The sequence below is a fragment of the Sturnira hondurensis genome, unplaced genomic scaffold, assembly GCF_014824575.4.
Source record: "Sturnira hondurensis isolate 20B ecotype Veracruz unplaced genomic scaffold, ASM1482457v3 Scaffold0002039, whole genome shotgun sequence".
In the NCBI taxonomy this organism is placed as follows: Eukaryota; Metazoa; Chordata; class Mammalia; order Chiroptera; family Phyllostomidae; genus Sturnira; species Sturnira hondurensis.
In genome coordinates, this window is record NW_028074670.1 from 1,044,025 (window position 1) to 1,188,203 (window position 144,179).

Genomic DNA, 144,179 nt, shown 5'->3' on the forward strand with positions numbered 1-144,179 from the left:
GCACGTGATGGGGCAGAAGTCCGAACCACCCACACTGACTTCAGGGTCTGAGCTCCACATGTCTGTAGCTGTTCCCTAGGAGGCAGGTCCCTCCTGATTCCCAGTCACCTGTGACCCTTCTCATCTATGACCCTGTCTCACTGTCTTCTACCTCTTGCTTGGATGGCTGGACTCACTTTCAGTTAATACTTGTCTGGATTCAGAGAAGCAAGGAGGCATCTTTTCCATGCACTGAAACGCTCGCGGGCAAATAGCTCCCCTCTCCCGTGCGCTTAAAGATGTCCCTCGCCCACATCAGTGTGGCTGATCCCTGACATTGGGGTATCCAATAGCTGGTGAGGGTCATGACTGGCCTGAGAACAGGAGACCGTGGCCCGTGGAATGAGCTCAGTGTGTGTACTTTCCCAGGGCATGGAGGGGAGTGACGGTGACCTGTCACCCAGGAAATGCTGGTGGGTGGCCTGGTATCTTGGGAATGTGCTCAGACAACCAGGGGATGTTTTTCCAGCCTCTCCTTCTCCTCCCTATTCCTGGGATGGTACTATTCCCAGGCACAAAAAAAAAAAAAGAAATCAGAGTCCATTGTTTTCAATGCTCTTAGTGCTAATTTGGTAACAACAAAGCACTATCTATGTATTGACATTAGTTATGTGCCTGAATCAACATGAGATGTTTGATGTTATCTAATTTATCCTCTGAAAACTCATGGAGGGGAAGAGTCAGAGAGGCCAAGACACTTCCCAGGATCATACAGGCACAGACAGTGACAGAGCCACCACATGCTGGGTCTAGGTTCCTGTTCCCTGTGCCAAATTATGACCCACTGGAGTCGGCCAGGGCACTGCCCCACCATCTGCATGGGTTCACCCCTGCCTCTCGCACAGAGCTCGGCTCCATGCCTGGTCCCATCACGTGGGGTTTGGCCTCTGTTCGCCCAGGTGCAGCACCTATGGTCATTACCCTGGTGCCTCAGCTCCTGGGGCCTTTGTGAGAACAAGGCAAAGGAAGGTGATAAAACACATTCTCAACTCCTCGGGCATTTATTGAGCTCCAATTATTTCCTGGTGCTAAATACAAGCATGAAAGGTGACTCAAGTACAGGTCTGATCTCCAGGGATCGTAGATTTAGGGGACTAACAGTATGAATTTAGTAGCTCACACCCAAGGCAGGATACCCTGAGTAGAGGTGGAAGAGAAATCCTGGAAATATTTGGAGGGGGTGGCCTGAGTTGAGCTTTGAAAGCCTTTGGAAGACAGTTAGACAGCAGGATGGTGAGGTCTTTGCAGACAGTCAGGATGGGAGAACAGCTTGGGCACGAGTCACGCATGCGTGGAGTGCACACAAGCCCAGCGAGCCTGTCTCTCTGTCTGGGGCTGAAGGGTAAAGTAGTGGCCAGGCTGTGAAAGCTCTCAGGCCAGGAGGAGGATTTTAACATATATTCTCTAAGCAGGGCAAAGCTCCTGCTGACTCTGAACAGGGGGGTGGGGGGCAGGGGGGTGCAATAATCCAGGTGGGGAGTGAAGAAGGCCTGAACAAGGGCAGTCTCAGAGGGGGTGGAGAGGGGATGGTGAGGGGTCCAGGAGACATTTCGAAAGGAGAATGGACAAAGCTGGGCCAGGGAGGGGGACAGCCTCCTGTCACCCACATGCTGAGAGGAAGCGGGCAGGAGGGCCAGGGGTATTGCTCTCGATCTGCTGCCTTGTAACTCTGTGGAGAGCAGAGGCCCGTCCTTCCTTTGCTTTACTGCACATGGCCGATTCTCTTCATAATGACCGCCATAGTCATAACTATAATAATTATAGCGGCAATAATAAGATTCTGGATGGATTGAGAGCCTTCCTTCTGAGGATGCTAATATGCGTAGGTGGGGGAGGGGCCCTACCAGATAGACACTAGATCTGATTTGGTGGGGAACCACTCTCAGCTGCATGGGAAGGACCTCGCTGTAAGGGAAGTGTTTCTGGGCTTGCTCCCCAATAAAAACACATTTTTTCCTTTGTTAAAAGGGCAAAGTATGCCCCTCCTCCTGCGTGGGCACCTCCTGGGTGCAGATTGGCCGGGAGTGATGAGGAAGGATGGCAGAGCTGAGCCTCCCTCCCCGTCTCTGAGGAGCCTCCCCGAGCCTCCAGCACGGCGACCCCGCCACCCCTACTCAGGCTTCCTTGCTGCTTGGCCATACAGTTAGCCTTTTGCAATAGTCCACAATTGAGCAAAATACAAAACATCATGGCGTTTTACAGACTACAAAGCCCATTCAAGTTCAGGATCTCATTTAATTCTCCCAATCACTGAGACCAGTATTATCATCATTCCCACTTTACAGATGCATCCGAACATTTATGGGACACCAGCCATATGCTGAGACCAGATACTTAGAGATTAAAGGACCGACAGAGACCCGAGCAGGATTTGAACTCAGGTCTTCTTTCTCTAAGCCATTTCCTCTTTCCCCTTTTCCATACAGCTATCTTAATTTTAACTGTGCGAACTACCAAATTTTAGAACTTTTCCTCATGTTTTGTGTTTCCATAATGCCTCCCCAAATCTATGGGAAACATTTACTTTAAAAAAATAAGGGACCTTACAATCACAATTTATCACCATTGTTATTGAAGCCCGGTTTGCAGCAAAGAGTGTGCCAGTTTGTTTTCTATCCCAAATTAGGCTTTAGCGACATGGTCCGGCATATGAGAGTTGGTCAGTGATTACCTGTGAACTCCAAGGCCAACACTCCCGCCTTAGCTCACTTCTTTCCATGTGCTGGTCTCCACACTCACCACTAACAGTCTTTCAAGCACCATATTTCCAGCATTTGGAATCTTTCTTTTTAAATTATTTAGCAGCCAGTTTTTAAATGGTGCCAAATATTTTGGAAGAATCTCGATGTGCTCATTGTAAAGACAGGACAATTGAAGCAAAGTAGGGACAGTGTAAGGTTCCAAGTCTCTTTGCAACAGCCTGACAGCGGGTCTTCAGCCACTCGGTTCTTTGGACAGACAGGAGAGGACCGAGAGCCCACGGCGTCCTGTGGCTGAGCGCAGCCCTGGCTCCGTGCATTCCGAGTGGGCAGCTCAGACCTAGGGTTGACCGGGTGCATGCTGCCACCCCCTGGTGGGACTCGAAGCCTTCTGGTTTTCTGTCTGTGCCACCCTCCGGGGAAAACACCTCCACTTAACTAAGTGTGTGATGGTCAGCACAGTTGCATCCTCGGGGGCCAGCTCTGGGGATTTGAGGTGAAAGGAAAGACAGAACTGTTGTCTTTTGGGGGCTTCCCCTCTGGGGGCCGTGTTGTGTCTGGGGGAGGAGAGGGCAATAAATAAATAAATAGTGAGAGCAAATTGGTGCAGGCGGGCCACCACACTCATGAGCTGTGGAAGGAGAGGAGAGGGTTGCAGAGCCTGGGTGTTGAAGAGAAACAGCTCCGGTGCGACTGCACTGGACCTGAACAGTGACACACATGACCACATGATTGAATTTGTTACATCGGAGGAAAAAGAGGCACCAAAAGGCCCAGATTGGAAGGGAGTCCAAGCAAAGGCCTGGGGGCTGGTACCCTGGGCTGATTTGGAGGCACAATCTGGTGGTCGCTCTTGGACCCATCCTGCCTTCACGAATCCCACCCCACCCAGCCTCCTAGATGCCGCTTAGCTATCCCCAGAAACCTAGTTTCTCCCCAGAAACTTTCAGTTAAAGCAGCTGCTCACAGACCCAAGGCCAGGTGCAAGGCTGCATTCTTGGCTGCCAGCCTTACACGGCACCCCTAGCAGGCCCAGGCTGTGCTGTATGCATCACCAGCGCACCATGACAGCACACCCACCCCAGGGCTGCTGAGGCCGAGAGGCTATGTATGTTCAGGCGACAGGGTGTTTAGGGGTCCGACTTCACATACCACTTGATTTCATACCAATCACTGTGGCCAAGGGAACATAAGGCTCTGATTGGTCAGTGTGAGTCCTGGTCCCATCCTGGGAGCAGGGATGGAGTCAGAACCATCAGCAGAGGACACGGGCCGAGAGTTGGGAGGGAACATTTCAGGGGAAGAAAACCCCCAGGGGCAGTGGATGCCTGTGTGACCCAACCAGCCCCGTCCTCTGCAGTGGTCCTGTAAAATCACAGGAGAATGTGGAGTTTTACTGCCTCGCCTCGTTTGGGCAACTGTGGCTTGGGCTTGAAGATTTTGAGGATAGCTGAGGATGCAATCTCACGTTGGTTGGGGGATGGTAAGTGATACTTGTCCCTGAACATAACAGGTGGTTTGAATGCTCTTCAGCAACGGACCGGGTGTATACTGGAGAAGGACTGGCTGTGGTTCGCCTTCCCCACCCCAGCTTCACCCCCAAATAGAGCAATTCCTCGGGGAAAGATATTCCCATCCACAGTGACAAGGCGCTTGTTATGTAACTTGAACTAGCGCCCGGCTGTAATTGGTAATGGGGATGTGAGGCAGGCACGGGTACAAGCACCAGACGGGGAGCCCAGGGACCGGGTTGTGTAATGCTGGGTGCTGTGCAGAGCTGATGAGGAGGGGAAGCAAGGTTCGGTTCAGTGTCAGCAAGTAGAATCATCAGATTGGAAGAGCATGCTCGAGGCTGTGAGCAAGGAAGAGCTGATGGGGGTGGGGGCCCCGGGCCCTGGCTGAGCAGGCTCTGAGTAAAGGCCAGAAGAACCTTGATGGGGGTTACCAGGCAGTGAGCGCTCAAGCTCTCATCACAGACAGTTATAGGGATCCCCCCAAAGTGCTGTTGGTCCTGGTCAAATGTGAAAGGAAATACTTAATTTCTCATGCTGACAACTATACATCCAGAACTGTGGTCAAAGATGAAGAAAAAGTAAACATTGAGAGATTTCAACAAGGGCCTTGCAGCGGCCCAAACAAGCAGCTGGATCCTCAGCCCAGGTTTTCAAGCGAAATATAATACGCAGAAAAAGAACCCGAGAGAGAGTGAGAGAGAGAGGGGGGGGGAAGAAGGAAGGGAGGGAGAGCGGGGAGAGGGAGAGAGAGGGAGAGACAGAGACAAAGGAAGGAAGAACTGAACCCAGGAGAGAGGGAACTAAGCGGGAAAGCGGGAGAGAAGACAGTTTGTTGCGGCAGGTTTTCCAGGTGCGGAAACAGCACGATTGAAAATGGTCCAGTCGGTGTTTCTCTCCTTCTTTTTCTCCCCCCTTCCCCTCTCTTTAAAAATAAATAAATAAAATCTTTAAAAAAATAAAACAAGATAATACTGAAGAAGGTGGGAGAGCACCTCAGCCTCCCCGCACCCTCCCCGTGCCCCCCCCCCCCGCCCTTAGGGGCAGTGCCCTCACCCGCCCACTGGGGAGCAGAGGCCCAGGGCCAGGGAAGGTCTGGCCAAGGGCTTGTGGTTGGCTCGGGGACTTTGTTTCTCTCTCCTCCTCTGCTATAAAGCTCAAAAGAATGTTTCAGTACGTGAAGGACGTGATACAATTAGAACCTCAGACACAAACTGGAAGTCATTAACAGCTGACTAAAGGTAACAGGGAACAGATTACAGAATTAGGGAAAGAGACCAAGCAGAAAGCAGATAACTTAATTTCCATAATTCAGACAGCAGTGCAATTTAACAGCCATATTGATAGCCTTGAAAGTTTGGCAAGGAGAAATAAACCCCAAGTTTTAAGAACTCCTAAAGAAAAAAATGGAAAGGACAACAAAACAATTTTGTTTTTGAAAATAAAAACCCAATACCTTTTTCAAAATGATCAGGTTTATAAAACCACTGTCCTTGCGAATCTGTCACACCCAGGAACAGAAGTCCAGGAAAGCAAAGCCGAGGTGGCTGGGCCACCACGAGGTGGTCCACGCTTGGCTCCCAGCCCTCCTCACCCCACCCTCCCTGTTCCCCCATCGGGCCCTCTGCGGCTCTCCCTCCTCACTGTTCATCCTCTTCCTGGTCGCCAGCTCTGCCTGCCCCACCACCCCAGGGGTCAGGAAGGACATCCCAGCAGTCGGAGCTCCCAAGCTGACTGTGGGTGGCCTGGCTCCCCAGCCTCCTCGGTTTCAGGCGACAGCAGACCCAGCAGCTGGCCCCACACCCAGAGATCGGACCCATGGGGTCTCTGGTGGGGCCTGGGCTGATCTTTTCAGAGATGCCTACAGTGAGATCCTAAAGCACACCGAGGGCAGAGGACTTTCCAGGCCCACACCGGACATCTAGTCCTTTTACTTCGTAGTTGCTGAAGTTCAGGGACTCTGGGTGGAGTTTTTGAGGCTTTGTCTGAAGAAGATGGGTGAAGAGGAACATTCTCTCACCCACAACTGAGAGTCTCCACTGAGACTCCTGCAGGCAGAGGCTGGGCAGCTGTTGGGTTGGTTTGCTTGTTTGCCCGTCTCAGGTGTGGTCATGGTGCAATATCAAATTCCAGCACAAAAACAATGCACAGGTAAACCAGGAAAATGCATACTCAGTAGCTCCACAGTCTCCAGTGAAGAGACTGAGATACTCAACAGGTCTCTGGAGATGATGGATACACCAGAGATGAAACCAGGAGCCATTCAGGACGCGAAGACAGCAGGAACGAGTGTACGGCACGCAGCTCTAATCCAGGCTTTAAAAAGAAAAATAAAATCACCCATGGAACACCTAACCAAGTAATTAAAATAGTTAGAAAATCAACAAATCAGTCACCCCTTGCAAAAAGCTAATTGTAATAGTGGGAAAAAATAGAAAGAAATGAAACGAAGTAATATTAACCCCAGAATAGAAACCAAGACTTGATTCTTTATTTAAAAGTATGACTAAAATAGTCTGGCTTGACCAACCAACAGAAAAGAAAAAGAATATTATGAGAATATTAACTTATTTTAAAAAGCAATTACCATCATTTAAAAAGGCAGTTATCCTCATACAAAAGTCACATTTTTCTCCAGTGTTATACATCAGTTCATGTAACTGTAACTGCTATGAAACCACTGTGCCAATTAAATTAGACTGGTTGAGAATCCAAACTGTCGGAGACTGCAGCCCTCAGGTCACAAAGAAGACTTGGACTGTCCAAGTCAGGAGGTCCCAGGAGCAGGCGAGACAGTGCCTGAGGGGTCACCGCTGCCATTGCCGCCGTCCTCTCTTTAGGGGGTGTTGGTAGCACTGGCCCCGGGTGGCCCTGTGGTGACTCCATGACCACGGGGCTTCTCCCTGGGCTCCTGACGCTCCCTGGCACCACCCCAGCCTGCCCCACCAGAGGAAGGCCCACACTGCCTCTTCCCGCGGCTGTGCCCAGTGACCATAGTCCAGCCACTTCGGAGCCCCGGGCACTGCCCCAGTTCTGTTCCTACTCTCAGATGCCCCAGCGTTGGGAAGCCGAATTCCTTTCCCTCACATAGACCACACTCCCAACCCCACACTGAAGTCCTCCTAGCCCCCCAGGAGGGCAGTTCCTCTCTCTTCAAGGGGTGCTCACCCTCCTGGCCCCTGGCTCCCTCGACCCTTCCACACGAGACTTGTTCCCTCTGACTTGTAACGCACAACTGGGCCATCTACTGACCCTTTGATGATAGGATAGGATGATAGGATAGCTAGTCCTCCTCCCCAGAGTGATGGCTCGGTTTTCTTCTTTGATCAGATGTAAGAACAAAAAGAAAACACTGTGAAAAGTACATTGTCCTGGCTATAGAATATGTGACTGCTGCTTTCTGGGGGTTCACAGTCTGGGATAGAATGGAAAACGTGTGTGTGTAACAGCTTCTACACAAATGTGACCCAGACGTGCTGGTCAGGTCACAAGTTCTTGGGAGTTCCGAGGAAGATGCCGACCGCTGACCAGAGGCATTTTAAAAGGCCTGATGGAGGAGGCAGCAATTAAGCTAAGTGTTAGACAATTTTTTAGGATATTTAAAATTCTGCAGTATTTAAAGAAAAATACAAATGCATAGTCAGAAGACAGTTAAGATAGCAAAGGGTATAGTGACTCTCCATGGCGTATTTTCTCAAAGTAGCATTTTTCCAATGAGTTTTTTTTAAAAAAATGCTGGTGTGAAGGTTTTTGATACTATGATAGAAGACTTAAGAGGAGGCAGCGCAACCCTAACATCGTCAGACTGTGGGCAGTTCAGTCCTGGGATGGCCCGCCCACCTCCAGGCTCTCCCCCACCGCCAGCCAATGGTGCACCTCGCTGTCCGGAGTCTGAGGAGCCTTGACTTGTGCTACAGAGCCCACACCAGCATGCACTCTGCCCCGATGCTCCTGTGTACCCCCGGCCTCTCCTCCCACCAGGCGCCATCCAGGGGGGGAACATCCATGCATTTGGGCGCATTAGCAAAAATTCTCAGGATTTGGAGGTGGGTGTGGAAGATGGGGCTGGAAGCCAAATTAGGGGCTGAGCAGAGTTGTCCCTCTCCATTTTTCTCCAGAATCTTCTTCTTTCCCCTCTCTTGAGTCACTAGCTTCTTTATCGTGTTAAGTTATGCCCCTTTCCTTGTTTGGCTGCTGCTGGTCATTTTTTATTGGCCTTCAGAACTCTCTTAGTGCTAGGGGAGGGGAATTCCGCAATGCTGCTTCTTCCCAGCACTGAAAGGGTCTCCTCTGGTCACTCTCACTCCCCTCCCTTAATTGCTAAACAGAACAATGCGCTCTTCAGTTGGGAAACTCTCTTTTCTCTGTTACCTTTTCTGCAAACCTTGCAAGTTCTTTCAGTGTGTGCGTTTGGAAACAAAAGTCGATTCCTTTTGCTGTAACACTCATCTCCTTCAGACAGTGAAAGAATCAGACGCTTGATTGAACACACGGAAGGAAAAGAACACAGGAGAAATGACAAGGAAAGATGAGACTGAGGATCTACTTATGTGAGTTTTGGGTTATCCCAGTAACAGCAGGGGCCCGTTTGCCACAGGCTGCTGTTCGTGCAGGGCGGTCGCAGCTTCACGGGCCGCTCCTTCCTGATGGCCCACGCCTGACCGGGGCAGCTCCGTGTCTGAGGAGTTCTGTCTAGGTGCTGAACGAACCTTGGATTGCCGGCCAGTTTCGCCCTCTGAACCAGTTCTGGCCTCTGGGATAATGTCAAATATGTCGGTAAACTTTGTCAACTGACCTCTCAACTAGCTGAAGCCAAAAGCCATGTCCCCTTTTAAGCCTGTGTTCCCTTGATTAAAAACCTGCAGCAGTTTATACCAACTTTTAATGTGACAAGGACAACGAAGTTTTTATTCTCCAAAAGACACTTTGGGGGGGAAACCCTGATTTTAGGTATGCCATTTGGAATCACAGTAATTAGGTGATTTTTTTTTAAAATGACATGTCTAGGAATTCAGACCCCAGCCACACCACACTGTGGGTTTGTGTCGCATTTGTTAAAACGTTCATCTGGTTTCTCCTCGCCTGTCCTAGCCACTTAAACTTCTGACTTTACCTACAGCATACTTCCATCGAGCTCTCTGTAGCCAAGCAGTCTGTGAGCTCTCCGAGGTCAGTACTGCCTATGCTTTCTGGAGCCAGCACTTGGCTCGCACTAAACACGACTGGACAGAGAAACGGCTGCAGTGTGTCCACCTCACCCCTGGTTGTTTCTGTTGGTGAAAAACCCCCGGGGAGCTGGACAGAACCAGAACCAGAACTCAGAACCGGACTTTTATCAGCCTTGCGGCCAGCGAGCAAGCTCTCTGTCTGTCCTATGGTGGGAACATCGCTCCACATCACCCTCCTTCTCTGTGCTGATCACACCGTACCCCCGCCCTGTCCCCTACCACCTCTGCTGCACCTGGATGGGGGGGGGCTCCCGGTGCACGGGGCACTCACCCTCACAGGGCTGCCCCTGACTGTTTAGACCGCCGGTGTGACACACAGGCCTCTGGTGCTGCTGCTTGTGAACAGAAACTGCAATGCAGGCATCTGCACACACACAGCTTCTCTGCAGAAGGGTCCCCACAAAGCTAAAGGCAGTGGCTGGTGCCGGGAAGAGGAGCTGGGTCCACGAAGCCTTACTTGTGACTTCTACATCACATGCTCCTTTCCTTTGTACACATAAGTGAACTAATTGAAATGGAAGGAAATAAAACAGAGGATTACACAATGGACTGATCAAGATCAACAATGACATAGTAAGGAAAGGAAGTGTCCCAGTCAAACAGGAGGGAGGTTGTACCTTTTGTGCCATCGTGAAGGTCTAAGAGATAACTGACTTCTGCATTTTAAAAGGAAGAGCAAATTGAAGACCCATCTTTAAGCTCGGGCAGATGACACCGAGGGGCCGCCCCTTGCTCTCAGAGTGTTTGTGTTCTGTATTTACTCACTCACCCAACAAAGTGCATTGTGGTTTACTGGGCTAAGTGTTTACGGCGGACAAAGGGAGGAGAGAAAAGTTTTAATGAAACAGTCCATGTTCCCAAGTAGCTCTCAGGATGGAGTAACCCCGACAAAGCGGAGCCTACACGAGAGTGAAGGGGGGACGGCAGTCTCCCAGGGCGCCCCTTCTCTCCCCTGGGCTCTGCTCACCTCCTCCTGCCTCCCTAGAGCCTTCCCCCCACACTCCCCTCTCCCTCTCCTCAGCTTTCAGTTGGGAAGCTTTTTTTTGGAGCAGCCTCCCTAACCTGCAAGGCCAGGAGATGCCCCTCCACAGGCTTCCCGGGCCCCTCCCCCCCTTCATATACAGCATGGAAGCCATGATGGGGGTGGTAAGTGGCTGGTTTGCCCTTCCCTGGAGTCTAGGTTCTGCCGGTTGCTGCGTCCCAGGGCCTGGCACACTAGCTGGCCCCTGAACACTAGCAGAACAAGTGAGTCCATGGTGGCCGTGGGGCTTGGAGAAGAGGAGCCTGGAGGACACAGAGGGGGCAGTCCTCGCACGGGGGCAGTCTGTCACAGGCTTTGTGTCGGAGGCAGAACTGACCTGAAGGGTGGGATGTAAACAGGGCAGATTTTGGCTCTGCGTCAGGAATGTTAGCGTAATCAGAACCGACAGAACACATAACAGGTAACATAAGGGAGAAAGACGTCTTCCATTACAGGTGGAGCCAAGAAATGGATGGTGCCGAGTGTTCTCTGATTCCAGAAATGCAGGTGTGCTTGTTCTAGAACTCCCTGAAAAGAGCATGAAAAAAATGTTTTCTCTTAAAATACAAAGTGATACCAATCCACACTGGAGAATTTGAAAATCATATAGCATTAAAAAGAAAAAAATAGCTTCGATTGATAATCCTGTCAACAAGGATAAACGTCCTAAAGTTTGGGGTTTTTTCTTATCTTTCTTTATGCACGTATAATCAATATTGAAATACAATAATAATTTTTAAATTATCTTGTTTTTTTACTCAGTGATATGTGTCTCTTACGTCATTACTTTTAGACAATATGATCATTTTAATGACTATTATTATTTTTAAAAATTCTATGTTTCTCCTATCATTCTATTTTTGATTCTTAGATAGTATCTAATTTTTCCCTAATGTACATAATGTTAAGATGAACAGACTATGTACATTTCTAATCATTTTTAAGTGAATATCCTATAAGTAACACAATATTGCAATTGTAATTAGCTAATACAAGGTTTAAAAGTACTATTTTTATTTTGAATGTTTCTTTTTAAATGTGCTCTCTAAGAGGTTTTTTTTGATAACTTATTATTAAATTGGAAAAAAATGACTTTACTTGACTCCTTCTGATTATTCCAGATGATGGAGAGAATGGAGAAATCCAAGAATTCCTTTGCCTTACCTTAAAGTAGTCAGCTTTAAGCACAGGGCAAGGACACCTAGCTACCCAATGGAAAATGAGAAAATAAAACCCTAACCCTTAACGATCACATGTCTCCCTCTTGTGGCCAAAATGAATAAATGCAGCTTTTCCGATTGCAAGAGCTCATATTGTTTAACTTATATTTATAGACTCCTGTGATGAAGAAATGGGAGGAATCTCAGCAAGCCCATAGTTCTAGCTCTTCATTTACAAAAAATAGTGAATCAGGGTTCATATGAAGAAAGGGGCTTGACCAAGACCATATAGACGTTGCTAACTGAGCTTAGAACAGAACTTCGGTTTCCTGATGCCCTGGTGGGTGCTTCCTGCCAGTGGGCGCTGCCCCAGGGGCTGCAGCCCGACCTTGTTTCCCTCTCACCACGCTCCTTGGACCTGGTATGTGTGAGGTACGTGCCTGGGTGTGGAGCCAGGAGGGTGGGTCAGTCCTTCCCCACCAACAATCTGAGCACCATAGGACTAAATTGTGACCCCAAATGTGTGCAGTGCACTTTTCCTGATTCAGGTTCTTCTGGTATTTTACCTGGGACTGTCACACTCACAACCTGAAAACTAATGTGGCCACAGAGTCTGACAGCCCTTCCCACAGAGAATGACCCTGAACATCACGCACCCACACCTAGCTCTAGGGGAAACCCCAGCAAGGCTTGCTTGCCAGGCTGCAGAGGGGCTTCTCAGGGGCAGGGCCCACAGGATGTGCTGTGCACTCACTTCTCAGACCCTTAAACTCTGAAAAATCCATGTAACTTCTGACAGAATAGCATCATTTTGGACCAGAGTCCTGTCCCAGTGATCTCGTTCTTAACAAAAATTATTCCCACTGGCACTAATAAATCATCATGAGAGACTTTTTCTAGACCCAGTTCCTCTGGGAACAACCAGGCTGAAGGTAATTCTGGAGGATCAGAGCCTCAGGTTTCCACACAGTGTCCCTGGTAGGTCCTTTGCCAGGTCACAGCACACTCTGTAGCCAGTGAAGTTTTCACACAGGTAAGCTTGCTGGGACGAAGAGTGAGAAAGGGTTGAAGGGTGATTTCAGGTGCGCCAACATTTAAAAGGAGGGCAGGAAAATATGTACTCAGTAAAACACATGGAGAAAGAGCAATCGGAGAGGTTGGAGGAGACTTGAGAACAGACTCACCAACGCAAAAAGGAGGGAGTTTTAAGAAGGAAGTGGACACAGCACCTGACCCCGCAGGGGAAGAAAGGCTTGAGACATCAGAGTTGGCGATTGTGTGGCTATTGAGGATTTGCTGTGGCGATTTTGTAGTTTTGGTGAGGTCATGAAGGGGCAGTCAGATTGGGGTGGGTTGAGGAGAGGAGGATGGCAAAGAAGTGGAGGCAGTGAGGGTAGACAATGCTTTCAAAGCAACAAGCTTAACTTGGAAAGAAAAAGGAGAGAAAGAAAAGCGTGATAGGCAGAGGGACTCACAATTTAAGGAGGAGGGGCTGATGTTTGAGCATATCTATTAGCTCAGGAGAAGGGGTCAGTGAGGGGAAGGTTGAAGAAGTTGAGGAAAGGGGGACAACGGGGGGCAGACTCTACTCCCCTGAGCCTGCAGGTCTCTGTCATTATCCGTGGGAGGCTGAGCCCTGCCCTGCCCTGGCCAGCAGGGACCAGTTCCAGGGAGAAAGGGCAAACAGCCAATGCATTGCCTAATCCTCAGCTTCTTGTTGTATATGATTTGGGTGGGCAAAAAAAAATTGTTCTTTAATTACATTGGCTTTGTTCTCAATTTGTTTCCTCAACTCTGAAATCTCCCTTTTCACCCAATTCATCTCAAGTTTGGGGTCTCAGTTTACAAGTTAAGTTTTACTGACTATTTTCACACATGCTTGTGAGGATGGTATTCTTTGTTTTTTCAGGTGGTGCTTTCTTCCGGATTAGGTTCTATCTGTATTTTATAAGCATCCTCTTTTTCCTATAGTATGTTTTCATAACTGCCATTTTGCACTTGAAGAACTGGTGTAGCTCTTTCTAATGATTCTCTTGGCTCTGATGTAGCAAATCTCTCCACTCCCTTTCTGGTACATCTGGGATGTTCTTGCCCTCCATTCTGAGATAAAGTTTGAAGTCTGTTTGATTCTGAGCAGGTTTTTGTTGCTTGGCAGCATGGAGGCAAGAAAGAGTCCTCGGTGGGTTGTGCCCCGCCCTGGTCTAGGGGCCCAAGAGTTGCTTTCCCTTGTCGGTGTACGGATTCCTGCCATTTGTGGGGCATGAGGACCACTCTGATAAGAATACCTCTGGGTTCAGATTATTCCCTCCTAATCCCTGTGGACCTGGGAGTCTGTGCTCCCACCAAAGAGACACCTCTGACACTTGTCCACAGGTTCCAATAGTTCTCCTTCCATCACCTATGTTTGTTTTATTAACGAAGAACCAGAGCTAGTCAGTAGTTAAGCAGTGAAGACAGACTTTGTTCAGGACTATTGCAAAGGGGAAGAGGCCTCAGTATATGGATTCAGCTCAGTTCTGAAAACAGGCTGGGCAAGAGAGAATTTATAGCCAAGGAGCAGGGTGAGGGGCCAGTGGATGGATAATTACTAAATACCAGAGGTAAGGGTGTGGGGAGGACCCTGCCTAAAACATTTTCATGGGATTTTTGCTGGAGGCAGCCAGGGTGATCGGACAGCACCTGGGGCACAGGGCGGAGGACTATCAGGTCTGAAGGACAAAGGACTCTTGTTCAACTGATCGAGCAGGATTCTTGCTAAAACTGGAAAATGCAGAGACAAACAAGGAAGCTGAAAGTCATGGCCCAGTTGAAAAGAGTTCAGGGAAGCCTGGGCAGAGTCTGGTGAGGGAGAGAATCTTGGTGGGTTTGTTTGTTCCATTTCCCATCAGGTCGGGTTGGGAGAGAACTGGGGCTCTAGTGGGCGGCTCCCTCGGAGCTGGTGTGTGTCCCTAGCACTCAACTGAAGTCATCTTACTTATTGCCTAGTGTTCTTAAGTAGGTGAAACCTTCAGTTACTGCTGAGGACGATCAATGTGTTTCTGCTTGTTCTGTTTTACATCTCTCCTTTCTTCAGATTTACAGACCATGAAATGGCATTATTACAATTTTTTGAGATTTACAATTTTTCTATTGCTATTTCTCTGCTCACCTTTGACACAATGTGTTTTGCATTTTCCCATGAGTCAAATATACCTATTTTCCTTTTAATAACCTCTATGTTTCCTACCTTGGTTAGGAGTTCCCCACTACTTCCTGTCTTGTAGGTTTTCTAAAACGTGAAGTCGTGATCCCGACCAGTTGCCAATTCCCACAACAGTCACCTGCCTACCGGTCGTAACCAAAATGACTCAGCAAGAACACACCAGCCCTCCCCACGCTGGGCCCCAGCTCACAGGGCCTCCTGCTGGCCGTCAGGCGCCCATCCTCCCGCCATCCTCGTCTTGTCGTTTTTCCTGTTAGTGGACGCACATCGGGTATCCGTTTCCCCGAGTATCGCCAGGATAGAGAATCAGATGATGTGTCCGGCTGACTTCCAGGCCCCGACCAGAATTCCTGAACCTCTCCCTTTGGTTCAGGTGACCATTTCTGCAGCACTGGGAGGCCACCACTCCCACGCTCCTGCCCCATCACTTACTGACCCGTCCGAGCACCTGCTACAACTGCCCCTCCACTCACTAACAAGTGAGAAAGAGGGGCTGAAACTGCCCTTTGTTGGCAGATGAGAAGTCCATGTTCAGTGCTGCCGTGAGCAAGGCGAGGGGACAGGGGTGCCAGAAAGTAAGATCGGCCAACCACAGAGGACTGGGGGCGGGGACAATAACTCCCATTCTAGTCAGACAGCGAGACCCGAGCTTCCCTGTATTGTTGATAGCTCCAGACTTCTCGAAGTTGCCGCCTTTCCCCCTCATCCTCCTCTGAGCACAAGGGGAAATGCCCACAGACACTCTCCTTTCATTTTTCCCCTCCTGCGCTCTGGTCACTCTTCTTCCTCTTCCTCTTCCTCTTCCCACTGGGTCAGAGAGAGGGAAATGGGTTTCTGTGGTTCACTCGGTCAGGTGACTCGAGTATTCTTTGAGCCTAGCCGTCCAGGGCCTGGTGGGATGGGGAATGAGCAGGGAGGAAGTCGAGCAGTTTGCTGTTTGAAATTGTCACTCTACAACACCAGTTACATTGGAAACCCAGAAAATGCCCTGGCTTTGCTCCTGATCTTCCCCCAAACTCTTTCTTTGTACACAGAGTCTTTACTGGATCGGTTTCCACTGACACTCTCTTTCCCCCAGACTCTGTGTAAATGTTGTCCTTCCTGTTAGCCAAATGGCTGTTTCGATCACCTGTCTCTGTTTCCCTTTTTGAGTTCTGTGTCACGCTCTGTTTTCCTGGGGTGGTTTCTCTGTTGTGATCCACACCTGTCCCCAGGTGAAAGGAAAGAGGCCCTCACCTCTCCACAGGGGTGAGGAGACACATGAATTCCAGAAATAAAAACATCATGATGGGCCAAACCAGGAAGTGTCCCTCACCTCAGCCCCTGCCCCCCCCCCCCCNCTCTGTGTAAATGTTGTCCTTCCTGTTAGCCAAATGGCTGTTTTGATCACCTGTCTCTGTTTCCCTTTTTGAGTTCTGTGTCACGCTCTGTTTTCCTGGGGTGGTTTCTCTGTTGTGATCCACACCTGTCCCCAGGTGAAAGGGAAGAGGCCCTCACCTCTCCACAGGTGTGAGGAGACACATGAATTCCAGAAATAAAAACATCGTGATGGGCCAAACCAGGAAGTGTCCCTCACCTCAGCCCCTGCCCCCCCCAGCAGTAACAAGAGAGATATCAACCCCGAATGTCACATATCTTAGGATTCTACTTTTAAAGTGACAGATTTATAGAAACAGAGTACAAATGGGTTAACGATTGCCAAATTTTAAGGTGAAGGTAGAATATGAAAGGAAGTGATTGTGAATATAAAAAGGCAACTCATGCCCTGACCACTGTGGCTCGGTTGATTAAGTGCCCTTCCACCAAGGAAAAGGTCATGGGTTCAAGTCTAGTGAGGGCACATGTCTGGGTTGCTGGCACAGATGAGAGGCAACTGGTCGAGGTTTCTCTCTCACATCAATGTCTCTCCCTCTCTGTCTCCCTCCCTTCTCCTCTCTCTAAAAATAAATAAATAAAATCTTAAAAATAAAAAGGCAACTCAGAGGATGTTTGTGATGATGGAAAAGTGCATATTGAACTGTATCGAGGTCAAGATTCTCGTCTGAATCTAACCTGGGGGAACCGGGGTAGAAGGGCACACGGGATCACTTTGCATTATTTCTTACAGCAGCATGGAAGTGTCAAATTATTTCCAATTTAAAAGTTTAATCAAATACTAAAAGGGTAAAAAGAATACATAGTATTCAGTAATATATATAGAAAGGCAAAGCATCAATATCAAATAGGGATCATCCCAGGAACTGAAGGCTGATTCATTATTGAAGAGTGAATGTAATTCACTATAATAACAGACCAAAAAAACATTACTATCTCAATAGATGCGGGAAAAGAATAGGACAAAATTCAACATCCAATCATCCTTTGTTCTCTCATTGAAGCAGGACAAAGGGAAATTTCCATACTCTGATCAAGCACATTTAAATAAAGCTTACAGCTAACAGCACAGTTCATGGTAAAAGACAGCTTCTCCTGAGATCCGGTGATCAACCAGGATGTTCTCTGTACACCAAGCAAAGGATCCTTTGGTTGTGGTCCAGGAATGCCAGGGTAGATGACCACTAAGAGGACTCTTGGAGGGACAGTGAGGTGCGGAATCGTCCAGAACGCCACCTTTCAGTGGAAACGCAGACATCCCAGCCAGGATGAAATGTTCATGCCATCATAGAAGACACAGCCAATCAGAATCCTCTGTGGAAAAATGGAGGTCACGTGGGACTAACAGCAGGTATGCCTGGCGAAGGAGTGAGGGTACCGGCTGTGGGCAGCAGTTCCAGGGGCACCCTGTCCTCCTGGGACCCAGGATCTCAGCTCAGTACGGTGCAGTGGTCCCACATCCTTGGATGCTGCCCTTTTGAGAGCTTGTGGGGATCTTGCCACCTGGAGCTTGTAGTTAACTGCCTTGGGTGTGTTACTGTTGAGTGCTTGTATGTTGACCTGTGTGCCTTTCTTCTCATATTCTCTGCTCATTTTTCTTGGGTTGTTTCTAGGTTTTTTTTGCATTGATTTGAAGACTTTTAGAAATTATCTTCTATAAATTAATCATATATTGACTCTTTTACGTTTTAGATACATGCTTGTTTCATAGTCCAGTCTTGTTTAATTACATTTTCTACTTTGTTCTTGCTGGTTCACAGTAATAATTTGATTTTATATGTTGAAATTCATTTATTTACTAATTGCAATAGTTTTGGATTATGGTAGATTTTCCAGGTATATGAAAGCGTCTTAATAATAATAATAATAATAATAATAATGTTTTTTTAAAGTTGACTCTATGCATTTGTATTTCTTTTTTCCTGCTTTATTGCTCTGACTATACCTTCAGTATAGTATTAAACAGAAGTAGTAAAAGCTGGCAACCTTTGGTGTTCTCCCTCCCAGGGAAACAGCTTTTAATAATTGTGGATTAGTTATGATGTTTGATTTATGTTCATTTTAGAAGAAGAGTCAAATGAGGAACTTGCCTTCTTTTATGATTTTACTTAAGAGTTGTTTTTGTGTCTAGGTGTTGCATTTTATTAACCATTTTTTTATAATTTATTCTAACTGATCATATGATTTTTCTCCTTGTGTTTTTCTGTTAGTAGAATGCTTATGTGATTTATTATTGAATTTTAACCACCCTTGCATGTTTTAGTACCTCCCACTAGGTATTGATCTATTCTGTTTTCCTACATGGCTTAATCCATATAATATGTTGTTTAGAACATCGGTGTCTCTGTTCCAAAAGCCATGCTCTCCACTTGGCTTGCTTTCTAATGTCCTGGTGGGAACATGGTGTCAATGTAATGGTGACCTCATGAAAGAAAGTTTAGGAGTCCTCTGTTTTTCTCCACAGTGGGCAAACCTGGGAAATATAGCTGTTTTTCTTATTTTTGATTGTTTGGGATATTTCATAATTCCAAGTTTAGAGTTTAGATTATGGAAATTTTTTGTTGTTTTTATTGGTCAATTGGTTGGACTTTTCAAGAAGTGATTTTATTTATTTAGTAGATGGATACACAAGTTTTCCTTAAATTTTATGTTATTTTTGTCAGTTTGGTAGATTGGCTTTTATAACATGGTGAATTTTGACCTCTATTATCTAATTTAGTCCTAATTATTTTACAAAATCCTATAAATGATCTTGTTAAGATCTATGGGCTTTGTAAAACTTCTTGTGATTTCTAATACTGGTTATTTGTATTTCTTGTCTTATTCTTCTCCTAAATCAGTTTTGTTAGTGGTTTATTAATTAATATTATAATTTGAAGTCTTTTAGCCTGATTTGTTTGTTATTATTTTTTTTCCTCTTTCGTTGATGTTTATTTTTATCATTGCCTTCATTCTGTATTTTTTCATTTGATTGTTTCTTTTTTTAAATTCTTGACAGGGAAGATGATTGATCTGTGTTTCTTCCATTCTAATGCATTCATCTAGGGCTCTACATAATTTCCTTCTAAGCACAGATCTAGCTGATATCTCATCTTCCCTAGTGTATTTCCCAACCCTACACCTGCAAGCCATGTGTGCCCCACAGTGTCTCCAACCCGTGACTCTTTCCATCACCACCCAACCATCTCCGTTCCTCTCTATCAACATCAACATTGGTCTTTGTCTGACAAGATTCAAGCTTCCCTATTTTCATCCCATCCTCACTGTCCAACAAGGCTGAGCTCCTGCTCCTCGTCACCCCTCCTTCTCTCCTCTTCCTTCCCCTCATCATGTCTTCACTCTTTGCTCCTCTTCCATGCCAACAGATGGACGTCCCCGTCCTATCAGTCTTCACCCAGCTCCTCTCCATCATCAGCTTAGGCATTTTTGGTCACTACCCCCCTTACCTTTCCTTAATCTCTGTCTCTTCCCACCATTCTCCAGTGATACCGGGCTCTTAACCACATTCATAGCTGTCTTCTCTCTCAGTCTCCAACCATTTCTTTGGCTCTCACCACTCTGGTCCATCCCCACACCACCCAGCTGCAGCCCTGCTCTTGGGCGTGGTTACCATAGCCCTTTGATAGGGCTTGTCCCTTCCCAACATATCCACACTGCCCTGGTGTAGTAGCTTCCACTCTTAGTGCCTCTTCTTACTCTCTGTTCTTCTCTCTAGCTCCTTGGGTCTTCCAAGTTCTGTCCTCCTCTGGAGGGCAGAGGTCCCTGGAGAGGCTGCCCTGGGTACCTGGCAGATGTGGAAGCAGAAGGCTCTTCACCCAGAGGTAGGAAGTCCCTGTCTTTCTGGGTGAGAGAAGGCTACCTGGTAGGTCTGAGAGCCCTCGTGTTCTTTGGGGTTCACAGCATTAGCCCACATTTGCTTTATAGTGTGTTCTGTGAGGAACACTGTGCCTAATGCTGTGAGTGGCCAGTCTATTCTCTCAGTTCATCTTTTGTCTTTTTCACTTTGATGATGGTGTGTTTGTCTTGCAGCTATTTTTTTTTAATTTTTTAAAAGATTTTATTTATTTATCTTTAGAGGGGAAGGGAGAAGGAGAGAAATATCACTGTATGGTTGCCTCTCGTGAGTCCCCTCCTGGGAACCGGCCTGCAACCCAGGCATGTGCCCTAACTGGGAATCGAACCATGATTGCGTGGTTCGCAGGCCTGCGCTCAATCCACTGAGCTACACCAGCCAGGGCTNTGCCTCTTCTTACTCTCTGTTCTTCTCTCTAGCTCCTTGGGTCTTCCAAGTTCTGTCCTCCTCTGGAGGGCAGAGGTCCCTGGAGAGGCTGCCCTGGGTACCTGGCAGATGTGGAAGCAGAAGGCTCTTCACCCAGAGGTAGGAAGTCCCTGTCTTTCTGGGTGAGAGAAGGCTACCTGGTAGGTCTGAGAGCCCTCGTGTTCTTTGGGGTTCACAGCATTAGCCCACATTTGCTTTATAGTGTGTTCTGTGAGGAACACTGTGCCTAATGCTGTGAGTGGCCAGTCTATTCTCTCAGTTCATCTTTTGTCTTTTTCACTTTGATGATGGTGTGTTTGTCTTGCAGCTATTTATTTTTATTTTTTTATTTTTTAAAAGATTTTATTTATTTATCTTTAGAGGGGAAGGGAGAAGGAGAGAAATATCACTGTATGGTTGCCTCTCGTGAGTCCCCTCCTGGGAACCAGCCTGCAACCCAGGCATGTGTCCTAACTGGGAATCGAACCATGATTGCGTGGTTCGCAGGCCCGCGCTCAATCCACTAAGCTACACCAGCCAGGGCTTGCAGCTATTTTTTTAAGCAGTCAGATTTATCAATGAGTTTTTTTCTGTGTGGCTCCTCAATTTATGACATACTTGGAAAGGCCTTTTTTATTCTGATAATGTAATATTTTGTATTCCCAGATTATTTCTATAGTTATTTTTTAAAAGGTCTTTGATCTAGCTGAAGTGTGGGGGGTGGTGTGAGAAAGATAGAGAGTGTTCACTAAAATTTTAATTGGTGGTGTTTTCTAAGTGGTATGTGAACCCATGATGCACCTTACAATAGATAGTGTCCTATCTATTTCAATGAAATGCTGATAATTGTGGCTTTAAAACTTTTTGCTACCTGTATGCCTTATCACACCTCATTGCCCCCTGTATGTTCTCAATGTTCTGAGAACACCAAAAAGGCCAGGACACTTCCTCGAGGATGATATATAGTACTCCTCTTAGATGGTTTGAAAGCTATTCTTGCAACTCTGTGTTCCATTAGGTAATGAATAAGTTTTACCTACTTGTTTCATTACTTATAAAAAACTTGCCAACCCTAGGTACACCTGTTTTTTGGTGTGTGTGAATTTGCCTAAAGAAAATGGCCTACATAAAGAGATAACACTACATAATGGTACAGGAAACACAACCAACAAGAGGATACGATCCTTGTAAACATTCATGCACTCCACATAGGAGCACCTAAATATGTAAAACAAATGTTGGTGGACATAAAGGAAGAGACTGACAGTAACACAGCCATAGCAGGGGATTTTAACACTCCATTGACATCACTGGATAGAGCTTCCTGACAGAATGACAACAATGAAACAATGGTCCCAAATGACACACTAGATCAGATGGATTGAATTGATATGTTTAGAGCATTTCACCCCGAAGCAGCAGAATATATATTCTTTTCAAGTACACATGGAATGTTTCCTGGGATAGCCCACATGTTAGGACAAGTCTCAATAAATTTAAGAAGATTGAAATCATATGAAGCATCTTCACTGACCACAATGCTATGAAACTAGAAATCAATCACAGGAAAATCTGGTATACAGATGATGTATTATAGAATCGCATACCTGAAGTCTATGTAATTTTATTAGCCAGTGTCACCCCAATAATTTTTTTTAAAAAAGGAAAAAAGAACAAGAACAAAAAAAGAAACCCACTTCCAGAGACTGATGGTGATAATGGGGGCGCAACATCAATGTACTTACTGCTATTGATTTTTTTACTTAAAAATGGTTATAATTGTAAATTTTGTTATATATATTTTACACGATAAAAATTATTATATACAGGATTTAAAAAAGAAAACAACGGAAACACACACAAAGACATGAAGGCTAAATAAGATGTTACCAAACAATGAATTGGTTAACAGTGAGATCAAGGAAAAAATCAAAAGACATCTTAAAACCAATGAAAATGAGAACACAACAACCCAAAACCTATAGGACACAGTGAAAGCAATCCTATGAGGAAACTCATCGCATTACAGACCTACCTCAGGAGACAAGGGAAATCTCAAATAAATTATCTAACTTTACACTTAAAAGAAAAACAACAACCATCCCAAAGTAAGTTGAAGAGAGAAAATAATAAAATCAGAGGAGAAATAAACAAAATAGTCTAAAAAGCAATACAAAAGACCAAGGAAAACCAAGAGCTGATTCTTTGAAAAGATCAATAAGATTGACAAACTTTTCACCAGTCTTATCTAGAAAAAAGAGAGAAGACCCAAATAAGTAAAATTAGAAATGAACATGAAGACATAACAACTAGACTGAAATACAAAGGATTTTAAAAAGATACTATATGCCAACAAATTGGGACAATCTGGATGAAATGAATAAGTTTGTAGAAACATACAATCTCCAAAAATTTAATCAGAAAGAGCAGAACATCTTAATACACTAATTGCAACTAGTGAAATTGAAATATTAATTAAAAAAAAAGTCCTGGACCAGATTGCTTCATAGGAGAGTTTTACCAAACATTCAAAAAAGAATTAACACCTGTCCTCAAACCATTCCAAAAATTTCAAGAGGAGGAAGGAGTCTCAAGCTTATTTTATGAGGCCAGCATTATCCTAATTCCAAAACCATATAAAGAAACTATACCTGGCTGGTGTAGCTCAGTGGATTGAGCACGGGCCTGCAAATGAAAGGATCGCAGTTTGATTCCCAGTCAGGGCACATGCCTGGATTGCAGGCCAGTTCCCAGCAGGGGACACATGAGAGGCGACCACACATTGATATTTCTCTCCTCTCCTTCCCTTCCCCTCTAGAGATAAATAAATAAAATTTTTTAAAAAGAAACTACAAAGAAAGAAAATTATAGGCCAACATCCCTGATGAATATAGATGCTAAAATCCTCAACAAAATATTAGTGATCTGTATACAGCAGTACAGTAAAAAGATGACATACCACAATCAAGTGGCCTTTATTCTGAGGATGCAAGTTTGGCACAGTATCCACGCATTGATAAGCATGATTAACCGCATAAACACAGTGAAGAATAAAAATCACATAATTGTATCAATATACGCAGAAAAAAAGTGTTTGAAAAAATCCAACACCCATTTATGATAAAAACCTCCAGCAAAGTGGAAGTATAGGGAATATACATCAACATAATAAAGACTATATATGGCAAACCTACAGCAAACTCATACTTAGTGGGCAAGAACTAAACATGTTCCCGTTAAGAGAGGGGTGACTGCTTTTACCACTCTCATTCAACATGGTACTAAGAGCCCTAGCCACAGCAATCAAACAAGAAGAAATAAAAGGCATCCCAAAAAAAGTTTAGAAAAAGGAAAGAAGAGTAAAACTGTGATTATTTGCAGATGACATGATACTGTATATAGAGAACCCTAAAAATTCCACCAAAAACCTACTAGAATTGATAAATGAATTTAGTAAACTAGCAGGGTACAGTCAGTATAAATATCCAGAAATCAGTTGCACTTTTATATACCAATAATGAACTATCAGAAGGAAAACTAAGAAACTAATTTCATTTACAATTGCATCAAAATATAAAATACCTAAAAATAAATTTAACCAAGGATATAAAAGACTTGTACTTACAAAATTATAAGACACTAAAGAAAGAAACTGAAGAAGATACAAATAAGTGGGTGCATAAGCCTGGGGCAACTTCACTGTAGGTACTCGGCTTACTGAAGCCATATGCTGCTTGTTCCAGAGATTTTAGGAAAATCTAAAGCCAGGGCAAAGATAAGCCATTTGTATAGAAAAGTCACTGGAAACAGCTTAGGTGGGCCAGAAAGTGGGGTGGGGCAGGGTCTCGGGGAACCACCAGGGTGAGGTAAACAGTGAGACAGGTTGATGGAGTCTCAGATATGGCACCCCACTGCTGGCTGTGCAGCTCTGTTAGGGGAGGGCTCAGAAAGGAACAGTGGCCTCTGCCAGCACTTCTGTCTAGGAGGAAGCCACCCCTCAACTCTTTCCCTGATGATAGACAATTCAGTTCTTCCCCATATGTTTCTGATTCCTTTCAATCTGCTGCTCCTGCCCTGGAGCTCAGAGGGAGTGAGTCTAAGTAAACATGTGCATAGGCCCTTTAAGATTAACTGCCTGGGACTCCAGAGGTTTTTGTCTTCCACAGCCTCAATCCCCACGGGTTTTTATAGCCAGAAGTTATGGGGACTTAACTTCCTGGCTCTAGAACCCTGGGCTGGGGGGCTTGTTGGGTCTGGGACCCCTCACTCCTGAGATATCTTTCCTGATTCTTATCTGCCACACTTGGGTGTGGGGCCAGTCCATTCCACATCTGCGCCCCCTCCTACCAGTCTTGATGTGGTACCTTCTTTAATTCCATAGTGGTAGGACTTCCATTCAGCTCGATTTCTGATGGTTCTGAATGATGGTTGTTCTATAGTTTAGTTGTAATTTTGATGTGGTTGTGTGAAGAGGTGAGCCGTGCTTACCTATGTTGCCATCTTGACCAGAAGTCACCTGTTGTTAATCATACAACAAAAATGAACTGGTAATGACTTCCACACTTTTTCCCCTTTCCTTTGTCTCCTGATCTTTTAGATCTTTTCCTCCAACTCTATAAAAATCACATACGATTTTTAGGTGTTTGAGAAGCCAGCCTCTACTCAGCAACAGTTAAAAAAAACACAAATCTTTGCTTAAATAAGTCTTTGGGTAGTTTCTAAAAAGATGAGAGTATTGAGGACTGAAGGGTGTGAAAGGATGAGCTGTAAGACCCTCTGTTGGCCTGGCAAGCAGGCACCTGTGGGCGCCTGTCCAGGCCTTGGCTACCAAGAGGCAGCATGGTGCTCTGCCAGACTGGTGGAAAGGCAACGTGAGCGTTATGCTGGTGTTGCAGGGAGGCAGCTTTAAGGCCCTGTGCACTGAGGCAGAGAAAAAATTTTAACACCCTGTGAGGGACTGATATAAAGACAGTATTGGGTCTGGTGTAGGCCTGGCATAGAGATTGCACAGGGCACTGTCTCAGCATAATTGAGAGACAATTATAATTATAGAGTCCTGTACAGTCCAGCAAAGTGGCAGCATGGGACCTTGTGTAGGCCTCGCTGAGATTTAGCATGAGGCCCTGCGCAGTCAGGCAGAGAGGCAGCAGGGGGTCCCCTGTGGGCCTGGCTGTGGGGCAGCACTGGCTTTGCACCATCCAGGAAGAAAGGCTGTTGTAGGGCCCGGTGCAGTCTGGCAGAGAGGCAACGTGTGCCGAGCGGCAGCGTGGGATCCTGGGCATGTCTGGTAGAGAGGTTGCATGGGGTCTGGTGCTAGCCTGGCTGGAAGCAGTTTTAAAGCTTTGTGCAGTCAGGCCAAGAGGCAGCAAGAGCTGGTCTTGCCAGATATAAATAGGATCCAAACCTTCCCCACCTTGACCAAGAAAGACATTAGCAGCTAAGGCTCTTGGGAGTGATGAGGAACCAAGAATATTCTGGGCTAAGTGAAACATCTCGAAAGAGTTGCATTTAATCAGAAACTGACTATTGTGAAAGATAAACATATCAACCTGCGGAAGTGGCCCCAACTCTGTCCTTCTCCTTCAGGTCCTAATAGGAATGGTCTTTCTAGATAAGTAACAAGTTTGATAATGGCTGCAGTGCTTATTCTGAACTCAGTCCATGGGCTCAGATGTGCTGGAAAGGGGTAGGGCTATCTCTGAAGTTGTAAGGTCCAAAGGTCTCTAGTCATTTTGTCAAGTATGAGGAGACCTTTCATCCAGGCAGGAGCCAGGGTGCAGCTCTGCCCATTATCTAGGGCCACCAGAGGCCTCTGGACTGAGTGCTGAGCTCAGACCATTTGAAGCCTACAAAGGAGCCAATGGCTCTTGCTGCTTCCCTAATATCAGTGAGATTAACTGTATCAGCTGGTCAATGGTCATAGGACAAAGTACTTAGATAGGAAGAGCAAACTCAGGACCACTAAAGCTGTAATCCATTGTAATCCATTCCACTGCCACCTGTGTGCTGGCACAGGACTGCCTTCCACAGTCCGTCATTCTTCCCAGCAGAGAAGAGAGGCCCTAGAGTGAGAGGGAGGGGGAGGGGGACGCGTCAAGGATGACGTACCTGCCCAAGATAATTATTTCCCTCATCAGCCTGTTATGCTCTTCTCATTCCCAGACTGAAAATTCCACTATTACAGCGTGATTGGGTTAGATAACAGCAGAATAAGGTTACCAACTGTTCTGTTTGAGACTATGCCTTTCATATTTGTTTGTCTTTGTTGTTTGCAGTATGACATGATAGTCTATGGTACTTATTATTATTATGTCTTAACATCTTTGCAATTTAAATTCTTTTCTTTTTTTTAATTTTATTTATTTATCTTTAGAGGGGAAAGGAAGGTGAAAGGGAGAGAAATATCAATGTATGGTTGCCTCTCATATGTACCCTGCTGGGAACTGGCCTGCAACCCAGGCATGTGCCCTGACTGGGAATCGAACCGCGATTGTGTGGTTCGCAGGCCCACGCTCAATCCACTGAGCTACACCAGCCAGGGTGCAACTGAAATTCTTTTGAAAATCTTACTGGTTTGTGAAATTCAAAAACTGGGGACACTGGGGTATATAGCAGGATTCCTAGAAGGCCCTCCTTCACCATCCCCTACCCAAATCTTCTTATTCCTCTAGACTTCTTTTCTCATTTTGTCTGCTTAGCACTGAAAACCATAAAACAATGAGACTAGATAACATACTCCCAGAGTTTTAAGCCCAGATCTACATAAATATGATTCTCCAATTCATCTCTACTCAACTCAGAAAGTTGGTACTCTCCAGAAGGAAGTGTGTCCAAATGCCATTGTGGTCCAACCAAGTCCACTTTCCCAATCTCACTGCTTACCTCTTCCGTCCTTCACTCAGTTGCTCATTGCTCACAGTCACATAGACTATTTGCTTTCATAGCCCTCTGCTTTTTCTTCTGCCTTTACTCAGACTGGTGAACTCCTACTAATTCTTCAACATTAGGCCTAAGTATCACTGCCTCTATTATGAAGTCTTCCCTGACTTCTCCCTACACCTTTTCTTTTAGGCAAGTCAAATGCCCTTTATCCCTATGTCCATAGCACCCTGGACAAGTCTCATGTTCAGTATGTACCACACTGCATTTGGAACAGCTGACTTCCTTTCCTGCTTTTTCTACTAAGCTATGAGCTCTCCCTCAGAGCCTTTACCATCTGCATCTTTCTATGCCCAGCACCTAAAATAAAACACTTGGTATATATTTGTGCTATGGAGATTACTGAACTCAAATAAAACAGATTGAAGCAAGTAAATTTTATTGGTTAAAACCAACATCAACCAGTATATTTAGTTAAAAACTCAAGAAAACAATAAAATTAGAAATAAGGCAAGGTAACTCACTGAGACCATTATTGTTATCACAGTTTTGGAGGTACTGGCCAAGACTAAAAGGCTAGAAAAAGAAGTTACAGGTTTAAGGATTGGAAGGGAAGAGATTAAATTGTTATTATTTGAAGATTATACGATCACCAACAATTTTTAAAAAAGAGGACCGCTCTTTCTGGCAATGATTAATCTTCTTTCCCAAAACAACCAAAAACTAACAAAATATGTGAAACAAGTTTTCAAGGCACTGGATAACATGCAATGAAAGAAATTGATCTCTAAGAGGCCAGAAATAATTGCTATGAGTCTTACAATAGTCCCAAGTTATGATTTTGAGAGAGATTCTAGGCTATGGCACAAATAGGGGAAACCCAGGCAGACCACAGTGAATTCCCTGAGCTGAGTTGAGGAAACAGAACTGAAACTCCAGGAAGACCAAGCCAGCTACAGTTTGCAGAACAGAGTACCAGAAAGCAGAGAATGACACAGCCAGAGAACCCCAGGGATCTGCAGAGTGTACCTTCCAGTATTCACCAGAGTATTCGCCAGAGACTGATTAGCGAGGGAACTACCCCAAGCCAAGGAAAGAATCAAGCAAATGAACTAAAGATAACAGTGTCTGATGCTCACATGGGGCTGGGAATAGTGTCCATTCTTACCACATGATTTATGGACATCGAACACATTACACTGAAAGGTCTTGTCTCAGTACTGGGGAATAATTATCCCTAGTCAGAACACTACTCCAGTCCTGCCTATCAAATCTTAAAAGATCCAAAGGATCAAATTATTCTGAAGTAATAAAACTGTATTTCAGGCCTGGCCAGTGCAGCTCAGTTGGTCAGAGCATCATCCCATTCACCAGAAGGTTGAGGATTCAATTTCCAGCACATACTTACGGTTCTATTCAGGGCACATACCTAGCTTGTGGGTTCAGTCCCTGGAGGCACTCAATCGATGTTTCTCTGTTACATTGATGTTTCTCTCTCTCCCTCCCTCTCTCTCTAAAATCAATAAACATGTTTTTAAAAATTGCATCTCAGAACAAAGGTCAAAAATATTAGTGGGAATAAAAAAAATCCACAACTCCATGGAGCAAAATTTTCAACAATGGCATCCAATAAAAAGTTACCAAGCTTACAAAGAAACAGAAGAAAAAAAACCAAAATAAGGAGAAAACTCAATCAATTGTACTTTCTCAGACTGATATAGATATTAGAAGATAAGGACATTAAAATAGTTATTGCATTTAATAACTATGTAAGATTTTCAAAAATCTACATTGAATTTCTAGAGTTGAAAACTACAATGTCTGAGATGAAAAATGCACTGAGTGAGATTAAAATCAGGTTAGATGTTTTCAAAGAAAAAATAAGAAACTTGAGGACACAGCAATTAAGATTATACAAAATGTAGAACACAGAGGGGAAAAAACAGAATTAAATAAATAAATAAACAGGGTAAGTGATCTGTGAGACGATCTCAAGCAGCTTAATAAAGGTCTGATTGGAATCACCAAAGGAGAGAAGAGAGAAGGAACTACAGAAAAAAAATATTTGGAGAAATAATAACCAAAGTTTCCAAATTTGAGTCAAGCTGTAAACATGCAGGTCCAAGAAGGTCAACAAACTCTAAGCAAAAGGAAGATGAACAAAAACACTACACAGTTAATCTTATGTAAAATATGTAAAAGTAAAATGCATGACAACAGTAGCACAAAGGTCAGAGGGGAGCAATGAAAATATAAATGTTCTTATATTATATGAAATGGTATCATATCACTTAAAGGTAGCATGTGATAAGTTTAAAAAGTATACCCTGAACCTCAAAGCAATCACAAAATAATGAAGATTTTATAGGTGATCAATAAAGTAGATAAAATGGAAGGAGATAAATGGAAACAAAATATGTAATTAATACAAAGACAGAAAAAGTAAATAAAGAATAAATGAGATAATAGTAAATAAATCGCCAGATGTTAAAACTAATCGTATCAATGAATGCTTCAAATGTTAATGGTCTATTGGTTAAGCAATAGTTGCTACAATAGATACGATACCAAAAGCAAAAGCAGTAAAATATTGATGAACTCGATTTAATCAAAATTAAAACTTAGGTCAAGATGGTGGCATAGGCAGACATGGCTCACTTCTTTGCACAACCATATCAAACTTACAACTAAAATACAGAACAACCATCACTCAGGAACATCAGAAATCAAGCCGAATGGAAGTCTGATAACTACAGAATTGAAGAAATCACATCCATCCATACTGGTTGTAGGGACACTGATGCAGAACAGGCTGGACTCATACCGTGTGAATAAAAATTCAGGAGGGATATCTCTGGAGCGAGGAGTCCCAGACCCACACCAAGCCCCCCAGCTCAGGGTTCCAGTGCCAGAAAGATAATTCTGCACAACTTCTGGCTGCAAAAACAAGTGGGGCTTGAGTGAATGGAAGAAACTACTGGAGCCCTAAGCAGTTACTCTTAATTCAGACTCAGACTCATCTACTCAGACTCCCTCTGAGCAGCTGCACCAGGGCAGCAGCTTAAAACCACCTGTGACAGACACACTGGGAGAAAATAAGTGCCTGGCCTCGAGGCAAGCAATCCCTTTTCTGAGCCCTCCCTACACAGAGCAGGCTACTGATACCATACCTGAGACTCCATTAACATGTCTAACACTGTTTGACCCACCTTTGAGATCCCCATAGGCTCTGCCCCACCCAATTTGTGGTCCCACCCAAGCCGCTTTTCCATAAGAGTGGCTGGCCTTGGCACCTAAATCCTATCAAACAAGCAACAGCTGGTTTCAGTGAGCCCTAGTGGCAGCCAGATTAGATTCACAGCTTGACTTGACCTGGAAATCTCTGAACCCAGCACAAGTAGTAACCACCTCAGATTGCTTTACAGCTCAGACAGGGTGCCCAGGGCAAAACACAGGTGGAGGCTGACTTTGCCCTGCACCACCCGAGAAACTCCAGAGCCCACACACCCAGTAGACACTTACAGGCCACATTGGAGAACCACCACCCTACCTCTGCACACACCATCCTCTACGGATGGTGGAGGTTTGTGGTCAGTGGTCGCAGCCAATCCTTGCAACTGACTGGCCTGGGCAAATCCCTCCCATTGATCTGTCATCAGCAACCAAGGCTCAACTATAAGAGGAGGGTGTATTCAGCCCACATGGAGGGTGCACCTCAAGTACCCAGCTTCGGTGATTGTGGAAGCTGTGCCATTGGACCCTACAGGACACCTACTACATTAGGCCACACAACCAAGACACAGAGTCAAAGCAGCTCTACCTAATACATAGAAACAAACACAGGAAGGTTGCCAAAACAAAGAGACAAATAACCATGGCCCAACTGAAAGAACAGAGCAAAACTGCAGAAGAGCTAAGTGATACGGAGATAAGCAACCTATCAGACCCAGAGTTCAAAACACTGTTTATAAAGATGTTCGAGGACCTTAGTGAGGACCTCAGCAGCATATAAATAGACTCAGTCAGAAACAAAGGATACTAATTGAAATAAAGAACAATTTACAGTGAAACAATAGTAAAGTGGATGAAGCCAAGAATCAAATCAATGATTTGGAACATAAGGAAGCAAAAAATAACCACACAGAAAAACAAGAAGAAAAAAAGAATTCAAAAAGATAAAGATAGTATAAGCGGCCTCTGGGGCAATCTCAAGAGGTTCAACATTCATATCATAGAGATGCCAGAAGGAGAAAAGAACAAAAAAATTGGAAATCTATCTGAAAAAAATAACAAAAGGAAACTTTCCTGATTTGGTGAAGGAAATAGACATGCAAGTCCAGGAACCACAGAGTCCCAATCATGTTGGACCCAAAGAGGACCACACCAAGACACATCATAATTAAAATTCCAAAGGTCAAAGATAAAGAGAGAATCTTAAAAGCAGAAATAGAAAAGGAGTTAGTTACCAGTTTGTTGCCAGATGGGAGGGGGAGGAGGAGAATGGGTGAAGAGGTGAGGAGATTAGGAAGTATAAATAGGTGGTTACAGAATGGCCATGGGGATGTAAAGTACAGTGTAGGAAATGGAGTGGCCAAGGGACCTATGCCCATGACCCATGGACATGAACAACCATAGAGGGATTGCCTGAGGGAGTAAGGGGTGCTGGGCAGAAGGAGGCAAAGGGGAATAAGTCAGGACAATGGTAATAGCGTAATCAAGAAATATAATTTAAAAAAACATAGAATGCAGAAGATAAAAATGATTAAATTTAAAAATAAACAAAAATGAAAACAATTTGAGGAAAAAAGAGTATAAGAGGACTTGCACTTGATTAGATGACAGCATTATAAAAGACATGTCTCCGGATCAATAACAGTCAGGGACATAGGTCTAGAAAGTATTCAGTTGATCAGAAGTGCACACCGCTGCAGTAGGAGAAAACACAAGGTGGGTTTTGTTAGCAAGGAAGCCATTAGGAAACAACCAAAAGTGTCTACTGCATCAATAAGCAGTAGGGCAACATCCCTGTAACTGAGTCAAGAGTCTAGGGTTCTAATTTGAGCTCCAACACAAGAGCGCTGGAAATCTGGGCCAGTCTCTTAACATCTTTGACCTCTTACCACCATCCATACAGGCAAAGTCTGGACCATTTGATCTCTATAGTACACTTAGCTCCACATTTTACCCCTGAAGTAACTAACAGGCTATTCCTTTTACTCCTGCACAACCCAGGAAGCAAGGAGGTGCCTCCAGGTCCCCCAAATCCTTGGCCTTTGTCCAGTGAGAAGATATCCACCTGTTTGATCCCCATTAATCTTCTCTACAGCTTCTAAGAACAGCAAGCTTTAACTTCTGGCAGGATTAAAGCTTTACAAACTCCTCAAAAACAATCATCACAACTTGTTAATGTCTTGAGATGAGCAAAATCCTGGAACAAGGTAAATGTTTAATGAATAATTAATTGTTGAATGGGTGAATAAATAAATTAGTTCTTATTCTACAAATGAGAAAATTGTGGCCAGGGAGGCAAGGGGATTGTATAGCCAGGAATCCATGATGTCTGCTACAAATCCATACTCTTCTCAACTGTTGGCAATGCCTGTTTCTCATGCCTGTTGAAAAGATTGGAAGAGAGGTGGTAGTGAGAAAGAGGGACTCTCCTGAGTCACCATAAATGATTGGCAGCCATAAGCCATACATGTGGCCATCTGAGTCTCTGAATGCTTTACAGTACAATGTGAGGCAGCCTTGTTGTGCTCACTTGAGTGTCAGGAAGGTCTCCTTAAACCCAGGGTACAGTGATCTCTGATGGAGATCTGAATGGAGAGGATGGTAGTCAACTTGCAGGGCAACTGGAGACTTTCAAAAGGGGTTGAAGAAGGTAGGAAGGGGCACCTTGGAGAGATCCCGGGTGCTCAGGGAGCCCTCCGGCAACCACATTCAACCTCATCAGCGAAGTGTCACGGGTCACGCTTTACTAGTGAAGTACAAAAGCCCAGTGACAATTTCCTTGATCTTTCTTTTCTTTTCTCTCTTAATGTGGATTCAAGCTTCTTTTTATGATTATTCGACACCTACCACTTGGTCCTGATATGCATTCCTGAGAGTGAGAAGAAAGAGTCGCATACAATTGAAAATAGGGCAGGTGGTATGTGCAGCTTGTGTGAGGAAGCAGAAGACAAGCTTGACAACCACTTTCCACCTTTGAGGCTCAGTGCTAGAGAATGCACAGCAGTCTGGCACTCAGCGCAGCCCCAGAGCACCAGCTGAGCAAGCTTCAGTGTCAAGGTTGAGGGTGACTGGGGTAGGCTTGGGCCTTGAGAGCAAAGGAGTTTGCTCTGCCTCATCAGCCTGGGCCTGAAGTAAGCTAATAAGAAAAGCCAGGGGATACTACTGCTGCAGCATGAAGGCCTCTAAGATAGCATTAAAACCTCATTCATTCACTCATTCATTCATTCACTCATTCATTCATTTGTTCATTCAATAAATAGTTATTTCACACCTATAATGTGGCAGGCACTGATTTCTCTAGTTCTCTGGTGTAGTAGCCAAACAAGATTTGCTATTGATAAACCAAAGGAGAACTTTCCAAATTCTGAGTTTGTATACAAGGGGAGAACCCCCAGAATACAAGAATTACCATCTGGAGGGCAGGCACCTTGTAGTACAGGCTTCCCTAGCTAGGGGAGTATTCTAGAAACCCATCTATATCAGCGTACCAGATGGTGTTGTTGAGAGAGGCTGCATTCCACTTCAATTAAATTTTTTGAAGATACTTTTAACGCCTTTGCTCATTTCATGATGGGTGATTTACAAGCATACCTGCCCACCCTGTGCTGAATTTTCAGCAGTTTTTTTTACTAAAAACGGCATGACCTCCATGCCCCACCCTCCCTATTTACCAGTTTCTCCCCAAGTGACTTTTTTTATTTCCCCAGATGAAAAAAGTTCACAAAGGGAAACGTTTTGCCCAGGGGAAGAGGTGAAACACAAAATGACAGAAGCACTAACAGGCATCAAAATGTATGAGTTCAAAAACTGTTTGAGCAGTGGGGAAAAAAGTCTCGCTAGCTATAGTGCATCAGTTGGAGAGTACTTTGAAGGTGACTGAAGTTTAAAGGTGTAAAAATAAATACACAATTTTTTACAAATAAATTCTGAGTTTTGGGGGTCCCCCTCATACTTTAGTAAAATACTGTACAAATCTCGTTTTGCAGTTAGAATGAAAATGTAAAGGGAGACGTCTCTGGCATAGAGGAGACATAGGATTGCTCTCAGCCCTGTGTCCTCTGCTGTTCCCCAACTGTGTGTCCTCCAACAAGACGCTTCTCTTCTTGGGGTCTCGGTCTTCTCTCTGGTGGGATGGGGGTTGTCCCATGCACTGTCTCCACCCTACAGGTGTCTGGGAATGAGTTAAGTCTTGTTCTGTGAAGGATGAGTTTTGACATTTGATTCTAGCCTTTGGGAATTTGGAGTCTCTTTGAATCAGTCTCTGCAATGAAATATATCAACCAAAACCAGAGTCAGGAGTTTGTCCCTTTGGGCCTATTTGGAAAAGGAGTCAAGTAAATGGTTTGAGACACCTAAGTGGTTCCATTTGGGCGCACACATTTTTGTAAATAAATGTTTAAATCCAACTTACTGTGGTCAATTCTGCCCTTTTTCAAAATACTAAGGTTTCTTTGGAAAACTTTACCTGGAAAACAACCCTCATCAGAGCTATGTTCAACAATGACAGCGATAGAAGACTAATCAACCCCAGCACCCTGAGTTTCAGGGGAATAATTTAGTCAAATAATATTCCATTGAAATTTAACCAAACACAAAAAGCTTTGGAGAACAAAAGAATTTGGGCCAGAGCTGGACATGTGGTTTAAATGCCCCCCACCTACACACACCCCGATTGACAGGTGGGGTGACCGTCTCACTCTGACTCTCAACAGACAGTGTGCATTTTGTGAGCTCTGCCTGTTTTCCAAGGGCAGTGGGCTTTACAGTTTCTACAAAATGCTTGTAAGGACATTGCTAAACAGACCTCAGGCCCTTTTTCATAGATCTCTAATCACACCTTAATCTTCATTCTGTGCAAGGCACTTGTTCCTTTACGTAATCAAGGAGGCTGCCAGGATGCAGGTGCCAGAAGCAGTGTCACCTGCAGGCAAAATTTGGGGCATTCATTTTGTTCTCACCTCTTCACTCAGCCAGACATTCAACAAGCACGTCTTGCCTGTGTGCCTTCTACTCTCAGAAACTTTGCTAAGCTCAAAAAAAAAAAAAAAAAACATGTAAAAACACAGACGCTGCCTTCAAGAAACATATAGGTAATAAACAAACAAAAAAATAAATAGAAATGTCTTTACAAACCAGAAAGCTCTATGTCTGATTTTATCATTACACCCCTGACTTAGTATTATCATTATTATTATCTAAAAGTTAAAATTTTCTCAATTATAGATAAAAAAAGTAGGCAGTTAAAATTTTCCTCTGTGTGTTTTTGGAGAACTTCATCAAATTTTTACAATATTTAAAAAAGTTAATAATTCAACTGGAATTTGAAGCATAAGGGGAAAGATAATAATTCAAGGAGCCCCAAGATTTTCCCTTTGGCTCCAGACCAGTGGAGCCTTGGGTATCCCTGTACCTATTGACAGGGCATCAGAATAGCTCAGGGTTACATCTGGAGCCCACCACTCTTTAAGGTCTTGGCAGGCTCAAAAGTTCTACAGAGCATTGGGTAGGTTCCATTTATTGAGAGGCAGTACCAAATGTTTGGGGAGTTTCTACATTTGTGCAAAATATTCTAAGAAAGGATTTATAGTGGTTCCTCCTAAGTGGAGTCACTCCTATGCCCAGTGTTAATAAGGAGAAGATCAGAATGGTTTTGACATTAATGGATCCATCTGCCCTGGTTTCTATACACATTTCCTATGAATTTGGTGAAGTAGGTTTTCGTGGAATTCTGATAGTTTGACTCATCTTGCACTGATGTCATTGGTAGGAATGGATCCAAACTCATCAATGTCACTGGTAGGCATGGCTCCATGGGTTTGAATTCTGGTTCCTCTATTTCTCACCTGGGAGAGCTCAAGTAAGCTTCTTCACTTCTCTGAGCCTCAGAATGCTCATCTCTAAAATGGGTTTTGTGTAAATGGTATAATTCGTTTACATGTGTCCAGTAACAGTGATCATTCAGTGCTAGTGATGTGTAGTCAGGAGTAGCAGCCAAGGACATGCTAGAGGAATGTGGTGATTCTGCAGCAGGTCAGTTGTGAGTCCTATGGAGACAGCTGGTTTGGTCTAGATCTGGAAGGACACTGGGCAGTAGCCATTCTCATCCACACAGGCGGGAGCTGAGACCCATCCTTCACTAGCAGAGAAAAAGATTGGGCTGAGTATTTCTCACATGACAATGCCTGCCTCATTTTTTTGAGTTAATTAACTAATTTAACTAGCTACTCATACAAGAAATATGTTGTAAAAAAATCAAATAAAAACAGGTAAAGAGTACAAAGTACATTTGCACTCATTGCTCCCTCTCTTCCCACTGCCCTCTTCAGAGGTAACTGCCTGGGATGCGCCTTTCCACGCTTGTTCTACACACAAGTGGTACATGTGCATGTATGATCAGCTATTGGGTCTTTTAAATTCAAGTGAAACCAGTCTATTATTTTTCTATAACAGCCTTTTATTACTTTAATAGCATTTTTGGAAATATTTTCAAGTCAACACAAACAACTCACTTATTCTTGTTAATGTCTACACAGTAATTCGAGTCACAGAAGGCCCATAATCTCTGTAATCAATATTCTGCTGATGGATATTTTGGTTATCCCTACCCTCTTTTGGAGGGGAGCTATGGTAAACAATACTACAGAAAGAATATCAGTGTGGAGACCATTCCTTCATGAGCCCAAATACATTCAAACTTCTGAGTTAAGGATATTGCAGACCCTTGAAATGAAAAGGTGCTACATTTTAAAGAAGAACCAGATTCACGCTAGTTGAATAAGTATTCACTGAGACTAGACTACATATATGAAGCCAAGGAATCCCATCAGGAATGGGGCAACTGGCACAGGGGTTGAGTGACAAGGCAGCCTGAATGAATCTAAGCAACTTTTAACTGGTTTTCTCTGTTCTATTCAGCTGCTGACATACATGCTGGGTTTTGCCCTGAGGATTTAAAAAACACCATGGACATGTGACAATGCACAAACAATCTACTAGGAGCTGAGAGGGGTGAGGAACTAGAGGGGGAGGCATGGCATGCAAGTACACAGGTAGCCAGCATTATATTATTACAGACATTGCTCCTTTCATCAAACATTTACTGAGCCTGTCTTGAACCAGGGACTGTGGAAGTCTGGTAGGCGAGACGAGGATGAGAGCTCGTACCCTGCCACCAAGCACCACCACCTATCATTCAGAGGGAAAAGAAAACATGAAACCAGGTTAAGATGTAGGATAGAATGGTACAAACAGTAAGAGGGGTATAGAAACTAGATCAGGGGAATTCAGAGTGGGGAGAATAATACACTACTTTCATCTAGGAGAAGGGGGAAGGGAAAGGGGTGAGGATGACTGTCTTCCCCCTGCATCGCCCACCTGCGTGGATGGCATTAACATCCCCACAACCCAAGCTGGAGCTTCCAGGAGCATCTTCAGTTTCTCCCACTCCCTCATGCATCCCCAAATGTTCTCAGTTATAATTAGAGAACAGCACTCCCGTGTCCTCCCAAATTCAGGTCCTTGCCCTCTCTTGTCAGAATATTTGGAGGAGTTTTATAACTCATGTCTTCATATCCATATTGTCTACTTTCTGCCTCGAGAATAATCACCCCAAATCACACATATGATCATGTCACTCATCTGCTTAAGATCTTTTGCTGATGTCCCCTTAGCATAACAATATCAAAATTTTATTACTTATCCTCTCGACTTCCCTATTTTATTTTTGTCATAACTTCATATGTCCTTTTGTTAGTTTTTTTTCTGGTCTCTCAGCCTGTTACCTTCACTTCACCACTGTGCTCTGTATTTCAGGAGCTTGGTGTCTACAGACTTTTGCCAGTGGCATTTCTATCAAGACCTAGGGTACGCCAATCAGCAACCAACAGGAAACTGGCAGCCGGAAGTAAAAGACAATCTTCCTCTGCAGCGGTTCCTGAAGTGCTAGTGGTTGCTGTTGTGGCAGCAGGAGTGCAGTGGTTCTAGGTTCCAGCAGCCTGAAAAGGGGCACCTTTTCAGCAGTTTGAGCCCTGGTCGAGGTGACGCCACCTGTTGGATCCAGAACTGAAGGCACCAGCAACCTCCAACCAGCAACCTTTGGGTTCCAGCCCAGGAACGTTAGCAGCTTTAAATTCCCTTCTTCCTGTTTCTCTCTCTTCAGTACCTTGGTAACCAATCCCCTGTATTTAGTTTTCTCATTTACAAATACTTATGGTTGATATCACCGTTAACAGGAATCTAAACAACAAAACAAACAAGCAAGCAAAATATGACCAATGACACTCAAATATGGAGCAGGCTGACAGGGTCCAGAGGGGAGAGAATCGTAGGGGAAAAGGGGATGGACTCACATGAACAAGTATAAAGGACACATGGACAATAACTAAGGTGGGGGGCAGAAATGGGAGGGAGGTGAGGAGCACTGGGGGGGCAGGGCTGGGAATATAAAGACAGAAAAATGTACTTGAACAAGAATTAAATAAAAATTAAAAATTTTAAAAAATACTTATGGTAATATCTGTTTTCCATAGTTAACTCCCTTACTATTTTTCTCAGTCGCTCCTTAAAAAACAACAAAAAGAACTTGATCTTATCCTAAGTAGTAATATCCATGAGGTCATAAATTGCTGTATACTTTTCTAATAGATATTAATCTAAATGCATAACTGTTACTATTATCTAAAACCATCTTATCTACTGATGTATACTACATTCTGGGAAACTCTAGTCAGGAGAACCCAATCCAGCCTCCCCTTCACCATTTGCTGTGACTTCCCTCTCCATCTCCCATCCCTGGCTCCTCTGCGTGGACTCTTCCATTCTCCTCTCTATCCTTCCTCCCTGAAGCACATGCCTTTCTTCAGCAACAGCGTGTATTTTCATCCCTTTGCATGCTTTGTTCTCTATTCATGAAACTATCTTGACTCCTTCCTTGACCAGAAGTGTCTTCTTACTCTTAATTCAATCATTATCTAAATTTTGAAGTTGTATTCAAACTTTATTCTATTCAAAAGTTACCTTTAACTTCCTTCATGCTCCCTTCTAGCCAATTCCTTTGTATAGTCAAAATGTAACCCCCACATGAATTTCACATGGTAGGTCAGCATGTACTTGTTGAGTACATGATTGAGAAATGGATGAATCATCTGGTATCTGTGGCTTCAGTGGAATCTGAAGCTGGGGAAGGCAACCTGGAGGAGAGGACAGAATGATGTACATGGTCAACATGGAGCACAAGATGTGTGCTTAAAGAGTGGCCCAGATGGGATGGTCCAGTAAATCCAGCACAGAAAGAACTATGGACCTTACCTTTAAGACTTAGAATTCAGTAAAAATGCTTTCTTTGCACTGCACCTCTACTGAACACGAGGACCCAGCAGCCACCTCAGGATTTTCATTTCTTTGAAATCTCTCTTCATGCACATGGACTTTCAAGTTATTTTATCTAGAGCAATAAGAAATTTCTGAACCAACAGCAACCCCAAAACTACTAATGACCCAAGAGATCAATAGCACTTGGACTACTGTCCTATCAATATTTTCCATACATGTACTCCATGAAAAGTGCAATGCTAATCACTGGGTTAGAAGAATTTTCAGGAAACTAACCAAAATACACCTTTAATAATTATAATATGGAAATAATAAAAGTCAAAAACATAAGCTTTGGAGTCCAACAGACTAGGTTCATTGCTCCTATTTGGCAGCTTTCTATTTAAGTAGCTGGAAGCAGTTACTAACCTTGACATACCTCAGTATTCTCATCTGAGAAAATGGAAATTATAATGCTTACCTTACAGTATTGTTTTGAGAATTCCATAAAATAATATAGACTAGCAACTACTTAGTATTCAATTAAGGGAGGCAGTTATTTTATTACTATTAATATAATAACATAAATGGAATAGAGTAGAAATTGCTATTGGGGATATTAAGTTAGAAGAGCTAAGGAAACAGAAACCTCAGGTGGGCTGTGTGAAAGGGGACTGTGGAGCTGCGCCCTGAGGGATGTCAGTGAAGTGGCTGTCCTTGATCTGAAAGGCTGATGGCTCATAGCTCTACAGCAAGGAGAATTCAGGACTGCAGAGTGTGGATCGCAAGTTAGCCGAGGATTCTTGGAAGAGATTTCCCTTTGAAGTGTCAGGCTGATCTGAAGTCAACTGGGCCAGCTTTCAGCCCTCAGAGGGCAAAGGGACACAAGAACCCAGGGACATGGGATAAACAAACACCATTAGCTCTGGCAGCCAAAATAGGGGCCTATGAACTAGCCTTACAGATAAGTTTTCAGCTCTCTCTTGATTACATCAAATAATCTCCATTGCCTGCCACATAATCCACAGGTTTCTCTCTGCTGTTCACATAAAGGAGATCTCACTGGGGGACTTAAACTAGCTCATAGATGGTCTTGCTTTATACAATAAGGATATTTTTTAAAGTTACTGTGTAAAAGGAAATTTCACTGCGAACATTTTTCAGTGTAGTATGATTCCTTCTACAGTACAGACCATCCCACAGTTTTTGTTTGGCGAATTTGTGCTTTTGCCCCAGTGGGTTCTTCAAGCATGTATATCTCTGAAACATCCTGACATCAAATGGCTTTGGGTCAGACCCCATTCTAGCTACTGGACAGTTGTTCCAGGGACACACTTTACATTTAAGGAATTTATGATGAGAAGAGACAGAATAGGCATGTGAAAGAAAAGTCTTAAGAATGTCTTTTAAAAGTTTTTTGGAATGCTGTATATACTGAAATCTTACCAAAAGGATTTAAAATAGCACATAATAAAAACACAACACTTCTAGGACCTACAACATGGACAACTGAATTGATACAAGCTCTTCACTCAGCTGGAAGATACAGGTTGAACCATGAGAATTTTCAGAAATATAGCTGAGTTCACAAGAAAGGATTAAAATCCCCAGGTGCTCGGCGCACAGAGGGAGCTGAAGGTCTGAGCAATAAACAGTGGGGTGAGTCTGGGGCATGGTTGCCAGACCTGGAAATAGGCCAGATGGCCAGGAGCCTGGGTTTTCAAATCCCTCAGAAGATGGAGCCGCAGGAGATGAAGCTACAGGCCTGCAAAAGACGCAAAGTGGGATCTAAGATACCTGGTAGGACAGCTGCACTGGTAGTAAACCAGGGACTGGAGATTCTACCCAATGGCCCAGGGAGGTGGGAAGAAGCTTATCACCAAGTCAGGATATAACATAAAAATGGGTCCCGGGCTAGACTCCTGATACTTCTGGACACATGGCAGAAGCAAATGCAAAGTGCTCTGAGTCCCTCTAATATTAGTGAGCTTCGCATTCCTGAAGGACTGGGCAGTCTACACAGTGCTTTCACAAGGCAGAAACTGTCATAACCATTTAACAGATAAGGAAGTGGAGGCTCAGTAAGGCTGAATCATTGTCCAGGATCACACGTCAGGTAAGGAAAAGACCTGGACCCAAATCCAAGGACTTCCCATCTGCAGCCCTGTCTCTAGCATGTGGGCTCACAGGGCACCTCCTGGGACACCAGGAAGTGGGAAAGCTGGCTCTATAGACACCTGGGATCAGATGCAAGTGCAAAGATGCCTCACTTAAGAAGGGGACATGCCTCACCAAAAGGCATGTCACCTCCTCTCCCACACCTTCATGCTGCTCATCTAAGTGGGGAATATGAGGACAGGGAGTGTCTGGGGGGAACTGGAGGGGTGCTGAAGTTTCTGGTTGGTGAAAATCAGAAACTGCTCCCATAGAGTGGGAGTCTTTTTTTTTTCTTGAAATCTACTTGAACTTTGTCATTCCAACAAGGTAAGCTTATCTCTTCTAGTGTTTGCTTAGCTCATGGGTAGGAAATGTCATTACCCTCTCCTAATTTTATGGGAAACTACTTACAAGTGATAAATTTTCAAATGCCACTAGCCTCCTTGGCCTTGTGGAGGAGAGAGGATCCTCCCCTTGTGACAGCCAGCTTGGTCTACCTGCCTCTCCGTCTGTCAGTCTGTCCATTTACTCTGGGAGTTGTCAGTTGTTCAACAGCTGTGCCAGCCCCTGACCACCTGACTGAATCATGCCCAGGCACTGCCTGGACAGGAAGTACAGGCAGCAGCATCCACATGGAATCAGTTCACAGCTCCTGCTTTTCCTCGAACACCCAAGAAGGAGTGCCTAATCAATCCAGGCTTCCTAGAGGCCTCTGGGATGGTGTCATGAGCCTCCTTCCCTCTCTCCACCTCAGAGCCCAGAGAACAGAACTGTGGGGAGCATGTCCCCGGGCATCTTTGGTCCAGTGGAGAGGGTCTGGATGCGAAATTTATATGCCAGATGTAAAACAAAATTGATTTTGGACTGTAATAAGAATAAAAATTATTTATCTCAGCAAACAAGAGCAGCAGCCCAGGAAACACAGATTCCAGCAGTAACCTAAGTTGTCCACCAAGACAAAGAGGAGGCTGCCTTTTACAGTGAAAGTTCTAACCCAGGTTCTCAGTCAGGTCCATTTTAAGTAAATGAGGTACACAAATTGTACAATTCTGATTTGACTAAATCTCACTTGATTTTTCAGCATTATGCATCCTGATTAGTCATATGGAGCAGTTCTGATTGACAGGGTAAAGGAGCAGAGCATAGTGGGGGATGCTGAAAGTTCAGTCTAAGGTGGGCATACGGAGTATGTGAAGAGCCCTCAGCTGACTATGGGGAGTCCATTTCAGCTGGTAAGTTTCTTCTTGGATTCATATCAAATAAATTTTTCTTCACAGAGTCCACATTTGACTGAAGTATTTGAAGTATTTGAGGGGGGACGGGAATTAAAGAAAGATGAATGAAGATTCACTGTGCAGCAAATTCAACACTAGCCTGTCTAGAAACTCTCCCAGCCTCACTAACACTGGGGGTGTCTTAGCAGCCCATCCTCTGCCACCTCTCACTGGCCCCTCTCCTTTCTGCCTTCCCACTTCTTTCTGCTCCCCTGACATTTGAGAGGGAGACAGAAGACACAACCAGGCCTCTCCCAGTCTCCTTCTCCTTCACTTACTTTGCTCTCAATAAACATACACCTTGGGTCTCACTCACCCTCTATCCCAAGCAGCTTACCTAGTCACTTACACACACACACACACACACACACACACACACACATCCCTCCTTCTCCAAAAGAATTCCCAATGCTACTTCCTTACATATATGAAAATAACAAATCTTTGTCTCACCTGGAAGAAATTAGGGTCTAATATGGCCACCCTCAGTATAATGAGATACATTGAAAGGTACATAATCAAGGTTCAGAATAAAGTGAGAGAAGATTGTGGGTGTGTCTGCCATCCTTTGAGACACTTTTCTCACTCCCTCCTGAGTGCTAGGGCGTTTGTGGAGACTGTAGATAACTGTCTGCTTAGCATGATAACTGTCTGTAGATAACTTAGCATACAGCCTGCTCAGGGTTCCCCAGGGACAGTCTCAACTTGTGGCCTAGTAGGCACTTTGTGTCCTGGACACTGTCAGACTAAGGCTGAGCAGGGAGGGGAGCACCACTGTGCTCTAGAAGGAAAGGTTTCATGGTGCCAGAATCCACATGGCCACACATGCAATGAGTGCCCTCTGCCCACACTGTTCAGAAGGCAGTGACCCCTTCATGGCAATGTACATGCTAGTACCACTTGTCAGGGATGGGGAGAAGGGCTGTAGCACTGAGCACATGAGTGGATGAGAGGTCTTCTGAGGTGCTGGATCAACATGGAAGAGTATGTGTGAGGGAGGGGAGATAGCGGAGCACACCCTTACTGTGAGCTACCATGCTTGTGCTAGTCCCGTGCCCCTCATGTCCTCCTGTGACATCGATGTCCACTGGCATTAGTCCTCAACCACTCACATGTTCCTGCCTCAGGCAAAACAAGAATCTGAGGACTGCTGGGCTTCCAGAGCAGATGCTCCAGCAGCCAGAGAGTTAGGAGGGGCAGAGCAGGAACTGCCAGTTTGGCAGATAGGAGTGTGAGCATATAGTCATTATGGTGATTGTGCTGCAGGTAGGAACAGGCAGGCTCTCCCGTCAGGGGAGAGAACTGTCCAGGAAACAGAGTTCTGTCTGGAATCTGCCATCTACTCAGGCACAGGCTGCAACAGCAGAGCAGGAAGGCAGAGGAAGGAGAAAGAACGAATAGAGATGGAAAGAGGGTAGCTAGCTCTCAGCCTGGGGCGACATGTAGCCAGCCCTACTGCCATCCTCTCACACAGACTATCAGCCAAGCCCAGCCCCATTAGAATACGCACAAACACACACACCCCGATCTCCTTGCTGCCCTGCCCCACTGATTCCATGATTTGAGGAGGTTGCCAAACTGACTACTCTATATCTCTTTATAACTCTTATTTTCATTTAACAATAAGATCCAGGGCCTCATTATCTTTTGATGGCCTTATGTGCTGACCCATCATTATTTGGACACTTACCAAGTGTCAGGTATTGGGAATACCAAGGAAGAAGTACAGTGAAAAAGAATACGTAGAGAAATCATCCCAGTGAAAATTAGAATATAAATATTGGCTGCATGCTCTAGGAGCCAAGAGAGTTCATAGAGGAGGTGAACAGGTGGGAAAGACAGGCATGGAAAGCAGAGCAAAAGCAAACATGTAGGTATGGGTGTCCCTGGTGTATTCAGTTGCCCAGCAGGTACTACATCTTCCTTTCCATTACCTTGTAACTACCGATAAAATGCACCTCAATTCCCACACAGCTGGTTTAAATGGTTTACATCTCCCTATAGTATGTACCACTTTAACATCTCAAAAAGGAGACTGATTTGGACTGTGGAGGAGGCCATACTCATCAAGGAGGAAATCCCAGAATACAAAACAGCTTTAGGGGCTAATGATAACTTTGTAAAAATTAGGTCTGTGTAATGATAAAGATGGGAAGAGCCCATAAGGTTATGTAAATAATGTGAAGTTTTGAATTTAAAGGGGTTCTTGGTATTTTTATGTTTGTCTAGCTCTAGGTACACACACTATATGCACACACTCAAACATAGGTGCATAGATATGTATACATACCCATGTGTACACATATTTCATGGGAGGGTAGCCCCTTAAAGGCTGCAGGACCACAGGGCTTAACCCTTGATTGATACTGTTAATGTTTGCTGAATTAGGGCAAATCTCTGCTGTGCCCATTTTTTTTATTATTGACCGTTGCTCTCAAGTTAATATTTGAACCTGGCCATAACGGAGGTGATAGATGAAGACCTATGGCCAACATTCAGAGGGGGAAGAGCCTGCTATAAATCAACCCGCAGAGGATAGCCTCACTAACAGAGCTGCTGATCAGCTGTGGACGGAACCTCGTTGCCACCATGAGTTTCTCCGGCAAGTACCAACTGCAGAACCAGGAAAACTTTGAGCCCTTCATGAAAGCAATAGGTAAGTGAGGAGTTGGGTGCCAAGGTGATAAGGGTCTAGCCCAGTAGGTGGTGTCCAGTCACAAATGTAGGTTCAATATTGGGATGAGAGGAGAGAGTCAGGCTTTATGCAGACCAGGGGCCATGGTATACTTGTTACTTTTGCAGTCACTTGTAGCTTGTGCTAGTACTCACTAGGCAAGGCCACTCCATGGGCAAGTGGAAAGAGCACTGAACTAGGGTCTGATTTGGACTGAGGCCACCTCTGCTAGTGACTCTGTGTGACTCTACTCATTCATTCGTTCTTCTAGCAGATTGATTCAAGGCCAAGCACATTCTCAGCACTTTTCTGGGAAGATACAAGATAAGCAGATAACAATGGAGTCACATTCCCAAAGTCACAGTTTAGAGAGAAAAAAGAGAAGAAATAAATACGATGAAGAATCTCCTAATGTTGACCAGTGCCAGGCACTATGATAAGCCATTGATATACAACATCCTATTGAATCCTCAATAAAAAAATACTGAGTTGGGTACTATTATAGTTTCCATTTTACAGTCAAAACAACTGAGGCCTTGAAAGGTTAAGTAATCCCAACCTAGGTCACTCAGGTAGGAAGTGTTTGCAGCAGGATTTGAAGCCGGCACCTGTTCCCAGAGACCCCATTTTAACTCCCTGTGCCCTTCAGGGGACTGTGTGGGAGGATGTGGTGCTCATGGGAGGGCCTGAGTGGGGGGAGGTTTGATGGTGGTGAAAGTGAGCTTTAGATAACTCTTGGAAGATGAGCAGGTATCCACGAGGAGACTGGGAAAGGGGTTGTGCTTCAGGTAGAGGAAGCATTGTGAGCAAAGGGGCAGTGTGACAGGGAAGGGGGCCAAGAGGGAACAGGGTGGGCAAGACAGCAAATACAGAGGGGAGGACCTTCAGGGCCAGCAGAGAGCTTGGGTCTTCTCCTGCAGGGCCAGTCATGCCACCGCTCTGTGTCTCACTTCCCTCACCTGTGCAACAAGACCCCCTCACACTATCAACACACATGGTTTTGTGAACCTCAATTCCTATAACACCATAGACATGGTCTGAAATTTGTAAATCTCTGTCTCAGGGCAAGGGATTCCTGATATTTTTCCTTGAGAAACTTGAGAGCAGAGGTCAGGATAGGACTAGGTGGATAGGTGGGTATGAGGGCAGTCCCAGCGGGTGCGTGTTGCTCTGCCATAACTTTTAACTACCGCCCAGCCCTCCCCACCATCTCACTGGGTGTGGAGGGTGAGATGCTTGTACTCAAAGAGGAAAGTCTCTGGGAGTTAAGTGAGGAGGAGTAAGGAAGGAGAGTGAGCAAGAAGCAGGGTGCTCACTAGGGGAGAGGTCCTTCAGGCCAGAGGTGTGTCTTTTTTATAAACCAACTAGCAACCTAATGGGCTGGGCAGGGCAGGTCAAATTAGGCCCCTGGCCTTTCCTTTCAAAGGTCAAAGCCCATGCTGCCCACAGGACTCCAGTACACACCCGTGGTCTCCAGGAAGACAAGCACCTCCCTCTCCCCTCATTCTACAATTTCTCTTGTGACCGTTGCCTTGCAACCCCCACCTCTGCCCGTCTCTAATCTCAAAAAGTTTCTACCAGGACTGCCTGACGACCTCATCCAGAAGGGGAAGGACATCAAGGGAGTGTCGGAAATCGTGCAGAATGGGAACCACTTCAAGCTTACCATCACTGCTGGGTCCAAAGTGATCCACAATGAGTTCACCTTGGGGGAGGAATGTGAGATAGAGCTCATGACTGGGGAGAAAGTCAAGGTAGGAGTCTCCCTCAAGGTACACTCTGCTTCCGGACTTTCCTTGGAGCCTGGCCCCAAGGCTTCCTCCCTCAAGGGTCCCACCTCACAATTCCCACTGTGGATACCCTATCTCTGAACTTACTTCTGGGGTGAAAAGCAGAGAGACAGAGACAGCTCTTAGGGAAGAAGCTCTTAGGGAAATCTTCCCTGAGGACTGCCCAGGGGTGCTCTGGCCCAAGAATCCAAGCTTTCCCAATAGGGAAGATGTGGGACACAAGGCACAGAGCAAGAATCTAAGTCTTGGGTTCTCTCAGACCCAAAAGTGAGCAAGTGGGGGGGGTCAATAAAAAACCCGTAACAGAGCCCTGAAGTCATTCTTGAGTCCAAGGTAAAGTAAACTGTGCTTTGCTAAGCCTAGAGCTGGTAGTCATGGAGACAGTCTGCCTGGAGGAGGTGCTGCCAAAACCAGAGTACCAGGGCCCCAGCCAGACACTCAGATCAAACCTTCAGAGGGATCACTGAGCCCCTGGCCTCAGCTACCTCATCTGTGAAATAGGCATGGTCTTCCTTCCCAGACTGAAGGCAGGGCAACCTCACTTCCACTGGGCTGTGGTTCAGGTGTGTAATGAGTTCTGGGTGTGGGCTATGTGAGTGGTCAGCGGGAGANCTCGAGCTGGTAGTCATGGAGACAGTCTGCCTGGAGGAGGTGCTGCCAAAACCAGAGTATCAGGGCCCCAGCCAGACACTCAGATCAAACCTTCAGAGGGATCACTGAGCCCCTGGCCTCAGCTACCTCATCTGTGAAATAGGCATGGTCTTCCTTCCCAGACTGAAGGCAGGGCAACCTCACTTCCACTGGGCTGTGGTTCAGGTGTGTAATGAGTTCTGGGTGTGGGCTATGTGAGTGGTCAGCGGGAGATGGCCGGGAGATCCAGGCACTGGGGTGCCCATCACCAGGAGCCTTTCTTCCTCCCTGAGAAACTCCACAAACCCCAGCACAGCCAGCACCACTGAGCAGCCATCCTCACCCCTCCCCTCCCGATAACTCTGTGCAGTGGGCTCAGCACATTGCTTAGTCTTACCTCGTCTGATCAGGCTTTATTTCTGCCTCTCCAGCTACAACATTACAGGTCAAGAAATCTGTCAAAAATTTAGGAGAAAAATTCTTTTGATATGCTCATGGGAAGAGGCAGGTGGTCATGGGTTTTACCACTGGCCTTTTCCAAGTATCCATTTTGGAGACAAATGTTAAACCTTGACCAGTGTCTTCTGCTCCCTGTTACATCTTCCTGGATTTCTGTCGCCTCTCCCTGGATGCATAAAGCTTGAGAAAGGTGCCACAGTAAGAAAGGAAGGAATAATGCATGCCAAAGCAAAATATGTGTTCTCCCAACTGGACAGGTTTTGAAATTCGCTATTACCTCCCTCTGTTATCTTGGAGAATCAAGATTTTACTCAATTTCTCTTTAGTGTTTGCGTTTGAGCCATGTAGGTGTCTAATGCTGATTTTTAGATTGCATACCATAAATTACAAGTCTGACAAAAGAAACCCTGATGTATTCTTTAGTTCTTAAATGCACCTCACTTCTGTTTAGAGCCCGAGAGCTGGGAGGCTGGCCTTATATAGAGATGAGTGGTGTGGTTTTGTGAGCAGAGACCCATGCAGGGGAGCCAACCTCGTTAGCAAGGAGGTGTTTTGCTCCCTGCCCAGACCCTTCTTCTCAGGCTATCTCTTCTGTCCCCTGCAGACAGTGGTTCAGAAAGAAGGTGAGAATAAACTGGTGACAACTTTAAAAGGCATCAAGTCCGTGACCGAACTCAATGGAGACACAATCACCCATGTAAGTTGGTGCCTTGAACTTGCTGCTTCTAGTGCAAGAGGGAAGAAAAAAGGTGAAGAGTGAGGAGCAGCCTTCCCCACCACCTTTCCCGGTGTCAGTCTCTCTGCTACCACTTACTGAGGACCCGTTATATGCCGGACAGTTAACACACATTCTCCCCAATTTTCCCTGAATTTTCTAAATGGGGAAACTTAGACAACAAATAGCCAGGGAATGACAGCACTGGGGTTCCTCTGTGTGGGGTTAGTCTCTCAGGGCTCTCATTCACAGTTGTACCACTGCACAACCTTAGGGGGGCCACTCCCATTATAGGCAGTTTAGATTTGCATATTTATTATAATTTGGCAGTGTCTCCTAGTGAGTAGTATTAGTCTAACAAAACCAGTACAGTGCATTAGGGTCGATTTCCAACAGATAAAAGAAGATTGTCTTGAGGAAGGAGCACCCTTTTTTAACTCACCGAAGACCACATGTGCTGGCAACGGCCCGAGCTGGTGCTTCCCCATGTCTCCTGGTTCCCTCAGGCTGTCCCTCCACCACCACTTTCCTGGTCAGAATTCTCCACTGCAGCCTCCTCACACCTTCTCTCTCATTGCCATGCTCTTCCTTTAAATAAGATGGTGCAGGAGAGGTGCTTGGCAGGAGGAGACATAGAGTCATGCACAGCCCACCTTCCTCAGTCTCTACCGTGGTATGGCCCCATTACACACTCCTAGGCTAAAAAGCAGAGCCCCCCTCCCATGGGCCTCTGATTCACAGGACAACCCTTCCCATTGACACAGAACCCACATGTGAGAAAGGCTTTGTTTGGCCAAAAGTTGGGCCCTTTCATTGTTTTTCCTATTTTATAGTATTGCAATAATTATTAGCCAAACCTTTCTCTTCTGCCTCAGCACTAACCAGGAAGCCACAGAGACCTCTATGTGCCCTGTAAGCCCAGGGCACTCAAAAAATGACTTTGCCTTTTTGTCATTTATAAGGAGGATCATATCCATGGTGACTTTATGGCAGCTTATGATGCTGGCACACTGTCATGTGAGCCACATCATCCTTGGTGCCTGGCTGCTGGCCATGTCTGTCTCTGATTCAGTACAGTGTTTCTCCATCACTTATGACCCCTGGCCCTTCCCTACTCTCGGGCTGTGTTTCAGGCAGTAACAGAAGGCAGAACACTGCCCGATGAGTCTGTCATCACTCGGTTCAAGTGGAAAAATCCCTCAAGTCAGGAGAGTGTGAGAGTCAGCCATGAAACGTGCTGTCCCCGCCCCCACCCCAGCGCATTCACAGCAGAGCAAGAGATGATCTGTTCTGGACTTAGCCCTGACCAATGTTTTTTAACATTCTCCATCTCCTCTAATCCTCACATCTCCTGTGAGGGAGGCAGGATAAGAGATTTAATAGACAGGGCGACCTGTCCAAGGTCATCTACAATGAGTTGTAGAACCCAAATCTTTCTATTCCATTCCATTGCTGCTGAAGCTAAGAGACTCCTTTTAACTCCGATGACATTATCCCACATCATCATCGCAGTCTTGTTCAAGAGAATCAGGGGGAGGGGGGATGGGAGGAGAAGAAACATACCTGAAAAACTCAAAAACTGATGAGCCCAAGAAACTCATTTTTTATATGCTTCACAGCTAGGGGAGGAAAATTGTGCTTTGCCTACTGTGTTCCAGGCTGGGTGCCTCAGTGTTTCCATGTGTGTGTTTCCTTGCTGTTCAACACACATTCGGTACATAGCAGGCACTTGATGAAGCTTTGAAAAATTGGATTGGACAAGACTGCTTTGGATGGTCTTGCTCTAACAGCCATTAACACAGAGAAGAATTCAATGAAAGTCAGGACCACTCTCCATGTGAGGGAGCAAAGTGACAAAAACTTGGCGTGGGATTTTAGAAAAGATTGCCCACCCTTTCTCTCATCCTATACAAAGCAGGGGAATCTTTGGGTTGTTATTTAGAGCGACAGCCATAACTTAGTTATTTTTACAATGCAACATCAGCTGGACATTACATGACTTCTTTTCTGACTTGCAGACCATGACATTGGGTGACATTGTCTTCAAGAGATTCAGCAAGAGAATTTAGACAAGTCTGCATTTCGTATTCTTTTACTGTATAAAATTAATGTAATAAACTTTGTTTTTAAAAATGTCTTTTCTTCTTGATGGCCTGTCATTGATGGTGTTATTGATATCAGTAAGCATGGATACCCTTTCTCATAAACTTTGATAATGTAGTCTGAAGTGGACCCCAGGCTGTCCACTCAGGCCACCTTATAAGAAACGTGAAGTATCAGCTGGATCTGTAGAACAGCCCACGAGTGGTCTTTCCTAGGAGCTGGAGCAAGAGGATATGTGGTATGCTGGCTCAGAAGGTGGCTCCACGTGGGGACAGAGAGTAGGCATGCTGGGCAGACAAAGGAGGACTGTGCCCAGGAGTGTAGCCATGGCAGCCTCACCCATCAGTGGACATGAACAAAAAGGGCAGGCACTGACCCACCAGATGAAGAAGTCTCCCTCCTAGGGAAGGGCTGAGTAAGGAGCTTAGTAAGACACGTAAATAAAGGAAGCTCAAAAGGAAATTCTCTTTATGCTATGAACAGAGGCAGAATGTGGGAGAAAAATGATTTTTTTTGCCTTGTACCAGGCCCTGGTAGTTGTTACCAGTTAAGTTGCATCTCCCCCAAATTTACATGTTGACATCCATAACCTCAGAATGAACTTATCTCAAAATAGGGTCATTTCAGATACAGCTAATTAAATTGAAATAAGGTCATGCACTAAAGGTTGGGCCCCTAGTCCAATATGACAGGTCTCCTTATTAAAAGGGGAATTTGGACACAGAGACACCTCCCTGGGGAGCACACCTTGTGAAGATTGGAGTCGTGCTGCCGTGAGCCAAGGAACTACTAGAAGCTGGGAGAGGGGCCTAGAATGGGTCGTTGCCTTCAGAGGGAACGTGGCTCTAAAGATTACTCTCAGATTTCTGGCCTCCAGGCGGTAACGTAACACACCCAGTCTATAGTGTTCCATTATGGCAGCCCTAGTGAACTAACGGTGCTCACTCCCCGTCTCCAAAGAGCTGCCCACCTCTACCATTTCCACTTTTATCACATTTCTCAGCTCCCAGAACTGTGCCCAGCTCACAGGAAGTTCTCAACAAAGACACTATTTTGGGAAAATCCAGTTTTTCTCCTCCACTTTCACACAGAACACTTTAAGTGATTCTGACATTTCTGATCACCAGATACGTGGGGCTTTTCACCACACTAAGCAATTTTAGGACACCAGCTGGGTGTGCTACAATTTAAGTCAATTCTGACTGTCTACCCAGAAATAGTGTCAGGTCCCACAAGGGAAGGGCTCAGTCTCATGAGGCCACCACACTCCTACACTCTTCATTATTTTTTAATCATCACCCCAGGATATATTTATTGATTTCAGAGTGGGGGAGAGAGAGAGAAATCTGTGTGACAGAGAAACATTGATTGTTTGCCTCCCGTCCATGTCCCAACTGGGGATCAAACCCATAACTTTTTAGTGCACAGACGACACTCCAGCCAACTGAGCCGCCCTGCCAGGTCCCTCCCACACACTTTAGATGCCACTCATGAGTAGTAGGCCCCAGGTTACCCACACTTTATCTGGTTTGGCTGCAGATCAGAGGTTCCCATGTCCTCCTCCACCTTGGATCTGATTATTTGCTAGAAGAGCTTACAGAACTCAGGGAAACACATTTATCATTTTATTAACAGACATGATAAAAAATACAAATGAAGAAACACATAGGAAAAGGCCTGGGAGGGTCCCAAGCACATATTGTGGAGTTGGGGTATGCCAGCCTCCCAGTACATAAGTGTATCCTCCCCCTGGAAGCTCTCTGAACCCCACGTTATTGGGATTTCATGGAGGCTGCCTCATGTAGGCATGACCATTTGTTAACTGCATTTCTAGCCCCTTTCCCTCTCTGAAGAAGTGGGAGGTGGAGCTGAAAAGTACAACCTTGGTCTTTCTTGTTGCTTTGCCTTGCTGGTGACCAGCCTCCACCCAGGAGCCACCCAGGAGCCCACCCACGGGCACCCCATTAGAACAAAAGATGCTCCCAGTGACTTTATCTCTCAGGAATTTACAAGGGTTTTAGGAGCCCTGTTTCAAGGACTAGGAATGAAGATCAAATATATACTTATTATCATAAATCACAGTACCTTAATAATAAATGAATTAATAAGTAAATCTGCCACATTTTCCCCTCCTCTTCCAACTTCTAGAGTTGAAACCCGATTACTTGTTACTTAGGTTATTTCACAGTCAACTCAAGGCATCTCCCTGCCTCTCTCTCTCTTGTCTCCAAACCTCCACCCAGCTAACAGTACTCTCCTTCGTAAACGGTGCTGATCACATGCTTCCTTGTACATTGCCTAGCACTCGAGTCATAGTCCTAAACCTGCACTCAAATCTCTATATCGGGGGTGAGTCAACTTTTTCTGTAAAAAGCTAGAGATTAAATACTTTCAGTGTGGCCTATACAGTCTCTGTCACAACTCCTCAGTGACACTGTTGTAGCACAGAAGCAGCCACAGACGATACACAAATGGGCATAGCTATGTTTCAGTAGAACTTTACTCATGGACACTGAAATTTGAATTTCGTATCATTTTATATGTTATTTTGTGTTATATAAAATAATAGTCTTTTGGGTTTTTTTAATCATTTAAACACATGAGAACCATTCTTAGCTCACACGTTGCACAGAAACAAATGACAATCAGATCAGATCTGACTTGCGGACGGTAGCTTGCAGACCCTTGCTCGAACACAGTCTGCCCCACCTCCTCTAGCTGCACACTCTTTCCTATAACATTGGGTTGACCAAAAAGTTTGTGTGGTTTTTTTCTTAAGATAAAAGACACATTTTTCGTTTTCACCAATAACGTTATTGATTTGGAGATGCTGAGTATGTTGGCTATCTCCTGCACGGCAGAACGGTGGTTGTTCCCAGTCAACGTCCCAAGGTCTCTGTCAACTGCAACTGCTCCACCCAACCACGGGGCATCGTCCAGACAGAAATCTCCAACACGGAACTTTGCAAACCACTTTAGACACCTGGGGTCAGTCACAGCACTCCATACACTGCACGAGTGCTTTTTTGCTTTTCAGTTGCATTTTTACCTTTCTTAAAATAATAAAGCATAATATGCCGAAAATGGTGTATATTTTCTCCCTTCTTCAATATTAAAATGTCTATACAAAAATTCACCAGTTTTGATAAGATTTTTAAATGCATACTGTTATAATAGCTGTCACAATACAATCTAACAAAAAGTTTTGAATGAAATCAAAGACAACCAAGCACTATTAGAGTCATCTTACAGAAATAAACAAAAGAATTTTTTGGCCAACCCAATATACACACCAGTCGAGCTAAACAACCTCTCATTCCCCTTGTGATTTAAGTGCCATCTCCCTCAAGAAAAAAAACAAACAATGACATACTACAATATACCCTTAACAAAAATAAATACCCTATAAAGTGCTAAATGAATAAATATGAACTATTAGAAATAGATATCATAGTAGGTAAATAACTTGAATTATAGAAGCCTTTTTTAAACACTGCAAAAACCATGAAGAAAATGATTAATTCATTTTAGTATCTCAAAAATTTTTAATATTACATGAAAAAATACACTGTAAACAGTTTCAAAAAAAGCAACAATGTGGAGATATTTGTAGCTTACATAACAGAAGTTAATAGACTGCATATAAAAACCTACCCCAAATTAATAAGACCAGTAAGACAATGGCAAGGTGGGCTGAGGACATTAATAAGGAATTCACGATATGAAATATGTTTAGTCTCATAGTAATCAGGAAGGAGGACTCCAAGATGAGATGTCATTTCACAAACCAAGCTGGTAAAAAGTAAAAACATTGGTAACACCCAGTGTTTGCAAGGTGGTGCAGAGGTAAACGGGTACAGCCCGAATGCAGCACTGTTTAACACGATTCACCGATTTTTCAGCATGACTTCCCTAACACCTAGCAATGCCACTGTTTTATATCTCCCAGAGAGATGTTTCAACACAGGCACAAACAAGCATATAAAGCTGCAACAGTGAAAAACTGAAAACAAGTTCCCATCAGTAAAATAGGATGGATAAACTCTGGTACAGCCACACTCTGAAATAACCTATAATGGATTAAACAAACAAGGCAGATCTGCAGGTACTGTCATAGACCTAGCTGTAAGACAAAGCTTTTTGTTTTTTTAAAGGCAAGGTGGTTCAGTTGGTTGGAGCATTTTTCCGCACACCAAAATGTTGTAGGTCTGACTCCCAGTCAGGACACACAGCTACGTCGCAGGTTCAATCCCAGGCTGGTGCATGTGTAGGAGGCAGAAGGCAGCTGATCGATATTTCTTCTCAATCAGTGTTTCTCTCTCTATATCTCCCTCCCCTCCTATCTCTCTAAATAAACATATCCTCAGGTGAGGATTAAAAAATGTAAAGCAAGTTTCAGAATAATATCATTCATGTAAATATTATTACAATGTGAAACAAAATGATCTATTTCTACAGATACACACATATGTATGTAACCATGGATGGTGATGTAATAGCCATTATCCTACAGTGAGAACAGAAACTGGGTGGGAGGTCAAGAGACCTTTTTGCATTATTTATATTGTTTGAATTTTTCACAAGACAATGGTTTTGTGCAACTACTATTTTTAAGTGAGTAATGAATTTTTAAAGAGCAGGTGATGTAAAGTAAAAATATTGGGCTTGAAGATATATTTCAACTAATCCATAATTTTAGACCTATGGTTTTTTCATCTGTAAAATGGGCAATACAATACCTTCTCTCATGGCTTTTATAAGGAGCCTGTGAAACAAGGCAAGTGCCATTTAAATGAATCATGTTATTATTGCCACCAGGATTCCTCAGGGAACTGAGGTTGGGTTTGACACTCAGACCATTAGCAGAAACTCTGTTCTGCCCAGAGAAACATCAGGGATGGAGAGGCACGGAGAGGAAGAGCAGTTTGCTGGGACTACCCAGCGTCAGCGGTGGCGCTGAGTCCTTGGACTCTCCAGACTCGGGAGGAGGGAAATGGTAGAAATGAGGTCTTCTCAGCAAGGCCTGCAGGGAGCTGAAAAAGTTCCCAAAGTCTCCTTCTAACTGAGAACAACCCTGGGTTTAGAAAAAGATTGCGTTTTCACCTAAAAAGGAAAATAAATTTTAGATACCGAATTTAGATTTTGTACAGGTGCCCAATGAACTTTGGGCCTGAAGCCTGCTTTAAATAAAATGAATAAACAGCTGTTGGTTATATCAGCTATTTTTACTTGACCTCTCTTCTCTCTGACCCTTCTGCCTTTGCTTCAAGTGCCCTGCACGCATCCCACCAACAGGCAGTGTTGCCTGAGAGCCACTTGGTTTGCGAAGAGCCAGGCTGTGTCCACACAAAAGCAGACATTTCTGGTGGGAGTGGGTAAGATGTATATTTTCTTTTTTTTTTTAACTGATTGCTATGAGAGTAAAGAAAGTGGTTGTTTTTCTTATTTTTTTATGAGAAAGAGGTCTAACTTAGTCCACACTTAATCTTCAGAGCACTTTTTCTTTACATACTACAGGCATATTGACTATACCATGATTTTCTAGTATTTCTTACCAGAAAAACATAGAGACATAGAACTTATTTATCTTTGCAACCTGGCCTCATTCAGCCAAATCAGCACTGAGCATCATTAAGCTTTGAGGAGACAATGATCCTGGGGAGACTTGTCTCCCGGGGAGGCCAACCCATGATCCTCATGGCGACAGTATGATTCACGGCATGATGCGGGCGTGCACCAGCTCCAGACCCTGGCTACCCGGGAAAATGTCTCAGAGGAGCCAACATTACCCCCGACTCACAAAGCACCCAAGGATATTTTTTGGCCAGAAGGTGTGGCATAAATGAAGGCTTGGCAAGAGATGAGGCAGAAAAGGACAGAGTCTCTGACATGAATATCCTTTACTCTGGAGTAAGAAGTTTGAACTTGATCCTGGAGATCGCAGGGTATTGTTGAAGGGTTTTCAGCTACAAGAATAGCATGGAACTAAAGGCACTGTAGAAAAATTATTCTGGCCATGGTGATGAGATCATGAGAAAGGCCAAGGATGAACACAAAGAGACCATTAAGAGATGGCAGCAATGGTCCAGGCAAGAGAGGTCGAAAGCCTGAATGAAGGGAGTGCCTGGGAGAAGGGAGCAAAGCAGAAAGGCTCAAGAGCATGTAAGAATTGGAATCAATGGGCCCTAGTAATTAGATGTGAGAAATGTGTTAGAAAGATATATGTCAGGGATGTAACTGCAGTAAATAAGCACACTCAGAAATGTTCTCCTGATGCAAATTTAGTGCAAGCACCATTTATAAAGGTGTAGTTAGAGTAAAGGAAACCAACACAAGTGAGGTGCCCAAGGACTAGCAAGCACAGAAAGCCATCACCACCCATAGGCCTGAGGAGCAACATGGGCACCAGCATTCCTGAAGCTCAGTGAAGGCTGGAGCCATAAGACAGCCACCCAGAAGGAGCTGAACACTGGCCGGGCAGGGATGGGGCAGAAAAGGTAGAGTGTGGTGGGGAGTTGTGGGGGTCCGCCAGGCCTTAAGGGGGCCAAGGACAGAGTTCTCCACTGTGAAAATGGTGGACGAACTTGGTTTCTGGTCCCTGGAGCCGGCGGGTACCTTGACACTCTCCTAACCTTTTAGTTCCCAGCCTTGAAGGACACAACAAGGCTCTGGCGCAGGTGTCATGTTCCCAGATGGTTATGAGAACTTCTTGCCCTTGGTAGCTTAAGGGAGTGCACAAACTTTGAAAAACAATATTGTTTCTAGTTCCCTGCAGTCTTGCTTCAGGCATTAACAGTTTGTATTTAAGACAGCTGTTGCTTGAATAAAGTTGCCATATGCCAGCAGAGCTATGGTCCTCTCCATTATTTTAGTCCCTCGCCTCACTTCGTGATCCACGTCTACCGCAGCGGGCTGCGGCAGGGAGTAACACCCGACTCCTCTCTCTTCCTGCCTCCTGTCTCCTGCTGGTGCCTCCTATTGGCTGAGCAAGCAGAGGTCAGCCTTTCTGGGCAGAGAGCAGGGCAGAGAAGGATGGGAAAGGGATGTAGGGGCAAATGAAGACAAATCAGCGTGATGGAAACTCCTTTAGTTACAAGTAAAAGAAAGCCATTTAAACTGGCTTAGGCCAGAATTAACGTGGGGTTGGGGAGAGAGGTGGTTCACTAACTCGTGTAACTGGAAAGACTAGGTAAATCCAAAGCCTAATAACAATGTTATCAATACTTTTCTATCAACTCCCTTTTCTCTTTTCTCCCTCAATGCCAGCAATGTTCTTCCAGAACTTTCCAACAGCAGTGAGCATGACTACCAGCACCTCCAGGGTGACAAATTGAGAGCTTGCATTCCCAGGAAGAGCAGGGACTCCTCTTTCTCCAATTCAGAAGGGTCCTGGCAAGGGTCTGATCAACTGACCTGAGTCACATGCAATGGTGCGCTGGAGCTAGGTAGTACTGAGGCGGGATAGTGAAAAGCTAGAAAAATTCCTAGGCAATGGAAGGGGAAACTGAGACACAAAAATCCAACAGGGCCAAACAGTCTGAGCAGCTTGCATCCAGCAAGAACTTATCTCCCATAACCAAGGACACTTGAAAGCGAATGGCTCATGCCGCTCCTCCCTCACCAGAGAATACACAGCTTAAGTCTCCCTGGCCTGGGAAATAAAGGACAAAGACCCAGTTAATGTCGGCTAAACCCCAAGGACAAATGAAGCCAAGGAAACAATAACAAGAATGCCCTTAAAAGCCGGGCAGACCTAAGATAAAAGTGAAACAGTATAATGGACCGAAGAATATCCCCAAACCCCCTATGTGCTTCTTTTGAAACAGCATATTTTTTAAAATGCAACTACAAAACTAATGAGTGTTTTGCTAAAACCCTCCTCTAAGGTTCTCACCAGAAGAGAAAATATAAAAGCCCTCAGGGCAAAGACACAGCCAGGTCTCACTCCAGAGCATGCTCAAGCCCCTCCCCAGGTATGAACTTTTTATTTCCCCCTAAATTCTAAGGGTCCCAAGGAAATTTGCAGCCAGAGAAACAGCGGGTAGTGCCGGCTTGACCCAGGCTTACCCAGTAAGCCTGTCTCCAGGGCCCCCTTTCTCTGACTTTCAGGTGCGTTAACAACAACCCCACCTTGGTTCACTTCCTATAACTTTTCTGGGGATCAAAGCATCCTGCGTAGGCTCTCTCTTGCCACTTCTTCTACCCTAAGTCCCCTTTGTTTCATGGTTCCCAGGCTTAATAAACGTATTCTCAAAATCACCTAGACTCGTGTTGTGAAATCTTTCCTACACAAAGTCAAGAACCCACACACTACAGGCCGGCCTGAGGCAAACCTGCTCCAAGCTGGTGCCTGTCTAGTAATAATACCAGCTCCCAACTCAACATACGGCTTGGTAATTTGACATTGGCCATGGTGGGAATATTTACAACATGGAAATAAGCAAATGTTACATTTACCAGCCCACCACTGACTCTCAAGCCATCATTGTATGTCAGGCAATGCTGTGCCAGGATAGAGCAGGCTGGGTCCTGAGCCAACCCATCCTGAACAGCCCCCTAAGAACCTCACAATGTAGGGAAAGTCTTTGGAGAAAGGATTGGTACTGCTCCCAGAAGTGAGGAGGAGAAGCTGGACTGAAAAGATGAGCTACAGAAGCTCATTGCAGGCAGAGAAGGAGAGGGAAGCATCTAAGATGATATCCAAGACCTTGAGGAACTAGGAGGATGGTGAGGTGGTAAGTAGAGATCTGTGGGGAAATAATGAGTGAGTTCATGTATAAATAAGCTGTGTGTGAATTGCCTGAACACCTACTACCATGAGGAAGGCAAAATTCTTCCTCTCAAGAAACATATATTCTAACAAGACAGGTGGTGAATAAAATGCAAAGGACCATCTTAAAAGGCCAAATATAAGTGCCAGCAAAAGACACAAACCATGTAGCTGGAATTCAATCTGCTGCTTCAAACTGTGGTTCCCAGCACTGGCCCAGCTGTGTGTCAAACCCAGGAAGGAGCAGAGTCTACAAGGGGATTCCACATGCACCACACCTGCCCAGGACTGGTGGGCAGAAGGGAAGCAGTGAGAAAGGACTGTGGTGTGCTAAATGAGAATTTAGAAATGTGGGGGCCCGCTAGGCCACAGGGGATCAAGGACAGAGTTCTCCACTGTGAGAATGGTGGATGAACTTGGTTTCTGGTCCCTGGAGCCGGCGGGTACCTTGACATTTTCCTAACCTCCTAGTTCCCAGCCTTGAAGGATATAACAAGATTTTGGCATAGGTGTCATGTTCCAAGACGGTTATGAGAACTTCTTGCCCTTTTGATAGCTTAAGGGAGTGCACGAACTTTGAAAAACAACATTGTTTCTAGTTCCTTGCAGTCTTGCTTCAGGCGTTAGCAGTTTGTATTTAAGACAGCTGTTCCTTGAATAAAGTTGCCATTTGCCAGCAGAGCATTTGGTCCTCTCCATTCTTTCAGTCCCTCGCCTCACCTCGCGACCACCCTTGCTGCAGCGGGCTGCGGCATAGAAACACTGTTGTTGAATGAGGAAGAGAAAGCAAATTGAACATGGCTATCAACGTGATGAATAGGAAAGAAGATTCATTCTCCTGGAGCCTGAAAATCAGAATTCTAGTCCCTGTCTTCTGCTCAGGGGGTTGCAGCTGTGCCTGCATGGCTGGTCTGGGGGCTTGACAGCAGACGGCTGGGCGGGCAGAAGGATGGCCTCCACAGATGTCCATGTGCAAACTCCTGAGCCTGTGAATGTGTGCTCTTATGTGGCAGAAGAGGTTTTGCAGATGTGGTTAGGAAGAAGGGAGGACGAGATTATCCTGGATGATCCCAGCGGGGCCAATGTAATCACAGGTGTTCTTATAAGTGAAAGAGGAAGGCAGGAGGATCAAAAAAGGAGCCATTGCAAGCTGGGGGCCACAAACCAAGGAACATGGGCATTCCAGAGAAGCTTTTAGAAAGCTGAAAAAAGCCAGAAATAGATCTCTCTTCTAGAGCCTCCAGAAGGAACTCAACTTTGCTGACACCTAGATTTTAGCCCTATGAGACCAAATTTTGAACTTCAGGCCTCTAAAACTATGATAATAAATCTGAATTTTTTGAAGAATTTATTTATTGAGTTGAGAGAGACAGACATCAATTTCTTATTCCACGTATTTATACTTTCACTGGGTAATTCTTGTATGTGGCCTGACCAGGGATCAAACCCCCAACCTTGGTGCATCGGGATGACACTCCAACCAACTGAGCTACCCATCCAGGGCAATCAGTATTGTTTTAAGGCACTAAGTGTGTGATAATTTGTTATAGCAAGAGGCACAAATACAACTTCTAAGGACATCTGAGAAACTTTGCATGAACCAGAACATTGTCAGACCAAGCCCTGTGAGGTGGGGAGGCCAAGACGATAATGAGGATGGTCATGCCCAAGTTAGTGAACCCGTATGTTGGCCTGTGGTCATGCTGCATGTTGTGCTTTTCTGAGATTGATGAGGCCCTCCAGGACAACGTGAGACTGAGTGGTTTATATGTAATGCTGGGCCAGGGGGGCCAGGAAGCTCCAAGCAGTGCTGTTTACCTTCACACACAGAATATTGTCATTCACAGCTGTGCACACTGTGGTCCAGAAGCTTGCACCTCTGCCCTCAGAGATGTCACTCTCCTCTCTGCTGTGCCTCAGCTATATGAATTGCCTTCTAACTCTTTACAGAAATGAACCTTGAGCAATTCTCCCAAGCAGTGGCTGTATCTTGACTTTAATACATACATCTGTCAACACATTGTTGGTGCAGTGGACAGGTCGCTTAGTCTGAAGTGTAGTAGTCAGAGGTTTGACACTAGTTTGCTATGACCCTTGGGGTAGAAGTTTCAGAATGCAGGTGCCACCCCAGTTTAAGTAAAGATTTCTATAATGATCTTTATCTATTCTGCTATGTCTATTTAGTAAACCCCATTTTCACAGATTGACAACACTACCAATTAATATGTTCTTCTAAAGTTGGGCCAATTACCATGGTATAAATATTCCCACTATGGCCAATGTCAAGGTATCAATGTGATACTGATGAATGCAGAGTTGGAAAGAGATGTGCACAGTCAGCTCTCACAAGCTGGTAAGAGCTGGTTCCAGCATGTCACTGCTTATGTCTACCCTTCACTTTCTGATTAAGAGAAAGGACACCACAATAGCAGCATGGTTGGAATGCTCATGGAGCACTTACAATGGACCAGGCATAGTTTTAAGGGCATTACCTTTAAACATTTTAATTCTCAAGGCAATGCTCAGTGGTAGGTAGAAACGAGGCAACTGAGGTACAGGTGAAATAAGCAGTCCAGGCTAATACCTTGTGATATAAACTCAATTTGTCTCAGTGCCCATAATCTTAAAAGCTACAGTAGTCTTCTCTAAAACCACACTGTTTGATACAGTAGCCTCTAGCCACATTGGCTATTTTAATGCAAATTCAAAAGTTTAAAATTCACTTTCTCTCTCATACCAGACACATTTCGAGTGCTCGTTAGTCACATGCCACTAGTAGCTACTGTACTGGACAACACAGATGTAATACATTTCCATCCTCACAGGAAGTTCTGTTAGACAGCACTGCTCTGAACAGATTGTCAGAAAGAAAGAAGCCACACATTTGTCTGGAAACAATGGATTTAATGGCCTTTGTTGATGGCTATAACATAAAAACTCAAAATACACAGTTCATGTCTCTTCTGCTCTGAAATAAGCAAATTCATTCATTTATTCATTCACTCATTCTTTCAACACATTTACTGAGCACCTACTATGTTTCAGAACCTGTGCAAGGTTCTGGGGATAGAAAGATGGATGAATAAAGGGGCAGAGTTCCTGTCCTCCAGGAGCTCACAATCTAATGGAGGAGGCAGGCAACTAAAAAGGCAATTATAACGCCATAAGGAGAGAGTTATAATGGGAGACTCTAGGGTAATATGAGAGAGAGACCCAGACAGGCAGCCAGCTGAATCAAAGGCATTTGGGGATGGCTTCACAGAGGGGGTGATTTCCAAACCAAATGCTGAAAAATAAATAAAAGTTGGCGGGTTTTAGGTGTTTTAGATAGAAAACTCAAAGAAAGGCAGGAGAACATGGGTCACTCAGAACCTCTAAGTGAATGGATTTCACTAAAGCCTAGGATTCAATAGAAGCGGGAGAAGTCAGGGGTTCTCAGGTAGTGTGCTGAGGAGGAAGAGTTGGAGAGGGGAGAAAGGAAAGTTTTATTTTGGGTGTGGTGAGTTTGATGTACCTGTAGAATGTTCAAGGGGGTGTGTGGGGCTGGAGCTCAAGGACAAGATTGGGAAATATGGGTTTAAGAATATCAAGACTCAAGGTGGTGAACAAACCAAGGGCCCGCTGAGCTCATGCAGAGTGTGTGCAGACTGAGATGAAAACAAACTGAGAGTAACCAGAATAAACAAAGCCAGCTATAGGAAATACCCACATGTCAGGGCATGCAGAGAACAGGGAGAGAGAAGACTGAGTAACCACATCAGAGGACCGTCACAAGGAAATGGTGTTGCAGAAATCAAGTTCGGGGACTGTCAGCTGATGCAGAGATGCCAAATAATGTAAAGACTGAAAAGTACTACTCACTAGAATTGACCTTGGTAAAAACTATTTTAGGGGAGTTCAGGAAACCAGCCTGCAGTGGCTTCAGGAAGAAATGAAAAGTGAAGAAAAGAAGATAATAACTATGAAAGACAAGTCCCTTAAAATAATGCTCAGCTGTGAAGGTTATGACTGAAGATTATCCCTGGCACATTTGTTGACTGCACTGAAGAAGCCAGAGAACAGAGAAACGTCAAGGACCCAGGGTGGAGAAGAAGGAATAAGTGAGGCAAGGCCCCAAGGATGTAGAGGAGGAAGAGTCCAGGGAACAGGTGGAGAAGGAGAGGGGAGGGAAGGATGGGTGCAGACATGACGTGTGAGAATATAGGGAGAGGAAACTGAGGGAATCCCATGTTCTGGCCTCCATTTTCTCCATGAAGCAGGAGGTGAGATGCTGAAAGCAGAGGATTTGAGAGCAGGGCTGAAGGACTAAAATAGCTTTTTGACAAAAGGGAAGGAGAGCCAATCAGTGGCACATGAAGCCCTTCTAGACTGAACCCAAAAGCCAGCTGAAGTTGGAGAGGAGGAGCCCACAGAGGCACCTGTGCTCAGAAAGATTATGCTCTTTTCCTGGCTGAGCTCACATCTCCAGGTACAGAAGAGGAAGAACAAGACACTTGAATTAATCCAGGGTTGGGACTCTGTCCAGCAGGGAGGGAGAATGCGCAAAAAGAAAGGAGGGTTAGAGGACCAGTGGAGCTGGAAGGAAGTGAAGACAGGAGGAGGATGAAACACATGACATCATAGAGTAGTCTGGGGTGGAGAAAAGGGACTGAGAGAAGAGAAAGGATAGGAGAAATAACCAGAAAGTTAGACTTTAAAAATGGAGAAGTGATGGGTGATGACAGTGCCCAGGGTGTGGTCAGAAGAGAGTATTAATGAAAAAAATAGAAATGAGTAAATTAAAAAATCTGTGAGACAAGAGGGTTAGGTGCTTTGTCAAGGGGACACACAAGACACTAAGTATGAGGAAGAGGGGATGGAAAATGGGATCAGGATATGGGGAATGACCAGACAACAGTGACAAAGGAGGAAAGACAGCTTGGGGGAGCTTTTATATGAGAGAAGTGTGGTCATTTGACTGTGCCAGTTTTGTTCCTAGGAGGATGCTGGTGCCACCTCCAGGCCTGCAGTACGGACTTGGCAGAACTGTCAGACTTCCCATGACAGCTTCTAAAGAACAGGGACCCTCAAAGAAGAGCCAAATGCCAATACAAGTGTTCTGCAAAGAGGTGGCACACTTGCCAAGTTTTTAGAGAAAGTCTTTGGCACACTTGCAGAGCAATTTGGATGGAGCAAAGGGAGGTGGCAGGTCATTCTGAAGATGAAAGGGTAGAACTGGAGAAGCTAACACTTCAGGTGGAAATGACAAATATCGGGCCTGGGAGCATCACTTGTTAGCTGGAGTTCTGGAGTCAAAGGAGGCCCCAGGTGAAGACTTGGTGATACCCTCAAATGGAGGGCTCTGCTCCAGGATCCCCCAATACATTGGTGAAAAGTTTGAAATCCCAGAAAATAACAGAGCTAGATTGATTAATTCCTATTCTTGTGTGGAAACCAAGTGGCCTTCCAGAAAATGAAGGCAAGTTGGTCACATCCCCAAAGAGATCCTACCCCCGATGTGAAGAGTCCAGATTAGACGTTCCCTCTTATGAGAAGAGCAGGGCCCAGCACATGTACAGTAAAATAAATTAAGCAAGGCAAGCCATAATTGTTTATTACTAAGAATAGAGATTTACTGGGACAGGAAGTGGTGGTAATGAAGTCTAAGCTGATAAAGATGTAATCCAATAAAACCCACCAAGGCCAATTCTGCTGGCCCTGAGATTATCAGATGTCTGTGTTTCCAAGTTTCTCCCTCAGCTTCACCTTGAAAAGACTTCTTAAATCCTAACAGGCCAATGGCCAGAAAAGTCTCAGATATTGTCCCAGGAAATCACAAGGCTTGGCGGTGAGGTTGGGGAAAGGAGATATTCCCTCCCTGTGTTTTGGAAAATGTTTCAGAATACTTGGAAACCAGACTTTAAAAAGAGGCCTCAAGTGGTTTGGGCAAAGCCCACACCTCACTCTGCATGTGCACCATTCTGGAGAGGTTTCAATTCTCTGGGTAGAACCTAAAAAGCCCAACACAGCCACTTCCTCATAACTCCACACCTACCTAAAGAAACTGGTCATCACCCATCTCAGTCTGCCAAATCTGGATATTCCAAACCACAGGTGAGAGCAGCCCTAGAGATACCTGCACAGGTGGGTGAGCAGCCCCCTGAGACTCCAAGCACCTGCCCCCTCAGCTCAGATGTTATCCCCTCCGTGATATGCCATGCGGCATCACACACACACACACACACACACACACACACACACACACACACACACCAGCCATGCCCTCTACTGCCCTCTCTCCATATTGTTTAGCATTGCATTTGTTATTACACAGGGCTTTGTTTGTTTACATTTTGCCTCCCCAGCTACTTTTGGAGCTTCTTTATCTTTCAGGTCCACTATCCAATAAATATTGGTAGGATGAGTGGGGCTATAGAATGAGTTGATTGAATTAAGCTGAGTTGAAATGGACCGAAATGACACAGGAGAACACAGGACAGTGCATTCCCATAGCAATAAGGTTGAGCATTATTCTGACTTCCTCATCAAGAGTCTTCCCAGAACCCTACTACCTCCAAAATGTCTCCCCAGTCCCCCAGCCACAGTGCCCCCTCCACCAGGCAGGTCCTCATTGCTTCTTGTGGAACAAAGATGGTGCTGGCTCACTGCTGGGCTCAGCCATGACCTGCATGGGCTGGTTGTTCAAAGCAGCCTCACGCATCTTGTGGTACATGAACTCGTTCTGGCGGAACAGGCGCAGCTCCATCTCCGTCTGCACTCGCATGGCCTGTGGGACGGAGATACACTGTGAACAGTGATGACAAGCATGCTGAGGTTGGTCTCTGACATACCTCAGCTCTTTTGGAAAGGGCAGACAATGGGGTAAATGACTCCCAGTCCCCAAGGAGGCAGTCACTCTCCCCTCTCAAAGAACACATCCATTTACTGGGGGCCCAATGTCCTGACAGTGGGCTCAGTTTGTTGGGGAGAGGGAGTCAGAACCCTGAGAGAGTAACTGAGGGATTTGTTCCTAGGGGAGTGTTTGTTCTCAGGAACCATCAAGTGGGGACCTGGATTTGAACCCTGGCCCCTGAATTTGGGTCCCACCTAAGGTGGTGAGTCTTCATGTAAGTGATGGAATCTTTTCAGCCCTCAGTTTCTTTATACATGAAATAGGTAAGATTCCTTCATACTTTCCAACAGGGCAAGAAAATTATAGTACATGACACACACACAAAACAGCCCTCACTTTCCCATAGGTTCATTCAAGAAATACTTATCAAGGGCCAGGCATCGCTGAAAGGCTGAGGATAGAGCAGTAAATAAGACTGACAAAAACTCTGCCTTTGAGAAGCTTAATACACTGGACATAAAGTTTGTCTCCTCATGCACGTTATGACATCGTAGTCTATCACCTTTCCCTACACTACACTATCTGAGAACAGTCTTTGAACTCTGTCACTCTCGGATAATCCAGCCCTTCAAATCACAAAGGAAACCAGCAGCAATTGAGAGCATGCTATTTGCCAGACACATTATAAGCTTTCACGCATTAACTCACTGACCCCTCGTTACAAGCCTATCCTTCTTTTCCATTTTACTGAGGAAGGGACTGAGGCCCACACAGTCAATGTTTGCAGTCACATAGCTAGACAGTGGTGAGCCTGACTCAGTCCCAGCAGTCTGACTCCAGAGCCCGTGCTCCCCAAGTCTACTCTATGTAGCACGTTTTCTAATGTACACAGCTGCATGTGCACACATACATACATACATGTGCACAATTGTTTAGGTTCTCTCAGTCCAAGCTTGGAGCATCCCACATCCCACATTTGTCACCCACCAGCGAAATGACTATGGACAGATTACTCCTCTTCCCTGGGCCTCAGTTTCCTCATATGTAAAACAAGGGGAGTGGGGTAAAGCCTTTCTGAGTTCCCTTCATGTCTAGCAGGCAATCTAGAAACTTTCCAAAAGCAGAGTCCAGAACTCAGCTCTTATCCTTGGAGAGCTCAGAGCAGGCCAGGGGGAACCCAGTGTCAAGATGCTACTTGCCTCTAAGTCCTTGGTAATTGGGTGGGTGGGCCCGTGTGTCACCAGGAGGATGGCATAGGCTTTGCAGATCATACCGTGCCCCACCTCGATGTTACCAGCATGCCAGTTGGTCAGCCCCGCCCGCATCACAGCCATGCCCAGTTGGGCGTTGTTGGGGTGGTAGAGCTTCCTGTAGGGGGCATATGAAATAATCATAACACATAATCCCAGTTTTTACTGTGCCTACAGAGTATTTTACAACTTATAAAATACTCTCATTGAAGTCCATCTGCTTTCCCACCAGTGCTGTGAAGCATCTACAGCCCGTCGGGAGGCAGAGAGGCGAGTGAATTGCCAAGAACCCCACACAGTGAAGATGTGAGAGCTGAGACTCCGCCTGAGCCACTGAGCCACCCTCATGGGGACAAGGAATCAGGACTGCGCCCTGAACTTTCCTGCAGGAAGCTGGGAGTTCTCAGGTGCACCCCAGCCCTCTCCCTGGAAAGCAGTCGGAAGTTCAAAGGAAAAAAATACAAGTTGAACATCCTTATTGGGACAGAATTTTTTCCTACTTGGCACCTTCTTAACAGAGCTTCCCTTTAACATGTTATATAGTTTTTCCCACATATCGTTTATGAGTAACATCCTCCCTCAAAATGAACCTTCTTGTGCCAATGCACTCATTTGGCCAGAAATGCCAATTCACATGCCAATGTGGACCGAGAAGACATTGGCAGAGTAAAGGCAAGGGCATTGTATCTTATCATTTCTAAGAATGGCTGACACCTCATTTTTCTTTAATAAAAGAAAGCTCATGGGATTTTTGGTGTTGATTATGAGAGAGAAAACCCTTTCTAAGCGTATAAAATCAAGCTGGACATAGCCTTAAGGAAATCAAAAGCAAGATGTCACCATCAAGTACTATTCATACATGAGCTGGAGGATTTGGGAATGATCAGGGATGATACATAGGTTTCTTCTCAGATACCAAGTCTGAGTACTTGATCATTACCACTGGAAGCACTATGATTAAAAAGAGTAAAAGGCCCCATTGCAAAGAGCCCTGATTACTGATGCCTGCTGTGGGTACAGGAGGGAGAGGCAGCAACATGTGTGCCATCTAGTTGTCCTGCTTGGAATAGACATGTTTCCAGGAGACCATGTGAGACCCAGGATCGCCACCTACATGTAGCCATCCACCATCCTGCTGGCGTAGTGTGAGGCTTCCTCAAACGCCTGGAGGTAGGAAAGGACTTCTGACACAGTGCTCAGCATCCTCAGTGTGTAGATATTGGTGTCAGAAAACACCGACTCCTGCTTCTGCAGGCACTCCCGGCATAATTTCACAACCTAGAAGAGACATAGGTCCCATCCATTACCAACACACCACATGCAGCACATGCTTCATTTACATATGGGGGCTCACAATGACATCGGGTGCTCCTGCTTTGAAAGCTGAGGAAATTGCTGATAGAAGCAGGAAAGTGACAGTTTGTGGTCTGAATAGCAAAATGGTCCTGTCAGGGTAAGATGTAGGGATGGAAAGGGTAACTGCAGTTACAACTGAGTGGCAAAACGAGGAGTTTTCATATATAAGTCAGTTGATAGGTGGGAGTTATGAAAGATATAGATCTATCTTTACATCATTTTAGATATATATTTTTTATTCTCACAATAATACAGTGAGATAGGTACCACTAATATTTCCATTTTAGCAGATAAGATACTGGAGCACAGAGAGGGTGAGTGCTTTGCCGAAGTCACACAGGTTGTGCACAATGGAGCAAAACAAGCAATTAAGCTTTGTCTTGACCACCTTTCCCATGATTCTCCACCCTGGCTGTGCTCTGGAATCACCTGGAGATGTTTTTAAAAACACCTATGCCTGAGCCTTACCCTCAGAACAACTGAAACCAAATACAGTATGTGGGGAAGGGACCCTGGCCTCTGTGGTTTGCATAAGCCTCAGGTGGTCCTTGTGCATGGTGAGGTTGAACAATCAGGTTGGCCCTGCTTGAAGTATACAAGATGGACTGGGCGGGGAGAGGCTGCTGGGAAGCTGGCAGAGCTACCGGGAGAACACCACGATGGTCCTGGTGAGAAACAAGATGGGTCTGACCCCAATCAGCCTGGAGCCAGGCTGTTCTGTCTGATTCACGTGTAGACATGGGCTCAGGCTGCCTTCTGCGAAGTCACATGGTCCTTAGGTTTTAGTTGTTTGTGGTTCTCTTCTTTTTTCCCTTGACACTGTCATGGAAGAAATGTCACACAATTCTTCCCATTTTAAGTGAATGGAAGCTAATTTCGCTCTGAGACCACAGGCCCATGAGGCAGCTGGGTGGGGGTGTGGCAAATATAGGCTGGCCATCCACCCGTCCAACTGGCCGTTCTCTTACACCGTGGGGCAGTGTCCAGCCCTGTACCTGCCCCTGGGTGGTTCTAATTGGAAAAAAGGAGAAATGAAGAGGAGGGGAGAAGCCAGAAGAATGGGATGAGTAGGGCCCTCCTGATTGCTCCAACTCCTACCTCGTGCCTCTGACATAGATTTCCCATATTGTTCAATAACACTTTGTTCACATGACCATCTTCCCCACCTGAAGGAGCTCTGGGAGTCAAGGAGAATGTCCTGTATTGATCTCCCCAGTAAGGGCTCAAAAATGTACAAACAGTGAGAGAGTAAAGGATGAAAATGAAGACCTCTTTTAATTTTCATGAATTGTTTAAAGAGCTTGAAAAATATGGATTTATGTTTCCTGTGTTCTGTTGCAGATTGGATAAATCAGTCTTAGGAGATGAGACACAGGAATCTATATTTCTAAAAAACAGCCTAGGGGAACTCAGTGCAAGTGCTCTGCAGGTCAGTGGGTCTCAACGCTGGATGCACATTGAAATCACTCGCAAGCTTTAGAAATCCTGGTGTCTGGGTCCCATCCCAAGAGAGTCTGGTAGAGTAGGATTTTTCAGTGACTCCAGTATGCAGCCAGCTGAGAACTCCTGGTGCTTTGGGAGCCAGGGCTAAATGCTCAGTTAGTAGAGACTGGAAACTGTAGCCAAGACATGCATTTAATTATAGGAAAGCAAGCAACCCACGGCCATCTCCATTTCTAATGCCAAGTTGAGATATCACAGATCCCCCAGGGACATTTGTCAGGCTGCCTGTGTTCTTGGCCCCAGTTTCAGTGGGCTGAATAGTCACTGAGAACACACCCCTCGGAAGTACTAAAAACATAAGGGCAAGAGGAGCCCTGGTCTCAACAAAGAGACATCTTCCTAAAAATCAACCTGCTTGGTAGCCTCTCTATCTTCACTCCTCCCCACTTCACTTCCTGACTGGAGAAATTTTCTGCCTTCCTCTCCACCCCTATCCACCAATAAAAGGAATTCTTACCTCATGGTACAAGCCCTCAGAGCGAGCCTTGTCAATTTTTTCGAGTGTTTCCTTAGAGCACTGTATCATCTCCTTCACCGCATCCTGAGAGGGCTGGGAAAGGGAGGAGCACTGAGTTACATCTCTGCATAGTTTCCATCTTTGATATTCAGTCTGTTACAAAATGGATGCCTTCCCCGTTCTGAAAGCTGCACTTCTAAAAATGCTGCACAAGGTCCCCATAGCTCTTGCAGCTCCCTCATCACGCTCTGACTCATGTTGTGGTTGCCCTGGACCAAACCCCAGACCCTTACTGCTGGCCAGTCATCCTTACCCTGTACTCATGTCTGGACTTTTGGACCCAGTATAGAATCTGACATTGCCTCCCATTGTATTTTCTCTGGCATTTTGGATTCTCATTCAATCACCCAAAATATTTCCCATTCTCCCTCTGTACTCCAAGTCAATCATATACATTAATACTACAGCCCCTACTCTTTTGTCTTTGCCCAAATCATTGACTTAAACACTGGCCAGCACAGGGCTGAGAACAGAGGCTGAGGACTAAAGTTTGTACTCCAGTTTTCCACTGTAGTTTACCAAAGACAGCCCTCTAGACTATGGAAATCCAAACCCTCCCACGTGTCTTACATTCAGTTCATATTTCCTTGTTTTCATCAAAAGAATATTATGAGAGAATTTGTCAGCTGTCTCTGTGAAATCTAGACTCATTAAGCTCACTGCATTTGCCTGAGGAATCCAGTGATATTGTTTAAAAAATATGGCTTTGATCTTTGAAGCAAGGAGATACCATAATGAAGAAGTCTATGAGGGCACCATAACTTCAAAGAAAAAGTGCCAAAATTTTTCATAGTCTAAAGGAAATGTGTATCTGCTGTGCTTATCCATATTAAAACTCTTTTCTCATTTTTATTCGCTTAAGCGAATATGATCACATTTTTTCCAAAATAAAAGTAAGTTTATTATTTATTCTGACTTTAAAATTAAAATATATGAAAAACACATGGAGAAAAAAGTAGAAATCCCCCAAACCCACCCCAAAGATGGACACATTTTAAGGAACATTTTACCATATATATACCATATGTGTGTGTATGTGTGTGTATGGACTTCCGGCCAAGATGGAGGTGTAGGTGAAAACACTGTGCCTCCTTGCACAACCAAAATTAAAGACAACAAGAATTTAGAAACAAAACCACAATCAGAACAGACAGAAAACTGAATTGTATGGACGTCTGACAACCATTCCACCAGACCAGTAAAAGGAGCAGAGTCAGTGGTCAGAGGAGAGGGGTCCCAGCAGGAAAAGGTGGTGGCTGCCAGACCTGGGAGCGCAGGTGGCACAGGGCTGACCTCAGTCACACATTCACATGCAGATAAACTAGGCAAAAATGGGCAGTGAGACAGACCATACAACCCAGGGCTCCAGCACCAGGAAATAAAGCCTAAAAGCACCGATTGAAAAGGCACTGGGAGACACTCCTGGCCTTACAGGAGAATTCGTTGGAGAGACCCACAGGGTCCTAGAATGCACACAAGCCCACCCACCTGGGAACCAACATCAGGAGGGCCCAATTTGCTTGTGGGAAGCAGCAGAGGGGACTGAAATCAAGAGAGAGCAGCACAAGCACCATTGTTCCCTCTCTTACCCCACCCCCACATACAGTGTCATAACCCAGTGACTTGGTTGCCCCGCCTGGTGAACACCTAAGTCTCTGCCACTCATATGTAACAGGCACAACCTGGCCAAAACATTATGGCTCAAGCAGAAGAACAGCTCAAAGCCCCAGAGCCAATACTTCTAAGCGACCAAGAGATAGCCAACCTATTGGATGCACAGTTCAAAATACTGGTGATCAGGATGCTCACAGAACTGGTTTATTTTGGTCATGAATTAGATAAAAAAAATGAAGACTACACTAAGCGAAATGAAGCAAAATGCACAGGAAACCAATAGTGATGGAAAGAAAACTGGGACTCAAGTCAATGGAGTGGACCAGAAGGAAGAAAGAAACAACCAAACAGAAAAGAAGTAAGAAACAAGAATTTAAAAAAACAAGGAGAGGCTTAGGAACCTCCAGGACATCTTTAAATGTTCCAACATCCAAATTGGAAGGTAAGAGGAAGAGCAGCAAATGGAAAACTTATTTGAACAAATAATAAAGGAGAACTTCCCCAGTCTGGCAAAGGAAATAGACTTCCAGGAAATCCAGAAAGCTCAGAGAGTCCCAAAGAAGTTGGACCCAAGGAGGAACACACCAAGGCACATCATAATTACATTACCCAAGAATAAAATGAAGGAGAGAATTCTAGAAGCAGCAAGAGATAAGGGGACAGTCACCTACAAAGGAGTTCCCATCAGACTGTTGGCAGATTTCTCAAAAGAGACCTTACAGGTAAGAAGGGGCTGGAAAGAAGTATTTTAAGTCATGAAATCCAAAGACCTACATCCAAGATTGCTCTAGCCAGGAAAGCTTTCATTTAGAATGGAAGGGCAGTAAAGCACTTCTCAGATAAGGTCAAGTTAAAGGAGTTCATCATCACCAAGTCCTTACTATACAAAATGTTAAAGGGACTTACCGAAGAAAAAGAAGATAAAAAATATGAACAGTGAAAGGACAGCAAACTCACAGTTATAAACAACCAAACCTAAAACAAATGCAAACTAAGTGGACAGCTAAAACAGGAGCGGAACCACAGAAATGGAGATCGCATAGAGGGTTAGCAACAGGGGAGTGGGAGGAGGAAAGGCAGGGAGAAGGTACAGAGAATAAATAGCATAGACTGTGGGGAGAATATAGACAGGGGGAGGGCAAGAGTAGTGTGGGAAACATAGAAGCTAAAGAACTTATGACACATGGACATAAACTAAAAGGGGGAAATGTGGGTGGGAGGGTGTGTGCAGGGTGGAGGGGAATGAACGGGGGAACAGGACAACTGTAATGGCATAATCAATAAAATACATTATATATATATATATATATATATATATATATATATGAATAACATTTAAAGTATTTAACTGGTACAGTAAAGGCACTAAAAAATTAGGACAGACACCAACCATAGATAGTGAGTGTCCGTATATGGCCTTCTCAGTGTGTTTGGCTGAACTGCAGTCTTATATTTGCACATGTTTGTATATGCTAATAGGATCAAATTTTTTCTATTCCGTTTTTTATTTTATTTTTAAATAACAATTTACATGCAGCATCATGGAGCTAGAACAAAGGCTTTCTAATTATTGAATTTATTGGAGTGACATTGGTTAATAAAACCACACAGGTTTCAAGTGTGTGGTTTTGAATTAGTGTTTTGGGTTTCTTTCAATATCTACCCAGAAGTGGGATTGCTGGATCATAAGACAGTTCCATTTTTAATTTTTTAAGGAACCTCCACACTGTTTTCCATTGTGGCTGCTCCAGTCTATATTTCCACCAACAGTGCATGAGGGTTCCCTTTTCTCTACATCCTTGCCAACACTGGCTTGTTGTTTATTGATTTATTAAGGATAGTTATCCTGACAAGTATAAGGTGATGTCTCTTTGTGGTTTTAACATGCATTTTTCTGATGATTAGTGACAGTGAGCATCTTTTTATATGTCTCTTTGCCATCTCGATCTCCTCTTTGACAAAATATCTGTTTAGGTCCTCTGCCCATTTTTCAATTGGGTTGTTTGTTATTTTGGTGTTAAGTTGCATAAGTTCTATATGAATTTATTATGTTAACCCCTCACTGCATGTATCATTGGTGATAAACTAAACTAGTTTACAACAGTCTGAGTAATATCTTTTAGGATATGTTACTGTGAGCAAGAGAAACAATAGTAAAAGTAGCCAATGGGACTTTACCCAGTGAAAAAGCTTCTTTGCAGTGAATGAACCCATCAACAAAACCACCCAAAGACAACCTGCCAAGTGGGAGAATTATATATCTGATAAAGGGTTGAATCCAAAATATAAAATGAACGCATACAACTCAATAACAAAAAATAAACAATCCAACAAAAAATAGGCAGAGGATATGGATAGACATTTCTTCAAAAATGGTATACAGATGGCCAACAGATAGATGAAAAGATTGGTGAATATCTTCTCCCATTCAATAGGTTCTTTTTGTTTTGTTGATTGTTTCTTTTGCTGTGCAAAAAATTTCAGTTGGATGTAGTCCCATTGGTTTACTTTTTCTTTTGTTTCCCTTGCCCAAATAGATATATCAGGAAAAAAATTGCTAAGTTAAATGTCAGAGAATTTAATGCCTATGTTTTCTTCTAGTTTTATGGTTTTGAGTCTTACATTTAAATCTTTAATCCATTTTGAATTTTATTCTTGTATATAATGTAAGAAAGTGGTCTAGTTTCATTTTTTTGCATGTACCTGTCAAATTTTCCCAACACCATTTATTGAATAGACTACTTTTATCCCTTTGTACACTCTTGCTGCCTTTGTCAAATATTGATCATATAGGTGTGGGCTTATTTCTGGGCTCTTTATTCTGTTCCATTGATCTCTATGTCTACTTCTATGCCAGCACCATGCTGTTTTGACTAATATGGCATTGTAGTATAGTTTGATACCAGGTAGTCTGTACCTTCAACTTTATTATTTATCCTCAAGATTGCTGTGGCTATTTGGGGTCTTTTGTGGTTCCATATAAATTTTAGGATTATTTGTTCTAGTTCTGTGAAATACGCCATTGGTATTTTGTTAGGAATTGCAGTGAATCATAAATTACTTGGGCAAGTGTCTTCCTTTTACACCTCAGTTTCCTTGTCTGTAAATGACCAGTTGGACTAACTTATTAACAGTTCCTTCAAGCTGTGTATCCACGGTGGTGTCACAGTTGCCTTTCTTTCTTTTGCTCATCACTCTTTGTTCCAACCTGATAAGCCCCCTCAGTATAGCAGCCATTGTGACTCATCCCCAAACTTTCAACTGACACCAAAATCGTTCCTGACTTCTTAATATGTGTATGTGTTAGATAAAAATAAAAGCCAAATATTTAGAAAATAAAACCAAAATTGATGACGTTCTCCTTAATTGTAGCTTTGTGCTTTCTTCATTTAGCCTCCTTAAGTTTTTCTATCTCTCCGTCATCAGCTGTAGTTCTCAATAGGATTATGGTAATTTTCAAGGTTGGGGAATCAATCTCTCTCTTTCTCCACCTTTTCTTTTGATTCCTCCTCTTCTGGCCCCTCCCTGTCCTGCTCTGGCTCCTCCCCACTCTGTTCCTCTCTGTTTTCTATTTTGTGACCCTTCTGGTGGGCCTCAAAGGGTGGGACAGGGGTGGTGGCTATTTCCACTGCTCCACACAAGACCTGGTACACAGTTTCTGAAGGGTGTTGCAGTCAACACCCCTGGCTGGTAATGCTCTTAGAATATTTGCATTCCCAGCACAGAGACCTTTCTTCCTAGGTTTCTTTACCTGAGGCTCTGCTCAGAGGTCTTCTTTAGACCCTTCTACGAAGGCTTCCTGATGGGGGAGGGAGTGATGAGACTTGCAGACAGACACTTTCTCCCATTCTGATTCAGCACCCAGTACTTTTCCTGTCCTAGTCTTTCCCCCGCACTCTCTCCCGCAATCCCTCACCTTAGGGCTCATAAAACTGTGGGAGCTTTTTGTTCTGGGCCCCTCAGCAGTGATGGGAGCCCCACATCTGTGCTGATCCACCTGACCCTCCACCAGTAAACCTTCCCATGGGGGCAAATGAAATAGAGGGAATCTGCCTTCCTCAGTTCAGCCTCTTGCTTATCCCGCTGTAGGAAGTGATTAAGGGAATACTGCTTTAATTGGCTACTCCAACACCTGGCAGCTCCACTTTCTCCCAGCTCAGCTGAGCTCCTGACATCCCCCCTCAGCAAGCCTCCCCACTGCTCTGTGGTCTCACTGTCAATTAGGCAATAGCTTCTCAGTACTTAAGCAAATTAACCAACCTAAACATTGCCCCATCTCCACATTGCCCATTTCCATAGGGCTGGGAATATCTTCGTGATAACCAGACAATGAATCTTTTTGACCAACTGATCTTAATATGTGAAATGTTCAGCATTAAACTGCAAAGGAGCAAAGAGAGGACTAAAATTTACTGAGTGTCTATTGTTTATGCCACACCCTTTACTTATATAATTTTGTTAAATACTAATAACAACCCTTGCAGTGGTTGTCATCATGCCTATTTTACAAATGAGAAAACTGAGTAATGCCCCCAAACTCAAATACCCAACAAGTGGCGGTGTCCAGGCACTTGCTAGGACCTGTCTGCAGTGCACTGTACAGTCTTCCCAGGGGTTACAGACTGGCTTCCTGGAAACTGATGAGCAGGGGTGCACTGATTAGCTGTGAAATCCACCCATGCCTGGCTCCTGTGTAGGTGGACACAACTCCCCTCCCCCAAGCAGGGGTATGTGTACCTTTGGGTCATCTTTCACCCCCAGGAAAAGGTCATCCTTCAGCCCTTTCTGGCAGTGCTCACACGTGCAGTCAAAGTAGTACTGCTTCTTCAGCTGCTTCTTGCGTTCTTCACTGACATTAAGGAAGTCAATATAGGATACCGTCAGCTCTTCTCCTTCTGAGATCTTGCCCAGGGCCCGGAGCTCAATTCTAGGGCAGGGCAAAGGGAAAGAGTAAATCAAATTCGGGACTACCCAAGTGGCTTTTGTGCTCTTCAAGTTTCAGGGAGTTGAGTCTCAAAGACAGTAACTTCCCTAGAGCTTGAGAAAACTCCCATTCCCACTCAGGATGAAGGAAGGTGAAGGGATTAACCAAAACACATATGTTCATAACACATAGACAACAGGGTGGTAACAGCCAGAGAGTAAAGGTGGGTAGAGGAAGGTGGGGGGTAGAGAAAGGCGGGGAGAATGGGGCTGGAAAGACTTTGCTTGAAGCAATGGGCATACGATGCAGTGTGCCAACGATGTTTTATTGACTTGTCACTTGAAAACTATGTTTTTTGTGAACCAATTTCACTCCAATGAATTTAATACAAAATATTTTTTAAAAAAGAAAAAATGAGCCCTGGCTGGTGTAGCTCAGTAGACAGAATGCTGGCCTGTGAACCAAAGGATCGCCAGTTTGATTCCCAGTCAGGGCATACGCCTGGGTTCTGGGCCAGGCCCCCAGTAGGGGGTGCACAAGAGGCAACCACACATTGAAGTTTCTCTCCTTCTCTTTCTCCCTCCCTTCCCCTCTGTCTAAAAATAAATATATAAATAAATCATTTTGAAAGAAAGGAAGAAAGCTCACATTTATTCCAAAAAGGGGAGATGTGGCCTAATGGACAGTTTTCTAGATAAGTCTGCTCTACTCATTATGACAATCAAATCTGCTCCATTCTGTAAATTGCTCTGAAATCTGCTCAAATAGATTCCCAGTAGACTGCTGGTCTTGGTCTTAAAACCATAAATAGTTTTCATGCCCACAATTATCCATGTGCAATCATCCAATCAGCTACTGATTGTTAACAAAGAGAGGAGAAATAATAACAAAATGAAAACTCAAACAAGAGAAGACTCAATAGTCATTTCTGCTTAGTTTGGGAACTGCTTAGTTTAGAAACACACATATTCAGTTACCCACAATCTTGGCCTATTCTGTGTCTGACTGAAAGACCCTTCTTATCTCAGCCAGTGGTTCAGGCCCACATTATGTGAGGAGACTGACTCCGGAGGTCCTTGACAGCAAACAGGGCCCGGCCCTGTTAGTCTGCTGCATCATTCACTTTTGTGTTTATTAGGGACAGGGCTTTTTAGCTGAATGTGGTGAGCAAGAGCAGATGGCATTTCAGTCCCTTTCCAGCCTAGACCTGGCCCTCCAATGACCTAGAGCACAACCCACTTTGCCGTGTAATCGATGCAAAATGTGCTGAAAACAAAAGCTCAGTGCAGAACTGACTGGGTAAGCCAGACAAGCAGAGATCAGCCTATGGGCCTCTCAGCCACTCACAAGGCCAGAAACTGCAGAAAACAAGTGGTGAGCCCAAGCTGTGCTCCTGTATCTCCCCAGTACTCTAGAGCCCCACTACCCAGTGGGAAACCATTGCCCAGAGAATGAGTAGCAGGAGGCAGAGGAGCAGTGAGCAGCAGGGCAGAGCTTCTGCAGAAAGGTCTGTGGTCATTTCAATTACCTCCCACAGAGGCTATCAGACACTATATGAAAGGTGGGACAAGATTTCAGCACCACAGAAGCATCCTAGTTCAAGGCATCCTCTTCCATACACTCTGAAGTGACAATTGAGTAAGCAACTACTGAACAGCAGTGACATGCATGTCTGGGCACTAGAGGTGACCACTTAAGGTTAAAAATCATTCTCCCAAAGTGGAGTCCACTGCCATGCCAAATAAATGTGATTATATATATAAACAACTCATATGACACCTAGTAAAATCTAAGTTCCCGCTCATCTATGGTTCCTTGTTTCCTTTCTTCCCCACCCCACTGTTTGGCAGCAGCTCTTACTGAAGTGATGAAAGGCAAGAGGGAGAGGGCTGCCCAGAGATTCTACCCACAGCTCTGCTTGGAATCCTAGTGTGTTCGAGCTGCAGGGAATCAACCCCCTCATTTCACAAATGAGGGTACTAATGCCCAGAGAAGTGACTTAACTTCCCCAAAGGTCCCATAGCACTTTGGCAACAGAGTCAGGATTAGAACTCAAGTGCCATTCATGCCTCACCACATCATATCGGCCTCACCTGCTTGTTTTCAGCCTGCCTCATGAGTCTGCAATGCATGGGAAGTGAGATGCACAAAAGCCCTTGGTTTTAGGACTCTACTAATGTCCTAAATAGTTCCACATGAGCAAATATCTGAGTCAATGTTGAGTGTGGCTCCCAAGCGTTTGGTCATGGTAGTAGGGTCAATAAGCATGCTAAACTCACCAGCCCCTTTTACAGAGGCAGTTTTTCATAGTAACATATCTCCATTCAATAATGACTCAATGGCCAATAAGTTAGAATTTCCAGTAGCTTTACATCCCATCATGGTTAAGCCAGTTTGTACAATGTCTCCAAGTATCTCAATTTATTTCAATAATATTAGAGAACTTTCAAAGCTAAATTAATTTAATATCACTTACATATGAGAAATGCACATATTTACACCCCATTTAACCAACTTGGAATTGGGGTCAGGGAATGAATAGTGATCACCACCCCATCCTGGACCCCAGGCCCCTTCCATCTCTAATGCTCTGCAATTGTGTAGTTCAGCCAACTGAGCAACAAGTAACAATCGATTTAAGTATTTTTATAGAGACTGGGAAGGTTCCTTGAGACATTCTCATCTTGACCTTTGCTCTACAAATGTGGACCAAAATGCCCAGGAGGTGGTGTGAATCATTCAAAGGCTCATGCATTGCATACCAACACAGGCTAAGGTGCACAGACCACTCTTCCCTGCACTCTTAAAGCCCAAACTCCCATGCAGCATTTTGTTTTAAATCCAAAGAGTATTTCCAGTATTTCAAGCCCAGCTTGAGAAAAAAGACCAATCTGGGGCCATTTGGTTGTGATTAAGAAAGGTCAAAAGTAAAATCTAACCCAAACCACTAACTTACAGTTGGCCAGAAGCAGTAAACAGAATACTATGAATAAATATTTATCAAAACATCACAGTTATGGGTGCGATTGTCAGAAACCAGTCTGGGTGAGAAATTGGGGGTTATAAGCAAACATATAGCCCTTTGGTAGCTCAGTTATATCAGCAGTCCTCATTTCATGGTAAGCAGGGTTTAGAGGGACAATGTGGATTTTTGCCGAGATAATGTGGGCCAGAAAGGACTACCCCACTTTGATGTTGGAGGAACAAGAGAAGTAAGGAGTGAAAGAGGGGGAAGAGAGAAAGCAAAGTACTGAAAAGCCATGTCAGGTAGAAGGCGAGTGAAGAATAAAATGATTAATTTAAATGCTTAAGAATACAGCATTCAGAAAGACGAGACTCTGGGGTGCAGGAGAACATTACAGACAGATAGCAGCCACGGAATCTTAGGAAAGGGTGGCCCCCGCAAACCAGGCAAGTGAGGGAGGTGGGTCAGAGGAGCAGGGAAGTTTGCAAGAACTGACCCACCTCATCTGGGTGTGAAACATGGATTTCACTGCCTCATGACTGAAAGACAAAACAGACACCCAAAATCATTAGCATTGACTGATCCTGCACAGCTAGCATGGGTGCACAGTGTTTTAGGTTATGCAATCAAAGCTTTGGCCATAACAACAACCTCTGTCCCAGCCCCTATAGCTGGGCTCACTTGACAAGAGGTATCCTGGTATAGTGGAAAGTTCACTGCATTTAGAATGAGAGGTTCTGGTTTTAAAAGTATGCAGTCCTGGACAAGTGACTTCCTTTCCTCTGGCCTCCATATTCTTGTCAACAACAAGATTCATGAGACAATGGCAATAAAATTCCTGAGACAATGCATTTTAAAATAGAATGCTACCCTGGCTGGTGTGGCTCAGTGAATTGAGTGCTGGCCTGCGAATGGAAAGGTCACAGGTTCGATTCCCAGTCAGGGCACATGTCGGGGTTATGGGCCAGGTCTCCAGTAGGGGGCACGTGAGAGGCGACCACACATTGATGTTTCTCTCCCTCTCTTTCTCCCTTCCTTCCCTTCTCTCTAAAAATAAATAAATAAAATATTTTTTAAAAAATGAAATAAAAGATGGAGAGCTATTATTATCCCACTAACAATATCTTAGACAAATAGGTGTTGACTCTTTTGATGTCTACCCCATGGAGAGTTTGAACTGTGTATGGTGACTGGTTAGGTCACACAGGTAGCAGATAAAAATTTGGGGGTTAGAACTGGGCCCCTAACATCATGACCAGTGTCCTTTCTACTATGGCAGGAGGCTAGACGGGGACTGAAAAGTCACTTTCTCTTGCACAACAACCAAGAAGCCCAGGTAAAATGTGACTGCTCAAAATTAGTGGGTGCATAGAAACCAGAGCAGATCCTGAAAATGACCTGAAAAATGGGCTCCCAGCTTCCTGTGGCTGTCACAGGTCGTGACAAGAGCCCTGGGTCGCCATTGCTTAGTGGAGGGGTATCCAGAAAGGCCAGCCCTGCGTATGGCTGAATTTGATCCTCTCTGCCAACCAAGCTAACCCTGGACAACAGAAGGCTTAGGAAGGGAAACACAATGCTGGGAAAAGATCATCTGGATGCAAAATAAACTTCTTCCCTGTCTTGAGTGACTTTCTCAGTCGCTTAAGAGCCTGATGTCATGTGGGCCCTTGCTTCCAGAAATAGGAAAGAAAAGGGAAATCAGAGTCCCTACTATGTTGGGGCTTAGACCTGATTCTTGGCTCAGAACCAGAAACTATTGTCTTTGGTTTCCAGGAAGTTTGGGGGAAAACCTGCTCAATGCTGATGGCTCAGAGTCAGCATGCATCTGTCACAAGAGCTTGTCTCTAAGAGCAAAAGCAATATTGCTCAGGCCTCATTCCCCCAAACCCTGCCAGCCTGAGCCATGAGCAACTGGTGGTTCATCTTATCCTGTTTGCTGACTCTTCTCCTTTTGTGCTCCACCCCCAAACTCCATTCTTTACCCTCTGTCCCCTCTGGGCCTTCTTCGGGGTGGAGTGGTGGGGCTGGGAGGGGATTGTTGATGACTGACCTCTGAGGACCTCATCACCCTGTTTGCTTTGCACACTCACTTCAGGTTGGGGTTGGCCAATAGAAGGAGAGAGCTGGGGTGTTCACTCTCCTGGCTCCCTCCCTGCTGCCCATGGTTCCAGCAGTGGCTGGTTTCTCTACAGGCACAGCCAAGCTGGTGGGGGAGGGGGGAGAAAGGTCCTCTCCCATGGTTGGGGCTCTCACCAACCACAACAGTACATCTTTCGCTTCCAGGTCCAGAGGTAATAATGGTTTCATGCTGCGGCTAAACCCTGGACACCTCACCATTCTTTCTTATTTGTTTAAATGCTACCCACGCTTCTATAAATTGTCCTTTTATTAAATTCCCTTCAAACAGACTCTGAGCATGCCTTCTGATATCTGCTGAGACCTTGACTAATATATGCTTCTGTCAAGTGCCTTCTCTGTTGGTGTTGTTTTGTAATGACCTCTAGATAGGTAATTCAAGGCATCAAGTTTGAATTAGTAGCTAGAGGGTTATCTGGCATATCTAAGCAAGCTCAAGAATCACAAAAAGACTCAGAAATTACCCATGTGGACTTCTTTGCTATCCCCCTCATTACCTTTCTCCTAGCCATGATTATTCTAAATGAAGTTTCTATATTCTTCCCATTTGAAATCCATGCTAGTTCAAGTTCAACAGTTTACCTTTGGCTTAAGTCAAGTGGAAAAAACATCATAAGGCTTCCCCATTCCCATCACACCACCCCAGTGAAAGACATACTCACTTGCCATTGTTAAATATGACGGTGCAGTTGGGCCAACAGTCATGGTTCACCAGACCCAGGTTGGGGAAGATGCCCACGCCCACTGCCTGTAGGCCTCTCTGATCACTGAGCGTGAAGCCATTGCAGTTAATCTACCCAGAGGAAAAGATAAACAAGTCAGCTAACAGACACAGATGAGGGACAGAACACCATCCTAGCTACTGAAAGTTTTTTTTTTAATTTTTTTTTATTTCTTAAAAATTTTTAAAGACTTTATTTAGTTATTTATCTTTAGAGGGGAAGGAGAGAGGGAGAGAAACATCAATGTATGGTTGCCTTTCGTGCATCCCCTGCTGGGAGTTGGCCTGCAGGGAACTGGCCTGCAACCCAGGCATGTGCCCTGACTGGGAATCGAACCTCGATCCTCTGGTTCGCAGGCCTGTGCTCAATCCACTGAACTATGCCAGCCAGGGCTCGCTACTGAAAGTTTTTTTAAAAAAATAATAAAATATTCAAAACCCAGTCTAATCCTGGAAATGCTTAGAGAATGTGGAAATAAAACAAACAGTCTCCTATTCTCTGCATGATTCCAAATGACCTTCAAGATTAGTGCCATGGACAGGTCTCATATTTGTTAAAATACAACACCACCTTGAAAGTTTGGGCTAGCTATTTTCTAAAAAGGCCAAAGATGGAAATGTTGGTTCTGAAAGTCTCTCCTTTTCCTGTACCAGGGTGTCACGTGAGCCTTCCCCAGGATCAGTTTGGCTTCTCTCCGTGCGCTGCCCTGCGTTACTAGGTGTGCCTGTGCACACATGTGTGTGTCTCCCCTGCCTCCTGCTTTCTTTGTCTACCCACCCTCAACTCCTACAGCTGCTCATACGATAGAGTTGATATCTCTTTCTTATTATTTGTGTCTGCTGAATATTTATACTCCCAGTTCACAATTTTAAACTCTGATGAGTACAACATTTCATGTCTAAATCCAAGGCAAATCAAGTTGGTTATTTATGGCACTCCCTTTCTTTCCTTTTCCTTAAAAACAAGAGGTTCTTTTTTTTTCAACAGCTTCCAAGTATCTGCTATCAGGCTATGAAAATGCATAAGAATAAATATAACTTAAAATACATTATCAACTGCACAGAAATGTCTGCTTTATCTATAAATAATATAAATATATGCTATACAAACTATAATATTCATTGATAAATGTGTATTCATATGTGTAGCACGTGGCTATTTGTTATTCATATTGGAGGACTGTCACTTCCTCCATTCAGTTTCCTGGGCCATTCAGCAAGGAGGTGAAGTCAGGCCTGTGAACACCACTAACAAGCCATGTTACCTTAGTTAAATTTCTTTCTTCTCTGAGCCCGGGTTTCCCCATCTGTAGGCTGGACTAGATGGTTTCTATGATCCTTTCAGCTCTACACTTTGGTGAGTATGCTATTCTGTGGCTATAGCCACCATGCTACCGAGGGATGCCCAGAATGGTCTATGACACTCATTCACCCCAAGCCTGTGGAGCCTAACAGACAAGATTAGCAACTCTGCCACCAGGCAGACTGCCGCAAGCTCTTCCGGGGACACCAGCTCACTGTGGAAGTTCTGTAACCCCTCTGGGCCTAGGCTTTCTGTTTATAGAGTAGGAATGTTAAAAGCATGAACTGTACCTTGTATTGTAAAGATTGCATAAAATAATACATGGTGAGGTGTGATAGTCAGTTTTATGCGTGGTGCCCACACATTGGGTCAAATGTTTTTCTCTATGTTTCTGTGAAAGTGTTTTTGGATAGATTAGCATTTAAATCAGTAGATTTTGAGTAAAGAAAGTACCCTGCACAGCGTAGGTGACCTCATGCAATCAGTTAATCAACTTAATAGAACACAGACTGACTTTCCCTGATCATGAAGGAATTCTGCGGGCAGTTGGCCTTTGAACTCAAACTGCAACTCTTTTTTGGAGTGGGGTGTCCTGCCCACCGGCTTATCAGCAGATTTTGAATTTCACAAGCCTCCACAATCTCAAGAGCTAATTCATTAAACTAAATCTTCTTCTCCCAATAGGTAGATGATAGATAGACAGACAGACAGATAGTTCTGTCTCTCTGGAAAACTCTATTACAGAAGCACCAGCATGTGGTAAGCACATGACAAGAGATGTTAGTTGTGATTATGCTGTTGTTGTTATTACAGTAACCCCCCTGTTCGGTTCACCAACACCAGAGAAGGGGCTGGGCCGGCCAGATGGAGGACATCTACCCCCACCACCCAAGGCCTGCTGATCCTCAGGACTCCCACCCCTACCTCCTGGATTCTCATTACTACAAGAGGCCTGGCTCTGTTGCCACATGACAGCACACTCCAAAAGGCCCTTATTTTCCTGTCTCTGGCTTCCATACCCACCACTCCAGGCTCCCCATTATCCCGCCCATGAGATCTGTGAAAAGGAAGGACATTTCTTTTTTTTTAAATATGTTTTATTGATTATACCATTACAGTTGTTCTATTCCCCCCTTCATTCCCTTCCTCCCGCACACTCCCTCCCCCACCATTCTCCCCCCCCTTAGTTTAAAACCACGTGTCTCAAGTTCTTTAGATTCTATACTTCCCCTACTATTCTTGCCCTCCCCCCTATCTATTTTCTACCTACTCTCTATGCTATTTTCTGTACCTTCTCCCCCCTTCTCCTCCTCCCACTCCCCTGTTTCTAACCCTCCATGTGTTCTTCATTTCTATGGTTCCACTCCTGATCTAGCTGTCCTCTTGGTTTGCTTTTGTTTTAGGTGTGGTTGTTAATAACTGTGTGTTTGCTGTCCTTTCACTGTTCATATTTTTCATCTTCTTTTTCTTATATAAGTCCCTTTAGCATTTCATATAATAAGGGCTTGGTGATGATGAACTCCTTGAACTTGACCTTATCTGAGAAGCACTTTATCTGTCCTTCCATTCTAAATGAAAGTTTTGCTGGATAAAGCAATCTTGGCTGTAGGTCTTTGGATTTCATGACTTGGAATACTTCTTTCCAGCCCCTTCTTGCCTGTAAGGTCTCTTTTGAGAAATCCGCTGACAGTCTGATGGGTACTCCTTTGTAGGTGACTGTCCCCTTATCCCTTGATGCTTCTAGGATTCTCTCCTTCATTTTGGTCTTGGCTAATGTAATTATGATGTGCCTTGGTGTGTTCCTTCTTGGGTCCAACTTCTTTGGGACTCTCTGAGCTTCCTGGATTTCCTGGAAGTCTATTTCCTTTGCCAGACTGGGGAAGTTCTCCTTTATTATTTGTTCAAATAAGTTTTCCACTCATGGCTGTTTCTTTCCCCCTTCTGGTACCCCTATAATTCGGATGTTGGAACGTTTAAAGATGTCTTGGAGGTTCCTAAGCCTCTCCTCATTTGTTTGAATTCTCATTTCTTCATTCCTTTCTGGTGGGATGTTTTGTTCTTCCTTCTGGTCCATTCCATTGATTTGAGTCCCAGTTCCCTTTCCATCGTTATCGGTTTCCTGTACATCTCCCTTCATTTCAATTAGTTTAGCCTTCATATGTTCCTCTAATTTGTGACTATGTTCCTCTAATTTGTGACTATAATCTACCTGTTCTGTGAGCATCCTGATAAATAGTGTCTTGAATTGTGCTTCTGAGAGGCTGGCAATTTCTTGGTCGCTTAGAGTTATTGGCTCTGGGACTTTGAGTTCTTCTTGCACCATCTTTTGGGCTGTTCGTGCCTATTCCATAGCAGGATCGGAGCCCTAAGGTGTTCAGTAGCGCAAGGCAACTAAGTCGCTGGGTTGTGAAGCTGTATGTGGGGGCGGGGTCAAAGGGGGACTATGGCGTCCTGTCTGCCGCCTGCCGCCGCGCCCTCACCGGTGCCGCAGCTGCTGCCGTCACCGGGCCCACGCGTTTCGTCCCACTGCACGCGAGTGTGCCACCGCCGTGAGCCCTCTCCCCCTGGGGCCTGCGTAGTCCGTCTCACTGTGCGCGAATGTGCGACCTCGGTCAGTCTGCCCCGCACCCCAACTGGTTCCGGGCTGCTTGCGCGCCTGGGTCGCGGGACCTGTCCTGCCCGACCCTGCTCGCTGCTGGCTCCGCCCTTCTTACCGTCCCCGTTGAACGGTTAGATGTAGTCGGACTTCCGTATAATTCAATTTTCTGTCCTTTGGTTGTGTCTTTGTTTCTCCAAACCTTTGTTGTATTCAAACTTGGTTATGGGAGAAGGCACAGTGTTTCCACCTATGCCTCCATCTTGGCGGAAGTCTAGGACATTTCTTTTTCAAAGTAACTAATAGGCAGGAAGGGATGGCATTGGGTCTTTGTCTTTAGTGTGGACAGGAGGAAATACAGGAAGTGCAGATCAGCAAGAAGGTAAATATCACCCAAATCTACCATTTGGAGATAATGGGATGTTCCCTGGCTGGTGTGGCTCAGTGAATTGAGTGCTCACCTGCACATGGAAAGCTCACAGGTTCAATTCCCAATTAGGTCACATGCCTGGGTTGCAGGCCAGGTCCCCACTTGGGGTACATAAGAGGCAACCAATCAATGTATCTCTTGCACAGTAATGTTTCTCTCCCTTTCTTTCTCCTTCCCTTCCCTTCTCTCTAGAAATAAATAAATAAAATATTTTTTAAAAAGAGATAATGGGATGTTTGTGTTGGGATGCCAAATTCAGATTGGTCAGGAATAACCTCATAGTAAGCAAGATAAGAAAGACAGAGGACTGGATGACAACTGTTCATTTTACGGCTCTGTCTAACTGCAGCTCTTGGCCCCTCCTCCCTACTCTGGCCTGGCTGCATCTGAATACTTCTTGGTTGGACAATCCCAGCTGTCACCCACCCGCACTTCATGAGAAGTCATACCACACCAAAGATGTGCGAGATGTACTGCATGCTGAACTGCTGGCTCTGGGGCAGCCAGTACTGCAAGAAAGTGTCCATGTCCACTCTCAGCTGCTTCTGCTCCTCTTCCCCGAAGTTTGCCACGTGGTTCTGCAGGTCGTCCACGGAGACCATGCAGCCCTCTGTAAGCCCAGTGCCCTCTCTCTCCACCCGCCACATGATGCGTGCAGCCAGCCTGTGGAGAGGAATAAGGTTATGGAGAGCCCACTGCATTCACTCGTTTAGCAAACACTTACTGACTGCCTAACGCATGCTGCAGTATGGAGCCCAATACACCGCTCTGAACTAGACAGAATTTCTTCTATCACGAAGTTTGTTATAGTGGGGGAGACAAAAACTTATTAAAGAGTATTTAAACTAGGGCTAAATGCTACACAGAAAATAGAATAGGGTGACATGATAGAAAGTGGGAGAAGATGGAGGAGGAGACAAAGGGATCAAGGGAGGTGGCATAGGGGAGTCACACTCAAGCTGAAAGTGGAATGAACAGGAGCCAGTTCTGTACCAATGGGGAAAGAGTAGTGAGTATATGAAGGAGAAATAGCAAGAAGACTGAGGAAGCTGGAACACGAGTGAAAAGTGAAAAGTAGATAAAGGTGAAGAGGTGGACAGAAGCCAAGCCATGGGGGGTCTAGGAGACCATAAAAAGGTCTGGGGATACTGTGAGGTATGGCAGCCGGGGTCTCTCCTGGAAGTATGACTAAGATGAGCACTGGAAGAGTCAGGTGGCCTGAGTTCAAGTCCGTTTCCACTCCTTACTGTGTGACCTCCCTGAGCCTATCCAATGACCAGTAAAAGGAGGATAATAACTATTCCATGCCACGCTAACCTCCAGAGGTATTTGGAAGCCAAAGGGAGGTAATGGATGTCCACATCATGTGTGAACTTACTTATATTCTTAATGATTAGGTAAAGAGAAGGTGAAAAAGGCATCTAGGTGAGGAAGCAGTATAAACAAGGCCTGGATGCAACCCTGAACACGGCATAGGATGGAAGCAGGGAAGGATCAGGCCCAGCTGTAGCTGAGGGCTCAGGAGAGCACAGGGCTGAATGTGAGAGACAGAGGGGTATGTTTAATCCTGAGGGCAGAGAGGGCCCCTCTGTTGGCTATTAAACAGCGCATACCCACAAAATAAAGCCTGTAACCAAGGGACACTTTGGCAACTCTCTGCCGTTCACTGACTGCAGGCTGGCTGGTCACCAGGGAGGGCTGGGGGACTAGGGCAGACCCAGTCTCTGAAGAGAAACCCCCTTGACAATACACGACCCTTTTTTTCTCTCATCTAGGTCACAGGGTTATTTCTATAGAGTTTCCCTGCTGGGCACCCCAGGTGCCTGAGAACCAAGATGTCCCAACATGGAGGCCAAGACAGAAGTGGGGTAAATAAGACTCAGTTTGGGGTGTCTGCTACCTCCAAATATTAGAAAGAATGTCACAAAGCTCAGAGAGTACAGACTAATGGGTGACAGATTTCAACCCAGTATCAGAAGAAATTACCAACTGGGACTATGCAGCTGGAGGGAGTGACCTCCTCATCAGAGGGGATAACATTTGCTTCTGGCCTTAAAGACTAAGTAAGATACCAAAGAGATACCTGCACCCCCATGCTCACTGCAGCATTACTCACAGTAGCCAAGACATGGAAATAACCTAATGGCTGTCAGCAGATGAGTGGAAAAACGTGTGACATTTTATATATTCAATCATGAAAAAGAAGGAAGTCCTGCCACTTGGGACAACATGGATGGAACTTGAGGGCATTATGCTGAGTGAAACGAGCCAGAGACAGAAAGACAAATAGTGTATAGTATCACTTATATGTGGAAATTTTTTAAGTCAAACTTATAGAAGCAAAGAATGGAAAAGTGTTTGCCAGGGATGGGTGCTGGGGGACAATAGGGAAAAATTAGTAAAAGGGTACAAACTTTCAGTTATAAGATGAATAAGCTCTGAGAGTCTAATGGAAAACATGATGACTATATTGATAACATGATATTTTATAATTGAAATTTGCTAAAAGAGAAATTAAATGTTCTCATATACACACACACACAAATAAATATGTGAAGTGATAGATGTGTTAGTTAACTAGATGGGGGAATCCTTTCACAATGTACAGGTATATCAAATCACCACAATGCATGCTTTAAATATCTTACAATTCACTTCTGGCCAAGATGGAGGCATAGGTAGATATGCTTTGCTTCCTCACATAACCAAAAGAAGAACAACAAATTCAAAAACAAAAAAACAACCAGAAATGCTAGAAAATCTGTATGGAAGTCCAACAAACAAGGAGTTAAAGAAGAAACAGTCAGCCAGACCAGTAGGAGGGGCAGAGATGGGCAGCCTATGCAAAGAGGACACACTGCAAGGTGGCAGCTGGAGGACCAGGATATCCCACATTTGCATGTGGTTAAACCGGGAGGAACAACTGGGGAGCAAGACAGACTGAATAACCCAGGAATCCAGCGCAGGGAAATAAAGCCTCAAAACCTCAGGCTGTAAAAAACCTGTAGGGGTTGTGGTGTCAGGAGAAACTCCCAGCCTCACAGAAGAGTTCACTGGTGAGATGCACAGGGTCCTAGAATGCACACAAGCCCACCCAGGAACCAGCACCAGAAGGGCCCAATTTGCTTGTGGGTAGCCAGAGAAGTGACTGAAAGCTGTTGAAGAGCTGAGCAAGCAGCACTGTTCCCTTTCTGACCCCTTTCCCCACATACAGTGCCACAACACTGCAGTGAAGTGGGTTGCCCCACCCTGGTGAATACTTAAGGCTCTACCCCTTACAACATAACAGGTGCTCCCAGAAAAAAAATATGGCCCGATAGGAAGAACAGATCGAAGCTCCGAAAATAGAACTAAGCAATGAAGAGCTAGCCAGCCTATCAGAAACAGATTTCAAAACAGTGGTAATCGGGATGCTCACAGAAATGGTTGAGTATGCTCACAAAACAGGAAAAAGTGAAGGCTATGTAAAATGAAATAAAGAAAAATAGGGAACCAGTGGTAAAGAGAAGGAAACTGGGACTTGGATCAATGATTTGGAGCAGAAGGAAGAAATAAACATTTGACCAGAACAGAATGAAAAAACAGGAATTCAAAAATGAGAAGAGGCTTAGGAACTTCTGGGACAACTTTAAATATTCCAGTATCTGAATCATTGGGGTGCCAGAAAGAGAAGAGGAAGAGCAAGAAATTGACAACTTACTGGAAAAAATAATGAAGGAGAGCCTCCTCAATCTGGCGAAGGAAATAGACTTTCAAAAGTCCAGAAAGCTCAGAGAGTCCCAGAGAAGTTGTGACCCAAGGCACATCATAGTTAAAGATAAGGAGATTAAAGATAAGGAGGGAATATTAAAAGTAGGAAAAGAAAAGGAGACAGTTACCCACAAAGGAGTTTTCATAGGACTATCAGCTGATTTCTCAAAATAAGACTTGTGGACAAGAGGGGGCTAGAAAGAAGTATTCAAAGTCATGAAAGGCAAGGACCTCCATCCAAGATTGCTCTATTTAGCAAAGCTATCATTTATCACAGAAGGGCAGATGAAGTGCTTCTCAGATAAGGTCAAGTTAAAGTAGTTCATCATCACCAAACCCTTATTATATGAAATGTGAAAGGGACTTATCTAAGGAAAAGAAGAAGATCACAACTATGTTATCACAACAGTAAAATGACAACAAACTCATGACTATCAACAACCAAACCTAAAAAAAAAAAAGAACAAACTAAGCAAACAACTAGAACAGGAACAGAATCATAGAAATGGAGATTGTGTGGAGGGTTATCAGTGGAGAGGGGGAAAGGGAGGAGGTGCAGGGCATAAGCATAAATGGTAGGTACAAAATAAACAGGGGGGGGTTAAGAATAGTACAGGAAATAGAGAAGCCAAAGAACTTATATGTACAACCCCTGGACATGAACTAAGTGGGTGGGGAATGCTTGTGGGAGGGAGGGTGCAGGCTGGTGGAGGATAAAGGGGAGCAAAAACTGGGACAACTATAATAATACAATCAACAAAATATACTTAAAAACATTTTACAATTTTATATCAATTATAACTCAATAAAGCTGAGACTTAAACAAATATATGCACGCACACATGCATACAACTGTATGTGAAATTATAAAAAAGAAAAGAAAAAAAAGGAGTAGGATTTCAACAGATGGAACTAAGGGTGTCAGAGAGGCTAACAGAGCCATTTCACTTTGCAGTTTCCTAAAACTGACCAGCACATGATGATTCCAGATGATTCTATACTTTAACTTCACACCCTGCACACGTGGTGAGAACCCCAACTTCACCTTCACCATCTCCTCCGCTCTCCAACATCAGTTTCATACGCACCTACCTTCAGCCTAGCATCAGGCCCTGACGTAGTTGAGCTTCAGGGGTTGAGAGCTCTTGAACGGGGGCTCCCCAGATGTCAGTTAGCCCTGAGATTTCTGGTGATGGTTGCCAGGCAAGGCCAGTGTTGCAAATACAAGTGCCTTTCAGGTGGAGTGGGTACAGAGGGCTGCGTGTACAACCACCATAACTACTGGGCCTGTGGTTACTTGAGAAGCTCAGTATTTTGTGAAGGGGGCAGATGTCATTAAGCTCTAACTCATTTTGCCAAATCTACAGATTTTGTTTTTTCAAGAGAGGCCAGAAAACCTCCTTTTTTAATGTAAAAATTTTCAATTTTTGAACATCGGCAGATCAATTTTTTAAATTAAATATTAGGGAGCCATACAGAATGAGTAGCCAGTATCTCCAGTTTGGAGCTGCTAACCCATTCTTCCTCTTAGAGGGTCTCCCAGACCTAGAGGGAGTTCACAGAAGTGACCACATTTAGTCTCTTTGAGGCTCTGTCCTGACTTGCACTTAGCCCAGCTTCCTTGGGCCTGGGAACGCTGTTGCTGTCACTGCCACCATGCCCATCTGACATTTGGGGATCCCAAACATTACCCCAGGGTCCAGCTCTGACCTGATGTTTTCATTGGGTACCTTCCCATGTCTCTTGATGGCCAAACACTCTTTTTTGTGATTCAGCCAAGCATCCTTCTGGCAGGTTCGGTCACAGTAACGGGCAAACTTGCACTGCCCACAGTGATGGAGCTTCTCCTGCCTCTTGAAGCAGGTGTGGCACACAAAGTTAATGAGGCTGGAAAAGAGAAAGAAAACATGATTGAGTTCAGAGGGGCACCGTGGAAAGGAAACGGACTGGCCTTTGAAAGACTAGGGATTTGGTACTGGCTCAGTGGTCAATCCTTGTCTTTTTAAGCTTCAAACTCCTACTTTTCAAAATGAGAGGCTTGAGCTTCCAAAGGTCCTTTTTAGCTGTAACTATTTTTCAGCAGATATTTTTAAGTGAACCAAATGGGAACACTATTGAGCTCTGCATATAAGCCTTTCAATTTAATTCAGCAAGTATAGGTTTATGACCTATAGGCACTGGGATTACCACAAGTTCTCAAAGGAAGTTGAACTTGCAATCACTATGCAGCCTGAAGAGCACTATAAAAGGGAGGCACAAGGTGTTCCTGGAACACATTGGAGAAGATACTTGAGAAACCCAAGGAAGTCTTCTAGGCCAAGGGAGTGTGAGTGGAAATTCCTCATGGCCCTGTTGCCAAAAGTCACAGGTTATTGGCACCATGGCATCGTGGTGGTGTGGGCGGGAGGGGTGGATTCTGTGTGATATATTATTATCATTGTTGAAATGTACTGTCCCTTCTCCCAAAGAATAAAATATCATAACTCTCCACAATATGATGTGACATGAAACAATGTATTTACAGAAAATGAGGTCTACACATTATGACATGTCTTAGTTCTGTGTTTTGCAACATTAAGAATTACAAGGTTAGCCATGGCCAGGTGGCTCGGTTGGTTGGAGCATCGTCCCATACACCAAAAGGTTGTGGATTCAATCCCTGGTCAGGGTACACACCTATGTTATCTATGGGTTTGATCCCTGGTAGGTGTGTGTGCAGGAGGAAACTGATCAATGTTTCTTTCTCACATCAGTGTTTCTCTCTTTCTCGCTCTCTCTCTTCCTATTGCTCTAAAATTAATAAAAACTTATCCTCAGGTAAGGATTTAAAAAAAAAAACAGAACAATTACAAGGTTACTGATGTTACTGATTCATCTCCTGGCTCAGAGTTAGTGGAAGTGATGAAGAACAATGTATGCCCATTCCGTGGGTAAGAGAGAGACATAGGAGGCTTAAGCCCCTTACCCCCTGCTCTGGCTTCCCAGTGTTCCCGTTAGAGTTCCATGCCTCCCCATGTTAAAGCCGTGATTCAAAAAGAGAAGGTCATGAGCTGGCATGAAGGCATCTTATCTCAAGACATAACCTAATGCCTGGAATGAGTGAAATCTGGTGTGAGGCCCCAACTGCATACTCCTGCGATGTGAGGAAGAGAAATCCTGGCCACTGAGGCAGAGAAATGATGAAAAGAAGTTTGGTGACATGCAGGGAAGTGTTGAGCTCCCTGGGAGAAAGTGGGTATATACACTCATGTTGTACTTAACAGTCTAAACAGGAATCTCAGAAGTTTAAGAAAACAAAGGCTTTTAGAAATATGGAATCCTGGAGCCTGGAGGAAGAATCTTTAACAGAATATGAAAGTACAGAAATCCCTTGCATCCACCCCTGACCATGCATTTTCTAATTCCCATAGTGAAAAAGAGTTTGCTGCTTCCAAGAATAGCCAGTCCCAGTTATTTCCTCCTCACGTTAAGCTTGAGTTTGCCTACCAGAAAAACATACTCCTATAATGCAATTTGGCCCTCTGGATCCTTGTCTAATGGAACAGGCCTGGTCATGTCCACCCTTCAAGAACTTAACGACTACTACCATGCTTCCCCTTCATTTCCCCTCTCCAAGTGAAACACTCTCAGTTCCTCCGACAGTTCCTCACACAAGTTTATGAATTTCTGAATTTCTGAAAATCTCACACTGTTCTGGTGTTCTCCAATGTGCCTACAGCATGCTCCTGTAGCCAAAGGAAAATGAGCATGACAGGGCAATCAAGCAAGATCCAGCAGCCAATGCTAAGGTATCAGGCTTGCGGATGAGCCCAAAAGCTAGGCCCATTCTTTCCAACACAGCATCCAGAGATGGAGAGACAGCAGCAGAGCCAAGCTAAGGGCACTGCATGGGCTACTGCTCTAAGTTAGATTCAAGGCTTCCTGGAGTCCAGACAGTTTTCAGCCTCTGGATGGTCAACTCAACACACTGCCATTTCCCTGTCTTGCTGTGATGGGCATCGCTGGTTATGATCATAGAGTATTCAAGGGCATGCAAGGTTAGTACTTTTTTACGAGTTAGAGCAGATTGAAGGTTATTCCCATGATAATGTCCTCCTCCCTGCCTTGCATTCCTCAAGCTTTCCTAATGAGAGAGGAAGGGTAGAATTACACTGGCATCCCTAGTGAGTTGCGTAGAATCCACAGCCCATCATCGCTATGCCACAGAAGGTACCCTGCTGGAGGAGGATAAGAAAAGAGTACAGGGGACTTACATGGGACCCTGACCATTCTGTGGAATCTCCAAACCCCTGGAGGAGGGGAGCTATGAATTTCTCACATCTGTCTCAAGTCAGGATTACTTTTTCTGGAAGGAACGTGAAGTTCGTTAGCAGGGATGGAGGTGCTGAAGGACCCAGGTAATTTGGATCTGAAGGAGGCTCCAAATCTCATCTCCTGGTCACTCAAGGGTGAGACCCTGGGTCACAATCAATTATGGTGCCCAGAACAGAGTGTAGTATGGTGTTTGGTGCTGTTCACACTTCCTGAATCTGGACATTGTGATTCCATTAGCTTCTTTAACAAAAACTTCACATTTATTTAAGGTCAAATTACAAATAGTTGCTGGAACCTCCCAAGTTTTCTCAAAGGTGCTGCACCCAAGTCAGAACTCCCCTCTGTTGGTCCATTTGTCATTATCTTTTAAACCTGCTTTATTGAGATATAATTGACATACATAAACTGTACATATGTAAAATGTGCAATTTAACATACATATTATACCATGAAACCATCTCACAGTCAGGTTAACATATCCATCATGCCCCAATATTTTCTCATGACACTGAATTTTTCAACCTAAAGTGAGGTCTTCACCTTCACCCCTATTTGCCTGCTTTCAGTATAGCATTCCAAACTGTCCAGGTCATTTTGGGTTTTTATTCTGTCATCATTATATCTCTATGCTAAGCTCTGAGTCATCTGAAAGCAGAGAGCATGTCTTAGGCTGGGAAGGGAAAGGAGAATCAGGTGCCCACCTGTAGGGTATCAGCACCCAGACCAGGAACACAAATGAAGGCAGGAAAGGAAGGAAGGACACCCGGGAAATGGGCCTGGGAGGAAGAGTCAGAAGCAGGGGCAATCACGCTGGCTGTCACTTACAACTTGTGACTCAGAACTCCTTGCCTATCTGCCACAGGGCCACCCATCAGAGGACAACCTCACACTGAGGCCACCCATCAAGATATTCTTAGAATATTATAATATATTTTATTTTTATTCATATATATATATGTTCATATTCACATACATAACTGATGCGTAAATGTATTGCACTTCACAGTTCTTACACTATTGCACTGTTTAAAATTTTAAATGCTAATAAAAACTCCAAGTGGTCACCGGGAATAACAGAAGTTCTGCTTCTTTATGTTTTACAATCACTGCTTACTTCTAACCTACTTAAACTGCAGGCAGATGTGGTGTCTCAGGGACTGGAGACCTTACTGTGGTCAACAAAAGCTCGCACAACCTGAACCTTACAAACTTACCACACAGCAGACACCTGCAGCCAAGTACACCGGTGGTAGGGGCTGGCTCTCCAACTGGGAGTGCTCCGAATTAACTTCCAGGAAGAATACAATGTTTATTCAAGGAAAAGTAATTTTAAAACGTGCTAATTTGAAGCTTACCCAACAGCAATCATTTAGAACCTAGACAAATATAAAATTTTCCAAAGAAGAGTATTTTATCCCTGACATTGTGTAGAATTGCTTGTGCACAGTAAAAAAAAAAAAAAAAAAAAACATTGGCTTTTACCTGTTTTGTGTGTGTTTGTGTTAAGGATATTACTGGCCTGGAGCAGGTCTGCCTCAGGCTGGCCTGCAAGTGTGTGGGTTCTTGACTTCATGCAGAAAAGATCCCACAGTGCGAGTCCAGGTGATGTTGAGAGGATGTTTATTAAAGCAGGAGACAGTGAAACAAGGAAGGGCTTAGTTAGGATGGAAAAAGCAGCAAGAGAGAGCCTAAGAAGGGCTGCTTTGACTCTCTAGAAACATCATGGGAAAAAGTGAGTCAAGGTGAGACTGCTGTCAGCTCACTGGAAAGTCAGAGAAAAAGGAACCTTGGAGACAGGATCAGGGGGTCAGCCTGGGATAAGCTGCTGCTCTCATTGCTCTCCTAGTTGCAAGGCTTGTGGGGTGCCTCAGAGTCTAGGAGATGAGTGCCTGTGGGAGAAGAGGAGGAGAAAGGCGTGGGCGTGCTCCTGGAAGAGCATGCCTGTTATTGTTTTTCAATTTTGTGCATACAATGCCCCCTTATTGCCCGTACTGGGGATGGGCCTCTGCCACTGCCCTCTTTTTCATTGACACTGCCTGCAGGTCTCATCAAAACAAATTTTCTTAGCCTGGCACAAAGGGAGAGAATACACCTGCCCTAGAACTTGCCTCCAGGCACACCCATGAACTGACTTAAATCACTTCTAAAAGGGCCTGATTCCAATAATCTACCTACCATGAACTACAATTATGTCCACCAGAAATTCCAGTGGAATGCTCCTCAAGTCTTCAAAGCCACTAATAACCCTTCTGAGGCTGGAGACAAGCCCTGAAGTGATACAATCTAAACATCACCCCAGACTTGGTGGTAGACGTTACAATCATGTAATATCATGAGCAAATCATATTACTCATGAGATTCTTTACAATCACTTTGCTATACTAAACATTTAATTACTTTTCTAAGAAAGAAAATGTGATTGATTTGGAATGGTTCTTTTTCTCATGGTGAATTCTAGTGGGTTCCAAGTGTTAACTGCCAAACTATTGTCTACGGGCTCATGCACCTGTTGTAGATTCCATTCCACAATTTTTCTAGGGCCTAGAGTCAAGTTTTAGATGTTGGTGGAACCCAGCAAGCACTGTGAGTAATCTCCTAATTTAGATCTCCTTAGAATGAGGCTGACCTTTCTCTCCATTACCTTACCTGCTACTGAAGCTTAACTGACAAGAAGGAAGAGGGATGGTTTGATGCAGAGCCCAGCTTCCCAGACTTTAGTGGGCATCATATCGCCAGAGGTCTTGTTAACAACCAAGTTCTAATTCATAGGTCTCGGGGAGGGCCTGAGATTTTGCCTTTCTTACAAGCCCCAGGTGATGCTGATGCTACAGCTTCCAGTAACAAGAAGATAGAGATGAGAGAAAACCAAAATCCTACTCCTTCTGGTGGTGTATGCAGGTAAGTATCAGGTCAGCAGGAGTGGGAAGCTTCAAAAAAAAGTGTGTCTTCTGGTGTCCATCCCCTTCCATTGGTGGCAGGATGGGTATTAGGGAAGGTCAGACCTGGTGTCAGTCAGAGCTGGGTTCAATTCCTGATTCTAGTATCTACTGGCTGTGTGACCTCAAGCAGGTAGTCTAACCTCACTGAGCCTTGGTTTCCTTATGTGAAAATGGGAATAGCAACACCTAGATCTTGATAATGGCTACTACTTTTTAATGACACATACTATTTTTAAAATTCAAGCAACAAGAAAATCACAAAGAGTTTTAAAATCCTGCCACTCTTGCCCCAGCCGGTGTGGCTGAGTTGGTTGTTCATCATCCCACACATCCCACAGACAGAAGGGTCATGGGTTCGATTCCTGGTCAGAGCACATGCCTAGGTTTTGGGTTTAGTCCCTGGTGAGGGCGTGTACAAAGGCAACCAATCGATGTTTCTCACATCAATGTTTTGCTCCCACTCTTCCTCCCTTCTTCTCGCTCTACCTCAGGTGAGAACAATATATATATATATATATATATATTTATATTTATATATTCCCAGCACTCTTAAAGTTAAATGAGATAACAAGTAAAAATAGCTCAGAGCCTGGCACAGGGCAAGTGCGCAGTAGACGCCAGCCTGGCCCACCCATCCATCTGTCACACAGAGATGCCGGGCCACGTGATTACTGAGCTTCTGCTCTGCTCCAGCCCCCACTGTTTCTCAAGCAGCCATCGGAGAGGAAAACATACCCCTAGGCTGGAAGAGAATCCCCATAGGGGAAAAAGGGTGCTTCTTCACCAGAAATATATTCCTTTCCTTATTGCCCACATGAGAAAGAAAATCCAAAAGACATGGAGTCCTAAACCACTTTTTGGATTCCAGAAGAAAGAGTGCTTCAACCAGACAGCTTAGCCAGCTGATCTTCAGCAAGTCTCTCTCCTCCTACTCTCATTTTGCCGGTCCCCACAAGAGTCCCATGTACATAACACTTCGCAGATATGTTTTTAGTGATTTTTTGGTTAAACCTTCACAACAACCCTTTAGAGTAGTGATGATCAGTATTCCTCACAAGGATGTCATTCTCATAGGGCTTTCTGAGGCCAGACACTGCTCCCAGCACAGAGGGCAAAGGAAGCCACCAAGCCCACCTGGTGTGCCTGCAGCCCTGAGTGTGCCTTGCCCCAGCCAATGGGGCGCCACTCACTCTTTGCTGTGCAGGCACTGGGTTATGTTATCTGTCAGAGTTATGAGGGATGGAGGGGCAGCTGGTGCTCAGCTCCTCGTACAGAAACAACCAATTACTGGACAGATAAACACAAAGAGAAGGTACCTGCAGTTTGGACAAGACCTCCAGCCGGAGAGAACCAGACCAACAGTTCTGGCTTTCTGGGCTGCTTAAAAGCTCTCAGCCAGCCAGGAGACCTTCCTTGAACATTCAAGGGGGAATTTATTTTTTTCCTAAATTTTTTAAAACCCCACCTGAATATACATGTATTAATTTTAAAGAGAGAGGAAAGGAGAGAAAGACAGAAACATCAGTGTGAGAGAATCATTGCTCCTTTGCCTTCTATATGCAACCCAACCAGGGATGGAACCCACAACCTAGATATATGCACTAAATGGCAATCAAACCCACAACCTTTTGGTGTACAGGACAACACTCCAACCAACTGAGCCACTCGTCAGAGCTAGGAGGCATGTCTTAAAGAACACCCCATCCTTCAAGTACCGAGGGAACTTAACAATATTTTCGATTGCTTCTCTCCTTCCTTTTTTGTTCCTTTCACTCTTCCTTCCTTTCACAAGTATGTACTGGGGACCTATTGTGTGGTGCATCTAGCTTGTTGATAGAGGGCCTTAAAGATAAACCAGACACAAACCTTGCTTTCGAGCAGTCTCCAGGCTGGGCTGGGACTTAAACACTGGTAAGCAAGATGAGGCATGCCATCCAGGAGTACAGGGATCAGGGAAGAAGACCTGACTCCCACTGAAAAGGAAGAGGCAAGGAATCTGGGAAGGTAGTCACCCAGGAGAGGAAGAGACATTGTTTTGTTCCTCTGAAGCTGGACTGAGTTTGTGCCCAGAGAATGTCCAGTTTTTCCTTGGCAAGCCCCTGGAATTAGTCAAAGTCTTCCATGTCGGGGAGAGCAGGCATGTGTGGGAGACAAGAGTAGCTATTTGATGAGGTCACACGATGCACCATATTGACAAATAATGTTAGAAAGATGACTAGACAATGGGGAACCTGGAATGCAACTCTCAGAAGCACATCCTTATTCTGCAGGCAAATGGAAGCCGTTGGAGGCTTTTTCAGAGAGGAGAAATACGATCAGGGTTGATTTCTTTTCCCCAAGGCATCTACCTAATATCATTTTTAAATGGTTCATGTAAACCCTTGAGGGGCATTAATGGCTTCTTCTTTGTACTATTATTATATTTTAGCATAATAAGTTTGGTGGTACTGTTCCCTTACATCAATGTAGAGATGGCTATTTATTTAGCCACTTAAACACTACAAACCCAGTAAAAAGTATGTCTGGAACAAAGGTTGGCAGATGTTTTCTTTCTACTTAAAAAAAATAAAATAATTAAGTTTCAATTATGGTTTTAACATTATGGTTTCAGGTGCACAACACGGTTGTTAGACACTTATTTAATTTACAAGGTGATCCTCCAGATAAAACCAGTACCACCTGACTCCACACATAGTTATCACAAGATTATCGACTCTCTTCCCTGTGCTGTGCTCACATCCCTGTGACTATTTTGTAGCTGTCAGTTTGAGCCCTTCCCCTTTGTCATCCAGCCCCCGCCATACTCATCCCCATCTGGCAACCAACCCCAGTTTGTTCTCTGTATTTATGAGTTTCTTTCTATTTTGTCCATTGATTTATTTTGTTTTTTAGATTCCACACAAGTGAAATCATATGGTATATCTTTCTGTGTATGACTTATTCCACTGAGCATAAAACACTCCACGTCCACCCACAGTGTCACAAATGGTAAGATTTCATTTTTTTTAAATATTTTATTTATTTATTTTTAGAGGGGAAGGGAAGGAGAGAGGAAGAGAGACATCAATGTATGGTTGCTTCTCGTGCATCCCCTGCTGGGAACTGGCCCCTGCCGGGAATTGTCCTGCAACCCAGGCATGTGCCCTGACTGGGAATCGAACCGCGATCATCTGGTTCACAGGCCCGTGCTCAATCCACTGAGCTACACCAGCCAGGGCTTAAGATTTCATTTTTTATGAATGAGTAATAGTCCATTGTATATATGTACCACTTTTAAAACATTTTTTAAATTTTTCAGTTATAATTTATATGCAATATTATGTGGGTTCAGGTGTGCAGCATAGTGATTAGACATTTATATAACTTATGAAGTGATCACCCTGATAAGTCCAGTACCCATCTGACAGCATACAAATTATTACAATATTATTGACTACATTCTGACAGCATACATAGTCATTACAATATTAACTATATTCTCCACGCTGTACTTTACATCCCCATGACTTTTTTATAACTGGAAATTTGTACCTCTAAATCCCCTTCCCTTTTTCACCCATCCCCACACCCTCCTACTACCTGGCAGCCATCAAAACGTTCTCTATTCATGAGTTTGTTTCTGGTCTTTGTTCATTTATTTTTGTTTTGTTGGGGTGTTTGTTTTTTTCAGATTCGACATGTTAGTGAAATCTTATGCTATTTGTCTTTCTCTGCCTGACTTATTTCACTTAGCATAATGCCCTGTAGGCCCAGCCAAGTTGTCACAAATAGCAAGATTCATTCTTTCTTATTACTGAGCAATATTCCATTGTATGTATGTACCACATCTCCCTTATCTATTCGTCCATCAACGAACACCCAGGTTGCTTCCATATCTTGACTATTGTAAATAATGCTGGAAAATCATAGGGGTACATGTGTCTTTTACAATTAGTGCTTCAGATTCCTTCAGATAAATACCCAGGGGAATTGCTGGGTCATATAATAGTTCTATTTTTAATTTGGTTAGGAACTCCATACTGTTTTCCATGGTGGCTACACCAATTTACAATCCCACCAACAGTGCACTTGGGTTCCCTTTTCTCCACATCCTTGCCAGTGCTTGTTGTTGGCTGATTCTTGATGATAGCCATTCTGAGAGGTATGTGGTAATATCTCATTGTGGTTTTAATTTGCATTTCTCTGATGATTAGTGATGTCAAGCATCTTCTCATATATCTATTGCCCATCTGTTTGTCTATTCGAGTCCTTTGCCCATTTTTTAATTGAACTGTTCATTTGTTGGTGTCAACTTGTATAAATTTGTTATAGATTTAGAATATTAACCCCTTATCAGATGTATCATTGGTGAATATTTTCTTTCATTCAGTAAATTATCTTTTTGTTTTGTTGATGGTTTTCTTTGTTGTACAGAAACTTTTTAGTTTGATGTAGTCCCATTTGTTCAGTTTTGCTTTTGTTTCCCTTGACCAAGGAGAACTATCCAAAAAAATATTACTAAGAGCAATGTTAAAGAGTTTATTGCCTATGTTTTCTTTCAGAAATTTTATGTTTTCAGATCTTACACTTCAGTCTTTTATTCATTTTGAGTTTATTCTTGTATACGGTGTAAGAAAGTGGTCTACTTTTATTTTTTTCACATGTAACTGACCAGTTTTTTCAACTTACTGAAAACTCAATCATTTCACCATTGTATATTCTTGGCTTGTTTTTTATCATTATGCCTTGTAGTATAGTTTCAAATCAGGAAGCATGATATTTCCAATTTTGGAGTTTTTCTCCTCAAGATTGTTTTGATTATTCAGGGTCTTTTGTGGTTCTGTATAAATTTAATGTTATTTGTTCTAGTTCTGAAAAGTTTGCCTATTTATTTTTAAACTCCCTGCCCTGGCTGGTGTGGCTCAGTGAACTGAGCACCAGCCTGAGAACCTAAGGGTCACCAGTTCAATTCCCAATCAGGGCACATGCCTGGGCTAGTGTCCAGGTCAGGTCCCAAGTAGGGGGATGCACGAGAGGCAACCACACATTGATGTTTCTCTCCCTCTCTTTCTCCCTCCTTCCCCTCTGTCTAAAATAAGTAAATAAAATCTTTTTAAAAATCTATTTTATTAAAATAGCAATTCTTAAGATTTTCTCTGCCACAACTCATGAACAGGTTCATACAATGCACTCAAACCTGTATTCATTTCTCACACTCTAGCTGCAACCAAACCCCAATTCCCATGCTTAAACACATCTTCAGATGCAACTGAGGGAGGATGACAATGTTATGGGACAAGCTGACATTTTACCTAATCTACGTTCAAAAGAAATTATTCCCAAACTTCTGCACTTCGGGATTATTTAGTAAAATTCAGCAATACGGCTCGTAACAGGTCATGTGACATATCAGCATGTCTTACCTTCACAGCTACAAGTGCCACATTAAGGGCATAGTTCTAAATCTATTGTGGCTATCTTCACCATTAGGCACAAACATTTAATGCTATAACATGAATACTTTAACAGTTATTCATTCGTTGTCTGAACTAACTGTTCGGGAATTTCTTTAATCCTTTATTAAATTATTTCCATTTGCAGCGTCATTTGTCCCCACCCATCCACCAGCTGTTTCCAGATTAAAGGCCACACGGGTGTTTGTGCGTATGCCATGGCTAATCTCACTGTCCACACAGGCCCACATAGAATTACACTGGCTGGAAGCCCAGCTGTCTTCACTGGCTCCTAAATATTTGATTTTCAGAAAAAGCCTGCTAACAGTACTTTCTTTTAAAGTACTCTCCCTTTCTTCATGTTCTCATCTTTGTTTTTCTCTACAAATATACATATTTACATAACCTCCTGGGCACTTTCAGCTCCTTAAACAGCATCATTTGGTAGCTGGTTAATTTTTATCTAAAGAATTGTTTTAAAAATTCACTGTTCTTGCTTCTTCCTTGCTTTTTTTTTGGGGGGGGGAGCGGGCAGTAACACTTTTTGTGATGAATTAGATTAATAGGAAATCAATATTATTGGCTGTAGTAGGCTGAATAGGCCTTCCCAAAATGTCTGGGTCCTAATCCCCAGAAACTGTGATTGTTACCTTATCTGGAAAAAGGAACTTTGAGGATGTGATTAAAATTAATATCCTTGAGATGAGGAGAAAATCTTGTCTTGTTGGAAGGGCCTAATGTAAGAAGAGGGCAGGAGCTCAGAGGGGAAGAAGCCAGCTGATTTTGAAGACAAAGCCCAGGAATGCAGGTCCAATTCTGCACCCAATTCCAATGTGTATGGGTGTGGTCTCTTACACTATCCAACCAATTCTCTGACACCAGCTGGGCATTTCACAGTCCAATTCAGTTCTTTTGCCATCTACCTGAAGATGGCATCAATTCTCACAGATTAAAGTCTTAGTCTTATAAATCTATCCTCCTAAACCCCCCAACTTCAACACGTGATTATATGTACATACGTATATCTTATATAAATCACAATATCACAGCAGGCAGCCTATAGAAGCTAGAAAAGTCAAGGAAACCTAGCCTTATGGACCCATTTTAGTTCTCTGACCTCCAAAAGTCTAAGGTTGTAGGGGTGACTTTCCTCACATGTCCCCCGCTGTGTGCCACGGATGAGAGTAAACATGACTGAGGCATGATGTATTCTGCTTGGGGAGGAGAAGTGGCCAGTTTCCCAAAGGAAAAAGGCCTTGAGCAGTGGCCAGTTTCTCAGAGGAAAAAGGGGTTGAGCCACTTCCTCCAAGGGCTTTTTTTTGGGTTGTAATACACAGGAATACAGGGCAGCAAGGATCAAACAGTAGATAACATTTCAAAGAAATCTGAGGGCTTACTATGAGTCTGTCAGGAACAGAGTTTTAGGGTTTTCTGCTCGAACCCTTAACATACGAATGAAAGCACTCTTAGCAGAACAGATTTCACAGGTTTATCAGGAAGTCTTTGTGATGCCAGATTCTTCCCCAGGACACCCTCCAGCAAGGCAAGGAGCTGCGCCTCTCCCTATCAGGTATTCAGGCTTAAGGGGATTAGAGCCAGGAAGCACTTCTCCCAGAGAACATGGGGACTTGGGCTCTGTCAAAGCGGGGGGCGGGGGGGAGGGGGCACGCGAGAGTCCATTGCTCTTTGTTGCAGCCCCCCTAAGTTTGTCCATGAAGGTCTCCCCTCTGTGAGGGGTCTTACCTGTCATGGACTTCTGACTATGCCTTGGAGGAGGGAGAGGAAACTGAGGCAGCGATTGCTACCAAAGACAAGCTTTGTCTCCTGGGGCTAGCACTACAGAGGTCCTTAGCCACAGCAGGTAGAGTTACAATTCCTAAAACCAGGCAGAGCAGTCCAAAACATAAGGTAGGAAAATGTGTTATTTAAGCCACTAAAACTTGTGGTAACTTTTAAAGCAGCAGCAGGAAACCAACACATTGGTTTGTTATTATAAGCACATTTTTGGCTTCGTAATCACATGTATATTCCTGGGTTTTACCTGTGAGTTTCTAGATCTAACCATTTTCAGTCCCTAGAACCAGATTTTGATTCTTCTGAAATTGTGCTCTTTCTTTTATTAAGATTAAATATTAATTGGACTGACAAGAACAAAAGAAATATAAGTAGGCAGCTCTGGGTCTACTTGTGGGGGATGAGTAATGAGAGATGATGCCTGGACAAGCTCCCAGAAGGCTGTTCTACCTTATGACTCACCCCTATGTAACCTGGGGAAGTCCCTTCACCTCACTAAGCCTCAGTTTCCCCATCTGTAAAAAAAGATTGAATAAACTCAATGGGTCCCAACTTTCTTCTGGGTTGAAAATGGATTTGAAAGTGATGAAAGTACCCTGGCCAGTGTGCTTCAGTTGGTTGGAACATCATCCCATGGTCCAAATGGTCGTGGGTTTGATTCCCAGTCAGAGCATATACCCAGGTCACAGGTTTGACTCCTGCGCTAATAGGAGAAGGCAACCAGTTGATGTTTCTCTCTCACATCAATGTTCTCCCCGCCTCCCCAAGCCCCTTCCTCTCTCTCTGAAAGCAATAAAAAAAAAAATGTCCTCAGGTGAGGATAAAATAAAATAAAAAATGAACATGGTGAAAGCTATGGACTTTTTCCACAAAAATAAAGAGCATGCATGCATATCTACATAAAACTTTGATCTTCCAGTTATAAGTAAATGAACTGGCGACCTTTCAGTTTGTGGGCTGACACTCAATCCACTGAGCCACATCAGCCAGGGCTCCAGGGACTACTTAATTCCTAAATCGTTTGAACTCTAACTAGCATTTCCCCCGACCCTCCCACCCCACTTTCACCTGAAATGACACTGTAACTTATGCTTAAAATGCCTGTTTCTCACTGACCCTTTTGTCAATTAAAAAAAATGGAGGGGAGCCCTCTTTCTTAAAAATGACAGTCATTATTTGTAGATGGCTATTAGGAACAGTTCTCTGATGTCACTGGAAAACACTGCAAGTTCCTCCACCTGTTCAGCGAATCTATTCCAGTTTGGCCATGTATCTATTGGTTGTGGGTATTGTTTGAAAAGAATGACAATAATGGTGATGGTGGTGGTGCCATTTTATTAATATTGTGAAAATTGTACCCCCTGGGTCTTTGTCTGTGGGTCAACTGAGTTAACCAACTAATTGATTTTACAGTTTGGGAAAGATGGAAGAAAGTTGTACTTCAGAAGGCTAGAAGAGTCCTTCCAAGACCAAGAAAAGAAAAGATAAAGACTTAATCTCCTTGCTGAAGTCCTTCAACTCTTTAGACTAAAACCATTTATCTTCTCATTCCATTTTACATAAGGTGAACTAAATCAGCCTGGCCCACAATAACATGTGGAAAAAATAATATAAACGGAGCCACTCTGAAACGGAGTTGGAGCTGCCTTCCCACAGAAACTGCCTTGCACGCCTTAAGCCACAAACCTTTGCAAACAGGGTGAATTAACATTCACACTGGGCGTATCCCAAAGAACAGTTTGCAAAGATGAGAAGAAAGCAGAGACGACTACCAAAATGAACATTAAAAACATTCTTTAGAATTAATGTCACTATCTTAGCTTATCTGCACCAATAGAAATGACCTCCTTCTACTGATGTAACTGTCCCCTTCCCTTTGTCATAGATACCCATTGCTTTGTCCACTAATTGGAACACTGTTTGGGCCTTTGCATAAATCAGTGTGTCCCAAATAGTATTCTTCTCTTCTCCTCCTCCTCCTTCTTCTATCTCAAATAAATGTTGCCTCTCACTTTGGCCTTTTACCTTCAGGTTAACACATGGATTAGAGCATGCTCTTTTATGGAATGACTTTTGTGGGTGATTCAGTCCTGCCCCCTCCGCCAGGCTTTCATCTACAGGGGCAGAGTCTCACCTAGAGCCTAACATGAGCGGGAGGACGGCATGGACAGATTTTTAAGTCATTTTAAAGACCATTTACCCCAATCATTCTAATTTTTACTACTCTAATAATATTTTATGTAGCAGTTTATCTGTAATGTACAATAAGGTTGCTTTTGTAGTTATTACTTCAAATGAATGGTAAGTTATTTATAATAACAACAACATAAATGTCTAGTCATAAAGGACTGGTAAGATAGGATGTAGCCATTAAATAGTATATTTATGAAGAGCGTATAGTAATACAAAAGATAATTAAATTATTATGTGAGAAAAAAACCAATATTTTGTGATGATTCCAGCTGCGAAGTAGAAACAAATGAAACCTCTGTTTTAAAACAAGCTAAAAGGAAATGGACAATGTTGGGAGTGGTTATCTTCAGGTGGAGGTACCTGTTTTCTTCCTAAGTTGTACTTTTACGACTCCAAACATTCTTGAAAGAGAAACTGACTGGCTCTATTTCCTTCGGGAATGTGGAGGCACCAGTGAAGGTGTTCTATACAAGGCGAAATGGCAGCACCAAGATCATTGTTCAGAGATTTTGTGTTTCTAGATCTTTAGATCTCAATTCTGAATCCAACTCCCTCCTTAACTGCACTTACCTCCACCCCAACACACACACAAATTAGTGAAGTAGGACAAACTTTCTCCAAAGGGCTGTTGCTGTCAACCAAGTTCCCTTCTATTCTTCAAATGGTAATCAGCCACATGTGCCTGCCATTCACTGCCTTTTCCCTGAAGGTCTCGGTAGGTGGGAAGAAAGGAGACTATCTTCATAATCAAATTATCTCTTAAAGCAGTGCCCATTCTCAGATGATCAGTGCAGTGAACCAACCACAAAGCCCAGATTATCAGATACCGTCAGGACTCAAACCACATAAAAGTGAGGGCCGAGGTCAACTTTGGGCTCAGGGAATTTTGTCATGTTTAATTGCAGTGTAGTTTCTTTTTCAATAAAGATTTAGTAGAACTTTAAAAGCGAGGTGTCACCTGGCTAGCTCAGTCAGCAGAGCATGAGACTCTCAGGAGTACGGTAATCAAGTACGGACAGGGTGTGGGGAAAGGGAATGCAAATTTAACAGGGCCGCTTCGAAGGGTCTCTCAAACCTGAAACCAGCAGCGACTCCTCTTCTGGCCATATATCCTGAGAGTCCTCACGTGTGTACAAGTACACAGTCAAGCATTTTAATTATAAAAAGGTTAGTTTTTATGAGTAATTGGAAAGCATAAATGTCTCTCAATAAGGAAATGGATACAGTTTATGGGTGGAATTTCTACAGCAGTTAAAATTGGTGAGCCAGATAGCATATGAGTCAACGTAGATAAGTCAACGTGTGGATAAAAGAAATAGATCGTTGAGGTTTTAAAAGAAGTGTCTATAGACTTATAGTTCCCATAAGAATAAATATCAAAAACATGTTTAGTGAAGAGGGCAAGCCTTAGAATGACATCTGAAGAATTACGCCATTTCTGTAAAAATAAAAATAAAATAATAATAATAATAATAATAGCAGCCCTAACCGGGTAGCTGAGTTGGGTGGAGCATCACTCTGTACACCAAAAGGTTGCAGTTCAATCCCTGGTCAGGGCACATATAAAAGACAACCAACCAATCAATGTTTCTCTCTCACATCCATGTTTCTCTTTCTCTCTCTCCCCCCCACTCTTGCCACCCCACTCTTAAAATCAATGAACATATTATCGGCTGAGAATTTAAAATTAATTAATTGATTAATTAATCAACAAACTACAGCTGTACATTTTGATAAGTGCAGGTATATGTATGTAATAGTACAAGAACATTCTAAAAGGTAACAGGAAAATGATAACAGGGATTAACTCGGGGAAAGATGGAGGGGATTGGGAATAGGGTGAAAAAGGTAAAAAGGGATTCCAGTTCATTAGTGATATTCTAATTTTTCAAAGGTAATGCCTCCCAGTGTTACTGGTGTGTTTTCAGCTCCCTTCCAAAGTTCTCATCGAGCACAGCCCTTCTGTACGAGAGCGTTTCCCACAGCACCACACCCACTTGCCTACTCCTTTCCCTACACCCTCCAACACCCAGCACACCCCTCAACCAAGGTCACTGGTGGTGTGAGAAAGTGCCGCAAAGCCACTGCTCACTTTCACGACCCGCCTGGGGCCCAGAGCAAGTTACACTGGCAATGAACGAGTCTTTGCAGAAAGTGTTATGTCAGAAAACAGGTGGTGGAAATGTCATTTTCTTCAAAATGACCCCATGGATTTTATCCCTTTCCTGATGATTTTTAAGAGCAAAGTTTTTTGGAGTTTGGCACCAGCCAAACCAACTGGAGAAAGTAAGGCAACTCCCCACATTTCATACCTGTCAAAAACCACTGCAGAATAAGCCCTCTCAGCAAAGATGACATCCGCGGCCCAGAACTCCTTAGTGGCCTTCAGACCCCTGCCTTTGCCTTCAGAAGTGAAGACCTCCACATTCTCCATTTTCCCTATTGTCATCTCACAGCCTTTCAGGCAGCACCGCAGTTATTCAGCGCAGAGCCAAGGCTCTTGTCGTTGCTGCTATTTTAGCACCTTCAGCATCCCAAAGAGCAAGCCTATAAATGGACAAGCCACCTCCCCCTTCCCCACCCCCTCTGGTCACTGGGCCCTCACCTCCCCCTCTGCCACTTTTCCTGGAGGCAGGGATGGGGCACACAAGAGGACAGTGATGTGGGAAGAGTCCCATTCATCAGCCAGCAAAGCTGACAGAGCCAAGAATGACCATGGGCTGGCATGGCTCTGGGACTGAGTATGAAAACTTAAAAAGTTCCTTTGCAAGAAAAGGCTCAATCTTGGACAACAGTCATGTTCAGCTTTAGTTGGAATAAGGAGCACTTGTTCAGTGAGGTATTTTTAGCATCCAGATGCCTCTGTCAATCCAAAGTGGACAGCTGAAATGGTCCAGGAGGAGAGGTGACGCCTGCTGCTCTGGGACCCTTCATCCATCAGGCTTACACTTCTTCAAGTGAGGTGGCCCCTTATCCTCCCGTTCCCTCCCCCACAGTGGACTATTTTCAGAAGGTGGGTTGCAGACACTGAGACACCCATTCAACATTCACCTAACAGTACTCTTTAGGCTCCTAGGGGCATCTCTCTTCTCCAATATTACTTGGGTTCCCCACAGTACCCCCTGTGGGGCATAGAAGTCTGAGAATTCCCTCATAATGCAGGTGTGCTGGGTGCAGACTATCTGAGAGGAGGCACGTCTTAAAAATAAAAACCCTTATTTCTATCTTGCTATCAAATCTTTAACATATGCTTACTGCTAGGAAAATAGCCATGTGCTCTGTGCTTCTTACCCAGCAGTGAAGACACTGAAGAGACAATTCTAAAATCTGCAGTGAACTAAATACCAACTCCCACTTGGGTTGAAAAGAAAGACGCTTGCAGGTCTAGAGGCATGGCTTATCTTCCATGTAATATTTTTAGTTTCTGGGATGTATCTATTTCTGGGAACCCTGTCTCCGTGTGGACCTCTGTGAGTGTGGTCATTCTCAAGCACTAGCTTCTGGGTCAGATCTGCACTTGAATTCTGAACTTACTACTACGACTTTGAGATAGAACCTGTGAGACAAGAATAATAGTTTCTCTCTCTGGATTGCCATGAGTGTTGAAGGTGAATAATGCTCATAGCACAGCACTTGGTACTTAATCAAGAACTCACTGAATGATATTTTATTTTCTCTGCCACATTATCTTCCCAAAAGTATCAAGATGTACTAAAAATTCTAATGTGTCTTCAACCAGAGTGCATGTCCTGAAACTTCTTTGACTCTTGCAAGCAGATCAAAAATCCTTTGACGGACTATATATCCTGATTTATAGGTCAGAGCACATAGCCCCTGGAGCCAGAGAGTATCTCAGTGACTTCTCATGTATCCAAGAGAGAAAAACAGCTTAAGACATTTAAAGTTGGGTGCCCTGAAAACTAAAACACAAATGCTTCCAAGGAAAAAAAGGTTAAAAAGGAATTCTTCGATTCGGGTTAGCTTTACATGAATGCCTGTACCCACATTAGCTGGCAACGCGGGGCGCTGCAAAAACCAGAGCCTTCCCTCAGCCTGCTAGGATTCAGTTGTTTTCCAAACACTGTTCTCCAGAACAGGTTCAACCCAAGCCAAGGTCAAGGACATACTCAACTGCCCTAAGAACAGAAAGGTACTAACCAACGTCACTCCAATAAATTCAATTAAAAAGTTTTTAAAAAAGAAAGAGAAAGCATCAAGCCCAGTGCTTTAGTTATAGCTGTGACTCTCAACCTTATCAGAACACATTATATAAAGTGTGGTAGATGGGATAACAGCCCACCACAGATGTGTAGGTCCAGATCCCCTGATCTGTGAATAATCTACCTTACAAAGCAAAAGGGGCTTTGGAAAAATGTGATTAAATTATAAATATTGAGAGAGGTAGGTTATCCTGGATTATCTAAGTGGGGCCTGGAATCACAAGAATCTGTGTGAGAGGAAGGCAGGGACGTGGGAGCCAGAGAAGGAGAGGTAGCAATGAAAGCTAGTGTCAGATGGAGAGCCATTTGAAGATGCTGTATTGCTGGCTTTGAAGATGGAGGAAGCGATCAACTCTAAGATAACAAATTTGTGTTATTTTAAGCCACTAAGTTTGTGGTAATGTGTAACAGCAGCGGCAGGAAATTAATACATAAAATATCATATGTATCTCTCATTGTAGTAGATATTATACAGCATTTCATTTGCTACTCCCAAATGAAATGCATACATAATTTACTAACTTATACCTGAAAAACATAAATTAATAACTCAAATGGTCTGAATATTTGGGACCCCTGAATTCATATGTTGAAATCCTTACCCCCTAAGATTAGTAGGTGAGGCCTTTGGGAACCCTTGTGAAAGGGATTAGTGCCCCATAAAAGACGCTCCAAAGAAACTACCTCTCTTTCACCGAAGTGGCCTTCACCAGACCATGCTGACACCCTGATCTGGGACATCCGGCTTCTGGAACTGTGAGAAATAAGCATCTGTTGTTTATAAGCCGCCCATCTGTGGTATTCTGTTATTGCCACCCAAATGGACTAAGACATTAATCTAACCTAATAAGGAAGAAACATAATGAAATTTACCATATAATAAAATAATACACATTCACTATAAGTTAAATACATCGATGGGCTCATATGCTTGGATACAACTACACTATAAAACATCATAAAGTGAGATGTTTGCTCCTAAGTAGAATCACTGTGACAGTTGTGTGTGTGGTGATTTTCTGAATGGTGAATGACTCTTAGTCAAGTTCTGAACAAAAAAATACATAATCTTCCTGTAGTTAACAAGTCAGTGCATTCCTAGAAAATTTGGTGTATTTTAAAACTTTACAAAAGCTACTTTATAATTAAATATAAAATAAAATCCTAGAATCAGAGCATTATAAACAGGGTTTTCACCTATCTGAAATGAGCACTTGGATCTTTGGGGTTGTGCAGAATGGGCAAAGCTTTTTACTATATCAGAGCATCCCTTGCTTCCCAAGACATCTAGCAACTTTGCCCAAGACCAAGATAAAGTATGTCAGCACCAGACATCAGGATCCTGGCTGGTAATGAGGAAGGGGACACAGGGCCCTGCTACGCTGCATATCAACACAAATCCTATGGAAGTTTTTTGTTCATCTTCCCTCTCTGTCCCTCTGCTCCAGTCCCCCCCACCCCACCCCCACTGGAATCCAAACCTTCCTTTGAGGCCCTGGCCCTCCCAACCCTCCAGTCGCACCTCACAATGATTGTGACAAATAAAAGTTTCCCTCACATTTTTTAATAGTAACATCATTTGTAGCATTTTCTTTTACTTATTTTTTATTTTTATTTTATTTTATTGATTTTAGAGAGGGAGAGAGGGAAACGTCAATTTGTTGTTCCACATATTTATGCATTCACTGGTGAATTCTTATACATGCCTTGATCAAGAGTTGAACCTGCAACCTTGGTGTATCGGGTTGAAGTTCTAACCAACTGAACTACCTGGCTAGGGCTCCCCCTCCCCCCACTTCTAAAATGCCCCCTAAGTGGTGCAACTTGCCTCCATTGAGAATTGCTGTTCTTGCTCAGCAGAAAAATCACATCTAAAGTTTTGAAAGAATTTCTTACTGCATTACTAAAGATGTTTAACCAGAGAAGAAAAGATGCAGGAAAAACATGAACGCTTTCTTCAATGTCATACTGAAATAGGCAAGAAGTAGATTCATTTACATTTCCTGAGAGATGAAAATAGGTTGCCAGAATAGACATGGCCTTGGGATGTAGACTTGAGCTTCACAGACCTTCATAATATGTTTCTGTTGAGCCCTTTTTCTATCCAGGAAGATGGGAACTTGTTCCATTGTTAATGATTTTTAATAGCCATCCAGTCTCTTTCTTTTGTGTGTCTAGATCAAGAAGGATAGTGAGAAAGAGAGAAAATGAGACAGCTCAAGCAAATGGACCCCTGGTCTAGGAAAGAGGGCTGACCTGGGAGATTTCAGACAACGGGAAGACAAGGATGACCACTATGGTTCTAACTCCCTCTATTTCAGCCAGACTTCCTTTCACCTCAGCCCACGTACACATGCCAAGAACAATACTATGGCTACTGAGTACTCCCACACCCTAAAGAAGGTATGAGGCAACTGCTGCAGGACATGCAAGGGTCACCCCAGGTCCCCAGATGAGCACCTCGAGGATAAAAAGAAGCAACATGAAAAGGCCAAGAGCGGGGCTGTTTGGAGAGAGTCATCATCACAGGATCAGACATGGACTTTAAGTAGCCTCTCACAATAAGCTCCCAAATCTTTAACCATAACCTGTATTCATATTACTATTGTCCTGGCCTGTGGAAAAAATATCAGAAGGCTTGAGAGAGTGATTGCATTCTCTTCAGTTGGATATGTTGTAATTCACGGACTATGTACAAATAAGTGTGAAGGTAGAGACATAAATGAAGTCCACAGTGATCGTTTGTGATAATTTTTGAATCACTGGGACCATTTGTGTGCCTTTTAATGGGGTGGCAGCTGATCTATCACACCCCGGGAAAAACTCCAGTCTCCTGCTCTACTGAAAGACCCACTGTGACTCCCACCCCTGCAGGCACCACCATCTAGTGACAAACCAAGGGAGCTGCAAGGTTTTAAATATTTCCTAAGGCCTGATTTAGTAAAAGAACTGCCTTTACCACTGGTTGTGACTACATTTGTACTTGGAGCAGGTGCATTTAGGCCAGGACCCATGAACTAAGTTTGCTTTGTACCTCTTTAATGGTTTGGGGGGAAATCACGAGATCATTTTGTGACACATGAAATTCAAATTTCAATGTCCATGAATAAAATTTCATTAGAGAACAGCCATACTCACTTGTTTACATATTTGCTATGACTTCTTTCCCATTACAACAGCAGAGCTGAATATTTGCAACATAGACCATAAGGCCCACAAAGATGAAAATATTTACTATCTGGCCTTTTACAGAAAATACTGCTGAACCCTGCTTTATAATAATAACAGCTGAATGCCTGGCAGTGTTAAATGGGCTAGGAGTAGCTCACTGCTCAAGTGCATTCATGGGCTGATTCATCCATTCACTTCAAAATCACTGTGAGCAACAAGACCAAAGGAAAGGTACTGTGCATATCTAGCACTCACGTTCCAGGTTGACAGGGCAGGTTCCCTCCTTAATGGTCCATTATATTTGTATAATTACATCACTGACAAAACTTTACACTCTCCCTGGTCTCTGCATTCTTACCAAAGTATTGTACTTGCTTACACGTTTCTTCCTTTGGCTCCAAGAAATTCTTAGCTACCAACTGCTTTCCTCCCAAGAATTCCTAAATTCATTCATCCCACACACAATTATCAGCCCATGCATTAAGCCCTGGGCTCAGTGAGTGCCTTGATACAAAGATGAATAAAATGTAGCCCTTGTCTTCAAGACACTGACCATTTAGAGAGGACTGTGGAAGAGCATAAAGATAACCAGAGATATCAGAGGCAAAGAAGAAAATATATCCAGGGAAGGCTTCAGAGAAGAAAGGGCCAACAAAGACAAGAAGCAAGGGAGAGAACCAGAACTGGAGGAGATTATTTCAGGCCCAAGGACACAGCAGCATGAGGACAGATGTGGAGGTAAAGAAACAGAATGACATGTGCAGACAACTACAACTTGTGACGTATGGAGGGAGCTACAGAAGCATACTTGTTACACTTCTTTTTATCATTCTGAGACCAGACTATTGTCTTTTATGTCCTAGTGTTTCATATGTATCTCAAAGCTATTCTAACAGCAACAATAACCATTTAAATGCTTAAAATTGTCCTTTCTTTCCAATACTTCACATGCTTTTATAACATCCTTTGAGGTGGGTATTATAAAGGCCTCCTAGTTAAAAAGAAAGATCTCCTAACTATAAACCCCAGAAAAATGTTCATATACATGTGCAAGGAGGCTCCACGAGATCATTACAGTAGCACTGTCTGCAAAAGCAAAAATGGGAAACAAGCTCACTGTCTACTGATATGAGAGCAGATAGCTCACAGTATTCACACGGTAGAATGTTATAGAGCTATAAAAGTGAATGAATTAGAAACTCACATCTCAGCATACCTTAATATAAAAAAAACAGTGGTTAAAGCAAATTGCCAAGAAATAAATAGTATGTATAATAACATTTATGTAACATTTTAAATCATGCAAAGCAATATTTTACTTAGGGATACATACATATAATACATATTTAGTAAAAGTTCAAAGAAATGTATGGGAATGAGAAATGCTGAGTTCTGGATTGTATTTACCTCTGAGTGAAGAAGTTCATTAGAAAGCAGGAAGAGGCCTTGGTCAGACCAATGGATGCATAAGTAAGAGCAACTACAAATTGATATTTCTCTCTCACTCTCATATTCCCATTCATTCTCTCTCTCTCTCTCTCTCTCAAAAAATCAATTAAAAAAAAAAGTAGGAAGAGGACAATCCAGGAAGAAGGAGCAGCATGTACAATAAAGGGCAATAACCTGACATTTACAGGAATCAGTAAAGGTTTTACGTTGCTGGATCATAATGTGAAAGCAGGGTGGGGAAGTGAAGGAAATAGGAAGGTAATGAGATCAGGGAGGTGCATAAAAGCCTGGAAGTATTCACTTCTGACTTCTCAACAGACAATGGGAACCAGTAATGACTTCTAGGTAGACCGCTTTGGCAACAATATGGGCATGAGATTACAGTGGTGAAGTCTGAGGAAGGATATCAGGTAGGCAGCCACTGCCATGATTCTAACAAAAGAAAAGCTGAAAGTAGACAGTGGTAGTGTCACAGGAAAGGATATCTAAGAGTAACCTGCACAGTGCACCAGGAGGCATGCCCATCAAAAAGAAAGTGAGTAGAACATTGCACAGCAATGAAACAAATAACATGTTTATTCTACAAATTGAATGAACCTCAAAATGTTGAATGAAGCAAGTCCCAGAACCACACAGGGAAAAATATAAATCTTAACAAATTCAGAAACAACGTAAACTTTTTAAGCTACAAGTTTGTGTGTGTGTGTGTGTATGGAAAAAAATGATGACTACAAACCAGGGTAGTGATTTCTTTGGGAGGTAGGGAATAAGATGATATGTGTGTGTATATGTACATACATGGATATATATACACATATTTAACAGCGAGGAAGAGGGACAGGGAGAGCCAGAGCAGAAAGAGAGGTCATTTACAGACCAATGATGACAGAATATCATTAACCAAGAATTTTGCTTAATCTACTCTGTTGTACTAAAGGTTTGAGAAAAGGACAGAAAGATAAAGCAGGAGATAATGTATTTTTCAGATGCTGTGGAGGTAATCTGTAGATTCCAAGCTTACTTTCTTTTCTTAGTTGGCTGCAGATTCACTCTCAGAAAGGCAAGAGCTCCCACGAGCTTTTCCTTGCCTCCAATAGGAAGGTGAGGAGTTTGCTAGGGAATGCGAGGGTACAGCCAGATAACAGCAAAGCCCCGGAAATGGAGGGTGAAGGGGCGGGGCAAAAAAGAAAGGAGGGGCCACGGGGACTTTCTGGGCGGGGCGACTAGCGCAAGCGCATTAGCCTGCCTTTCCGTCATGGCGCAGGGGCTGGCCAGTCAGCCGCCGGTAGTGGTGGCGACTTCCCTTCAGAAGTCCCGGTCTCCGCCTCCTCCTCCTGCCCCGCCTGTTCAGCGGCGGAGGCGGCGGTGGCGGCAGCGGCTGTCCTTGCCTCTCCGCCATCTCCACCTCGGCCTTTCCCCCGGCCGGCGGCGTTGGCGGGGAGGGGGACAGTAGTTGTAGACGCCCGCCCCTGCCTCAAAGAAGGTGAGTTCCCGCCCCGGCGGCGGGGGCGGCCCCGCCTTCAGCCCCTCCACTCCCCGGCCCAGTAAAAGGCCCTGCGCATCCAGCCCGCCGGCCGCGCCCTGATGTGCAAAATGGCCGACCCGGTAGTGGCCCGAGTCCCTCCGCTCTCTTCGCCACCCGCCGCCCAGGAGAGGGGCGCCTAGGCCCCCAGGTGGCGTTTGGAGGCAAAAGGGACGCCTCAGCGTGCTGAGGAAGCCAAGGTGTGAGTAAGAAAGAGGCGGCCAGGTAGAGGCCGGTGGACCTGGAGTGCCAGGGAGGCAGCGGAAACTCAAGATTGAGGGGACAGAGACACGGAGATACCAGGCCCGAGACGTGGAAGGGAGCACACCTCCGCTGGGTGGAATCCGACACCCGGAAAACAAACCTCACAGTAGGATAATTAGGGAGAAGTGGAGTTAGGAATTTGGGGGGAGTAGGACTAGCATCTGGGAGAATGAAGGAGGGGCTCAGGTTTGTGAGGAATCACTTTGGAGAAGTTTCCTTGGCTTTTAGAGGATAACACCCTGTTAAAACAAGCTTCTAAGATTACAGGCCTCTCCAAAACTCTGGACTGAGCTTTAGTATGATCCTATCAAAGTCAAATAAAACAAAGCCGGACATCAGAGCGGTGAAAACATTTTATTCAGCCACTGACAGGAGGGGAAGCGCTGAGCTGCTTTCGCTTTGCGCAGCCGTGACTGGGCGTGCGGACGGGAGAAGGAAGGCCTGGGGAAGTAGAGTCCAGTAGACTCGGGGAGGGGGAAATGGCGAAGGGCTCGGAAGTGTGAGTGCGGTTAGCTGGGTCTGCCCGCTGACATGAGGAAATTAGGGTTCCGTCCTCCCACCGTGACTGGGGGACTGAGGCCTATGCTTCCTGATGATTGCATTTCAGAGGAATGACGTTCGGGTCCTTAGAAAGACAAGTCTGAGTTACAGGAGATACAGGTACATCTTCAAGGGTCGGAGGAAGGAATCATAATTGAAAGCCCTTTTTAGTAAGTACTCCTAAAAAGAAAGAAGTCTACCATTAGGTGTTAAAACAGTAAATTTCTTTGGACAGCCTGAGTTTATCCTAACAATCTCAGAAGGTCATCGCAGGGATTTCATTTTAGGCTGCTGGCGGCCATGGTTAAAATTTGGTCAAGTTTCTTCCTGTAGGGGTTTGGAAGAAGCGACCCTGCCAGAAGTCTTTACGGTTCTCACCAACACATTTCCCCGAACACGAAAAGCTATTTCTTGATTATTTCAATCTAAGAGGTGTTTAAATTCTCGCAAGACTGTATCTGCAAACAGCCTGCTTTTTCCAAACTGAGATAAGGATATAAGGCAGTTTGCAAATGATTTTAGATGAAGTTTGATCCCACTGTAGAAGATCTCAGTAAAACATTGAGCCAACTTCATTTTAATAATTAACTTTTAGTATTTACTGTATTGCCTTAGGTTGCTTTTTGTCTCCAGAGTGAAAGATAGTGAAGCCAGAATATCTTAAAATAATTCCTTTAATCTGGAGAGACACCAATTAACATAATAAGCTCAAAAGTAATTTTGTGTTTACCTTCCTCCGTGATGTATTCTAATTTTGTGTGCTTTTCCATAGTCTTACACCTTTCACTTTGGAGGAATAACAAAGTAGTAAAATATAGATTTCTTTAAATGTTTGGTAAGCACTTTATATAAATTTCATTCACTAAAAGTAGAAATTAGAAATTCATTGCAAGTAGATGATGTGCCATTAAGTATCTTAGGGCAATTTGAAAATAGATTTAATGTCTTCTGTCAGCCAGGGTTAGCATCATTTTCTGAGATAAATCTGGAGTTTTGGTTTTCATAACAAATATCCTGCCTCTCATCAACAAGCCTGAGCAGTTTATAGGAGTGAAGACTACAGTTCTATTTGGCTGTCATAACCAGATCACAGGGAGATTTGGAAATAGTTTCTTGTGGGAAAAAAGCTTTTTACCTGACTTGGCATTTTCTGGGGGTTTTGTGTGATGATTGAATATGTACAAAATTACTAAAGACTTAATGATGTCAGTCCACACAATGCTAGCCAATAACCTTTTGTACCACTTCTGGGTAGTATAATGAGAATACTGGAATGGGAGTCTTGACTAGTCATAGGTTATAGTTCTGGTTTCTCCACCAGCTGTATGACCCAACTCCCAGACTTTTCTTCTTTGAGTTTTGTCATCTGTGGGGAGGAGCAATTGGATCAACCCAATTGAGGGCCCATATTTTTCAGACCATAAGACTCACCTAGGTTTTAGAGGGGGGAAATTTTTGAAGCAAAAAACATGGTAAAATATTTAATAACATAAATAACATAGTATTTCACCAATGTAAATGTAAGTAGAACTCAACAGCAGCATTAACAACCATTCCAAATTTGGGGGCCGGGGGGGGGGGTGCATCTTATAGTCTAAACAATACGGTAGTTTTCAACCAAAGGTAAATATACCCCCAGGACATTTGGCAAGTTCTAGAGACATTTTTGGTTTTCACCACCTCACAAGGAAGGGCGTAGTGAGAGCAGGGGCCACTTGCAGTGTTTGGTATAGGCCAGAGATGCTGCAGACATCCTAAAATGCACAGGATAGCCACATGCACACGCACAAAACAAAGGATTCTTCTACCCAAAATGTCAACAGTATTGACATTGAGGAACTCTGCACTTAACCAAACTCTGAAGTCCTGGACAACTTTAAAATTGTGAGCTGATTTACAGTTTTGTGTTGATAATTATTCCATGTATTGGCTGTATACTAGAATACCAATTCATAAAACAAGAAACTGACCTAGTATGGCCATCGGATGACATTTATAGAGTAATGAAATCTCTGTTGACATAGGGTTGAGACTATTCACTGGGATTTGAAAAAATATAATTTATTTCAGTAACTTCAGTTAACTGTTACTTAACAAACGGTAAATATTTGATATATTATTCTCCTTAAAACACTAGTGAGACTAGATGTATTTTTAGTTTAGATATGTATAAAAGCCTTAAATAATTGCCAATTAAGAGTACATGAACAAGCACATAACTGAAAGACTGCAGGTTCCATTACTGGTCAGGGGACATACCGAAGGTTCAATCCCTAGTCCAGGCACATATGGGAGACAACCAGTCAATGACTCTCTCCCATAGATGCTTCTGTTTCTCCCTCCCTCTGAAAGCAATGAAAAAAATGTCCCCAGGTGAGAATTAAAAAACAAACAAGCAAACTTTGTTAGAAGATTCTTTAGGATTTTAGCAATTACAAAGAGTAAAGAAATTTGTAATATGAGATTTAAAAAAATCTAATTGCAAGATAAGAATGCAAATAGTGTCTACAATAATCACTGTGTTCTTCAAACTGTAAAATGGATGAGTAAGGAAATAATACTATGCAAAGTGATATAAAAAATAGAAGTAGCATCAAAATTTCTTGAGGGAAGATTTCTACAATACCCAGAATTTACTACTATGCCTTCTTTCCTGTAACAGTTCCTTTCACCCACCATGTTCACAGAAGTTTGGTATATGTACAGTTAGTTCAAATGCCCAACTATGTTAATTTGTAAGGAATTTCAGGGTATATAGAACACCTGCAAGTTACTTAAACACTGTTTCAAACAGGAATTAAACACATGGAGGAATGGAACACAGAGGAAAAGGAAGGTAGATGAGAAAGATACTGATAGAATCTTGAGTTTATTTCAAAATCAAATTCATGGTTTTTTTTAAAGATTTTATTTATTTATCTTTAGAGAGGAAGGGAAGGAGAGAAATACCAATGTGTGGTTGCCTCTCATGAGTCCCCTGCTGGGAATTGGCCTGCAACCCAGGCATATGCCCTGACTGGGAATCGAACCGCAATCTTGTGGTTCGAAGGCCCGTGCTCAATCCACTGAGCTACACCAGCCAAGGCCAAATTCATGTTTTTGAATATGCTTCTCTACTCCCCACTTTCATTCTTTTGAGTAATAATTATAATAGCAGTAATAACTTTTCTTCCTCTTTGTTATTTTGACTTCACTGGCATGAAAGCCTTAGAATTATCCATGTTTCCTCTTCTCCTTCTCTGTCCCCAGCTATCAAAAATTGCATTCCACCTGTAGAATGTCTTTTACATTCTTCCCTTCTTTCCTGGTTCAGTCCAAGAATCTCTTGCCTTCAATACTCTGCTTATGATTATCCCCATTTTGACTCTCTTTTCTTCCTCTATTGACTGCAGAATTAAATTCAAATGCCCAAATAAAACCTATTAGGATCTGGCCCCATTCTACCTTTACAGCATAGTCTTTCACTACCTTCATGCATATCTTGTTTTGGCTAAAGCAGATAAGCGTTTTCTAATGTCCTTCCCTCCTCCAAAATACCTTTTCTTTACTAATGGTTTCTTTAAATTTTACTTATCTCCTAAGGGTCAATCTAAATCCATTCTCCACAAAGCCTTTCCCAAATCCCTCACCAAGAGGACACTGTACTTTCCTATGTCTTATAGCATTAACATGTTTTTGTCCTACATTATAGTTCTTTGCTTATCATTTTTACAAAATTATAAATTCCTTGATATTAGGAATTGTCTTATTCCCTGATTTATACTTCCCAGTGAGTGAAACAGCTATGTATATATAATGGAAAAAGTTGAGAGAAACCAAAGTTTAAGATCTAGCTCTATCATTTAATACATGTGCCAAGCTATTTTCTTTAAATCCTGATGTCTTAATCTTCAAGGAAATCCCAGTTACTTTGCAGAGGTACAAGATAGAATAATCTATTACCTTGTTTGGCACACAGTAGTCAGTAATACTCATCTCTTTTTTCCTCTCTTGTCCCACACCATCATGGTACCTTGAAGACAAACTTTAATTAATAGTGATAAAGTTTAATAAAGCCCAAAGGCATGGAGAACTTTAACTAAGTAGTGTTAAAGGAATTGAAAAATGAAGAGATAGAAATTCTTTTTTTATATTTAGTTTTTTTTTAATTCTCACCCAAGGATATGTTCACTGATTTTTTTAGAGAGAGGGGGAAAGAAAATCAATGTGAGAGAGAAATACCAATAGGTTGCCTACCTTTATGCTCCCTGACCGGGGATTGAACCCACAACCTTTTTGGTGTGTGGGACAATGCGCCAACCAAGGGAGACACTCAGCTAGGGCAAGAGATAGACTCGAAAAACATAAAGCTAGACTTAACATGAGTCAGAACTTGATAGGGTAAAATATGGCTGAGATTTTGAGCTCAGGAATATGATCTTATTTAACAGAGATAAAGTAAGAGCTTGGCGAGTGAAGCAGTTAAAGGTGACTCCAAGTGTTTATGGTGTCAGTGTGAGAAAACATCCAGACTTGTAGAGAATTTTTCTAAGAGTTTATTTGAACCAAACTGACAGCACATGCTGGAAGCAAGATCTCAAAAACTCTAGAACGGGGAGTCAAACTCATTTTCATTCGGGGCCACATCAGCCTCATGATTGCCTTCAAAGGGCCGAATGTAATTTTAGGACTGTATAAATGTAACTACTCCTTAACTAGGGGCAAGGAGCCTGGCCAGATAAAACAGATTTGGCCTGCAGGCCTTATGTTTGCCGCCTGTGCTCCAGAAAATAGCAGTTCTGCAGTTTCTTTTATGCTTTTGAAATTAATGGGGGTGAGGGGCCTGGCTTATGTGGCTCAGTGGATTGAGCACCAACATGCAAACCAAAAGGTCACTGGTTTGATTCCAGTCAGGACACAAGCCTGGGCTGTGGGCCAGGTCCCCTGCTGGGGGCATGAGAGAGGCAACCAATCAATGTTTCTCTCACACATAAGCATTTCTTTCTCCCTCCCTTCCCCTCTCTCTGAAAATGAATAAATAAAATATTTAAAAGGGGGGAAAAAAGAAATTGAGGGAACTAAGGAAAATTACGTGGAGGTGGGGGAAGCAAAGGGGGAACTGGGTTTACAGGATAGTTAACAAGGTTATGTGCTCTCTTTGGAATCATTATTGCAAGGATGTGTTGACCTAGATCAGCAATTTTCAACTGTTTTCATCTCATAATACAGAAAAACTGAGTACCAAACTTCTGCTACCTACCAAAACATTTTTTTGCCAGTCTGATCAAAAAAGTAGATACATTTTGATTGACTTACAAAAAAATAATAATAATAGTAATTACTTACCTTTTTACTCCGAAGCAGCTTTTTAAAAATAAATTCAGGTGCCTATTCTTGTATATAAGGATTTCTGGTACCAAGAATTAATTAACCAGACACAATCTTATGCAACATGACCAATAAGATGAAAATCTATGATATGACATATATATTTATGGTTTAAGCCAGGGCATTCACACAAGACAGCTATTATATTGGCTATTGTTATTTTTTTTAATTTGGCAATCTAAGGGAAAAGAGGTTAGTGCCCCTGACTAGATAATCGGGTATTGCATGTTTGAAAAATTCTTGTGGCACTAGTTGAAAATAGCTGAACTAGATGCATAGAAGCAATGGACAGGACCTGCTTATGGCAGATAAACATTACTAAGAAATATGCCTAGGGCATGACTACCCACCATGACCTGCCCCATTAGGAATTTACATTCATATCATCCTGTGAGGTAACTTTCCATAGAACCCCCTTTTTTTTCTGTCCACACAGCTTAGAACATTGACTTTCAGAAATAGGCAATCTGGTATTAAGGGTTGAATGGAGAGGGACATTGTTGTTCTATTTTAGGCTATCAAGCTTCTAAATGACTAGTCTTCAGTAAACTTACCATCTGTACTGTTTTTGTTGTTACAATATTTACCCGGTCTTATTAAAGATTTTAAAGCCCCTACGATATGGCTTAGATGAGCATCGTCCCACAAACCAAGAGGTCACTGGTTCAAGGCATGCACCTGGGCTGCAGGTTGGATCCCCAGTCAGGTTGCATGCGTAAGGCAGCAGCCTATCTAAGTTTCTCTCTCACATCAATGTTTCTTTCCCTCCCTATCACCTTTCCTTCCCTTCCCCTCTCTGTAAAATAAAAAATAATTAAATTGGTAAAAAAAGATTTTTAATAGAAAAACCAATGTCATATCATCATGCTCATATTGTATATATTAATTTCGAATTAAGGGGAGTTCTGAAAGCCTTTTTACTTAAACTTTTTCCCTTGCCTGACTTAAGAGTCAAATGTAATGTTTGACTCTTTAAAGTTATATACTTTAAAGCAACTAAAAATAATTTAGAAAGATACTTTATATAACAAATATTTTTAAATATTCATTAAGTCCTTTCTAAAATATTTCTGATTTGCAGTTCTTAAACATAATATTTTTAAGCAAATCTTTTTATTTATACACTGGTACTGAACATTAAGCTTAAGTTTGAAGATTTCCTATAGTACCTTTAAATTAAATTTGGAGTTTTTCATTACAAAGTTATATATGTTCTTTGTAAAAATTAAAACAATACAGACATATGCAGAGAACAAAATGTTAAATGTTCTGCCCTACTCCTTTTCTAACCCCATTTCCCATACCCCATTAAGTTTAGCGCATATCTTTTCATTTTTTCCTATGGGTATTGCATCAAATCAGACTCACAAGAATCAGTAATATGACCCAATATTGAGGTTTACTAATTACTTAAATAAAGCAGTGGTCCCAATCCTTTTTGATGCCAGGGACTGTTTTTGTGGAAGACAATTTTTCCTCGGGTGTCTGGAGGTGGAGGGGGGGTGATAGTTTCGGGATGATTCAAGTGCATTACATTCAAGTTCACCTCCTGCTGTGCAGCCTGGAGTTGGGGACCCTGACTTAAAGGGAAGAATCAATCAAGAGGCTCTAATGAAAACAAAGATGTCTAGTACATGAAAGATGGCTTCTCAGAACATACTTTCCCACATTGATCATGCATCTCTGACCCAGAATAATAGATGAGCTTTCTAAGTGAGAGTCACCTCACACAGTGTGGTGACTGATTATAAAGTATAAATTTTGAATCAGCATTTTATATCCCAGAGAGTTGTTAGCTTGAGACATTGTTCAGGGAATTATGCCTCAGATCCTGGATTTATCTACTATAGTTATCTTTAGCCAGGGACATCTTACTAAGAGTATTTCAGAGATAAGATCCCTTCCTCCTAGCAAATATCATTAGGCTCTTTAACTCAAGGTTGAAAGGTCACCTGCCCTCTTCCCCAGTCCACCTCCCAGGAAAGCAAGTGAATGGATTTACAGTCCATCTCCTTTAATTCCTTCCTTACAATCAATGCATATGCATATATTTAAATTTTAGTTCTGTATGATTGAGTTTTTATACTAAAATTGCATTTTAGATAAATAGGTATGCAGGTAGATATAGTTCTATATTTATACACCACTAATAGATTATTAACATTGGTCTGTGTAGTTCCAACTCATTTAAATGGCTGCATAGAAAGTATTTTTGATGTTCTATAAATACAATGCTAATCATTGTATTTATAGACAATGGGGAGAGCCCTGGTGTTTCTGATGTTCTATAAATACAATGCTAATCATTGTACTTATAGACTAGCAAACTTCTACAAAATTTAAGCTGTTAAGAGCTTTAGGTATAGACCTCAAGTGTAAATATAGTAATTTTGACATAGATTTTTTATTCTGGTGAGAAACATTTTTAGCAAATGTGCTAGAAGTTCACACGTAAATATTATGGTACCTTTGTGTGGCTTGTCTAATCCTCGTTTAGTGAAACTTGCTTGTGGTCATGTTTGTGCCAACTGTGGAAGACAGTTGCCTACCACAGGTAAGGATGGTTTCTGGCTCCTCCTTGGGATTCTCAGATGACATTAGTGATGTAACTAGAATTAGTGACTATCTTAAAGTTGATTGCATTTCCTGAGATGGTTATCTATAAAAAACAAAATTCCAAGACTTGATTTCTTAGCCCAGACTTTCCATACTAATACCCCAGATAATTTTCATCAAGTCCACATTCCCCTGGTGCCCCAGTAACTTCTCCTTCAGAATAGTATTTTCTGGACTAAGTAAAAGTATTATCATATTTAATATTACAGTCTGACTAAATGTTTTCATACTAAAACTTTAATGAGCAAAAGCTAGTACTGTGGTCTTTCAAGCACTATGAAATTAAGATTTGAGATGGTATATGAAATGATATCTAGTTGAAGATTAAAAATATACCTTAAAGTTAAATATGAACTTCTATCTTACCTTCCTTTGTTTTATTCATAGATACCATGTGAATGAACAGAGACTGAACATTTTATAGATACTTTTTGTAAAAGGCAAATGTCAGGGGTATCAAATTCATCTTCACCAGAGGCCACATCAGTCTCACAGTTGCCTTCAAAGGGCCAAATGTAATTTCAGTGCCTTCAACAGTTAAGGAGTAGTTACATTTATACAGTCCTAAAATTATTTCAGCCCTTTAAAGGCAACTGTGAGGCTGATGTGGCCCCTGGTGAAAATGAGTTTGACACCCTGGCATGTGTGGAGTAGTAAATAGTGTGAATCACAAAGGATTTCACATTATCCAGTAGGTTGAAAATAAAGATCTTCTAAATCACAGATTATTTCTACTGAAGCTCATACTTTGATTTGAAAGCAAGCAAAAGCTATTCTTAAACTGTTCAGACTAAATAAATTAAAAATTATGAAGTGTGAATTTGGGGTTACTTTGTTCTAGAATAAACACAATACTAAGTTTTCCAGGGTAAAATACATCTCAAAAGTGAGCTGTACTATCAGATTTACATGAAGCAAAGTAGTAAGAAACTGGAGATGACTTTTGTGAATTTTCAGATAATTGACCTATAGTAATGATATAATTTTAAAATTTGAATGATTTAATCTTTATAACAAGATTGTGGTGGTTTTCAGGTGACTAGGAGTGGTGTATTGGACAAAAATAAATTTTGTAACCTTTGTATCATGTTTTTTAGCTCACCAGTTATTGCACAGTCTCACTCTATGGGAAAAATTTATAATAGGAAACAGAAGCAATTAATGGGTGAATATGATCAGATTTCTCCACCAAGTTCTCAGCCTGATAAGGGTAAGGTTCCTTTCGCCTCTTTATTGATCTTTGCACCATCTGTGGTTTTTGGAACTGTTTTTTTTTTTTTGCTTAGCATGTCTTCAAGGTTCATACATGTGGTACCATGTATCAGTACTTAATTCTTTTTTAGTACTGAGTAATATTCTGTTGTGTAAATATACCACATTTTATGCATTCATCAGTTGAAAGACATTGAGTTGTTTCTGCTTTTTAGCTGTTATGAATAATGCTGCTATGAACATTTGTATACAACTTTTTGTATGGACATAGGTTTTCAGTTCTCTTGGGTATATACCTAAGTAAAATTGCTGGGCCATAGGTAACTCTATATTTAACACTTTGAGGACCTCCCAAACTGTTTTTCAGAGTAGCTGCAACATTTTACATTCCCATCAACAGTGAATGAGGTTTACAATTTTTCCACATCCTTATACTTAATATCACTTGTCATTTTGTTGCTCTGTCATTTTGATTAACCATGGTAGTGAGTATGAAGAAAAATCTTTTCTCCCTTTTTTTATATTTTTTAATTTTTAAAAAATATTTTATTTATTTATCTTTAGAGGGGAAGGGAAGGAGAAAGGAAGAGAAATGTCAATGTATGGTTGCTTCTCGTGCATCCCTTGGTGGGAACTGGCCCTGCTGGGAACTGGCCCGCAACCCAGGCATGTGCCCTGACTGGGAATCGCACCGCAATCGTCTGGTTCGCAGGCCCGTGCTCAATCCACTGAGCTACACCAGCCAGGGCTCTCCCTTTTTAAATTTTTTTTGTTTTTTATTGAATTTATTGTGGTGACATTGGTTAATAAAATTAAATAGGTTTCAGGTATACAATTCTATAATACACCATCTGTATATTGTATTATGTGTAAAACTTTTTGAGTTTTTTTATTGTATTTTTTCCATTATCATTTAGTCCCCTTATACTCCCCTTCCCATCCCTTCACCACAGTCACCACAATCACCACACTGTTGTCCATATCCATGAGTCCTTTTTCCTTTTTACTCAATCCCTCCACCCCCTACCCTACCCTTATTAAAAATTTTCAAACATAAAACTAGAGAAAAGTAGTATGAACTTTCATGCACCCATCATTCACTTTCTACAATTATCAACATCTTTTTAATCTTGTTAGTGACTATTTAAAAACAGCTTTATTCAGGTATAATATATAATAAACTACACTACCAGTCAAGATGGCAGTGTGGGCAGATGTGGATCACCTCTTTGCAGAGCCACATCAAAATTACAACTAAAATATAGAACAACCATCGCTCAGAGCTGTCAGAAAGCAAGTTGAATGGAAGTCTGACAACTACAAAATTAAGAAACCACATCCAGCTAGAGTGGTAGGAGGGATGCAGGTGTGGGACAGGCTGGTCCCTCATCCACGTGTGGTGGATAAAAATTTGTGAGGCATATCTTAGGAGCGAGGACTCTCAGTGCTGGGAGCTACTTTCCTCGCAAGTACCCCATTGTGCCACAGATAAGAGTAAATATGACTGAGACATGATGTGATCTGCTTAGAGAGGAGAAGTGGCCATTTTCCTGGAGGGAAAAGGCCATGGGCAGTGGCCAGTTTCTCAGGGGAGATAAAAGCCAGCAGCGGCCAGTTTCTCCGAGGAGAAAATGGCCTCGAGCCCCCTCCTCCAGGGCCTTTTATTGGGCTGTAATACAAAGGAATACAGGGCAGCAAGGATCAAACAGTAGATAACATTTCAAAGAAATCTGAGGGCTTACTATGAATCAGAGTCTATCAGGAATAGAGTTTTAGGGTTTCCTGCTCAAACCCTTAACATATGAATGAAAGCACTCTTAGCAGAGCAGATTTCACAAGTTTATCAGGAAGTCTTTGTGGTGCCAGATTCTTCCCCAGGACACGCTCTAGCAAGGCACGGAGCTGCACCTCTCCCCATTGGGTATTCAGGCTTAAGGGGATTAGAGCCAGGAAGCCCTTCTCCCAGAGAACATGGGGACTCGGGCTATGTCAAAGCTGGGGGATGAGAGTCCATTGCTCTTTGTTGCAGCCCCCCCCCCAAGTCCTTCCATGAGGGCCTCCCAAGTAATCAAGTCTGGCTTAGGTTGCCCCCGCTGTGAGGGGTCTTACCTGTCATTGACTTCGGACCAAGCTTTGGGGGCAGGGAGAGGAAACTGAGGCAGCATTTGCTACCAAAGACAAGCTTTGTCTCCTGAGGCTCGAATTCCAGAGGTCTTCCCTCACCCTTAGCCACAAGGGGTACAGATACAATTCCTAGAACCAGGCAGAGTGGTCTGCAACACTCGGCCCCACACCAGGTGCCCCCAGCCCAGGGTTCCAATGCCAGGAAGATAAGTATCCACAACTGGTTTCAAAACCAGCAGGAATTGAGTCAATGGAAGAAACTGTTGGAGCCCCAAGCAGTTCCTCTTAAAGAATCCACACACAGACTCACCTACTCAGACCCACTCCCTCTGAGCTCCAGCACCAGGTAGCAACTTGAAAGGCACCAGTGGTATACAGGAAGAAACTGAAGTGTCTGGCATCAAGGCAAACAGGCCATTTCCCTTTTCTAAACCATTCGCCCACAGAGCCATAAGCTGATGCCATATCTGAGACTCTATCAACCTAGCTAACACTGGTTGACCCACCTTGGAGATCCCTAGGGACTCTACCTGACCATTTATGGCCCACCCAAGCTGCTTTTCCACATAAATAGCTAATCTTGGCTCTCGCTCCACAACTTCCTAAATCCTATCGAACAAGCAATGGCTGGCCTCTGAGCCCCAGGCACAGCACAAGAGTAGCCAGACTGGATACACCGCTTGCCTTCACCTGGGAATTTCCAAGCCCAGCACAAGTCACAGCCATCTGATTGCTTTATCAGGCAGGGTAGCCCGGGGCAAAACACTGGTGGGGGCTAACTTTGGCCCTGCATAGGAAACCACAGGGTCAGCACACCCAGTGGGCAGCTACAGACCACAGTGGAACACCACCACCCTGCCCTAGTATACCTGATCCTTCATGGAGGTTGGTGGTCAGTGGTCACAGCCAATTCTTGCAGCTGACTGGTTGTAAGCCTCTCCTGTTGACCTGTCAACAGCAACCAGGGCTCAACTACAAGAGGAGGGTGAATTCAGCCCACACAAAGGGCACATTTCAAGTACCCAGCTTGGGTGACAGGGGGAGGCTGTGCCACTGGACCCTACAGGACACCTACCACATTAGGCCACATTACCAAAACACAAAGTCAAAGCAGCTCTACCTAATATGTACAAACAAACACAGGAAGACTGCCCAAACAAGGAGACAAATATGGCCTCAATAGAAGAACAGATCAAAACTCTACAAAAAAGAGCTAAGTGAAATGGAGATAAGCAATGCTCAGATGCAGTATTCAAAACACTGCTAATAAGGATGCTCAAGGAACTTAGTGAGGACCTCAGCAGCATAAAAAAGATCGAACGGATACGACAGATACACCAATATCGAAATAAAGAACAATTTATAGGGAAACAACAGTAGAGTGAATGAAGCCAAGAATCCAATCAATGATTTGGAACATAAGGAAGCAAAAAACAATCAGAGCAAGAGAAAGAAAAAACAATCCCAGAAAAATGAGGATAGTACAAGCAGCCTCAGGGACAACTTTGAAAGGTCCAAAGGAGTTCATGGGGGGTGCCAGACAGATAAGAGAAAGAACAAGAAATTGGAAATCTATTTGAAAAAACAATGAAAGAAAACTTCCCCAATTTGGTGAAGGAATAAACATGCAAGTTCAAAAAGCACACAGAGTCCCAAACAAGGTAGATGCAAAGAGGCCCACTCCAAGACACATCATAATTAAAATGTCAGGTTAAAGATAAAGAGAGAACCTTAAAAGCAGTGAGAGAAAAGCAGTTAGTTACCTACAGAAGAGTTTCCATAAGACTGTCAGCTGATTTCTCAGAAAATACATTGTAGGCTAGAAGGTATTGGGCAAGAAATATTCAAAGTCATGAAAAGCAGGGACCTACATCCAAGATTGCTCTACCCAACAAAAATATTTAGAAATGAAGGGCAGATAAAGAGCTTTCCAGACAAGAAAAAACTAAAGGAGTTCATCATCACCAAACCATTACTATATGAAATGTTAAAAGGACTTATTTAAGAAAAAGATCAAAACTATGAATAATAAAAGGCAAAAACTACAAATCTATCAAGAATTGAATCTAAAAAACAAATTAGGCAGACAAGAAGAACAGAGACAGAATCATAGCATCCAGAGAGCCTTGTGGTGGTTGCTGGGTGGGAGATGGTTGTGGGGAAATGAGTGAAGAGGTCAGGAGATTAAAAAGTACAATGGGTAGTTACAGAATAGCCATGGGAATGTAGAGTACAGTATAGGAAATGGAGTAGCTAGAGAACTTATATGCATGACCCATGGACATGAACAACGGTCAGGCAATTGCTTGGGAGCAAGGGCAGGGGAGGGTGCTGGGGAAGGCAAGGGAGGGGAAGGCAAGGGGCAAAATCAGGACAATTATAATAACATCATCAAAATATTTTTAAAAACAAACTGCACATATTATATAATTTGATGGAAGTTTTTAAATATATATTTTTATTTTTAGAGAGGGGAAGGGAGGAAAAAAACAGAGAGATAAACATTGATAGATTGCATCGCGCGTGCCCCCAAATGGGTCCTGGCCTGCAACCCAGACATATGCCCTGACTCGGAATCAAACCAGACTCAGTCCCCTGATCCATTGAGCCATACCAGGCAGGTCTGGTTTTTGGCAAATGTATATGCCCATAAAGTTACCAACACAATCAAGGTGGTAAATGTATCTTTACCAAAAAAAATGCCCTTCATAATGGTTTCCTCCCACCTCTTCCTACCTCATCTCAAAGTAATCACTTTTAGTACAGATGAATTTGCATTTTCTAGAGTTTTCTGTAAATGATATCAAATATTATGTACTTTTTTGTCAGACTTCTTTCACTCAGCATAATTATTTTGAGATTCATCCATGTTAAGTGTATCAATAGTTTATTTCTTTTTGTCAGTGATAGTATTCCACTGTATGAATATACCACTATTTATTTGATTTCTTTATTCATCTGTTGATCAACATTTGGGTGTTTTCTTTTCTGGGGCTATTACAAATAAAACTGTTATGAACATTCATGTATAAGTCTTTATATGGACATATATTTCCTTTTATTTTGGGTAAATATCTAGGAGTAAAATAACCAGCCCCTGTGGTAGATGTATGTTTAACTTCCTCAAGCTGCCAAACTGTTTTCCAAGTGGTTGTACCATTTACATCCCTACCAACAATGTATGAAAATTCTCATTGTTCTGCATCCTCACAACACTGGTATTGCCATTTTTTTTCATTTTAGTCATTCTAATAAGTGTATGGTGGTATCTCATTAAGGTTTCATTTGACATTGACTTGATGACTAATGACTTGATGACATAGCTGATTTTCATGTGATTGGCCATCTATATATATTCTTTTCTGAAGAGTCTGTTCAAATTCTTTCTATATATTTATCAAATATTTGTTACATTATTTTATTCTGAATTTTTATACTATTTAAGTTGAATAGAATAGTAGCTAAATTTTCTAACTCATCAAATGAGACTTCATGTAGACTTTTTTAATCTCAAATTTTCAGATAAGATAGCTGATCATTAGTGACTCTACAGAGAGCTATAGTAGGCATATTTTCTTTTAAAGGGAAGAAATGTTCAATTCTGCATGGGTTATGCTTACTTCCTAATCTTTGAAACCAAAATGTATCACCAGAAATACCTAGGGCATCATCATCTCATAGTTAAGTACATTTTCTGTTTTATCTGTACATATGCGGGATTTTAGGTAGGGTAAAGGAAGAGAAGCAGGAAGAGTGCTATTCCTCCCCACTCCACCCCCCAAAAAACGTGAACGAGCAAACAAAACACGAGCATATGTATTTGAAATTTTTCCTGAAACTTTTCTCCATAGTAATTCAGCCCCCCCCTCTGAACTTTCACCTCCATTTCCTCCCTTAACCCTCCCACCAGCAGTTTAATAGAGAACAAACCAGAATGCATTCTAGAATGCTTTTTTCACCAATCAGAAGTGGCAGAATAAAATCTAAGCCCTGTATAGAAGAGCCGGAACTCTGTTCTCTCATTTTCCCTCATGCCCTATACCTAAGAGTTTTATCTCATAGCTGAATTTCTAATTTCCAGCATTCCCAAATCATTTTAGAAACATCCTTATATTTTTAAGTCCTACAGTACTCTAGTCAGGTGAGTGTGTGTGTTTACTTAATTTTGTTTGGGTAAACTGATGAGTTTAAAGATTGAATTCATGTTTCCATTCGCATAGAAAATAATAAAAAAAGAATTTTAAAAAACAGAAGAAAGCAAGATACAAGAAACTAATTAATCATAACTTTAGAAAACAAGTGAACATTTAGATCAGGCCACCCACCATGCATGTGTAGTCCTTATCTACACCTCTTTACATTCCTTACATTTGTAGCCCTCCAACAAAATCTTAAAGGTCAGCTCCTTTCTGCCCTCTGTCTCTCTCCTGAGAAGGATAAAGTTCCTTGTGAGTAGTCTGGGAGATATTTAACTATCCTAATGTTCCTTTTTGGTGTGTAACTTTATGATATTTAATTGTTATGCTGAATTAGGTTTTAATTTGTGTGGACTTACATGTTTTTTGTTTTGTTTTGAAGCTCTCTTTAAAAGCAAAAGATATATTCAGAATAAAACAATCTAGTATAAAGCATTTTCTTTTATCTTCTCTACAGAATATTCCCTTGTCAAGCTAATGAAGCATTCAAAGAAGACATACGACTCTTTTCAAGATGAACTTGAAGATTATATCAAAGTGCAGAAAGCCAGAGGCTTAGAACCAAAGACTTGCTTCAGACAGATGAGAGAGGACTATTTGGAAACCTGTAGGTACAAAGAAGAGGTTGATTTCAGACCCAGGTATAGAATGTTTGATCAAAGACTCCCGTCTGAAACCATCCAGACCTACCCAAGATCATGCAGTATTTCACAAATTGTGGAAAACCAGTTACCTCAGTGGCTACCGGCTCATGACAGCAGGTTAAGATTAGATTCCCTGAGCTACTGCCATTTCACCAGGGACTATTTCTCAGAAAAACCAGTTCCCTTGAACCTTAGTCAGCAAGAGTACAATTATAGCACATACAGTGTAGACTCTAGAGTTTACAAGCACCTCTCAGAAAACAGTACTAGTGCCCATAAAGCCAGTCATAAACGGATGCATCACAAGAGAAAAAGGCATCCAGAAGAAAGCAGAGAAAAATCAGAGGAGAAGCAGCCCAAGCATAAGAGGGAGGAAGGCTGTGAGGAAATAGACTTAGACAAACACAAAAGCATCCAGAAAAACAAAACAGAGGTGGAAACAGTCAGGATCAGTGCAGAAAAGCTTAAGAATCACAAGGAGAAAAAAAGACGAGATATAGCCTCCAAGAAAGAGGATCGTAAGCATAGAAAAGAGAAAAAGGAACAAGGTCAAGAAAGAACCGAGGAAGAAATGCTTTGGGACCAATCTATCCTTGGATTTTGAGGCTCTCAAGTTGATTCTCCTGAGGTTAAACTGAGAAAATCATTGAGGAGCTTGGTTTTCTGATGTTCATGTTCATAGCACTTTTCTCATATAAACAGGTACTTTAACTTCTAACAAAGGCCAAGTGAACAGAAAGTATTTAGTATGCTTGATCTCCAACATGGAAATTACTTTTCTTCATTTTCTAAAAGCATTACTACATTTTTCTTATGTATAATGTAACTTCCCTTAATGAGAGTGGCTTTGCCTTTATTCATCAAATTGCTATGCTGATGGAAGTGTTTTTCCTTTGGGAAGTCATTTATTTTAAATTGGAGGATTAATAGGCTTGGTAGAATCTATTTCTTGATTGGGTTTGTTTTAGTTTGGGGTGGGATATTTTTATTTTCATTAGTTTTCTCAATGAAGCAATTTAGGTTTTTCCCCTCTGTTAGATATATGTTTTATTTTGTTGAAGCTCTTTGTATTTTCTATATTTTCTTTGAAGCACCTATATTGAAAAGTGGAAATTGAAATACATTAAAATAATATGCTTAGGTTACATATAGTTTTAAAAGTTTCAAAGAGTCGATACAAAATCAGTTTATAACAAGTATTTATAATAAAGTGTTCTAATTTTACATTTGTTGTTCTGTATCAATGATCTGTTCCCGTTAAATGATGATTTTCTTCTAGAAGAGTAATAATTGAGCAGTTTGTACTTAAAAGGCAAAATCTTTTGGGTAGGTCACATTTACAGTTAAAAAAACCCTTATCTCCTATACCTTGCTCATTCCTGCTCAAACACATTTTACCATCCTGTCTCCTCAATTCTCTTTCATGTAACCAGTCTCTCTACTTTTACTGGACTGCCACCTTACTCACCCCTGGCCCCTCGGGGTCACCACCTTACCAAGCCTTCTACCTCACTGGGCCCCAGATAGCAAAGACAAAAGGAAAGAATGGGGGGAAGAAGGCGGGGGGAGGGCAGGTGACCCATTTGATTTTACACTGTGGCCACAAACCTTCAATCCTTCAAGCTTTCCCTAGTAAGTTTCCATTCAAAGCCTTACTCCTCAGATGCTCCTCCCAGCTTCCACAGCACCACTTTTCCCCGTTTTTCCCTGCATCCATAGCTCCTCTCATGGTCTCCTTGACTGGTTCCTCCTCCGCCCACCTCTAAATGCATCCAGTGTGTTGCATCAGGAGCCAGTGCTAGACCGCCTCTCTAACTGCTCAGCACAAGGGGTCTCATTCAGGGCCATGGCTTTAAATTTACCCGTCCGCTCATGTTGTGGACTAAATGTTCCCTCCCCTCCAATTCATAGGTTGAAATCTAATACCCAATGTAATAACATTCAGAGGTGAGGCCTTTGGGATATAATTAGCCATGAAGGTATAGCCCTCATGAATGGGATTAGTGCCCTGATAAAAGGCCAGGATGCTAGCTCAGCCACCCAATATATGTTTATTATAGCAGCCCAAACTGACTAAGACAGTTGAAGACCTCTGTAAATTTCTCTCATCAAAGTACTAACCAGGCCCGACCCTGCTTAGCTTCCGAGATCAGACGAGATCGGGCGCGTTCAGGGTGGTATGGCCATAGACAAGACCTCTGTAAATTTCTATCTCCCCCCTTGAGTTCTAGACCCCTATCCAACTACACTAAGTGATATTTCCCCTCATAACCCCCAAAGCACTGGCTTCCCTCACCACCAGTTATCCTTCCCCCAGTTTTTCCGGCTAAAATAACACTTGACCCTTCTACATCAGACCCACTATTAATTCCTCCTGGTTATATCACCAGATTATCTACTATTGTCCAGTTCTTTCCATCTTCTTTGTCACCATCCCGTCCAAGCCATTATTTATCCCATATGAAACAGGACAATAGGTCTGAGAAGAACTGCAAAACTGGAAAAAGACATCACAGGCTCTGGGTTGGTGAGTACAAACCCTGCAACAGAAGCACCAAGAGATCAAATGGTGTTATGGTCATTGCAACCCTGAGGATGTCAGACACATCTAGCAAATATATCCTTCCAAAAGGACAAAGCCTTACCTGAAGAGGAAAGTGCTAGGCTGAGAAACCCAATTGAGCAGGGAAGTAACACAGGAGGGTAAGGAAAGGTTTAAACGGTCTGGAGCGGGGAAAGGTCCAAGACGAAGCAGGACCCCGGTAGTACTGTAACAGCAGTAGAACAGCATCCATGATAAGAATACTACTTACCTTGACAGGCAAGACCTGTAGGCCTTCAGAAAACTCTGAACCATGAGTAGCTCTCAGAGGCAGAGAAGTAGCCACATTTTGAACCTTTCAAAAACAAAGAGCCCTCAAGCCATGAAGCTGAGAAAGACACCCTAGGCCATTACCCTTCCTGCAGAAATGTGCTCCCAGTGGTCCAGGTTAACACATTTCATTTAAACTTTGGAAAGAAGGGTGGGGGGAATATGATCTAGCCGCATAAAATGTTACAAGGGAAAAATAAACTGAAATATTTTGACTAAAGATACCAGTATAATGCAGACACAAAACATACAAAAACTAACCTAACACTTCAAACAAGGCTGAAAGAGAGTAGGAAAACTATTAAAGCTTTGAGAAAACCTCATAAAACAGAAAACCCTGAAATAAAATGACCAAACAACTATGCAATTGAAAAAGAAAGACAATTATTAATTCCAGGGAAAATAAAATGTAGTACAGTAAAGAAAAAGGAATTACATTTTTTTTAGTCAAATATATCCATGAAGCCAGAAGACATCATTACTAAACAATTACCCTGACACAGAGGAAAAAGTAGTTAAAAATAATTTCAAAAATAAAAATTACATTAACAAGAATATGAGAACATATAGACATCATAGAAAGAATAGTGATAATCCAACAAAAGTAAAGAAAATAATACAAAAGGCTTGTGAGAAGGTGATAAAAGGTAAGCAAAGATCCAAATATACTTGGAATCTCCAAAAAGCAATCAATGAAGCAGACCAAACACTCAAAACATTAATTTGTGTTTGTTAATGACAGCAATATGCAAAACAGTTGCAAGTATATATACAAAAGGTTGTTGGCTTACTTTGGCAATGCATGGAGTGTTGTAGATTATCAGGCCTGGGCGATAACTCCAAGACAGTTTTGAACCTTGTAAACTGACAACTTGGTTTTGGATTCCAGTTGTACATTTATAAGTTATGTATAGTAGGTTTATTGTTGGAGAAATGGCAACAGTAATTCTCCCTCCCTGTATCTACCCCTTGGGTAGTCCATGCTGCAGGGGCTTGGCCTTATTGAGACAGGATAGTAAGAAGACAGGGAAATACCTTGGCAAGTGGAATAGGGAAACTGAGACAGACAGCTGAATCAACTGGCCAAGCAATCTGCAGCCAGGGGTTGAAGGTCACCTCCCTAGAGATAACACCTAGGACTCAGTTGTATTTCAGCTCCAGGTCCAGAAGAGCAGCAAAACCAGGTAGTGACCCCAGGCCCAACTGCAATGACTGAAGTCCCTTCCCTGTCCCTGACCAATCAGTGGAGACCACGATCCTAAAAGATCAAACCTGGAGAACTGATGAATATTCTACTGAAACCCTCCCCTAAGATTCCCTCTCACTCTCCCTCTGGAGAGCAGCCCTAACCATTCATTTCCTTTCCCTTCTTTCTCCCCCACTTCTTTCCCCACAGGCACGCTTGTCTAAGGCAATGGGCAGCTGGCAGCTTGTCCCAGGCTGACCCCCTGAACCTGTCCCCAAAGCCCCTTCTTTCTGACTTCCCAGGGAGCTCAGGCAGCCCAGCCTGGGCTCTCCTGCTGCTGCTTCGGTACTAAGCCCTTCCTTGTTTTACCCTCCTCAGCTCTAATAATTGTATCCTCGCAGTCATCTGGGCACGTGCTGTGAAATCTTTCCCACATTAAGTCAAGAACCCACACACTACAGCTGGCCCTAGGCAGACCCACTCAGGGCCAGGGCCCGGGCCCATGTCCGGGAACACTGTGACTTGTTTTGACTAATGAAAGAATAGCAAGTACCACGCAAGCTAGATTTGGGAAGTGCCTCTGCTGGCCCTCATGTTAGTTTTGGAACTCAGCCACCTGGGCTTATCACCAAGTGAACTCTTCCTTCCATCACCTCCATATACAAGGCTGCTTGGACATGCAGCCCCCACTGAGAAAGCCCAGCAAACTCGCAAAATTATGAGAAATAAATGTTTGCTGTATTAAATCATAAGTTGTCAGTGGTTTATGATACAGTGAAAACTTATACACTACATGATTTTAAGTGGGTTTCTTAATCTGAGCCTCAGTTTTGTTATGTGTAATATGGAAATAAAACAATTACCCTTGGAGGGCTATTCTGAGGATTCAATGAGAATATATATCTACTTCATATATATATATTATTCATATATATTATATATATGAAGTGTTTGGCACAGCATAAATACTCAACAAAAACAAGCTGTGCAGGCTGGAAGGGCTCTGCACTCAGGCTGGGGCCCCTTATTGTAGTATTTTGTAAGCAATCTAGAAATGCCAGGGAAAAGCATGTGAAAGAACTGGAAGGGTGAGGAAGCAGCAGCCAAGATGGGAAATTGCAAGTTCCAGGTTAGAGCTCAAATCACTTGGCAGGAAGGGGGGGCGGAGGTGAAGGGGCGGGGTCTCCAGGCTCTTTCCATTCCCCCCATCCGCACCCCTGGAAACGGTGGAAGCAGAGGCACTCAGTGACTGAGCTGCCTCCTCCAGGAGCGCAGGTATGGTACTCTGTGGTTAAGAAACAAACCAAAAAGAAGGACCACCCCCACAGGCAGGGTAGATATCCAAACGCACCACCATTTGCCTGGAGACCAGAATCCCTGATAACAGCGGAGGCTGACAGGCCCTGGCTTTGGCAGACTTCAAACATCATTGCGCGTTTCACCCCTACCGCTGCCATGAAGGGAACTGCCATTGCTCTCGCCATTGTACAAGGAGGAAAACAGGCTCAGAGAGATTAAGTAATTTGTCCAGGGTTACAATGGGGGCCAGGCCAGTCTCCTAGGGCTAAACTTTGAAACCCACCCCTTTAAGGAGCTGGGCGAGAATCCAAGAGGAGGTGTGGTGGATAGGGGCTGCACCTAGGTGCTGGCTCAACTCCGAGGGGCCTAGGGGCTTGGCGGGGGCGGGTACCAGGGGTGAGGAAACAGGGCTACCGTGGATCTCCAAGGGCAGGAGGGAGTCATCAACCTTCCCCGTGGATGAGAGAATATTCAGAGAATGGTGGGCACAGAGCTGGGGCGGGGAGAGGGTAACGGGCAGTTTCTCGGTGGAAAGAGAGGGAGTAGGACTGGATGGTTTGGGAGGCCTGAAACCGGCAGTCAGCAGTAAACACGTGTGGGCGTTAGATCATAGAGGCTAAAGATACAGGCACGAGCTTCAACCAAAGGCTTCAATTACTCTGGTTGTCACATGATTTACAGTCAAAGACAAAGAAAGTGTTAGTCACTTATACCCGAAGATTATAAAGCAGCTTAGTCATCTCCTAGAGGCCTGCCTGTAAAGTGAGTTCCAGGAAAAATGTTTAAAAAGCACACTTTTCTTAAGGTAATAGGAAAATATAACTAGTTAAGAACAAAACAAAGATCGCGTAGAGAAAAACAAAGCTCACGAGGTGTTTCATTTCTGCTTTTGCTTTAAAGGTGAAATCAGTGGTGCACGTGCAGGGCCTGTGTTGCAGAACCTTGCTTCCTCAGCCTGCTAGATCACCCACCACAGTGAGAAAGGGCTCCGTGGTACCAGAACCTCCCCCCTTTGGGTGCCAATCACGGGCCCAGGTTTTCACCTGTGCTTCTGATCACCCGGCTACAGAGCAGAAATTCCAACAACTCCCATAAACCACAGTGGGAGAAATCAGACGACGTGGAGGATCTCGGCCCCTGGACACCCGGTCTTTGTGGGTCATCACCCGCGTTTAGTGTGTGTCGGGCGCCCACGTCACCTCTGGGCAGCTCTGACTGTTGGGCTCAGAACCATGACATTTCACACTTCGTCACCAGCTCCCTAATGTTGGACTCTAATTATTTGATATTCTTATACAATGAACATGTCTAGTATGGCAATGGCACATTTTATTTTGAAATAATCTCCTGAGGGGAGATTTTTTTTTAGTCCCCATTTTAAAGATTAAGAAAATGAAGGTTTAGAGAGGTTAGACAGCCTGCCCGCAGTCTCCTGTAGTAGTCTGAACACGTTCCACCCCGTCTTCTGGCTCTGAGACCAAGGCCTGCTCTCACTCCATTCTACCACCTTGGGGCTTGGGGGTGTCCTCCTGCTGCTGTTTGTAAGCTCTGGGCACTAGGAGGGTGTCTAGTGAACCGGAGGCAGGTGCTAGCTATTGACTGTCAGACCAGCTGAAGGGAAGGCAGGGGAGGGCTCAGGAATCCCTTCGCGCTGGCCTGGCCCATCTGAAGGGGTGGTGTCTGGATGTTACAGGACATACCCTGCTCATCCCAAGCCCTGAAGGCTCCTCCAGCCTGGAAATGAACTCTGGCTAGAGCATTTATAGGCCCCAGATAAAGCCTTCTCACCTACTTTATCATTCTTTCCATAATTCTCTCTTGCCCCTGTGCCTACAGATTCACTCACTTCCCTGTGTACTTCCCGTTTGGACCTGTATTTGAGTGCCTGGGGTGCCTAGGGTGTAGAAGTCAATTGCCCTCCTTTACAAGAGGTGAGATAAGGCTGCTGCACTGCTTCTCTTTTGAAAAAGAACCACACACTTGGATTTTTCTCAAGTGTTTTTTCCTCAATGGACAATTCAAGGTTTCCCCTGTCCTTTTTCAATCTTGTCATCATGCGTGAAGGATGATGTAAACCCATCTCCATAAATGACAGAAGCTGCAGGGGCACCAGACCTTTAGCAACATCTGCGTCCTTGAACGCTTAAGTGTGACAGAGCTTTTGCAAAGGGGATTTTATTTTGTTTATAGAAGATCAGCAGGCCTTTTTGGTAATACCTTTTAATCTGGAAAGTGATTTATAGATTCTACCCAAAACCAAGTGTAGTACAGTTTACCCTGAACAAGGGGGAAGAGAAGGGTGAGAGGTGAACATTTCAGAGAGTTGAAAATTCCCACATGACTTTTGGCTCCCCTAAAACTTAAGTTGTCCCCCAGTATGTCTAGGGGATTGGTGCCAGGATCTCCCAGATATCTAAATCTGCAGATGCTCAAGTCCCCTAAATA

The 144,179-nt window shown here is 43.5% G+C and overlaps 3 protein-coding genes across 6 annotated transcripts; 2 read left to right on the top strand and 1 right to left on the bottom strand.

Annotated features, from left to right (window-relative positions):
• The first annotated feature begins 45,798 nt into the window (after positions 1–45,798).
• Positions 45,799–51,737, top strand: FABP1 (fatty acid binding protein 1). The gene is made up of 4 exons (XM_037039892.1): positions 45,799–45,998; positions 47,598–47,770; positions 49,500–49,592; positions 51,629–51,737. Exons 1-4 carry the CDS (start codon positions 45,932–45,934, stop codon positions 51,677–51,679), a joined length of 384 nt encoding a protein of 127 aa, XP_036895787.1. The 5' UTR covers positions 45,799–45,931; the 3' UTR covers positions 51,680–51,737.
• An 11,650-nt stretch (positions 51,738–63,387) lies between these two features.
• SMYD1 (SET and MYND domain containing 1) lies at positions 63,388–111,554 on the bottom strand. Of its 2 annotated transcripts, XM_037038850.1 has the most exons (10): positions 111,365–111,554; positions 94,091–94,267; positions 89,080–89,293; positions 84,243–84,373; positions 81,945–81,983; positions 78,293–78,482; positions 71,882–71,974; positions 69,680–69,843; positions 68,515–68,683; positions 63,388–67,249 (listed from the first exon to the last, which is right to left on the bottom strand). In XM_037038850.1, exons 1-10 carry the CDS (start codon positions 111,499–111,501, stop codon positions 67,091–67,093), a joined length of 1,473 nt encoding a protein of 490 aa, XP_036894745.1. In that variant the 5' UTR covers positions 111,502–111,554; the 3' UTR covers positions 63,388–67,090. The 2 variants fall into 2 exon arrangements, with proteins under 2 accessions (XP_036894745.1, XP_036894752.1); XM_037038857.1 differs by lacking the exon at positions 81,945–81,983.
• Positions 111,555–119,213: 7,659 nt separating this feature from the next.
• KRCC1 (lysine rich coiled-coil 1) lies at positions 119,214–137,601 on the top strand. 3 transcript variants are annotated; one of them, XM_037038887.1, is made up of 3 exons: positions 119,214–119,375; positions 129,299–129,411; positions 136,191–137,601. In XM_037038887.1, exons 2-3 carry the CDS (start codon positions 129,327–129,329, stop codon positions 136,979–136,981), a joined length of 876 nt encoding a protein of 291 aa, XP_036894782.1. In that variant the 5' UTR covers positions 119,214–119,375; positions 129,299–129,326; the 3' UTR covers positions 136,982–137,601. The 3 variants fall into 3 exon arrangements, with proteins under 3 accessions (XP_036894782.1, XP_036894772.1, XP_036894764.1); XM_037038869.1 differs by lacking the exon at positions 119,214–119,375 and adding an exon at positions 119,433–119,616; XM_037038877.1 differs by lacking the exon at positions 129,299–129,411 and having other exon boundaries at positions 119,299–119,375.
• Positions 137,602–144,179: the final 6,578 nt, after the last annotated feature.

Excerpts from the sequence above, each read along its gene's own strand:
- KRCC1 (XM_037038887.1), top strand. The coding sequence starts at position 129,327 with ATGGGAAAAATTTATAATAGGAAACAGAAGCAATTAATGGGTGAATAT. Across the intron at positions 129,412-136,190 it reads AAGTTCTCAGCCTGATAAGG|AATATTCCCTTGTCAAGCTA; the intron begins GTAAGGTTCCTT and ends TCTTCTCTACAG.
- SMYD1 (XM_037038850.1), bottom strand. The coding sequence starts at position 111,501 with ATGACAATAGGGAAAATGGAGAATGTGGAGGTCTTCACTTCTGAAGGC. Across the intron at positions 89,294-94,090 it reads GTACCCAATGAAAACATCAG|GCTGGCTGCACGCATCATGT; the intron begins GTCAGAGCTGGA and ends TCCTCTCCACAG. Across the intron at positions 71,975-78,292 it reads GGGTGAAAGATGACCCAAAG|CCCTCTCAGGATGCGGTGAA; the intron begins GTACACATACCC and ends TCCCTTTCCCAG.
- FABP1 (XM_037039892.1), top strand. The coding sequence starts at position 45,932 with ATGAGTTTCTCCGGCAAGTACCAACTGCAGAACCAGGAAAACTTTGAG. Across the intron at positions 47,771-49,499 it reads TGACTGGGGAGAAAGTCAAG|ACAGTGGTTCAGAAAGAAGG; the intron begins GTAGGAGTCTCC and ends TGTCCCCTGCAG. Across the intron at positions 49,593-51,628 it reads ATGGAGACACAATCACCCAT|ACCATGACATTGGGTGACAT; the intron begins GTAAGTTGGTGC and ends TCTGACTTGCAG.